This window comes from Pinus tabuliformis, chromosome Q, assembly GCF_031772625.1.
Source record: "Pinus tabuliformis cultivar Carrire ecotype Pingquan chromosome Q, CPIR1, whole genome shotgun sequence".
NCBI lineage: Eukaryota > Viridiplantae > Streptophyta > Pinopsida > Pinales > Pinaceae > Pinus > Pinus tabuliformis.
Genome location: NC_142296.1, coordinates 618060915 through 618205093, shown reverse-complemented (window position 1 = coordinate 618205093; position 144179 = coordinate 618060915). Strand labels below are relative to the sequence as shown.

At 39.3% G+C, this 144179-nt stretch overlaps 1 pseudogene; it reads left to right on the top strand.

The window, feature by feature from the left end:
• The first annotated feature begins 40245 nt into the window (after positions 1 to 40245).
• LOC149220955 (phosphoenolpyruvate carboxylase pseudogene) lies at positions 40246 to 129360 on the top strand (annotated as a pseudogene).
• Positions 129361 to 144179: the final 14819 nt, after the last annotated feature.

Sequence of the window (144179 nt, the reverse complement as noted above, 5' to 3'; positions counted from 1 at the left end):
TTATCTATACACTGAGCGTGACTCAGAGAGAGCCCTCTCGTGTTCTGGTAGGGCTAGCTACCAGACTGAGCGTGGTTTGTGGTTGCCCTAATTTTTGCCTTCCTTCAGCCTGAGGCAAATTTAGGTGCTAACATAGTGGCGACTCCGCTGGGGAACAAAATGGTTTGCTTGTAGATTGTCTTGCCCCAATACATATCTCAAGTTCAGAGCTGATTGTTGATGGTGAACAACGATCAGATATAAGAAGACGGTTGAGATCATTCACTTGGCGACTCCATTCATTGAAGAATCCAGCAATCAATCCTTCATGGTGACTCCACTGCAGAGAGATCAGTAGATTTGAGATTTTCAAGATGGATTGGGTTGCAAGAAGATATGCTCCCATGAGCCGAGATCACATTCCAGGCTTTCCAAATAAGATTCCGAAAGTAGATTGGTCAAGGAATTTGCCTACATTTAAAGATGATGGTAAGAAGGACGCTACTTTACATCTAGTTCGATTTCACATGCATATTCTCAAGTTGAGGGTTGATTTTCCTGAAGATTGCTTAATGAAGATATTCATGGCCACTCTAGAAGGTGAAGCCTAATCTTGGTATGAAAGTTTGCCACCTGCTTGTATTTACTGTTTAAAGGATTTTCATGCCATGTTCATTGAAAGATATAAAGACTCTTATCATTAAATCTAGTTCATGATTGTTGCAAACACGCTTCTACTTTTATTCAAAGCCTTGAAAAATACTATGAGGATGATAATTTTATGGATGATGAGATCATGGAAGCCCTGGATGAAAATCCCTTTCAGCAGCGTAAAGACGGTCATGAAAATTTGCAGCATGATCAAGATTGTAGTACGGTGGAAGAGGAAAGAATTTTGCATCTTGACAGTTAATAGGAATTACATTAAATGGATCAATAGTATTAGGAATATTTATATACACCTTCACTTGAAATTAATGAAGACAATCACTGTTTGAGTGAAAGGAAACAAAAGGTCTTATCTCCTTTATCTGAAGACAAGATAGGTCAACTCTTGCACGGTTATGTTCCAGCACAAGCTAAAGCGGATTTGCAGTGCACACATGGTCAAGAAAGTGTTGGTGAAACTTCTTCCTCTTTTGAAATGGATGACAGTCCGGTGAACAACTTTATAGATTAGCAGGTTGAAGAGTTCCATATGGCTGAAAGTGATGAAAGAAAAAGTGTCGGTTCAAATCTGTCCATAGAAGAAGACAGCACGCAAGGAAGTCTAGTTCTAATTCCAGAATGTGATAATGTCAAGTCACCCATTTCAGATTCAGATTCAAATTGTGATGACCAAGAAAACCTTATACTAAGTCCCATGAAAGAGAACTCTGCTGCTGAAATCATCTGGGATGAAGAAGACAGAGTTTTGAAGCCAAATTTTCTTATGCCATCAGAACAAAGCCTTCATAAAGAGGTAGTCCAGTCAGCTCATGAATAGCAAGATGAGAATTTTGTTCAAGTAAGTGAAAAAGATCTGGGTGAATTTATGGTAGATGATATAAATGATTGTGTTGGGTTTCAAGAATCATTTGAAGTTTCTTTTCTCATGATTGATGGATGCAAAGACAATCTGCCTGTCATATCATATGAAGATGATCTACAATGTATTCAGACTTCAGCAGACCAGACCATTCAGGATTCCATTTCAGATTCTTCTTCCTATGTTTCATGTTCTGAAATGTTCTTTGAAGAGGAAATCTGCTCATCTACTTGTTCAGAATTGTTTGAAGACCAGGAACCTACTCTTATTTATGAAAAGAGATCAGCATCACAAGAAAACAACACCTTGTTCCTTCAACAAGGGGAAAGACCTTATGTTCTTCATGATCCAATGGCAGATTTGTTGCAGACAGCAGTGAAGGTCATTATTGCAGTATTCGGTGACGAAGGAGATCAGGGTCAATTAGTTTTTTGGATGCCCAGTTACAAGTATCTATTGTTGACCAGAAGATCTGATCAGGAGAATCAATCAAGGAGGCATCTACTTGATTGGTTACATTGGAAGACACATTACACATGATTGTACATATTGCATTAGTACGCAGGTGGCTGTCATCTTGATTTGAAACCCTCGAATCTTGATGGACTACTGCCATTGAACAAGCTTTGTAAATACTTGTTTTAGTTAAGTCAGTCATGAGTCATTTCCTTTTGCATAGAGTCAAGTTTTTTAGTCATTTCAGTTCGCATTGAGTCAGTTTGAGTCAAGTTTCAGTCAATAAATTGAGTCATGTTGGTTTGTCAGAATAATGGACTCCATAGCCCAATGGACGAAGGTACTGTCTAGCTCTTCCAGAGATCTGCTGTTCTTGGCACCTCCAAGGAGCTGCCATCCCCCATTGGAGCCAATGTTAGAGTTAGTCTTGTCAGTCCTCCGTCAGAGATCAAAAATCTTTCTTGCATTTCATTTTTAGGTGTCTCGCTCCATTCACTCAGCTGCATTCCACTAGAGGCATGCCATAATCTGACGGAAGGGCTTAGTCTTTCATTTCCCTCATGTTTTGTACCTGCTGGCTTAGGTCTTTCATCAACAGTTTAAAGTCACTTACAGTCATGTTTCAGTCTCTTGATCAGCAAAGGTCATTTCAGTCACTAGGTCTAGGGTTTCACAAAGTGTGTCTTCAAGTCAGAATAATGCCAGAAGGCCAGAGGGAGGTTCAACAAGTTTCATCTCCAGATTTTCACTCAAATGATGTTTCTAAGCAAAGAAAGATGAATTTGGTGAAACCGAGAGATTTTTTTGTCCACAACAGGCAACGGAAGAAAAACATCCTTCACTTTTTACACAGGTGTCATGGTTTAAGAGAAATGTCAAAAATACCATTGCCTCAAGGAATTGAATGCACCTCTGGAGTGACCTTGGGAAAATAAAGCTTTATCCTAGCTTGGTTGGCCAAATGACTTACTTGATGAGTCAAATGATTACTAGTCACAAATATAATTCCAATGAGCTATGATGAGCTCAATTTGGAGTTGAGGAAGGCATTCAAAAGTTGACTGCAACATCACTCTGCCTTGAGGCAGCCTCATGCTGCACATTTTGACCAGTCTTGGGAGATTTGAATTTTGATAGGGAAAATGAACTAAAAATTGAAAAATTCTAGTTGGGTTGGAAAGTAGACTCAAAGACATTTCCAACGAGCTATCCTGCACCTAATTTGGACACCGGGAAGGCCTCCAAAAGTCATCTGCAAGAAGGCACGACGCACTCAGAGTGTGCACCTGTCACAAAGAAAAGGTGCGGTTAGGTCTACAGGATCCATGACCATTAGGTGCGGGACTGTAGGTAATGTGAAGAAAAAGTGTGGACCTAGACATTTTTGTGAATTTTGGGCACAAAACAGGGATTTTCTCCCTGTGTGCTGCGCTACTGGCGCGACGCTAAAATTCTAGAGCTCCAAATGAGGAATGGCTTGCAGTTTTGGATTCAGCATGGAAAATCATGACTACTGGTGTCCGAGCAAGAAATTTGGGCAAGATTTGAGCCTCCTAGAGGTCAAAAATACCCAAAAATGGCCTCTCTGCCACTTTTTTGACACACAGAAAGAAGTCTTGGGAGAATGAAGATTTGGAGGGGCAAATGAGCACCAAATTCAAATATTGTAGTGGGGTTAGAAGGTAGACAGGACAAGCTTTCCAACAAGCCCACTTGGGTAGATTTTGGACACCTACAAGTGCCCCAAAGCAGGCTCCAAAGTGGCGCGATGCATAGAGAATTTGGCGCGGCGCACAGAGGAAAAAACTGCCAAATTGCTCCCGTTTCGCAAAGACTTCTCCAAGTGGGCCCGGTCATCTACACTTCGGTTTTTTGGCACCAAAGGCGGCATTTAAAGAGTTTTCTCTCTAGATGGGCATATATCCAAGTGGCAAAAGAATGCAAAGGGTCACCGCAGCCAAATGTCATGCTTGAGAGCACCGCACCTGTAGCTGATGGTTGGCTCTCCATCTCCTTTTCGTAATGATTTGAGTAACTTACCAACCCCTGGGCATTCTATCTCTTCCTCACACATTCTATATATTGTATGCAAGTTATTTGCAAAGGGTTGGTTGGCTTGTAACTTCTGGGAGACTGTGGGAAAGAAACTTTGTTTCTTCACTGTGTATTTTTGACAAAGAATTAATGAAAGGCAGTGGCTCTGTTTCATGAGATTCTTGTGGCTGTGAGTGTAGAAAATGTGTCTCTTATGTTTTCATATGTATTCTGTTATGTTTCATAATTCGATTCATATTCATTTTCAGTGAAATTTTCTGAGTGAGATTAGGTAGAATTCAATTTTATTACTCTGCCTGTGGGAAAATTTCATGTTCAGTGTTATTCTTCTGTTGAAAAGGATTCATGTCACTATGCCCTTTTCACTTTCTTCAGCAATCTATTCATGCCGCGGTACCTCAAACTAAATTGTTACATTTTCCGCCTACCTTGCCTCACGGAATAATCTGTGCCTTTGTATTAAATTCTCTGTTCTTTGCTAAGCACTGGTCCCATAACATCCCAGAAGTTCGATCATTCATAAAATTGTTTCCAGAATCCCTATTCACTTACTAGCGTAAGGTAAATATTGCATTGTAAGTCATCTCAGACCGTTTTTGATTATCTATTCACTGAGTGTGACTCAGAGAGAGCCCTCTCCTATTCTGGTAGGGCTAGCTACCAGACTGAGCGTGGTTTGTGGTTACCCTAAATTTTGCCTTCCTTCAAGCTAAGGTAGATTTAGGTGCTAACAGAAGGAACAAAATACAAGAGAAGAAAGAAGGAACAACTTATAGAGAATTACAAAATAAATAAAATAGAGCACATGTGAGAAAGCCTTGCAGAAAGAAAGAACAAGGTACTTCCAGCGCTGAGTTGAACAACTAAGTTGAAATGGAATATATGAGAGTCAGTGTTAAGAATCTTAGGGTCTTATTCCTTGCATCTCTTGTATTTATGCCACTAAATGGTGAGTCTAAAATGTTCAGAGGGAATCTCAGGACACTTAAATTAGTTAGTGCTTCTTGTTGGTTGATGAACCTCTTGATAGGGAAATCTAACCATTGGAATTCTTACTACGAGAGATGCAAAAACACCTTTTAGTGGACTACAAATTGTTGTAGTGATTTATAAGAAGGAAAAACTAAGGAACCACCTATATAGTAGGTTCACCTTTTAGCTCTGACCAATAGCTATCTGAATCATGGGTGAAGCCTCGTGTTTTAACCAAAGTGCAAGTGAGTCAATGTGGTTCTTGCCTTGGGGACTATGAAGCCACCTAAAAAGTGGAACCATTCTCCTGGTTATGTGATAAAACTTGGGTGTCATTATCCATACATAAACATCCCCTCACATTTTGAATCAAGATCAACAGTGGTCAGTGGTAAGAAATATTATAGTGCAACTAGCCTATGTTTGGGTGAAGAGTGATGTCCCTCCTTTAGTTTGCAACCATCTTTAAATCCATAAATAAGTGTAAATTAATTCTTTATATTGTCTTATGGACTATTTTGATTCTTGTCATATGTGAATGATGCAACACTTTATGATTTTGTTACTGTAAATGATTCTTAAGCAGTGATGCTCACTATTTTGCTCACGATTAGAATATTATTCTATGTATTCATGAATACATAAACATGCTATAAAATTTTATGAAATATTATATATATGTAAATAAACGTAGTCCTATATTGGTTGTTTTGTCTAAAATAAACAATTATAGCTTTGTGCCTTATATCCATAACTCCCAAAAGATGGTGGTTTGGACTTCCCCACTATAAAAAATTCATGTGGAGTTATTGTGTTTTCCAAGAAGTATTCCCTTGGGCTGCTATACACCTTATGAGTTCAAGTTTCCATTTCAAGCAAGGAAATCTCCCTATCACACATAAATCTATTTTCCGTGTTATATTTTTATGTTGTCGGATTTGGAAAATGGTAGAGTTTAGACTCCTTCTATGTGGGCAAGAAACCTAATGGTGGGGTCCAGAGGTAACATTGAGGGTGAAGCCTACCTTACCACCCACCACTCACCACTTGTTTCCAAAATACTATCACAATGCATCCTAAATGAGCATACTCACGGGGGTTAAAAAATCATGTCATACTTCCAAGGTGGGACCAAGAGGCCACCATACTACTCAACGTTCCCTACTCAATATTTTTCTCATGTTAAACATTTCCAGGAATGATAGCACGAAGGATTATGATGTGGGTTTGACCTGGTGATTCTCTTTTTAATTGAGTAGTCAGAGTACTTGTTAGAAGCAATGTAAACTAGGACACTACTAAGAAGGGGGGTGAATTAGTAGTGTGACCAAATTATACAACTCTTAACAATTTACACTTTTCAATCACTTTAGGGCTCACTCATGTAATCAACATCATAACTCAACCATGTAAAACATAACATCATGATCATTGCCATACACATGTTGTTATAATGTTTTCTTCTCAAAGGTGTATGAAAAGAAATCACCTAAGATTGTGGATGACAAACAGTCTCAACAATATAAATGGCAGCTAAACATTGTAGATCTACAAAAAATGATAGAAACAAAACCTGTCAAAGCCTTGATCTATGCCACAATAATAGTTAAGCAACAAAATGCAATAGTAATAAATGCGAGTAACTCCAATAATCCAATGGAAACAGATATACAAAGAATAGATTTTATTAAATAACACCTGTGAAGGGAACAAATAAATGTTACTAGTCCTCCTCTATGAGATGGGTTCTTGGCTATCCTCAAACATCTTCATCTTGTGTAGAGTCTGTCTCCTCTATAAAGTGTAAACCCAACAAATCAAAAATTTGAGCTCAATGGGAACTCAAATGGAAAGAAAAATGGTGTGCGACAATGATAATAATCAGAGGTACAACAATTAGTGCAACAATGAAAATAATTAAAAGTGAATAATGAATGGAAAACCCTTCTATTCATAAAAAAATATTGAGTCATCCTCGAATAATAAGCAATAATAAAATATTATTAACCCCATTCTAGGAATAAACACTTGGAATATTTTATTATATTTGATTAGGAGGGAAAAAGTATTTAAACTTTTATTTAGAAGTAATAAATAAATAAATGATTTATTTATCATCTCAAGAAATATGGTTAAGGAATAATAAACAAATAAATATTTATTTAATTATTTCTAAGAGATTTAGTCAAACTTGACAATGAATAATAATTAATTAGTGATTAATTAATTATTCCTAGAGAAAAATAGGATAATTAATAATTTATCTATTTATTTTTCATAACCGGGTCAAATATGACAAGGAATATTAATTAATCAATGGTTTAATTAATTATTCCTAGAAAAAATTAAATAAATAGTGATCTATTTAATTATTCTTCATGGGTTTAATTATAAATTACTTAACAAATGTGGTTTATCAAGTAATTTATCATAGTGAAAGCAATTTTACTATGGTAAAATTGGCCTTACATGGTGTACTTCGACTCGTCTATTAAATTAGGCAAGATGATCAATTTTTTTGTGATAACACATGTGAAACACTGATAAACACATAAATATTCTTTTTATTACTTTGGAAAACGCAAGCTACAACTTGTTATGACATCACTATCCCAAAATCTCCCACTTACAAGTTTATCAGCTACCACTGAAAGGAACTTCCATCCTTTCTCATTAATCAACTACTACTAAAAGTGATTGATGTCCCTATTCATTTATCAACTTTCATTGAAAGATACTATTGTCCATTCTCATTTATCGACCACTACTAAAGTGGACTATGAACCCTACTCATTTATCAACTCTTGCTAAAATGGACTACTTCCCTTGCTCTGTAAGCTACCACTTGCTTGACCTCTTTGATTAACCTTCCATACAATTTTCAAACTCAAATCATGAAGGACACTTCCTTTCATATAACAAATAAATTTCTCCTATAAGCACAAACCACAACCACCAAAACATCTTTAGCAATCAATGACCACTGATCAAACCACCATACAAATCAGCAGTATCAATCCTTACCACATCACCATAAAACCATCTTTGTTGAATACACCAAACCATCATTCACTAATTCATTCTCTTCCTTCTCAAAAACCTTTTAGACACCAAAATTAATCTCTAATTCACCCCTAATTCATACCATTATTATGCATATCATTGCTCCAACAACCTCTCTTCTTGGTTGTTAGAATCTGTTTGTAAAGAAATTTAAGTGATATTTTTACTCATTTAACTTTAGTAATCTAGTACTTTTATGCTTGCATGATTCTTTATTTTTTCCTTTATCTTGCCTCAAAAAAGTCTTCTGAATTTCCTCTTCAAGCCTTCAAACACTTCTTACCTATATCTTCAAGAAAAGATGAGTTAAACTATTGTTTTCCTTCACTCTAGTAAGTTATATGATTTAGCAGAGATTTTCTATATCTCGCACATCGCCAAGTTTAGCCATTATCTTAAATCTTCCTTCAAACTATCCATCCCACCAGATATTATTGCCAACTCATTCATGCCTTCTTGTTTGCAATATTAATGTTCTATTTTATATGGCATAACCACTAAAATTAAGTTGCAAACCTATTTCATGCATACGCCTTTCTAACTAGCCCACAATAACTCTTTATTAGCCCCAAAGGGCTTTAAACCATGTTTTCATCTCGTTCAAAAAAAGGCCTTCGACTAAAGGACCGAAGCACTATTAAACTGGAATATATAACTTTGTTGGGCCCATTGCTCTTTAGCCTTGAGGGATTTTTTAACACTGCAAACAACTTTGTGACTTTAGTCAAAATTCCACAAAAAAGTCTTGTTGCTTAAGCTTTAGCCCTAAGGGATTATTACCCATTCACATAAGCTTGCATGCATGTGATCTCGATGTATGCATAGAACTAGATTTAATTTCTTTGCCTTAGCTCCTAGCTCATTCTCCTCGACGCACATTTGCAAACACCTTCAGGGTCAGATCTTTGGGATTACGTGTCTTGTGGGTCCACCCTACCAAATGGACACTTTTCATTGGTACATAGGATCTATTGTGTATGCTATCATGTCTTGGAGCTAAATCATCCCAAAGATGCCTCCTATACTCTCTTTTATTTCCTTCTGGGGCGACACCTCCAGGGTGATTAGTCTAAGACACTTTCTTATTGATTCTCAACTCTACCGCCTATTCCACTTGTACGCCAGATTGTCATGGAGCCTAGTCAGTATAGAAATGTTTATGGGTGAATCTTAACCCAAGGGAGAAATTTAAGGGATTTATATTTTGGAGGGGCGATTTTTTTATAATACACCCATTTTCTATAGTTAGCCCAACATTTATTTAAAAAATAAATATTTATTACATTTTAGCCATAAAAGAAGGCAGATAAACAATGGAAATCTTGATTTTACTAGTTTGGGAGATTGGATTTGCTTGCAAACACCTGATTTCCTGGGTTGGACGATGGATTTGGTTGTAATCGACATGATTCCCTGATTTTCAAATCGAGGGTAGGGTTGAATTTGGGGGATTCTCCTGTATAAATTATACAGTCTCTATTTTTTCTCCAATCATGAGTTTTGCAAGGTCATGACTCATTTTCGAGTAAGAGACTGAGTCTTCGTTCGTGTAGGTCATGACTCGTTTTCGATACTTCGTTCCAACAACAATAGCTATAGTTGATTCGTTAGTCGATCTAGTGCTAATAGTTGCAGAGGAAGAGTCTTCACCAATAGCACCAGGGTAGTGGGGCTATCATGTATCAAATTATGGTATGACATTATGCTTATGATTTTCTCTTGCATTAGGTGGGATCGGGGTTGTGCATAAGAGTGAGAGGGTTCATTCTTATTGTGGGTTTCTTGCTATGCTATTTTCTTCCTATTGGCCTATCAATTTCTTTAGTGCAATCGTCCTGCTTTGCTTAGTAGAAGGAAACCCCTCCTAAAATATGGAAGTGACCAAAGCTCCACCCAACGTACCAATATCATTCTCCATTTGTGGAGGTCGTGACTCGTGGTTCGTGCATTCGTGTAGGTTTATAGACAATATATCAGAGAAGAGAAACAATTCGTGAGTTTTACACAAGTTGTGATTCATTTCAAGCAAGAGACTTTGGTTTATAGACAAAAAAATCCATTCAAGTTGTGTATTTGGGGAGCAGTAAGCTGCATAGAGTAATATCTAGAGCTTAGTGTAGAGAGGGTAAAGTGGATATTTCATTTCATTCATATCAATAGAGCTCTCGGTATAGTGTGAAGGGCTTAAGTAGGGGAAACTGATAAGTATTTGTAGGCTAATAGGATATGCAGGATATCTACCTTAACCTACTCACACTGCTGACAAATGGAAATGGATTCTGCTATATCATTCTTCATCAATAGAAAAAACTAATACTTCCTGGCTATTGTGACAGTACTTAGAGTAGAGTAGCGCTGAGGAGACCACTGGGATTTTACACTATTGAATATTCAACTTACTCATCTCAATCTAGGTGGTTGAAGAGAACTGGTTAGATTGTGGAATAGCACTGGTCATTTTCAAAGTGAGATAAGGATGAATGCACTCTTGTTTGAGGCAAGGTGGTTACTACTACTAGCAAGGTATTTCTGAGCCCTTATACTAGGTTAATTTTTGTTGGAAAATCTTCATTTTGTTAACCAATTACTATTTAGATATTGCTTATTCTAGTGGAATTTTGATGGTGGCAGCATTGAGTTGTTTCCATAAATGATTCAAGTTTGAACCACGATCTAGTATGAACCCTTCTCTCAATCACAGAGTGCTCAAATCCCACCTTTGCATCAAATTGACTAATAAGGTTACAAGAAGCTTAGGCACTAGAACATCTATTAGAAGTTATTATTCTATGCATTTTTTCATGGATGGGGCAGCATTGAAGATGATAGGTTGTATAAGTAGCTCTCAGCTGAATAAAGTGCATTTTCTCTAGTTCAATGGACACCCCTACCTCACTTACCTTTATGGAATAGAAGTTCCTACTTGGGCTAGATGAAATGAATTATGATGCTTACATACGTGTTAATTCATATCATTTGAGGAGCTGAGAGAGTACAATCTATTTTCAAGAGAACAGAAAGTCCAGTTTTCGAATTGACTAATAAGGTTAGGATATGAGTGGGAGTACCCCCAATGAGGGAAGTTGTAATTATTATTTTTAATTTAAGAAAAAATATATATTTTAAAATAAATAAGCCTGCAATCATAAGCCTATAGTATCAGGTGGGGGTATGTTGGTAGAAGAGAATAGAAATGTGTCCCTTGTTTTTTGTAATTTATTCACCAAAACCCATAGGATTTTTCATTCTGTTCTGGCTCACCCATGGTCCTGATCACTTGTTGGCCTTTGATGTTAATGCCAGAACTTGGGATTTGGTTGAGGTTACCATGCCCCCTATGGTTTGCCTGCATATACTGGAGCATGAGGGGTCCAATCCCTATGAGTCTTCTCATGGGCTGAGGCATTATTCCTATATTTCACCAACCATACATACAAAAATTCAACAATGTTTGATAAGGATTTAAAGAATATTAATGTTTATATCAAAGCCTTTAGCTCTTAGATTTAATGGTTCTTGTTGTGGTTCGTGGATTGGTGAGATGTCCATTGTTTGGTGAAGGCCACAATGAATCATGGCCCAGATTTGGTAGCATCAAATCTGGTTTTTTATTCTCAAGGAAATATATTTGCATTTTGAATATTCTAGCCCTCTTCTTGCATATGATACTTTCTTGTAGTTAGATGATGATTAGAAGGCACATGGGCTGAGGTGTTATTCCCAGATTTTTGCTCATTGACTTATTATTGAATGGTCATTGAAGAATCCAATGTTTCTTCTATTCCAAAAGGAATTTCTTTGATTCTAACATAAATTATATAATTACGTTCACAGTGGTTTACTTAGATGTCAAGATTAGGTAGAATTTCTAGTCATGTATGGCATATTTTTTGGTTATTATTTATGAGGTTTACTGATTGAAAGTGATAGTCTTGTAGCATAGAGGTTTTCATCTATTTCAAGCTATGGATGTGGCTGAGAACTTATGAATGTCCATTATACAGTTTAGAGCATGCATGCTCTTGATTAGATTGGTAGATTTGCAAAATGAACTTCATAAGTTTATGTACTATGAGATGCAGTTTTCTTTCTAATGGTCAACATCAATGATGGTATAATGAGGAGAAAATAAAACATTTATATTATTAATTTACTTGAAACTAGTCTTATTCTTATTATTATACTAGATTATGACACCATATTTAATAGGCAATGATTACAATTAGTTTTTCCTTGGTAGGTAAAAGTAAGCCTTGATTCAAATTTAAAACTTTAGTGAGTGAAGTTAAACATTGGGTCAGTGGAGCACCACCTTTATGCATATTCACTTCCAACTTATGGTTTGAATGATTCTTTTGAGAAGTCAGTCATACTCCTACACAAGAAGCTTTCAGAGAGGATCCATGAAGAACTGCATTATTCCAACAATCAAATGAATTGGTAGATAAAAAATCCATGTTTACAAGCTGGCTACAGACAATCATATCATTGTTCTAAATGTCATCCACATCAAGGTGGAAGTATTCAAAATGGTAGGAGGATTAAAAGGGAAGAAATTTATGGAACATAGATTGAGTTGGTTAGTGACTCTGATTGGGAAGAATTCTAAGCACTAGATAAATCCATTGTTAATGGGTTTTTATGGTCACATTCATTTGTAGCTACAAATTGTGAGAAATACCCTTGTGCCCTTAAAAATCATCATCCACCATCAGATGGGAGTTTTCATGCACTATTTCGATTATTTCTTGTCTAAATTTTTTATAATTTGTCTTTTGTTGCCACCTATCATGAGATGTTAGAAAAAGGTGAGAATTTTTGGTTCAAAAACATGGAAATATTCTCAGAAAAGTGTAGTTCCACAACCATTACTAGAAGAGTATTGTTTTCATTCAAAATATGTAGTAGCACTCCTTATATATGGGTTGCATTTAAAATATGAGAAAATAACTGTTGGATATGGGAGCATAACGTGGGCATTGGATGTGGCTCTACTAGAAGCTACATAATCTTTATCAACCGATGAGAGTTTGATCAGGTAACATTGGCCTATTCCTGACATGAGATATATTGGGAATGAGGTGATGGATGCAAACACTATTGAATATACAGACAACTAACTAACAACAATACTCCAACCCTTGCTTGAATCATAGGGTCACCAAAAATCCATTATAAAACACTATCATGCCAAGAATATAGGATATATGGTAACTAAAACATCCCTCCATGTGTAGATAACTTGTAAATGACTTCATTAGGCAAGTTTCAAATAATATAATCTTGTGATAGATTTGCCAAAAAAATTATATATGCATTTTATATTATTAATAAAATCGCCTTCCATTTTTCCTATGTATCATGGGGATTCACCCATTTATTATACATATAAATTTATGGAGGTTCTTAGAATTTTCCTTGTTGCCAAATGTTCGTTACATTGAAACACTACCAATTCTTAATCCACCCGCACTTACAAGATATTCGATGACTTGGAGCAGTCTCTTTCCACCATGTTAATGTTGGAAGTTCTCTAGATGTGCCCATCTTAATGAAAATATCTACTATCTTCTTTGGGCACTATGGACCCTTTAGATGATCGTATGATCATCTTCAATGTTGAAAAATTAGATCATCGTTATCTTACTTCCTTCGTTTCCTTTCAGATACTAGTCTCCATTAAGAATGTCATTGTCCAACGATGTATCATTGATGAATGTGCATCCGCTTGTGTGATGTCCGATAACGCCTAGAAGTAACTTTGTTATATTGGAAAAAAAATTAGAGCAATGAGGACCTAGGTTTTAGCCTAAATTTGCCAACATAAATTATTGTCGTAGTCTATCTTTTCACTGGATTTTTCACTCCATTTATGTAAAGGAGCTTCTCACCCGATGCAAGCCAGAACCATGAAATAGATAAGGGATCTAAATCAGTATAGAAAAAATACATTTGTCATGATATATTTACACCATTAACATCCAATTATTCTACACGACTGCATTAACTAAGGCGTGCATTCATAAAATATACACAAATACACCATAAAAGAGACAAGTAATTTTAAAAGGGGCCATACGATCATTAAGTTAAGAAACATACAATTTCCCAGAGCTCCTTTCTCTGTTAATGTTTCTGGCCATTACATAAAGGATCATACAAATCTGCATGACTTTCTCAGATCAACTACTACACAAGACTCTACAATACATGAATCAAACTTCTGCATGAATGCAAGGCTTTACAAGAAAGTATTATTAGCGTTGGATAACATATGAAGAAAAATTTCTATCTATGGAAAATGTTTCTCGATTTGGTCTCTATATCTCCTTTTATAGCCTCGCTTGCTTGATTTTCGCCTTGCATAGCTTTGATTTTGTCTTCTTTGATGAAATCCTAGTGCCTTTTCCCTTCTTCCTGTTGATCCTTTCTTTTTCTTTTGGGTAAGTAAGCACCCACGGGGATTTGAACCAGTGACCTATCGCAAGGAGTGCCTTAACAGTGCACCCATTCATCGTCAATCCAAAGCCCCGTGGGCTTCCTATTGATCCTTTCAAAATTAACCCAACTTTCCTATTTCTGCGGGCGAGCTTTCCTATTTTTTTGGTTGCACAGGTCCCAATATTTAATTTTTTATTTCTTTCAGGTTTCCAGTGACCTTCTTATGGTAGATTTATCCATTTTTCCTCCATAACAATTCTACAAACCTATTTTCCATTTTTCTCAAAAAATGAAGGACCCAATAGGCCCCGACGACAATATATTGACTCACCCTCGAGTGAATTTGCCACTGGTGGATTTGATCCTTGATTCGTCTACACTTCATTGCTTGTAGTTGTTTCTCCTTGAAATGGAGGACCCAACTCTAGTACTATCTTCAACACATTATCTTTAAAATTGGTATAAGCGGAAACAACAACATTCCATGTGTCAAACATGGCATAAGATTGACCCACAAACTATGAAGTTGTCTCAACATTAGGATCAGTGGGTTAGGACTGGATAATTTCCTAAAATTGTTCCTTAGAATTCACAGTGAGAGCCTACAAGGTGACAAAGTGATGTTGCACAAATGGATGAAGGTCACGAAGCACTCAATTGGTGACCTGTGAGGCATCTTCTATCTGATTGATCTAGGAATCTAACTCATCTACTTGCGCTAATAGTTCTTTATGTTGCGCCAAATCATAGGTTCTCCTTGCTTGAGAAAAGAGTTGTTTGAAATTCTCCCTAAGCGAATAAACAAGATTATTCTTCTGAGCAAGAATACTGCTCCAGTAAGAGAGTTGATTAAAAATATATTGAGAATCATGCATAAAGTGCGGAAGGGTCTCTTTGACTGCCAATATGGTAGCCATTAGAGCAATTTTGGAGTCTAAAATGGGCCTCCTAAGGAAGTTATAAAATAATAGTGGAAATAATAAAATAATATTAGATTACATCATCAATTTTAGAGGGAAAAAAGAAAAAACTATTTTTTCAACTTATATTTTCAACTTATCTCCCTATGGGTTACTCGAATTTTGAGCGGAAACACTCATTGGATGTAAAATTTGATTCCTCATCTAAGGAGTACCCATGTTGCATACTTTTCATGGACCCTACTACATGATAAATGAGAAATACGTGAAAAATGTGATTGCAATCACGTTTTTTCATTTATTTGTCATTTTTCATGTAGCAGGGTCCATCAAAAGTATGTAACATGGGTACTCCTTGGATGAGGAATCAAATTTTGCCTCCAATGAGTACTACTGCTCAAAATTTGAGTAAACCAATAGGGAGATAAGTTGAAAATACAAGTTGAAAAAATAGTTTTATTATTTTATTATTTTTTAATATTTTTACTTTTGAACTTCAAAAATGGTGAATCATCCCCCATGGTTGACATCATCATCTTGAATCCTATTGGTTATTATAAAGTTTATTTTGGTTTTACATTTTTCTTACGAGGCCCATTTTAGACCTCAAAATTCCCCTAATGGATCCCTTTAGAAATATGCTCATGGTATCAGGTAGACAGATCTGGGAGTGCTTTAGAAATTTTACTGATAGTGACCTGTAATTCTTGAGTGTGTACAACCAACTTCTAGTAATCTTCTTCAACAGATTCATAATGTTTGATAGGGGAACATGTAGAAAAACCTTCAGGATGTTCATTGACGAATTCATCAAGGGTCGTCCACATGGACTGAAATTTAGCACTCATATATGAAATTTGTTGCTCCAACTAAGACTTATCTAACTGCAACTGATCACTCTCACTTGTAACCATAGCGAATTGATGTTGATGTTGATCAAAGGTGGTAGAAATATCTATACATTGGGATTCTGTATGAACTAGATGGTATTCAAACTGTGTGGAAGAGGCGTGGATAAAATGAAAGAGCTCCGAGCTAGACCATGTATGAAGCTCATATTCCATGAGGGTATCCAACAATGGAAACTTAGCTTGTAGTATTTCCCCACTGGAAACCGATTTTTCTGACTAGCTCTAGGGAGAAGATTCCCGCTCCTCTTCATGCTCTTTGTAGATATCTTCGTGAACATTTAATGTGATAGGTGCTGGTAGAAAAGGAATTATGTCATGGTGCTACGAAATGAGGGAAATTACTTTCCTATAGTGCTCAGAGTCACTAACAAAGGTATAAACTTTCTCAGCCGAGAGAATTGAACTAGATGGGGATGAGGGAACAGATGATGTGGGAATAAACGACTCAATAACTAATGACAGTGGAGGCAGAATAGTGGAAGTATATGAAAAATGGATATTAGAAGTGGCAACATCTGGGTCAGTGTCCATTGCGGTAGTTTTATCAAAACCCACATCAGGATTGGGTCAGTTAGAAATGGTCTCTTTAGAGGCTTTTGGCAATTCATTAGGGGAAGAACGCAGTGAAGGGTTCACTCTTTAGTGATGGGCATGTGGGCTTAGTGGTGGCTACAGTACCCTCATTTTTGGGATCTATGAAGCCAGACATATTTGGTTTGGGATTTTTATGCAGTTGACGAGGGGAAAGTGGGACGAGGTTAGTAAATCAAGGAACAATAGAAGCAATGGTTAGTGGGGAAACAAACATTGGTGTAATATCATGAATGGTAGGAGCTTGTCAGACTAAGGAACCTACCTCCATCCAAGTCGTATGTGCCAAAGAGATACATCCTTGGACCTTCTTCAGTAGCATCTTGAGACCTTCATCAATATCATTAGATCATTTTCGAGAGAAAGATAGGGCATCCTAAGTAGAATCCTTCAGGCACATAGCATCAAATGAATACAAAGCCTTGCCATCCTACTGCATAGTGATTATATCGGACAATTAGAGGACCTCATTTTGGAAGAAGTTGTCATTAATACAAAATGAAAATTTACGTATGGAGAGAGTTACTTGACTGATGGTGATTGGTCGAATATAAGAGTTGTTGTGGATGATCCCAAAACAAATTTGATGAGCATAGAAGTATAGTAGTGGAAGGGGCACTCACGAGACATTGCGGGTGAAAATGACCATTTTTTGTGCAAGTGTTCAAAGGTAAGCTCATTAAATTCATGATTCGTTGGATCTTGAGTGTCGCACCAGGGGGCATAATCATAAGTGAATGGCTCATTATCAGCAATAGGTGCTAGATCACTTCCTCTGGGCAGACACCATTTGAACATAGTGAGCGAAATAAGAAAATATTCAAAAATAAATTAAGTCACCCTAGCATAAACAACTTTGGTAGCTTCAAATAATTCATTGAGTATATATCTAGACTAATTTAGTTGATCTCCTCTCACAGAAGCCTCTGCAAACAAGATTGTGTTGAGCGAGCATTCCCCCCTTGTGTAGTGTCCCATGAGGTTGTTGGAAATGATAGAACAGGGAAGCTTGATGGGTTGATTATTAATCAAGTCAATAATTTCTCCTCATCCCTCCCTTTGAGTTCCATATTTGGAATAGAGGTTATGCATTGGTGAGCCCTAGTATTGCACCAAGAATGTTGCAACTCCCAAGGGCTCCTCAACTGAAATTATCAACCCGAGGTTCATATAAAATTAGAGGTGACAATGCTATATGCATAGTAGATTAGATTCTACTCACGCCGCCCTAATTTATGACATTAGATCAAGGTTTTTAGAGGCCATTCCTCCTACTGAACTATAGTGTAAGCTTGCTGAGGAAATCACAAATGCAAATTGGTTATAGATATGAAAGTGAAAATTCCATTTACTCAACTTGTAGATGTTAATTAGTCATTTCGTGAAATGAAAAGGGATAATATACTTATATAAGGAAGGCTACTCTATATTTCATAATTCATTAAAACCAACATGTATCCTCTACCTATTTCACACTTGCTTGAAAATCATAAATCTAACTTGCATCATGCTTGTGATTGAAAAACACTAATTCTACTATGTTTTGCAATGAGGAAAAGGAATGGATGGAGTGGTCTAGGAGATTCTCTTGATCATCAAATCACAACATAGGGTCATTATTCATCTTGAATGAGCTAAGGTTGAATTGGGGACAAAAATAGGTGAAGAAAAGTGGTGCTATAGGCTTGTTATAGGTGCTGCTACAGGAGGTCCTGTATTGATACATGAGGACCTGTAATGCTACAGGAGGCGTTCCGAGAGCCCTTTTAGGTTGGAGATGATGTATTGAGGGAATGAAGAGGTGGATGGATCTTAGAGAGAGTGAAGGAAGGTTGGATTAAGCCTCCTAGCCAAACCCACGACCTATTAAAGGTATGTCTTACACCAAGATGAATGCTCACGGTATCCTAAATTTGCTAGGTAGGGTGACTGTGGAAATAGAGTTTTGGGACAGAATTGAGAGATGGAAAAGGAAGATGGAGGAGTCCAAAATGGAGGTGAAATAGGTTCCCTCCCTTGCAGATCAATGCATCCTTGCAACAAGACACATGAATACATCCATTGATCATTAATACAATGATATAAACTATGATGGAAATGATGAGTTGAATTTGAAAAACATCTATTTTATGCCATAACAATACTCTGATCATTGAACTGGCTTCTAAGCTACAAAAATAGGATGTGAAGAAGAACAACTAACATTCATCTATTTCCAAGAAATCATATCCACAATATTTTTAGATTGAGATTGTGAATCCTTCAGCCCATTCTCCCACAAGAGTGGTGATTTAGAAGCTTGAAATCATAGGTTTTTATACCTTAATATCTACTGAAATGAAAGGAACTTATGAAATGCTTGGAACCAAGAAAAAATCATAAGTAAAAGGAGGGACCAAAGCCTCTAGTTTGGGCCCAAACCCAAGGGTCTCAACCATATGAAACTAACTCAAGTGCAGCTTAATAACCAACTTCTCATTATCATAAAGTAAAAGTGTCAAACATCACATAAAAGTTCAAAATGAAAATGTCAAGCTCTGAGCTCAATAGCTACACCTATATGAATCAAAATTTTGAATCCTCATGAGCTTTTTATCTTTTTCATTTATACAAAAGACTAGTCGATATCATCTCCCTTGAAAATAGGAGTGATTCGCTCCTTGATCTCAGAAGTGGTGGATCTGGTCCCTCTTGAGATTCACTTGTACTAGGAATTGCTCGAATGTCAATGAATTTGAAATGGTGAGAGAGGATGTTGTGATCCCAAGCCAAGTTATGGAGTTAAGGAGGTGGACAAACCCCATAGATTCTCTCCTGGTTGTCTCCATCAAGCCCCTGCATAGTAAGTTCATAAAAAATGCTTCTTTCTTCTACAACTAAACCACATTAGGCCACATACTATGAAAAACACCTTTTACTCTTCTTACTAAGCATATTATAACCCAAAATGTGAATTAATGCGAGAAAATGATAGTTTTAAGGCTAGAGAATGGCATGATGATCTTCAAGATATACGTATTGATGGGACTCATCATCACCCCCTTGCTGAAGGTGTTTCTCATCCTCTCATAAACTTAGTCATCCATGTGAAGCCCTTTCATGGTCTTGGTGGCCTGTTTAACATCCCAGGGAAACTTAGATAGTGTGCCTTCTTGTGGGTAAATACCTGAATTTGTTTCTATCTCAGTCCACTCCTTTTGCTCTTATGTTTTTTATATTCCTTCTTGTAAGCCTAGAAGCAAGGGTGGATTGATTTTGAGTCCTATCCATCTGATCTTCATCCTCTGCATGATTCTCTTGTACAATGGTGTTCTCTCCAAGGCATTCCTTAACCTTTCAGGAGAGTGATATTCTCTTACTTGTAGACTGTGGGGTAAGGCATGCCATCTTCTCTGGCAAGCTTACAGACTCTTTGTTCCCAACATTTTAAAGGTATCTTCAAAGTGAAGAATGGGTTGATCCTGGGTTGCAATGTATTTGGGTGCTAAAGTATCTTTAGATGAGATGAGGTTATGATTGTTGATGATAGCCTTAGGGCTCACTCGATTTTCTCTAATATGCAAGGGCTCTTTCTCCTATTTTGTCATTACAAATTTCACCTCCTCAACCCTTGTCTGCTCATGAGTCAACCAAGATTCTAAATCCATTATCTGCATGTATCCCAATCCTTAATTGAGATCCCATAAATTCAAATATGTTAAAATGAGATTGTGTATGTAGAATTCAACTAACTTTTCCATGTCTTCCATACTAGTTTGTTTTCAAAACTCAATAAACTTCCTGTAGTCCTGAAAAGGAAGAGACCCATATTGTGCTAGACATTTTATTTGGAACTGCAACCACTATTATTTTAGGAAGAGAGAATAATATTTTGATGGTTTCATGTATTGCGGGGCTTCGATAGAGAGACTTTTCATGGCGGCAAGTTGTGTTTCTTTCTCATGCAACCTCTCTCTCAACCTTACGTTTTCTGCCTGTAGTTTCTCCTTTATAATAGACTCACTTAGTCTCAAATCACTCAATTCCTTACCCATTTCAATCAATTTCTCCTCCATGAGGTTCACATCTTCCACATTCTTGGATTTAGAAATTTTTATCCACCTGTGGGTTCTGCCTCTCTCTATCTCCAACTCATAGAGGAGTGGGATTGAATTTTTTTTAGGGATAATACTTCTTCCTTCAATAAATTTGTAGTAGGACCCAAATCTAGGTTGTGGATTAGGCCCTTGGAGCTCTTAGAGATCCTTGCCAACTAACTTTGAGGTGGCGTATTCTTCTTGTAGCTCGCTTTTCTTCTCTTGTAGCTTCCCTTGTTCCTCCTATAGCAAACTCTGCCACTCTGGTAGCGAACATTGTATCTCCAATAACTTCTCTTCTTCTTATTGCTCAAAGGAAGCTTGTGTCATGGGTTTCTTGAAGGTCACTTACCTAGTGGTGGGTCTACCTGCAGATGCTACAGGGGACTTTGTTTTCGTTTTAGGAGAAGTGACCTCCTCAATATTTTCCTCACAGGGTCCTACTTCTTCCTTTTTACTTGGAAGTTCATCAATAATGATAAGGACCTTTGTGGGAGTTTGTGGTTTCCCTATCTAATTCTAGTGCTCTTCACAGTCTTCAAATATATGGGACCTCGTCTTGGTTGCTTCCTTTTGGGCTTGACAGGTATGCATAATGTTGCAGTTACTCCTTATTCAATATTCCGTGGATATAGACTTGTTTGATGTGGTTTTTTCTATGCTTCTTGGGGTTGATAAGTCTCCTTAGGGCTTACTCTTTCTTCTACTTGCTTCTCCCCCTCTTATCCTTTAATTTCTACTTCTCCTTCCTCTATCTCTGCTGCTTCTTTTTCCCATGTTTTTTTCTTCTCTTCTTATGCTTTTGTTGCCTCTTCCTCCTATGTTTTTTATTCTTCATCTTCTTCCATTTTTCCTTCTTTACCTCCAATGCTAGAGGTTGGTGTTTCTCTAGGTGTGATGGATTGGATTTCTATGAAACCATCCCTATCCATGTCCATAAATTTAGTCCATAGGACATGGATCCTTAAGTTGCTCAAATAATCCATCACTATTAACTTGATGAGGCTGTGTTGAGGTAAGTGTTGGTGCTTTCCTTCCCTCACCTTCGAACTCATCTCCGTGATTGACTACAGGAGGAAATGGGGAACACTAAGTGTTTGAGGGAGATATGATTTTTCCATGAATCTCAACTAATGTATAAATTTGAAGTGATTGGCATAAACCACACCCAATCTCCCTTCAAAAGTTATATACTTGAGGATATGGTAAGCTACCTCATCCCAAGGGTAAGGTAGTATTTATTTTCTTACTCCATTCTTATATTCTAAGAGATTCTCTTTTGAAATGAAGAATTTTTTCCTAGTTGTGACACTCACTTCCTTGTCTTCTTTACTACACTGACTTCCTAGGACTTAAAGAGATGGCCAAACCTCTGACAATAGTAGTGCCATTGTGTTCTTCTTGAGAATGTAATGCCATGGAAAATTCACGAGTGAGATAATCATCATACCCTTTTAACAACTCAAAGTAACCTAACCATTGGTGTCTTCTGAAGATGTCCATGTTGTGAAGGAAAATTGCCTCTGCAGACAGAGGCAATCTCTCTAGCCTAATGAGTGGGTCTAGAACCAAAATAAACAAACTAACATACACTTTCCTAGATTATGTTTAAAAAATTCTGAGAGAGAGTGACTACCTCAATCTAATGCTAATCACTCAATCCCAGATAACAACAAAATAGATCAAAAATACACAAGCAGAAGCTGATACACCCCTGGTCGTGTTCTGTCCGATTTGTCAGACGCAAAATCCTCACAGGGAATGCGAATTGAATAGCATTAGCTTGTGTAACATCTACGAGCTGGAGCATTCAACAGAGAAGTGTTCAGAGCTTCCTAGACTAAAGGTAGTACTCAGAGAATTAAGCGAAGAGGTGCAGTCCTCTTCCTTCATCGTAATAAGGAGGCAATGGCAATTACAACCTCTAGGTATGTCTTAAAATGTTTCCTCTTTCCATTCATGGAACAATGCATATAATAACCAACCATATCCATGGAAATATTCTACCCCTCCTTCAACTCAGTTCCCTTCACCCCAGGACCAATGGTCTTCATTTCCTCCTATTCAATATCCTCAATCCCAACCATACCCTTGGAACTAGAACTGGAGAGGAAATACCCAGAATTCAGCTCTACCTGCACCACCCATGCAACAGCAGCTACAATTACCTCCTTTCCAAGCTCCTACTCCTCCACCACCTGTGCGACCACAACTACTTGTGCAACCTAACCCAAATGCAAATAATAAAGTAGCTCAGGGCATAGAGGCTCCAACAACCTTCCAGACCTACTTTATTACCCTCGTGGAAATTAATGAAATACAGTTGCGATGAGGCATGGTAATTATCCCCAGTCACTCCCCTACCATTAGAGAGGAGGATTGCGAACCATCCAGAGGAGAAGTCGGAGGCTCTGAGGCAACTACTGCACCTACAACAACTGTATAGAGGAAGCTGTTACATCTGTAACAGCTAACTTGCGAAGAACTGTTACATATATAACAACTAATTCAGGGAAGGTTGATACACCTGTAACAGTAGATTCAACTATTGTTACGTAGGACCCCCCGTACCCTCAAAGACTGGCCAAACCTAGGATGACTTCACAGCCTGAATCTGATTTCCTTAGGGAGTTGCAAAATTTGTATGTATGAATTCCCTTTCTGCAAGCCCTTAAAGAAGTACCCATCTATGCCAAGATAGTGAGAGATTTGTGCATCAAGAAGCCTGGGAGGAAGCCTAAAGACCCTGCCACCATACATGTGATGGGAAAGTTATTCGAATTAATGTCTGCTCAGCCTCTCCTTACTAAGTACCATGATCCAGGAAATCCCACAGTCACCATCTACATTAATGATCAACCCATAGCCAATGCATTGATTGATCTTGGGGCTGCCATTAATGTAATGACAAAAGATCTCTTTATCGCTCTTGGGCTACAGGGACTCAGACACACTCCTACTGTGTTGGAATTGGCAGACAGGTCTCGTGTTAAACCTGAGGGGATGTTAGAAGATATAGTGATTACGATAGCTTCCTGGAGATACCCAGCTGATTTCCTTATCCTACAGCCCAAATCCAATTTTGGGGGGCATCCTTTGATCTTAGGGAGACCTTGGCTAGCCACTACAGATGCATTCATAGGCTGCAGGACAGGATCCATGGTGATCTCAGATGGCCAGGCAACCCAAAACCTTAATATTTATCCCCCAAAACCAAAAGTGGATGTGTACAACCCTTGGTGGGATGAGTTTGAGCCTGAGTCAGATCTTTCCCTACCACTCCTCACTCTGGGGAAAGCCCAATATTTCAAATACGAGATAGAAGATGATGTTATTAATGGTTTTATTAGTAATTCACTTTCTATTGCTTCTGTTAAAAATGAAAATGAGGAGGAAGAGGTGGAAGATATAGATTTTGAACAAATGAGAACTACTCCAAATACTGCTAGCAGCCCAATTGAGATTGAATTTGGAAAATTTTTGAATGTTAATCCCAATTTGACTGCTGAATAGAATCAATGGCTGTTACAACTATTACAAAAGTATAAAAAGGAATTTGCATGGGATTATACAGATATGAAGGGGATCCACCCTAACCTATGCACTCATCGTATTTATTTGAAGAATGGCTGCAAACCTAGACAACCATAGTGCCGCAAGAACCCTGCACTAAAGGAAGTGGTGAAGGAAGAACTAAAAAAACTCTTGAGTGCTAATTTTATTTATCCAATATCTGATAGTCAGTGGGTTTCACCGCTTTTCATCATTCCTAAAAATAATGGAAAGTGGAGAGTCTGTGTTGATTATAGAGAACTCAAAAAGGCCACTCAGAAGGACCATTTTCCATTACCATTTATAGATCAAGTCCTTGATACTCTCTCCGGAAAGAAATACTTTTCATTTTTGGATGCATTTAGTGGCTACAATCAGATACAAATTTCCCTGGAAGGCCAAGATAAAATGACCTTTACTTGTCCTTGGGGAACCTACGCATACAGAGTGCTACCTTTTGGGCTCTATAATGTTCCAACAACCTTTCAAAGTGCAATACTGGGAATTTTTTATGACTTATTGAATGAATGTTTGGAAATATTCATGGATGATTTCACACCTTATGGAGATGATTTTGAAACAACATTAGTCAATCTAGAAAAAGTGATACAGCGATGTGTAGAGACTAATGTTGCCTTGAGCACTGAGAAATGTCACATGATGATGACTGAAGGGATCGTGCTTGGACATTACATTTATGCTGACGGAATTAAAGTAGACCCTGCAAAAACAGAGGTAATTCTAAGAATTCCAACCCCCAAAATGCAGAAAGAGGTACGTAGTTTCTTGGGGCATGTAGGGTATTACAAAAGATTTATAGAAATTTTTTCAAGAATTGCATCGCCATTATTTTCCTTGCTCATGAAGGATGTTGATTTCTTGTGGATAGGGAAGTGTGAGTAGGACTTCTTCAAGCTGAAATGTTGTGTATCAGCAGCCCCCATCTTGTGAGGACCTAATTGGGAACTACCATTTCACATAGCTACATATGCATCAAATATTGCTGTAGGTGCTATTTTGGGCCAACTGGAGGATAAGAAACCTTATGCTATTTACTACATAAGTAAAAATCTAACTCCAGCTGAGCTCAACTACACGGTGACCGAGAAGGAGTTCTTAGCAGTCGTGCATGCCATCAATAAATTACATCATTACATCACTGAATATCAAGTATTTGTACACACTGACCATTCTCTCATTCGTTTTTAATGAATAAGACAATTACAAATGGTAGGATTATACGCTAGTTATTGTTGTTACAAGAATTTGATATCACTATTGTAGATAAGCCTGGAAAAGGCAATGTAGTAGCTGACTTTCTTTCTAGGCTAACTATTGATGACAGTTGCACTCCTACTAAAGATTCTTTCCTTGATGAATATCTTTTTGCTATTTCTACTTACTCACCCTGGTATGTAGATATAGCTAATTAATTTGCTGCAGGGAAGTTTCCCCAGTATTTGTCCTCCAAGGAGAAAAAGAAAAGCATACAACAAAGTGCTACATATACCTAGATAGATGGGAACCTCTATCACACTGGACCTGATTTCCAGATCAGAAGTTGAGTTAGAGAGGACAAGCTCTTTGATATCCTCAAAGCCTGCCATGAGGAACCTTGCAGAGGACACTTCACAGACAAACGGACATGATACAAATTCCTTTCAATAGGGTACTACTGGCCAACAATATTTCAGGATGCCAAGAAGTTTGTGAAGGGATGTGATAGTTGTCAAAGGATGGGCCAACCATTGCAATCATATGAAGTGTCGTTACAGCGCCAGATCGTCATAGAACCTTTTGAGAAGTGGGTTCTAGATTTTGTAGGACCAATCAATCCTTCATCTAGATAGAGATCCTACATCTTGGTCTGTACTGACTATGTCACAAAATGGGTTGAGGCAAAGGCACTAACTAGAGCCACGGAGTAGGCTGTCTCAGACTTTTTGTTTGAAGACATCTTCATCTTCGTCTAGTTTGGCATAGCCAGAGAGATAGTCACAAATGGAGGACCACAGTTCACATCTCATAAGATCCGGGAGTTGGTCAAAAAATATAAAATCCATCACAGAATCACAACGCCTTACCATCCACAGGAGAATGGCAAGGTAGAAAGCAATAATAAAGTCATTGAGGGGTTCCTTACTAAGATTGTAGCCAGTCATCAAAGAAATTGGGCTGACAAACTTCGAGAAGTGTTATGGGTATACATGACTACATGGAGGAACACCACTGGATTCTCACCATATGAACTTTTGTATGGAAAGAACCCTTTATTCCCCATTGAATTTGAAATCAAAACACTAAGGACAACATTGCGGGTCAAGTTGGATTTGGCTATAGCACAAAGGCAGAGATTGAACTAACTCAATGAATTGGAGGAGAAACAGTTGGCTTCTATCCAACAAACATAGATTATCCAACAGTAGAGAGCTAAGTGGCATGACAGATTTATAAAGAAGAAGAAGTCCAAAAAGAATATTGGGCTCTCTTATACCACTCAAGGTTTAAAGACTTCAAGGGTAAGCTCTGCACCAAATGGCTAGGTCCTTATGAGGTAGATGCAGTCTTTGACAATGGGACTGTAAATTTGGTAACCATTAACAGTGCAAGGACATCATTACTTACAAATAGGCACCATCTTCGGTTGTATCACAAACCTACCTTGAAGGATTCATTTGTTAACATTGTCACAATTCAGATCTACAGATTACGGGAACAATGGAAAACCCCACTGTGCTGCAAAATTTTTAATTTTTCCAATAAGTCTAATAGCTGAAAACCACCTAGTGGCAGCTGTTACACCATCAAGAAATAAAAAAATAATAATAATAATAATAATAACAATAATAACAATAATCTGGCTGTGAAAACCTTTCTCAGGCATAGACAGACACTTTTTTAGTAGTTGAAAACCACCTAATGGTTGTTGTTACACCCTCTATAACAACATTTGTTATTCCAAAGTATATCATGCGATAAGTGTTATTACACAATCTTTTGTTCTTTATATTTTTGAAGAAATTAAATTAATATATATCAATCGTCTTGGATGTTACACCTGTAACAGCCGACAACTTTTCAGGAATAAAATGAGATATTCTATTGTAATAAAGAAAAAACATCACTGTGAGCCTCGTCATTAGATTTAAGTTCACGCGTCTCGCTGCCCGAGGATGATTCGATGTCACGCCACCCATTACTTCGTCCCACGTCACCCAGGTACGTCATCAAAAAGGTAATATTCAATTCGTTTTATTTTGTAATTATGGAAACTTAACATGACTATTGACGGCCGAGGATGACTGTCATAATTAAGTTGGGGGGGGGGACAAATCACATCGTGACATGACCGTCACATGATTTGTAATTATTTAAAAAATCCAGCAATTAAGGCATGTGACTTGATAGTTATCTTTATTTAATGCCGAATCACACCAAAAAGGGTAAGGGCACCATTGACGAGACCTCCCCATGACTCACCATTAAGGAAAAATTCATTGAGTAGTACGAATCACGCATTTCAAATCTTAATCCAAAATATTCACCTGCACCACCGTGCCACCCTACCATTTGCCCCTGTTGGAAGTGCTGAATCCCATTCAGAGTGTTCGGAGAGGAGGAAGATGGCAGTACAGGCTGAAATAGCTAGAGTGTGTGCCGGAGGGAACGATAAGCAGGTGAAACAACACTGAATTGCATAGGCAATGGGAGGAGCAGTAATACGGCATGAGCCAGGGTCTATAGAAGCCCTAGAAGGTTTCCCTGAAGCATGCCAGGTTTTCAAAGATGCAGGCTAGTTCAAATTCTTCCGGATATTGGAAGGATCAGATAATGGTGTGGCCATGGAATTCACAAAGAACCTAGAAAGAAACTAGACGGAAGTCAGAGGATTGAAATTGGAGGTCACGAAAGAAGTTATCACTAGAGTAACAAGATTGCTAGCAGAAGGGAAGAGATGGTTTACTAGGAAGGTTAATGAACCCTCACTGAAGGGGGATTCTCTTTAGGAAAGTGAGTCGTTGGTTAAGAAAGGTAGGGGAATTGATAGGCTGTCACTCCCCCAACCATGGGTGGATTTTTCCCTCTTCCTCATTAACTACATTACTTGTGAGGGAAGGGCAACAATTGTGTATAATTACCATTTCCCATTGCTGAACCATCTCTGCCATCAGTAGCTGATCATGCCGAAAAGGCCCATGACCACTCACAAAAGGTAAACAAAGATGGCTAGGGAAACTCCAGAGGTAACAAAGGAGCAACCCCAGTCCTCAACAGTGAGGGTCAGCAAGAAGTCAGTTGATAAACGATTGGCGACAAAAGGTTGAAGTAGAGAATAAGGGTTAGTGGGCACCTAGAGTCCCCATCCATATCAAGAAAGGACAAAGAAGCAGTACGAGGAGCAAGCTCAGCCATAAAAACCTCCTTCACCAGGTAAGATCAAAACACAGTATTTTCCATCGAAAATTGAAATTTTAGAAAAATAAATTAAAGAATTGAGGGAACAGCTAGTAGTAGGAAAGGCAGAGCCAAGAGCCCCAGGGCTGGATACTTTGGTAGAGGCCATGGAAAGGGCCAGAAGAGGAGAAATCCTAGGCACTTTGTGCATAGCTTGTTCTGAGAAGCTGATGGAAGTGAGATTCAAAGTTTATGCAATAGACACTACCTTGAAGGGGATTCAAACTGAATACTGGGAAGTTTTTACACCAAAACCTATCGAGGACATTGTTGATACACAAGAACCAACAACTGAGACAACATAATCCACAGAGAGGGATCAAGCAATGAATACATAGGAACCCTTGGTTGACATTGCTATTTCACTAGGAACGAGAGTGGAGGAGGAAATCAGCCAAGAGGAGGAAGAGAAAGATAATATCCATGAGCCGATGGTTAATGCTGTTGTTACACAAGAACCAACAATAGAGACTGAAGCTGATCTGAAGGAAAATGATGAATAGAAGCCTATGGATACTACTGTTGCCACATAAGAACCAACAATAAAAATGGAAGTTGACCAGCAAAATAAAGAAACTGTGATAAAGCCCACTGACGAAGTTGTTGTTACACAAGAACTAACAGCTGAGGTGGGACAGTTTCGCCATTAGGAGGATGCTGCACCTTTAATTGATGATGCATGTGGGGGAATGCTGGGCCTTGTTGAAGGATGGCGTTCTGAGAAATTGTTGTTATTGGCAGAACTGCAAAAGTGGAAGCAGCTGGAACTCTCTCTACAGTAGGGAGTGATTCCACTCAAGACGCATAAGAGAATGATAGATTCCCTGAGAAAAAAATGGTTAAAAGAAGAACGAGAAAGAAAAGAGGAGGCACAGAGGTGTAAAGAAATTATGAAGAAAAAGGATGAATAGCTGCATTATCTGCATCGGGAGGTCTTCGACCTGACGTTTGATAAGACCAAACTCCATGACCTTGCTCTAAACCTGCTAGCATGTAGGTGACCATCCCCGTCATACCCTGTGTTCTTGTGGGAACGTTACTACTTATTCCAGTTAAGGGAAGTTTGTGAGAATAGGTCCTATATGGGTTCTTTAACTCACACCTTTTTGGAAATTTTCCGTTCCTATGATTTTGATGTTCAGAATTTGCTATGCAAGTTATTCTTGCACAATATGATGTGTGAACATTTGAGCACGAGGATGGTGGCGAGTGTCCTTTCTTTCATGGGAGACTTGCAGTTGTGGGAATTCCTCTCATTTATGAGCAATCCTATTGAGTGGAAACTGGCCAAGAAAACAATAGAGTCCAATGAGGAAAAGACAACATTGTGGGTCAGGGTTGAACCAGGAATGGCTTACGAACTCCGGCGAGAGTTCAGACAGTTCCAGAGCAATCTAGAAATCATAGATCAATCAGCCATTTATAGAAGGTGAATCACGAGAATATGCCTCAACTTGTTTGCAAACATGAGGATCCAAGCGCTAATCAGATGTCTGAAGCGCATTGAGGCTTGTAGTGCAAAATTGCAGGAAGGAGACCCCTTTGAATACGAGAACTTTGTGGTTGTTGTTACATGGGTGCCAGAATATGCTCAGATTTTGCTAACACTGGGGGCGTTCTGGATTGGCCTCAGGTTCAAATTCCCTTTGATATGGTTGCCATTGGAGGAGTATCAGCCTGATTATCAGTTATGTGATTATGAAGAGGAATCTTGGCCACATGAGTTAATGGCCGATCAAGGATTTAGAGCTCTGGGCGATGATATTGCTGGTGCCTACATTTTCACATATTTCCACTAAGGGCACAGTAGAAGGAACTGAGATTCTGCATGGGGACATGTAGTTGTTTCAGTTGGGGGGAGATGTTGGGTGTGGTTTTTTACCTATTTTCTGCACATTCTTTCCCCTGTTTTGACCTTTCTGTCCTCCAAGCCTGTGCCCTTACATGAACAAACTCTCTATTTTCTTACCTTTTTAATCCATTTTACTGTCATGTTACTTTGTTGTATTTTACTGAATAATACGAGGTTTTATTCCTTTTTGTGGCTAAATGGGAGAGCATTGAAGGAGTTTTTTTGGAAGTTCATATTTTTTAGGTGTTGGCTCGTGCGAATGAAGCTATGAAGTAGACAGGCAGTAGGGATCAATTGCAGGAAAGGGTAGAACGGTTCGCTCTTACACCTTGAGTGCTGTTATAAACCGCTGCTATATACTAGGTGCTATTACAAGTTGTTGTTGTTATAGATTTCTATTACACATTGGATGCTATTACAGGTTTCTATTACACATCAGATGCGTTACACCTCGCGTTGATCCGATGTCAAATCAACAGTGCTGTCGTCAGTTATGCCGCATCATCCTGAACCACCATTTGCTCAATGTTGTTGCACTGAAGCTAGAAATGTGGGTACTATTCCACATATCAGTTGTCGACAGTAGGATTTTTTATTTTTGAAGCAACAAGACTCAAGCAGTTGCAATCGATGTATAATTATTTAGTAATAAGTTGTAACTTATTTATTTTTGATCAGCATGAGAATCGAGAGATTCTCATGATTGATCTGCTTTCTAATTTTTAGGTTGTAATAGTTATAAAAGACTCGACTTTTTATGTATTAGCAGGTGGCATATAGAAGAGTACTGTTACTCTATTTCTATAATCCTGAACTTATTCAATATCAATTGGCATGGTAATATTGTTACTTTCCAACTGATTCATTAATCACTTTTTGTGTTCTTCCTGCACCCTGCTGAGGAGGAAGGGCCATCCTCTTTGGCAGGGATTGCAGTGATTAGGTAGTGTACATTTCAGTTTAGTTCATTGATTTATGGTTTCTCGTTGTTTCTGTACAAATCATGGATTGCATTCCTTGTTGTTTCTATTTATCTTATGTTGTTACACAGAGTTAATTAATAAAGTAATAGTAACTAGTTGGAATAGATGTTAGTTCATGTGTGGCACACCTTTACTTCAATAGCTGCGAGTTGTGATTTAATTATGTAGAGTGTTTTTGTATATGCATGCATGGCTTGATTTCAAAAACTTCGATCAGCTTCATCTTTTACAATTTTTCTACATTTTCTTATGCTTGGCTAGAGTGTATCGACACAGACAGTGCGAGCTCCATTAAAACAGCAAGACCTACCCTGGGTTGACAATTAATGTTGCAGTCTAAGTCAATTAAGGTTGATTAAAACAACACTACAACCATCAACATGGGTGGGAAGTGGAGCAAAGAGCATTGGTCCTGAAATTTAGGGTTTCAGTCAACCTTCTCCATAATTGACTCAGGGAAGTTTTTCTTATATTCTTCAGGGATGTTTCAATATGTATTTCATGATGAATACACTTCACAGTTGTCAACATTTTGGCACTTCAGGATGTGGAACAAGAAGTGAACAGGAGGTGTGACAAAATATTGTGTAACAAGTGCTCCCTAAAGCATGAAGGCAGAACATGGAGTGATGGGTAAAATTCTTTACAAGTCAAGGCAAGGACTAGAAAAATACCGTCAGGAGACTTGCAAATCAAGCATGATATAATGTAAATATATGACATCTTTGATTAAAATATTCCTAACTATAAATATATGAATAGGAATCTAACAATACATGAATCCACAACATGGGCACAACGATCTCACTAGTAAGGTTCATGTGTATGGACCCAAGGCATGGATGCATCCATCCAACTAGAAAGGATCATGTGTATGGATCCATGACATGGATGAAACCATCTGACTAAAAAGGATCATATGTATGGATCTACGTCATGGATGCAACGATTCTTATGAAAAGGATCATGTATACAATCATGAAGACTCAATAACTCCTCGTAGCCTAGACTTTATGAGATGAGATCCAGGGTATTGTGCTTCACCTTGACCCGATCAATGCATGAATTCTAGCATGTGAATAGATGTGTTGAAGTTAAACATGATATAAAACCACTTGATTACTAGTCAATTATGTAAACTGTTAATAGGCATGAGAGAAACCACCAATAATGATAATGGCTCTCAAGGTACAATCAACATAATCCATGAGTGTGAATAATGAATATGAAGTCGAACACATGTAGAATCATTCGGTCAAAGGCCAATGATGTAAACCTTTCACTGAGTGTGAATAAATTTACATTGAGGCATGCAAGATCCAAGGTACTAAAAGGGCGTTTCTAAATCATTTTCTTGGATAATGAGCTGAAGTTGATAGGAAGTGATCTGTCGAAGGAGGGCCATAAATTTTCCCACATCATCGACACAAAACATAGGATATCTCAAAATGATATGAGCGATTTAGGATTGTTACAGGGAGGGACAAATAGTGTTTAAGAGGTAAATAACTACAAATGGGACTTCTCTTGAATATATACGTGACACGACTTTGGAGTTTGGCAACGTTTTACTCAACATAAGATCAGAGGACGTGATGACAAGGTATAATCATATGAGAGGAAAAAATGGATTTCCCAAACCCAAGAAGGGAAGTAATGCAGTGAAGATAACCAAAACCTGACATGAGAAACAAATAAGTGTCATGTTCAATAGTGACATGATGCCTTTACATAAAATACAAGAGATGTTTGCTTTCATTTTTCCCCCACTATTTTGAGTGAGTACCTCTTTATGTTTACACAAGTTTTAAGAGGATAGCATATGCTTGTCATGTAAGTTCATCCTTTGTATGAATCCATCCTAGTAATTTTAACGAGTCCTAGGAAGGAAACTCACTCTCGTCATGGTGACAAGTCCTATGTCGTTTAAGTTTTACATGTCTGACGAAGGGGTAACTTGACATATTTTTCATTTTTAGAGAGTTTGAAAAAGAGGCAAAAAAGAAAACTCTAAATGTGCCTTTTCATAAATAGTGTCTCGAATACGAAAAGGTAGAACAAAATATTCAAGAGAACCTCTTAGCAATTTTTTCCCCTGGAAAAAAGTCGTAATTTTCATTGATGAGGAAAATTATATTTTTACAGATGCCTATGGAATATAGTGTACTTTGGGCTAGAAGCCTATCCTGTTGAGAGTTCAAAATTGAGGTGTACTCCACACAGGGAGACTCTACTCTGTTATGTGATTTTCAATATAAAATATGTACTTACTCTACGTAGAGAGTATCAAAAAATAACTGTCATGTATACGACTACTTGATGATGCGTTTATATAACATTATATAAAGACAAAATAAAACAAAAACTATGTATCAAGCTCCTTTAGAGCTTAGCTATTCTGATATGTCTATAAAAGGTCGATGAATATAAAGACAAAATAAAACAAAAACTATGTATCAAGCTCCTTTAGAGCTTAGCTATTATGATATGTCTATAAAAGGTCGATGATAATACTGATGGAAGGTTCCATCCGTTTTCTCCAGTATGTTCCATGTTCCTATAGGCCTGTGCGCTGCTTCCTTGGATAGTAGATCGGCTGCTGTGTTCCACTCCCTATATATATGTTGACAAATAAATGTGTCAAATAAGTTTATGAGTCTATGGATTTCTTCCATGATGTGTCTCAGAGAATAAGCATTACAATTTGTAATTTTGTTTATCCAATTGCATACTGTTTTTGAATCTCCAAAAAGTTGTAAGTTTCTGCAATGTTTTTCCAGTGCAAAATGTATGGTGTATTTTGCTACTGAAATCTCAGCAAAATTGTTCGTCCCTTTTCCCGGTCCCATTTGGATTTTGTAATAATGATTTGTTTAAGATGTTGGACAGGGCCCTGCCCCCCCCACATCCTATGTCTGTTGCTGAGCCGTCAAAGTATGCCCAAGGGTGAGACTGGTTTATACTCTCAGGTATCATATGCCTGGGGTTGGATTTTGGTTCCTCATCTGGGGTCAGTTGACAGTCATTTAAGATTTGAGCCATGATGGTCGGCCAGTGGGGGAGGGAGTTTTGAAAAATAATTCTATTCCTGGCAATCCAGATGGCCCAACAAGTAAGTAAAGGGAGGTTCTTAGTTTTTCCTGAGGATACAGTGGACCACCATCCCTCTTAGGCTTCCCAAACAGTTGCGCCCTGCCAAAGTGGGAGCGAGGGTATATGTATGTGAATAGTAGTACATAGGTCTTTTATGGATGGGAATGTAAAGAAGAGATGATCCACTATTTCATTGTCAGATTTGCACAATCCGTACCAAAAGGGTCCATGAAAAGATATTTTGATAAGATTTTCTCCCGTTGGGATTTTGTATCTCAGAATTGTCCACATGATAAGTCTCGATGTGGGGGGTGCTTTTAATTTCCATAAATTTCACCACCAAGGTTCACACAGCAGAGGTTTCAATGGGTTCATAAGAGTTATATAACCCAGTTTTGGAGTATATTTCCCATGCTTCGCATGTGCCCATATTAACTCATCCTCCCCTTCCTGTACCCTAATATGGGATTCCGTGAGGGCCTCCACGTATTCTTTCCAATACTGTTTCCATGGATGAGGGATCTGTAATGCCCTCCCAGATTTCCATGCTTGTTGCAGAAAAGTGGAGCAAACATTGTTTGCTATATGACTAAGGTGAGAGGTCCTTCTGGTAGTGAGGTATTTTCTAAGCTCCTGTGGGAGTCTGTGAGCGTTCCCACATCTAATGTAGGGATCAATCCCTATTTTGACAGCATCTCCTGATTTTATTCTCCATGTAAGGCCATCCCTGATAAGGGGCATTTCTTGTAGGACTACTTTCCATATGTTCGATCTTCCGGCTTGTATCCACTAGGGTTGTCGAAGCCAATCCATGAAGTTTGAAGGAGCTATCTATTTAGAGATAGCCACCTTAGTCCATAGGCTGTGCGATGTGACTAGCTGCCACCCTAGTTTTGCCGCCAGTGCTATGGAGAAATTACCAAGGATTTTTATTCCCCATCGTCCCCATTTATTTGGGAGTGACAGAGATTCCCATTTGGTCCAAGAAAATATCCTTCCTACTGTTTCCCTTTCCACAGGAATCTGCAGCATAGATTTTTTATTCTGGCCAGTATTCCCCTTGGTATCCATGCTAAAGACATCCAGTATACAGGGGTTGCTTCCAGAACTGCTTTTATGAGTATCAGCCTTGCTACTCTTGATAAATATTTGTGGTACCAGATGTTTAGCATTTTTTCCATTTTGGTTATAAGCCAAATCCAATCAGCATTCTTATATCCAAGGGGCTATAATCTATAGCCCAAGTATTTTAGTCCCTCATCCATGTGCTGTAGGGTATAAGGGAATCTTCATAGGGCATATTGAATCTTGTATGGTGAGCATCCTATAGCTGTTGTAGTGGAATTTTCATCATTAACCAACATGCCCGTGGTTGCTAGAAAGATAATGAAAAAGTTGAGAAGAGCAGTCACGTCACCAATACTCCCATTTAGGAAGAGTAGCACATCGTATACAAATAACAAGTGTGTCAATGTGCATCCTTCTATGATGCGGATCCCCTTAAGCCTGCCTCAAATGTGTTCCTCGTTTATTATACGACTGAGTCCTTCCATGATGAGTAAGAAGAGAAGTGGGGACAATGGGCATCCTTGCCTGAGACCTCTTTCAGAGTGGAAGAAAGGATAGGCCACACCATTTATAAGAACACTGAATGTTACATTAGTAATACAACACATAATCCATCTTATGAATTCATATGGAAAACCAAAGTGTGTTAATATCATTCTAATGTACAACCAATTTACTCTGTCAAAAGATTTTGAGAGGTCAACTTTTAGGACCATACCTTTGAGCTTTTGGGTCTAAATAGAATGTAGAATTTCTTGAGTAGTTCCGATCGGTTCATGAATTTATCTATTCTGTAGGAAGGAAAATTGTTTAGCTAAGATGTGGTTTGATAAAATCGGCCGGAGGCGATTGGCTATTATCTTGGAGATGATCTTATAGATGCAATTACACAAGGAGATGGGCTGGAAGTCATTGAAGGAGGTGGGATTGTCTGATTTGGGTATAAGGGCAATAAAAGTTGAGTCGTAGGCCTCATACATTCTTATAGAGGATCTACATTCTTCTATAACTTGTAGAAGGTCCCCACCCAGGGTATCAAAAAAGGCCAGGTAGAATTCCACATTCCAACCATCTCGACCAGGGATTTTGTCTCGCTTAAACTATTTAAGAGTGTTTTCCAGTTCTCCCAGGGAGACTTCCTTTGTCAATTCGAAGCCTTCTTCTTGTTCAAAAAACCTTGGAAATAGTTGAGCAGTCCTTATGATTTCAGCCAGGGTGGCATTTGGGGGAGTCTTATAAACATTCCTGAAGTGGGCAGAGGCCATAGTTGCTAGTTGGGGGAATGTGTTCACCAGTTTCCTTGTTCATATGATAGCTACCAAATAGCATTTATAGCTTTGCGCCCATTCATAAATTTGTGATAGGAATTGGTGTTGTCATCTTCTTCTTTGAGCCAAATGGCTCTACTTCTCAATCTCCTTCTCTCCTCCTTATTCTTAAGAATCTGGTTTCTCTTAGCTAGAAGAGAGGTTATCTGCTCTTTATCATTCTCATACTCCCCTATGGCTTCTTCAATCAAATTGAGTATATGATCTTCCTGTGTTCTCTTCTTATGTGCCCATTTTTTGGAGAGGTTTTTTATTTCTTTCAAGTTTTTTGAAAATCATTCCGAGATAGTCCTTTCTGCCACAGGGGGATGAGCCCTCCAAAAATGAGTTACTAGATATATGTAATTAGGGTCTCTCAGCCATGTAGCATTGAATTTGAAGGGACCTTTTGATTTAGCAGTTGCTCCTTGATCAGGAATCTATCTAGTCTTCGAGAGAGACTATCCACCCCTGATCTGTTATTTCTCCAAGTAGGCAAGGTTTTTGACGAGGGGATATATATGAGATTATGATCCTCCAAAATGGTCTCAAAAAAATCTGATAGGTTATCTCTTTTTGCATTGTGCTCCCATGATTCCGTAAAGCCTATGGAGAAATTTAGGACCCCCCCCCCCCCAAAATGAGCTTGTCCTTTTGAAGGATGTGTGATTCTAAAAGTCTACTCCAAAATTCTTCCCTGTTGTGGCAAGGGCCATATATGTGGATAAACCTAAGCTCAGAATCAAGCTCTAAGGAGTAAATGTCAGCTCCTAGGTGGCCCGAGCTCCCCCAAGTATTACAGATTCTGATGGAATGGTTGTTTACACCCAAAGTGAGACCCCCAAAATGCCTTGTTGCATCTAGGGTGTAAAATGTCCAACCAGGTAGCCATGATTCAAGGAGGTGGGTAATGACACAACCTTGACCTAGGGTTTCTTGAAGAAATAGGATATCAAAGGGTTCAACTGAGAGCAATCTTCTCATGGCTAGTTTTTTGTCAGGGCTAGCCAACCCTCTACAATTGAAGGAGAGAAATTTCATGGAGGAGGGAGCTCATGGGTATTCACTGCTCTAAGTACCCAATCGATGGAGTGTTGCTTGCTCGCAACAATCTCTTCCCCAGCTTGTAGCTTAGCTTTGGATAGGGAGGAGGGTCTGCCTCTAGTCATCTTTAGTGGAGGGGGAGAGGTAATCAGGCCGATACCCAGGGTGTCAGGGGCCTGTGATCAAAGCCGAGATTGGGTGGGGTATCTGAAGGATGGAGGGCTGGAATGGGGGGGGGAGCATGGTTAAGGGAATTGGGAAGAGGTTCATTGAGAAAGGATGGCTGAGTGTAGGAGATGGTGGGGGAGGAGGGCTTGATAGGGAAATCCACAGTTATGGGAGGGTTGAAGGTGTGAGCAAGGGACTGAACTGAATAGAACTGAACAGAACTTGTATCAATGCAGTGTAGAGAAACATTAGAGTAACTAGAGGAGGAATTTGTATTCGACATACCCATAGAGAATGCAGCTTTAGCAGCTGCCCTTGCTTTGGTTAGAGGAGGAGAGGGTACATCGATGGGTGCCTTTCCTTGCTTTTTTCTGGTCACCTTTGTAGGTGCCGGTACTACTTCTGAATGTGCTAAATTTTCTACCTCTTCCACCACTGGAGGGCTACCTTGTGCTTGTGGGTTTTTCTGCAATGTTTCCTTCCCCTTATCTCCCTCCCTCGCCTTCTTATTCAGAGGACAGTCTTCGAACAGGTGTCCCACTTTGTGGTAACGTCTGTAGCAAAAGGGACACCTTTGTAGTCTAGGATTTGCTTTCGAGAGAAGGTGTTCCACTGAAATGTGATATGCTCCTGAAGGCCTCCCTGAGTATCTACATGAACAAGAATCCTGGCATATGCCATCATGCCAGAAGCTAGATATGGTCTATCCTGTTTGAGATAGGTTCCTAAAGTGTTGCCGATGCACCGGAATATATCTCCGACCAGAACTGAAGGGGTAGCCTAGGTAGCTGAACCCAAATAGGCCCAACTCCTATATGTTCTTTTTCTAGATCAAAAAGAGCGTTCCAATGTTGGAGAAGAACTAGTGCATTCTCAAAATGCGATAAGGATGACATGACCCAATTTGTGTGCTCGGCTCTAGCAAAGCGTAGAGCAAACCAGCCCTTAACAACGGTTTGTACAATTGGGAAATCCGCCAAGTGTTGCCCCCATACCTCAGAGGTCCACAACTTAAGCCTAGCCACTGTGTAGCTTTGGCCACGAATCCTTCCAACCAATACCCGGTCTGCCATGTTCATGGTGTCGCCCCATTGTATATCCTCCCTGAGTCTGAGAATAACATCTTTGCCTCTGGCTTTGAAGCACTTCCTCTTTTTTCCCAGCCGTGTCGGTTCTTCAAGGACGTCTGAACTATCCTCTAGCTGGTTAGGGTTTGTAGCAAGGTTTTCGGGGTAGGGATGGTCAGTTGCTGGAATTGGTTCCGAAAGCGGGGGTATCACCTTATAGCTACCCGATGGAAGCACCTAAGGTACTGCAGCTTGTGGGATTCCCTGGGCTAGGTCGAGGTGTCTCGGGGGGTTGTTTGAAGATTCAAGAGGGTGGGAGGAGAGGGGGGTTTGTGATCTTGCAGCCTCAGGGTTAGGGTGGAGGCAGGCAGATACAAAAGTTGTAGCTGAGGGTGACTGTGGCGGCGAGGGAGGAAACGGCCAGATCAGAGGAGGCTCCAAGAAAGTCACTGTGGAGCAGGAAGGTCCCAAGATCGAAGGTAGACCCACAATGGTAGCCGATAGATCGCAGCAGAAGGGTAGGAGTTCATTCGCGGCAGGGCGAGGGGTTCGCCAGATATTGACATTCTCCAAATTGTCCTCTGAATAGTCTACTAGGTCAAGCTCCATACCTATTCCGAGATGTTATCCACCAGCTGCCTCTAGGACCATCATAACTTTCGCCATGTTGAGAGTGTCGACAATCGGTGAGTATGCAATAATCGGGGAGGAGGACAGTTTAGTTGTGCTATTACGGAGGGCCTCGACGGGATATGGAACTGCCGCGGTTGATGCAGCTGGAGGGAAGCGGATGATGACAGCTAAGGTAGGTAGGGTGGGTAGGGTGCAATCATGGCGATCAACTGCAGAAAAAACCCTAACCCTTTTCAGACAGGCTCCGCAGCTCCATCCTTCTTGTTTGGTAAGATTACTGATAGAGTCAAGCATCAACTATTGCATATCCTTAAGTTTTATATAGGCATGAACAGTATTTCTGAACCAAGGTTGCAGATTGTTCGTACCAAATTAATTAGGTCAGAGTGGGTGAACAAGCCTAAACATAATTCTTATGTCAGAGAACCTCTTAGCCATGTTCAACTAAGGTATTCCTTTTTCATAGCTAGTCTATCTCAGTCCGAAAAAGGGTTAAACTTATACTAAGTAGACATCTTTTCACTTACTTTTACGAGTTCGAAAAGACAATTGCTCGACAAATTTTGCATATTTCAAGAGTCATAAAAAGGCTGAAAGATGACTTCGCCTAGAAGAACGAGTGGTATAAAAGGATAGCCATTGGTTCCAGTCATGACGGAACTACTAAAAACATGTAAAGGTCAAGAGACTGGCTAATAATACCACTCATTGCAGATGTTCCTTAGGGAAGGGTAAAACGACCAAGTGAAGGTATATGATTAGCCAAAGAGATGGCGATGATGGAATGAAAAAACCAAGGCTCATCTGGAAAAAATTGGCTAATAAAAATGGCAATCACGAGATGTAAAGTGGGAATGGTATCACTTTTACACAAGCTTGAAACATGGGAAACTATGTTTGAGTATACTTGAAGATGGTTTCATTTTTTCACAAACTTGAAATAGAAACAAACTATGCTTGGGTTTGGTTTCATTTTTACACAAGCTTGAAACAAAGATAAAATATACTTGATATAAGTTTGTATGCCCCTAGCATAACGACTCAATTCGAGGTACATTCCCCCCAAGATTCATTTCATTCACCTAAGTAGACTAATGATTACTAACAGGTGGATGGAATGAAGGTTTACTTATGAGATCAAGTGAAAGACTTGACTAGGATCTTACGATATCTAATCAAAGACTCAAATTGGAAGGGGATTTGTTTCATTTTTTAATGAGCTTGACACAAGAAAAGAACCATGCTCATGACATCTTGTTTCATTTTTTACTGAGATTGACACAAGTAAAGGAACCATGCTCATAGGGACCTATTTCATTTTTTAACAAGGTTGACATAGTAAAAGAACTATCCTCATGGGACCTATTTCATTTTTTAATGAGGTTGACATAGTAAAATAACTATCCTCATGGGACCTATTTCATTTTTTAACGAGGTTGACATAGTAAAAGAACTATCCTCATATAAACCTAGATCATGGACTATAAGAGACCATGGCTTCAAAGAGGTTCTCATCAAATGGGAGAACAACACTCTAGAAGGGATACATGTCTAGGGATCCAAATGAAAAATTAGGCTCCAACGCCCTCAGTACATGATGTACTACATCACCTACTAGATCATCAGTAGATGTGGGCATGGAACAAGTGGCCACGTAATTAACCTGTGGCAGGGGTGATACTACTTACATATAAGAACCATTTAGGGATGATGGTTGATTGGGGGTTGATTAATGACCAATGAATGTAAGCTGATTAATGATCACAATTCTTCCTTCATGTAGTGAAAGAGAGAAGAGACAAGAGCTCCCATGACATAAACATAGTCATGACCAAGGAGTAGATTAAAATATAAAGGGCCTTGGACAACCATCATGTCTATATAGACAATATTTCCTCCCAAAGTAATAGGTAACTTAGGAAGGATCCCTAATGGTTGATTGGTTCCTCTGTTAAAAGATAAAAAAATTTGGGTGGTGGGAACAAGCTAAGGAGAACCTAAATATTTCCAAGTAGTTGAGGACATAATGCTAACAAATGCGCCCTCGTCTATGACTGTGCTAGGTATGCCCATATTGAAAGCATGTATTGTAATATGGAAAGGTGCATAAGATAGAAGGCAATATCATGCTAGTCAACTCTAATCAAAAGAAGTGACCAAACTGCTCGGAGGGGGTGTTGTAGGAATGGGATATCTTCCCTCTTGCTCTATGGGAATAAGAGAATTGCTCTCATGGACGTCAGGAATGGGAGGGTTTCCCTCGAGTTCATTTGAAATTGAAGAAAATAGAATTACCTTAGTAGTATGAGGTTTACTATCTACCAAAAGGTACGTTTAACTAAAGGTGAAGCCAAGTCTACCATTTTCTCAACCAATGGTTGGTTAAGAACGGACTCACGAGACTCACTTTCAGAGAGAGCGGGGTTGACCAAAGATGAATTTTGATCAATCACTCAATCAGCTAACGAAGGATCAGGGGAAATATTTTGATAACTAGCTAGAAGACGAGGCTTGGAAGTAGTAAGGTTTTCCAACTCTTTGGAAGCTTCATCCATAAGAGGACAAAGGTGAATGGGATGATTACCTTCACACAACTTACAAGGAAATTTGAATTTTCCCTTTTACCCATGAGCTTTACTGTTACTATTTGAGGGTTTGTCACCAGCATGAACTCTAGAGGCTGATGACAAAGGTCAATGTGAACCTGTGGACCACACTTCTAGACTTTGGCAATACTGGGACAATTTCTAAAAATGTGGTCACCCTTACATAACATGCAAGGGAATTTCACTTTCTAGGGCTGATTGGAATATTTTTCTACATCAGTCGCATTCATAGTAGTGGCTGTTTGGTTTCCCCCTTGCTCATTTTTCTTCTTCTTCTTCGTCCTCTTCCTATTCTTCTTAGCTTCCTGGTTACTAGAATCTAAACTTTCTCCAGGTGAAGAGGAAGAATGGGGTGAAGAAACAGGCGAAGAAGGCAAGGGGTCAACATGAGGTTGATGCTGTTCAGGTGGAGGAGAACTCGGTTGAAAAACAATTTTAACACTGGGAATCACCGAGGCCAAAAATAACCAAACTGGTAGACCAATGGTCAATCCATGAAGGGACAATGCTGCCATATAAGGAGCACCTATATTTCAAAAATAAGGAAAATGATTAGGATTCCCTTTAGATCTTGATTGGTAGGTTCAGGAAATATTTGCATCACTATCAACCTAAGATCTACTAAGGAGTATTTCCACAGGAAGGATGTTGTTCCTTGGTCAATTAATTAATTTTAGAAATTAACAAAACAAAATAAAAGATGGGTAAGCTAGGGAAGAGGGCTTACCAAGTATTCGTGAATCGTTATATACACCTTAGCCAAAAACAAGGACTTAACATACGATGGCCAATATTCCCAAATATTGTGTTAGGTGTATCACATTTACAAGGTGGCTAACTTGGCTACCTGTGGCTAAAGGATAGAAACCTAATGGGGTCTCCCAATATATACGTGACAGTACAGGGAGCAGAAGTTTGTGTTAGTTATTTCTAATACATAGACATTCGATGAGAGCATTCCCATATACTTTCCATATGTTAAGTGCCTCCTGTATATCTAAGAGTATTGGAGAACGATCCTATATACTTTCGTTCGTGGAACGAGATTTCATCCCCAGGATACAATTCTGGAAAACGTTTATCTTGAATTATGTTTCAATTTTGGGCTCAAAATGATGTCACCTAAATCCCTAAGATGCAGCTATATGAGAAAAGGAAACTTTCCACTTCAATGAAAGCTAGACTAATCACAGGAAGACATTTAAATCAATAATGCATCAAACAACATGCCTTCCACTAACTTTCACTTTTTCTTTCCAAATGCAATGATCAAAAGCAAAACAATCTTCACTTTTTCACAATCCTAACTACAACTTTTCAAAAGAAAAATGATCTTTACTTTCACTAAGGTGAACTCATATAAATGATGTTTTTCTTTGATTTATTTTAATGCTCTAATGAAACTAAAGCATCAAACTAAAGAAAAATTAAAATTCGATTCAAATGCCTCTAATTCAACTAATGCATCAATCAAAGAAACACCAATTTGAATTCAAAAGCACTCAAATGAAAATAAATTTCACTTTTTCCCTTTTGAACAAATAAGAAATGCACTCTTTTCAGCTTGTAAATAAAACAATGTAATCTATGCTTGACAGACAACAAAGATGGTTTCCAAATGCAAGATGACCTAATGCAATCGAAAAGAAACTTTGTAAAAGACAAGCTAAAACCAATGAAATCAATGTTTTGAATGACTTCTTTAGAAAACAAGATCTAATCAACGAACAAATTAAGATCTAAGTGACAATCAAATGACCTAAAACCCTAGAATCAATCCAATTTCATTCCAAGTGCTTGAAAAGCCAAAGAGACAAAAAGTTGCTAATTAATGAAGATGACTAAACAAAACACTAATGAATCCAATCACAAAATACAGAAAAAGACCTCAGAGGCCTAGACACACTAGACTCTATGACAGAAACCCTAAAAATTATCACATTCAAGGACCAACACCACTTTATATGGAAAAACCCGTGGTGACAGGGTCATCAATGCCACGTTTTATAGAAAAATCATGCTAGAAGCACTATGTTTCGTAGAAAAACCTATGCTAGTCTTCAACACGAGTAAACAATGAAAGACAGTGTTTTCAACGTGACTATACAAGGAAAAAAAGAATTTTCAGTGCGACTGTCAATGATAAAACTCATGTTGGGCAAGAAATATGGGAAAAAATAACAATATTTTCAACAAACAATCCAGACCTAACACTCTAAAGTAGTGATCATTCAAGGTGTAGAAATATACAGGCTCAAACTAACTTAGAACTCAATGGTTGGTAAAATTGATCAAAAGACCAAATCAAGAAAAGAGATTGAAGAGGTTATAGATTCCCCAGTCGAGTCACCATTTTGTTGTGAAGGAAAATCCCCTCTACAAATAGAGGTGATCTCTCTAGCCCAATGAGTGGGTCTAGAAACAAACTAAACAAACTAACATACACTTTCCTAGCTTATGTTTAACAAATGCAGAGAGAGATTGACCTACCTCACTCTGATGCTAATCACTCAATCCTTTGGAGATGACTTTGATTCCTTCTCTTCCAAGCTCGCTCCTTACTTGTTCTTCACGTTCAAGTACCTGCAAGAAAGATCAAAGAGAAATACAAGGTACAAGAGCATATATGGCATAAATCAAACATAAACTACTTAATAGATAAAGGAGTATTAATCTAAAATCATAAAATGTTACACAATTATGGAAAGTGATCATCAGATATATATATATATATATATATATATATATATATATATATATATATATATATATATATATATATATATATATCTATCTATATGTATATATATATATATATATATATATATATATATATATATATATATAAGCTAAAAAATGGAAGCATACAACCAATGCCTTATTGTTGGAGACCTCCTTTTGGTGGATGTCCAAGTCCAAGCCAAGACTCTTTAAGCACTCCTTCTCCAGGTTAGATGGGTAGTATTTAGGCATAATATCAACATAGGAATGTAGGCAATCAATGACCAACCATTTGGGGATGGAAGGGATTTGATTTATAGGAAGGAAGAGGGAGTTAGGGATCCACTAAAGAGGGAGGAAGGTCCACATCTCAAGGGAAGGCCCTTAAAGGTAGGATCAATAGCTCCAAATGGGAGAGCTTGACCATATCTCTACCCAACAACATCCAGCTTGATGTTTTTCGAAGTTTCCATCCTACAAAGCTTCTCTTCCATTTTGAGCAATGCTAGGTCAAAGAATTGCAGATTTCCATCAGCATGGGTAGGAAGTGGAGCAAAGAGTGTTGGTTTTGAAATTTAGGGTTTCATTCGACCTTCTCCAGAATTGACTCAAGGAATTTTTCCTTCTATTCTTCAGGGATGCTTCAGTTGTCAACATTTTGGCACTTCAGGATGTGGAACAGGAAGTGAATAGGAGGTGTGACAAAATATTGTGTAACAATCTGTTGTGGCCAGCAACAACCCCCCTTCTTATTTAGTGTTATTCCTAATGCGAAATAAGTGGGGACCCTTAGTTAAAAAAATTAAAAAATCAAAGTAGTGGTTAAATTTCCTTTTCAAATAAAACTTACCATCATAAGCTTAGGAAACCTCCCTTTGAAAACCTAAAAAATCTAAGTTTTATGATAAGGTAAGATAAAATCTTTCCTTAGGAAAATTGCATCGCAAAAAGATAGCGGGATGCCTCCTTACAAGCCGAAGTTCCAATATAGCGAGATCGCGATACGCGATAGTATCGCATCGCACCCAACAAATACAACTTACATGAAACACTTTAAAATTTGCCGATATGCGATATCGCTGATCGCAAGATCGCATTTCGCAGAAAATAGGTTAACAAAGATTGTCATACATAACATTCCTGCGATCTGCGATATTGCGATTTCGTGATACAGCGATACAACGATAAAGCGATAATGCGACGTCATGAGCGATCAACGTTGCGATGTTATGATTTTGCGATTCTGCGATGTTGCGATGTTGTGATGTTGTGATCTGCGATGTTGCGAAGCAAATCGCAAAATCGCTTCATCGCATATCTTTCGGGCGCGTTATTCAAGAGAAGTATTTTCCATAAGCTGACACATGGTTATGCGCTTTAATGCTAATAAATGAGGTAGTTGCCAGTTATAATGGAATATGGGTTCGTGCTTATCGAAAGAATCATTTCACATAAGGTGATATACTTGATGTGTCTGCGGCATTTAAAACTTTCCCATCACCCTTCTTTGTTATTAACTTTTAATTCACTTGTGAATTGCAGAAAAGGAGTAAAGAGGCCAATACAAAGCAATACACAGGTTGAAATGGGAAAGGAAAGCAAAGCTCCGAGCTCTGAGGAAAAGGAAATGGCGCCCTTGTTTACAGACACGGCCTGTAATAGAGATGCAGGAATTGCTACGTGGGAAGGCATGTATAATCTACTCGAAGAGGAGAATCCCAGAGTAATGGAAGTTACTGCTACCACGGGCTCAAATGGTTCTTCTGAAGCATCCCTTACAAAGCTAGCTTGCTCATTCTTACACCGGATAGCAGCAAGGCCCAAAATTCTCCCATACACCGACATGGTCAAAGGGATACTGGACAACGTTGATATCAGAAACAGACAGTTTAAAATTCAGGGTCAAGAGCTTTCGGAAGTATTATTTTTACAAATTTTGAACCTTATATCTGCTAAAAGGAAAAAGCGCAAAAGGCAAAAAACGCATCAAGGAAACCCGGATCAAAAAACGGAGGTAGTTTCTGATGCGCTAATCGTGCATCGCTGAGAAAAATTGCTCGAAAAGGCAAGCTGCTAATTTCCCAGTCACCTGCAAGCTCCAGAAACTGCAAGAAAGTAACGATACATGCAGATTGGAAACAGAGAGCTCAAGAAAAGGAAAAAACAATCCAAGGGTTAACCAAGTTGAACTGGGATTATTACTGGGCATACTTGGTAAAGCCACATAGCCAGTGGATGATTGTTAAGTGTATCATCAATTCGGCCGAAAAAATGGCGCCGACTCTTGTCGATTCTGTTTTCTTATCTCAGCTAAAAGCGGAAGTCAGCCAGCCGACTCTTCTCAAACGTATGCTGCATGCGTGCGATTTCAAGGACCAAATACCGAAGTAGTTTAATTTTAGATTCAATTTTAGCTTTAATTTTGTTTTATTTTCTTGAAAAGAGGATGGTCATTTAAATTGCATCCTACATTTTTGTAATAATTTATTTTTAGAATTAGTTAGTAGTATTTAAACCCTTCTCGTGCATTTAGATAAGGGTCCTGAAATTGATCAAAAACTTATCTCCAGAACATTCACTTCTATACCCTCTGAGGAGGTTTCGATGAATGAATGGAATAGGATTTATTGATGTTTGCATTTGATATCCGCTACTGATGTTGCACTTTTGTACTCTTAGTGGATATTTTATTAAGAAGAGATAAATCATTATCACTTGAAGCTCATGAGTAGGACTAGTTATAAGTGGTATTTCTATCTCTTAACTATTTCTGCCTTGTGTTAAAGTGATTTTCAGTTCAGTTATTTATATATTAATGTATGAATGTCTGAGTTATCATTTGGCACTTTTGTACGGTGATAGCTATTTATTTATGCTTAGTGTATGAATAGCTCATTACGCGATATGTTTTGCACAACTCTTTCGTCTAACTTTTTATACGAAGTGGTTCATCTTTATTGAATTCTTTTCTCATGGTAGCTAAATGATATTTATTACCAGTTGTTGTCTGAAATCATTTTAGATCGCATTGAAGAAAGATTACACCCCGAGTTAGTGTAGATTTACATATTTCTGTCATTAGAATATAATTTCCTTATTATTAGATTAGAATTAGAGTAGAAGTATTCCATTTAGAAACTGTTAAAAACAAAAATATTCATCTTTCTCACACACACACACACTGAAATTGGGAAACTGGTCCCATATCCCCAGTCGGACCCGCTATACCAAACGGAAAAGGAGCTGCCAACCAAGGTCCGGACCGGCGGGTATCCCCCTTGTTGTAGACCCGATTTTCGGGGCTTCAACATATTTTGCGCTAGAAGGAGGGCCCCAAAATGTGAATGGAAAGAAAATCTAAATCTAAATACCATTTTGAGAGTAAATCGCCCTCACCATCTCCTCCGACTTCTCCATTGCATTTAGAAACCTTAAATCTGGAGTTAGAAGTCGCTGGATCAACAACCACTGCTACAAACCCTGACATTTCAGAACAATCTACTATTGAACCTCCTGAAGTTGAACCTTTGATTCAAAAAATTCAACAATTTTCAATATCTCCTCAAAATTCTGATAAATCTCAAGGAAGCATGACTTCGCAATATAACCCTGCTCATCCCCTTACCAGGTTAAAGAGTGAAAAGTTTGGTGTTCAGCCAACCAAATTACCTCTACCTTCTAGGAAGAGAGCAAGGAAGTCTCCTAAAGGATCCGATAGCGAGACTCTTTCATCCTCATCATCCATCTCAACCTCTTGACCGTGAAGTCAACCATCCACTCCTCCACTTCAGATCATCGTCTATCAGCCTATTACAACTTCCTCAACTCCTTCTCAACCATCTCGAGTCATAATATCCTCATCTTCCCAACCACAGGGATCATCTTCTGCACTTTCCTCTGTTAGTAGTTCAGAAATGGCCCAATATCCATGGAATAACCTAGGGGCAGTCTTAATGCCTGCACCCTTGAGTCAGATACTAGCCCATCCTGAAAAATGGCTGCCTAAGTTTAACCCCGAGGCAAGCATGCTAGCAGAAGAGCATATAAATAACTTTATGTTATCCATAAATCTCAATGGAGCTGTTAATGAGGATGTTGTTGTTCAAATTTTCCCTTATACTTTGTAAGTAACAGCTGGATCATGGTATTTCTCATTACCATCTGGATCTATTACTAGTTGGGACATCTTCCAAGAACAATTTCTGACCAAGTTTGGTGATGACAGGTCTATAGCGACATTGATCAACGACTTGTCTAACCTTAGGGCTGAGTCAAGAGAACCCATCAAAGATTTCAATTTATGTTTCAATAAAATCTTAAACAAAATACCTACTGCTTCTTAGCCTAGTGAAGAAGTGCGAAGTATGGTACATTACTGCTTTACCATCAAACTTAGCAATCTTTGTTGATAGGGCTAACAAAACAACTTTAGTTGAAAACATGAAAGAAGCAATAGCAGTAGAGAAACGTATTATGGCCTTAGAAAAGAAAAACGCGATGGAAGAACGAAAATCTAAGAAGGTTTCTTTCAAAGAAGATCCCAAGAAAAAGCAACCAAAAGATCCATTTGATTTAGAAGGATTACAAAAAGTTTTGAAGACCATGTATAACGAAATGGTCGACATCAAGAAATAGGTAGCAGAAACTTCTTCTAAAAAGCCATACAGGCCTTTTAAAAGAAATCCTTCAACCGATTCCAAGCCCCCTAATGCTATTTCAAATGCTGAATCAGAAGAAGAAGAAGAGGAAAACACTACTAAAGAACATACCAATGAAGAATAAGTTGTAGAGTTACAAGGTATGTGGGATTTAATCCTCCCAAATGAAGAGGATCAGGAGGCATTCCCAGTTAATACGCCTAGCAAAAATCATCTTGATCCTCCTCAACCTACACCTAAGCCAAAGAGCGCAAGCTCAATGACTAAGGATAAAGTCGCAACCAAGAAAACATCACCTAAAGCGACTCAAACCAGCCCAGTCCAAACAGACACATCTACTCCATCTAAAACGCTAATCATTTTGGATGAAATGGAGTATAATATCGTAGAAGACATGAAAAAGACTAGGGCCAATATTACTCTTTTTGAATTAAGCAAGTTAAAACACCAGCAGAAAGTAATTTTGAAAGAATTACATGCTGTGCCAATTGCACCTTTACCAGCTGTTGTAATCTCTCAAGCTTCTCATGATATGGGAAGACCTCCAACTAGTATGATGAATAAAGTTGATCCAAACGATATCCCATTCATTGGAGGGAGATCGAGATCGCATACTCCCCCATTTCTCCTTACTTATGAAATTTTCAATAAAAATGTGCATAATTGCTTAGTCGATTCTGGAGCTTCATCGAATATTTTACCAAGATCAATTTGCGCAAAATTGAACGTTCAACCACAGAAATCCGTTGTACAAATAGTTCAGCTTGATCGATTGCAAGTCGAAGTGATTAGCGAGTTAAATCATGTTACCATAAGGCTGTCATCCAACCCAAAGGTATGTCAAGTTATAGACATTTTAGTTGCTGATATTCCTAAATTCTATGTCTTAATTCTTAGCAGAGACTGGTCAGAAAAACTTCATGGATACTTTGCAACTGATTGGTCACGCATGTGGCTACCTAATAATGGTAAACCAAATCAAATAAAAGTTGAACGTGAGTGACATCAGAAATACATAGTAACAGAACTCGAAGGAGAAAACGAACCAATAGCATACAATTCTAACATTATTGGCAACTATTCAGTAGATTCTTACTTAGGAAATTTTAATGCTCATACTTCACCTTACTTAGAACATTCTGTTTTATCTCAAGTAGAAAATTTCTCTCGAACAGATAGTTCTAAATGCATTAATTTTATAGATAGTCATGTAAATAAATATTTGTTTTGGAAACTATTTTTTGATGGTTCTAAGTCTAACGAAGGAGCAGGAGCAGCATGTGTATTAGTAAGCCCAGAGGGAGATAAAACCATGCTAACTTGCAGACTCGAATTTGAGTGCACCAACAATACCACAGAATACGAAGCTCTAGTCCAAGTGTTATAGACATTTTTGTGCCTAACAGCATGAAGCATGAAATGTCGATAATCTAAGGGATCCAAAGTCCCTAAACATGTTGTTCCTACCCCTAGAGGAACAAGGTCAGCAAACCACAGCACTGAAAATCAGTTCTCCACCTGAAAACACTCAAAAACAAGCTATTTCTGGATCATGTCAGCTGCTCCACTGAGCATCTGCGCTGAATGTCAACTGCTCCACTCTGTACCTGCGCTGAATGTCAAAAGCAATGAAGGCTACCTACGCTAGGTGAGATTGGCCAAGTGGCACAGTCATTCTGCAAGGTGTCAAATGCCCAGGAAGCTTGCAAAATGACACTTGGATCAGGGAATTCGCCTTGTGATGAGTAAGAGGATCTAGATCTCCAAGTGGAAGCAAGAAACTCCAAGTGGACTCAAGAACTGAAGTATAACTGAAGTGGGAGAGGACACTAGTCAGCTTCATGCCAAACTCAAGCTGACTCATCCTTTCTCCAAATCTCCTATATATAGAGCTCTCTCATGAGGTCTAGGGAGGCTGGAATCTTGTGAATGTAAGGAAGTGCTGTTGGTTTGTGCATAGAACTATTGGGTGATTGCTTTGAAGGAGGTGAAGAGGAGATTTCTTTCTGCTGGGAGGTGTTTCTGGATTGGGCCTCTTATGGTTGTAACACTCTCAGAACTTTACTTATTCCATTAATAAAGCATTTAAGGTTCTTCTATATGCATGTGTCTTAATGGTGTATTGATGCTTGTATATTTGATTTATTCTAATCCTTGAATCAGTTATGGATGTATGCTTCTTGTAGTTTCCCTTTCTTGTGCTTTTGCAGGATCTTTGTGTAGCTGGGCCAGTGAAAGAGCAAGGAGCTGGGAACAAGCAGCAAAGAGGGAAGATTGGATCAATCATTAGCGGAAGATAACGGTTAGTGGATCTCTTCCTCCTCTCTCTTACATCTCATAAAGAAGTAATCTTGAATAGCTTTGCATTCGGTTGTTGCTGAGGTACTATCACCCTTAGAGTGGGATAGGGTCATTCTGTATTGGATACTTTTCCCAACAACAAATTGGAGACTGCGCTGGGGATCGTATCTTGTTGGTTGTTTGTGTTTTTGCTATTCATTTCATAAACAAAGGGAGTACCGAATCGAACTGTATTTGAATCTTTCAAATGCAAAGTAGAGGGCAGCTACTCTAGCTCAGTTTCTGGGCAAGTTTATGATTTGAAGAGCTGATCCACAAGGACTCTAATAAGCTCTTAGTGATAGCTTTTCATCCTCCTTGTCATCCCTTAGTGTGTCCTTGACTGATAGCTTCCGATTTGAGCAAAAACTGTGAATTTTTGAGCAATCTGTGACCCGGAAACCAAGAGAAATGAAAGTTTCGTTCTTCAGTGCAGGATGTACAAAGGCTGTCTGCATTTCAGCGCAGTTCCCGAAGGGGCTACCTGCGCTGAAGGTCAAATAGACAGTGTCCCACCTGCGCTGGACCAGTCTTGCCTTGTGCTACTGGGGTTTCCTGCTGTTTCTTGCCCTGTTCTCACTCTTGTTTTTGCTGTTTGTTACCAGTCAGTGGGCCTATCTGAAACCAACTTTCCTTGTCACTATTCTGCCTCGGTTGTATAAAGAAACTGTGTTTGTTCTTTGTGTATTTCTTGTGCATTTACAGTTTCCCATAACGAAAGTGAACTAGTCTTGCTATGACCTCTTAGATCTAGACCTGTGATAAAGTGTCGTTTTGATCTTAAGAGTTAGTTTGTTTGCTGTTCATAGCTGATTGAGCTTTTGCTTTCGTCATTTGGTTTGAGTTTATATATTTCTAGTGTCAAAACAAGTAAATCTTAAGGTGTCTTTTGATTTTGGACAAGCTTGTTTGCTTTCACTTGAAATTGAATTCAAAATTATACAATAGCTTTCTTTTTTGCATTACGCCAACATTAAGAAAGAGAAAAGAAATACTTACATTTTTTTGCATTTTGCATATAAGTTTGTATGTTGATTTAGGGAAAAAGTGCATTAGCGAGTGCTCTTTGATCTATGTGAAAATATTTTGTCTCTCTTTTCCCTCAGTAGTTAAGATTTTCATAAGTCGAAAAGATTGAAAAAGCTTGCTTCTCATCTTAGACTGCATTTAGGAATTTGTATCAATACATCTCGTGGTGAACCTTGAAAGGCAAACTTTAAAAAGATCAACTTAAAATATATTGAATGAACCTAACAACGCTTTGAAACATAACACAAACATCTAGAGGTCTAAGCTAGAGACGTGTTCCGGCGTCGCTAAACGTAGTGACTGTCGATCTCGACGAAGGTGGGTGATTCCTCCTGAGAGTCGGTGGCACTAATACGGACTTGTGATCCCACGTACCGTCGCGTATATATTGGGAGACCCCTATAGGAATAAAGCCTTTATCCAATAGGAAACCGTGTCGGCCGCCCTACTGATCGCAATGCAGTGAACACAGCATTCACGAAGATCGACCACTCGTACCGTAAAACGTATTCTGTGGTTTTGCGAAAGGTTTGGCACACCCTCTGCCTAGATCTCCAGAGCAGTTTCTTTTGGCCTTTTTCAAACTCTATAACTGAAAAAGTCCAACCGAGCATTTGTCACTTCGGGCTCGTTAATACATCGAAGGAGACTAGAGTCATCTTTAGCTTTTTCTCGACTCTTAAAAAGTGAAAAAGCAAGTTGTGTCTAAAAGCGTCTAATAAAATTCATTCAACTCGGAAACACAAATTTCCCCTTTTAATATTTTAGTTGATCGAGTAATCCGCAATCGTGGAAGAAAGTCAATTGAAACCCCGTTGTTCGCGGAGGCTTACGAGTCAACCGTCTTTGTCCCCGGAATCGAAAACAGTACGGGCAAAGCGAACTCGTTTAACCGGTTCAAAATCTCCTTTGAAAGTTAGAACAAGTGTTCCAACTGCATCTGAGGTTCCGGTTACTCCTAACATTTCTGGAAACCCTGCCTCTATAGAAGAAGTTCAACAGCCACAGAAGGACAGTAATACTGATCCTAGTCTGGGGGAAAATACTTGTTTAACTGAACCAGTCCCATCTGTAACCGGTCCAGAAAGTTTTGTTCCCCAAACAACTGTCGCTGTCGAAACAACCACTTCTTCGGCACCAGAAATATTTTACGGACCTGACGGTCTTCCTCTTCCACCGGGTTTGATTGCGATAGAGGAAATTGCAGAGGATCCACAAGCAAGTACTCCAACTCATTTTGGAGTCGGGGTCACTCTATTTCCTTCATCAGAAGTTACTCCACCACAAGTGGAAGTCCCTGTAGAATCGCTAGGCAATCTATTGGATAGACTTAAAATGTCTGAACAACCGTCATCATCTAGGACTGTGTCAAATGACACAGCGACAGCAGAAGCCCCTGCCGTCATTCCAACGATGTTTGCCGGCATACCAGCTGTCCCAACTAGCTCTCAACAGCTAGAAGGAGTCCACCAAGGGACTATTTCGACAGTATGGTCTGTTCCAGTTTGTTCATCCGGAGTAATACCTGGTAATTCTTATATTGAAACTAGACAGATTGATCCTCATGGAGGTCAATTTGGGCCATCTAGTCCTCAAGGACTAACAATCCCTCTGAGTTCCGGATTGCTACCATATGGGGGGCAGTATGCCCTTTCATTACCTCCTCCGGGAGGATATCCATATGGCAGTTCTCGACAGTATTCAGGTTATACTGGAATTGCATCAAGTAGTTGGGTACCTATGCTACCTCAACAACCAAGGATTGTATATTCTATGCAACAGTGTGTACCTGTGACGAACATCCCAACCACACCGGCTATTGTAACTGTGTCGCAAGTTCAAGCGATGCCTGTTACATGTCAACCTCAGATTTCTCAGGTTGTAATGCAACAGTCGCTTGACCATGGGTCACAACCACAATCGCCAACTGGTGGAACGACACAAGTACAAACGGGTACAATTACCCCACACCTTGGTCCAATGGTTAGCATGGCGCAACAGAACATGGCGTCACAACCATGGCTTGTACAATACCAACAACCGCAGTTCCAGCAAGTGTACCAAGGTTTTGAGTGGCAGATCTTTGCGAATAGTGGACAACCGTATATCCAAAACGGTCAAAACCAACCACTTTACAGTGGTCAGGTCCACCAACCGTATCAGTCATACCAACATCAATTACATTATGCTGGTATGCAAAGGCCCACTGCTCAAGCGATTCCATCGTACCCTGGTTACGCTTCGCCTAACCTGAATCAACAGTTACCATTCGTGGCAACTTTAGAGTTACCCGATTTACACCGTTTAACCAACGATCCGATTGCTTATGCCCCTTGGTGGCCAGCGATTCCTCATAAACTTCCATCTGACATTCCTAAATTCAATGGAAATCTAGGTGAAGACCCGTCGAATCACGTGATGACTTTTCATCTGTGGTGTTCGTCGAACACCCTTAATGACGATTTGATAAGGCTTCGCCTTTTTCAGAGGACATTGACAGGTCCAGTGGCTAAATGGTATATTGAATTGCCAAGAGCCTCTTTCGACAATTTTAGTTCCCTAGCCATGACTTTCTTAACCCACTTTCAATTACCGATAAGGTATGAAACGGGAACAGAAATATTAACCAACTTCAAACAAACAACTGCTACCCATATATCTGATCATATACATGAGTGGCGTCGTCGTCGTAGGATGGTGAAAACATATGTTCCCGATCAGCTATTAGCTGAATGGTTTATAAAGTCGTTACTTCCGGCTATTACGGAAGATGTGGCCAAGGGGGGAGTCGTAACAGAGGAGCAAGTGATTGCTCGTGCACAATATTTGGACTTAGTTTATACTCAGTCCGGCACACTCTATGACAAAATACCTGACGCCCCTAGACCAGAGTTTTCAATTCCTCCCCCTCCTAAATCAAATAGTGACTCTCATGCCGGTGATGGCGTGATTGGCACAGCAAACGCGAAATCGATAAAGGCTTCGTCAAAAAAAGCCCGTAAGAATTCGGATCAAAATGCAAAAGAAGAAATTCTTGCTTCGGAAGTAAATGCCGTATCGGAAGATAAGGGCAAAGAAACCAATCAACCAGGAAGCAAGAAGAAACAAAACAAAGGGAAAAAGAAGAAACAGGGTGAGTCATCCCCTGGAAAAGATTCTTCAAACCCTCCTGGCAAAGGGAAACAAAATTATCCATGTCTAATATGTGATGATAAGGATCATACCACAAAGAATTGCCCATTCAAAGCTGAGTTAAAGAGGTTCTTTAAAGGTTCCCAAACCTCAGCTGTGTTAACTGATCCATTTCCCAACCCAGGTCAAAATCTGGTTGATAGTGGAAATGCTTCCCCGTCGCAAGTACTTATGTTGTCGGTTTCGAAACAGCAGAATGATGCTTTGATTTCGACAAGGAACAAAGATTATGGTAATCCTCAGCTGTCGAACGACAAAGGTAAAGATCAACCAAGTAGTTCGACAACAACTTCGACAGAAGTTGTAACACCCACCATCCCTGAATTAACAATAAAACCGCCGAAGGGTGTAGTACACAAGTCGACATTTAATCCTCGCGCCAGAGCGGCGCAGCATTATAATATAGTGGAAGATTTGGCCCAATCGCCATCCGCTATGTCGACTCTTGAAGTGCTACAAAATTGTCCAACCCAAAGGCAGGCATTGTTATCGGCAATTGGTGGGGTTGATCCTAAGGATTCCAATCTAGTATCCTTTGATCACAAGGGATATGATCCTCAGTTACCAGCTCAGCTAGCTTTCCTTATTCAAGTGAAAGCACTCAACAAAACTGTTCACAGAACAATAATTGATGAGGGAGCCTCGACATGTATTATGTCAATGAGTTGCTGGAAAACTTTAGGATCTCCAACCTTGTCGCGATCTTCGACGACATTAAAAGCCTTCAACGGAAGGACTTATACCCCTTACGGTATCCTTAATAACTTGAAAGTTGAACTAGGAGGAAAGACAGTAGAAATTGATGTAGAAGTCATTGATGGAAATCTTGACTATAACATCCTACTAGGTAGACCATGGATTTATGCCATGGCAGCTGTCGTGTCGACTTATTTTAGGAAGATCGCATTCCCGTTTGAAGGAGGGATTACGATCGTCGACCAACAGAATTTCCTCCCTAATGGTTCACAAGTTACAGGAAGCATTCCCATGATCCATGAGAGCAACCATTCAATTCAAGATATCGGAGTAGGATTATTGAAAGACCCCACATTGATGGGAACTTTCGCGCTACCACCTCCTGTTTATACAGGAAATGTACCATTTGTAGCAACCTGCAACATGATATCTTCCACGAAGGTCAACATGGATCATTCAATGGTTTTGCCCCCAAGCCCTTTAGAAATATTGTAGCAATCAATGTTTCAAGCATGGGAGGCGAGCCCAAATCAACGCTCGTCAAGCGTTTGGGTAGATAGGTCTAAAGAATATGGACCCCATTAGATCCTTGGTCGAAAGTACATGGGACTGACGAAGGAATCTTACAATCAATGATGATTGAGGGGGCACCATGGAATGATCACCACCATCGTTCCCTTCTTCCGGAATATGAAGAAGATACTCAAAGTGACCTTTATCACCCTTCAGTATTTGAATTCCTAACGAATACTGTAAATACGGTGGATTCCGAGCGAAACCTATCCAATATTGAAGAGACTATAGCCATAAATATCTCGACCAAAACAGATGTTGTAGAAAATATTTATGTCGGCAAAGGTTGTTCCCCTTCAGAACTGGAAATATATAACGCTCTTTTTCGCGAATTTAGAGATGTCTTTGCGTGGTCATATGATGAAATGCCAGGCATTGACTCGAGTATCGTTGAACATGAAATTAAAATGTATCCTGATGTCAAACCAGTAAGGCAACGGCTTCGGCAGGTGCACCCGAAGAAAGCCGCTGCCATTAAGGCGGAAGTTGAAAAACTCCTCCATGCTGGATTCATCTACCTGGTTCCTCTAACCGATTGGGTATCGAATATTGTCCCTGTTATGAAAAAACAAGGGACGATTAGAGTGTGTGTCGATTATAGGGATGTAAACCAAGCTTGTCCGAAGGACAACTACCCTACACCCTTCATCGACCAGATAATTGATGAATGCGCCGGATGTGAAATCTTTTCATTTATGGATGGATTTTCCGGGTATAATCAAATAAATATCCGCCCACAGGACCAGTCAAAGACTGCATTTATTTGTCCGTGGGGCACATTCGCTTATCGAAAATTACCCTTTGGTTTAAAGAACGCAGGGGCGACGTTTCAGAGGGTGATGAATTATGCCTTCCATGACATCAAGAACATTGTTCAACCTTATCTCGACGATCTTCCGGCTCATTCGCGAAAGCGGACTGATCATCCGCAACATTTAAGAGCGATATTTCTACGTTGCCGACACTACAAGATAAGACTCAATCCGCACAAATGTGTTTTTTTGCGTCGGTTCTGGTCGTTTACTTGGCTTTGTAGTCTCTAAGGATGGGATTCGTCTCGACCCCTGCAAGGTTCAGGCAATCATTAATTTGCCTCCACCTTCAAATTTGCTTCAGATTCAGAAACTCCAAGGGAAAGCAAACTTTCTGAGGAGGTTCATTCCAAATTACGCAGAACTTGCTAAGGGTTATACTCGTCTATTGAAAAAGGATGTACCTTTTGTCTGGGACCAGGTGGCGCAAGCTTCTTTTGATGCTCTGAAAGATTGTCTAGTAAAAGCATCATTAATGTACCCCCCGGACTATCAAAGAGATTTTAACCTGTATCTAGCTGCAGCGGATACGACCATTGCGATGGTTTTAGTTCAAGAAGTCGATGGAATAGAACATCCTATCTATTATTTAAGTAAAAAATTAAACGATACAGAAAGTAAATATTCTTATGTTGAAAAACTAGCGCTTGCAGCTGTTCAAGCGATTCAAAGGTTTCGACATTATGTCCTCTTTCGGAAAACTACCATCCTGTCAGATTGCAACCCCATGACTTATATACTGTCGCGACAGTTGTTGGGGGGCAAATATTCAAAATGGATAGCGATCCTTCAAGAGTTTGATCTGGAATTTGTAAAATCCAAATCAAAGAAGGCCCTAGTTTTCGCAGAATTATTGTGCGATCTCCCATCATCGTCCAACGATGAAACATCAGAAGAGTCAATCGTGGACGAAAGTTTGTTTCTGATATCTGTAAGCGATGAGTGGTATGGGGATATCATATTTTATCTCCAAACCCAAAAGTTCAGGCATAACACCTCTCACTCCAAACAAAAACGTATACGATACCAAGCAAAAGACTACATGATCGTCGGTGATACACTTTACAATCGTGGTGTCGATACAGTTCTGAGGAGCTGCCTTACCCATGAGGAGGCCGAAAAAGCCCTGAATGATTGTCATTCAGGCACGTGTGGGGGGCATCAGTCTGGATATGCAACAACACAAAGAATCTTACGAGCAGGATACTTCTGGCCAACCATGTTCAAAGATTGCATAACCGCAGTCAGAAGTTGCCATGCTTGTCAAATCTTTGATAGCAAAACCAGACGACCACCCGCACCTTTACAGCCGATAGTTGTTGTTGGGCACTTCGCCAAGTGGGACATCGATTTCATGCAATGTAACCCCACCTCGACCGGGGGGCATGGGTATATTATAGTCGCTGTCGACTATTTTACCAAATGGGCCAAGGCGATGCCTACATTGGATAACACTGGTGAAACAATTGCCCTTTTCTTTTTTAATCATGTAGTCGCCAGGTTCGGCGTACCACAGGCTATAGTTACAGATCATGGGTCACATTTTCGCAATCACATGATGGTCGAATTAGCTGCCAAGCTATGGCTATCTCACGACAGCTCTACCCCATATTATCCGCAAGCCAACAGACAAGTTGAGGCAATCAACAAGGTCCTGAAGCGTATGTTGCAAAGGATGATCGGGGTTCACAAAAGAAGGTGGCACCTAATCCTGTACTCAGCCTTGTGGGCCTACCGAACGCCGGTAAAAAACGCAACCGGGTTCACACCTTTTCAATTGGTGTATGGCCTGGAAGCAGTCTTACCGATCCAGTGCGAAATTTCGTCGCTTAAACTCGCAATCGATCTTCTCCCCGGAACTTCAGAAGAAGAGGCTCGTTTCTTGGAACTAATCCAATTGGATGAAACCCGTCGTGATGCCGCTTTGGCTAACGAAGCTCATAAGAAACGAGTCAAGGCTCAGTTCGACAAAAATGTCAAACACTGTGTCTTCTCAGAAGGTGATTTGGTCTTGCTTTATGACCAAGAATCCGATAAATTGGGAGCAGGTAAATTCAAGTCCTTATGGATGGGCCCCTATATTGTTAAAAGGGTGTTAGCAAAAGGAGCCTACGAGTTAATGGATTACGATGGAATTCCACTGGCGCAGCCCCGCAACGGGTTGTACCTCAAGCGTTACTATGCTTAAATAGTAACCTGCATGCTTTTGTTGTATTTTGTTTTCGCTAAAGTGTTTGTTCTGGTCGAGTGATCCACCTTTTTCCGTTGCAGATGTCGAACCTTCTGGAGACATGTGTTGGATATGCCGACGGAGCGAGTCGTAGTTCGCGGAACCTGTCCTCCGCAGCCTGGGCCATTTTTGATCCAAGCGGCGAGTTAGTAAGTTTCAGAGGTGTATGTATTGGGCAATCAACGAATAACATCGCTGAATATAGCGCGTTGATAGAACTACTCTCTGATGCCATCACACGTGGCATACGCCGACTAATTGTCAGGCTAGACTCACAGCTCGTAATATTACAACTCAATGGTATATATTCTGTTTGCAATCCAGCTATTTATCGCATGTTCCTAAGGGTTAAGATCTTGGAAAGACGATTTGATTCAATTCAATATCAACATATTTCAAGAAACTTAAACACATTAACCGACTCATTAGCAAACTATGTGTTAGATAGACATTTGCAAAATTTATAAAAAGGACACATCATTAATGATTATACATATGGATCATATAACTCAAACAGAATAAAACCCGAAAATCAAAATATATAAGCTGTTTATATAAGTTCATACATAATGTTCTGTAACCAAGACAAAATTGGTCATATGACCTAAAAATGCAAAAAAGATGCTAGGGGGCACCCTAGCCTAGTGGTGCTCATGATAGTACGTCACGGCCTGTGCAATCATGCGCAAAAGACGAGTCCAACGTCTAGGCACACCAATGGTATGCCGCTGCATCTGTAAAGGTAACTCGTCAATCTGTACATCCGGAAGGCCACGAGTAAGGCTCTCAACCTGCTCCTGCACAGCTGTAAGGGTCTCGGTGTCGTCAAGATCGCGAATAACAACTCTCCTAGCAGGCTCCCCTGCTGGGGCAGCAACTGGCGATCTCGGACGAACTGCTGGACGAACAGGACCAATATCTGCATGCACACAAGAGTACAATTAAAAGTCTTGATAGAATAAAGCACAACAACATTATGAGTAAGAACAATAAACAGTAATATGGTCAAAGAGTTTACCGATGGCACCCCACTGCTCGCCATCCGGTAGCACCAAATCCGGATCACCTCGAAAATCCATACCCACATATGGATACTCAGAAAACGCCATCTCCTGTCGCTCGAACCACCTAAAGAAGGCCTCAGTAAAAGTAATCTGAGGTTGACCTGCATGCCTAGACATGTGGTCAACCCACTTCTGCAAGCGTGGCTCGGTCGGAGAAGGCAAGTCAAGTATGATGTACTGAGGCTGCATCAGTGGGATTTTCTCCAAGGCGAAGGCAGTCAGAATAGAACCAAATCCAAAGTTCTTCAGCTTCCCGTCCTTTACCTTGGTCAATTGACTTTTCATCTAAACAAGTACTGCATCACACCAGTTGAATACTTTCGGTTGGAGACACTCCAAGGCGTGCTGCATATAAGACCTGTTGGCAACATGTAGAGCTGCGCTGCCGGCCATCCTACCAATAGTGAACAGAATGGACCTGAGAGCCCAACCAGTAATCTCACGGATAACAATCTTGCCATCTCTGCTCGGCTGAGAACCTTCCCTGCAATACTGGCGGACATAATCTCTGGTGGAATCAGTCCCCCGGGCCGTACCTGATAAGGAAATGGGGGCACCTCATCTTGACAGTCCAGTCAAGAAGTACATGTCCTCTATGGTCAAGGGGATGGTCTTCCCCCTAATCTGGAACACTTGGTTAACAGGATCCCAAGCATCAAGCATATACTACAGTAAAGAAATCTGTGCTCTCATGCTAGAGATACGGAAGAACTTCAGCAGGCCACAGTTCCGCAGCGCGTTCACCGTGACCGGGTCATGGAGGGCAATCATGTCCTCCTCTTCATGTTCTCATTCTCGCCATGTAAGGGACATTTTTTTCAAGGTTCCCTGCAAAGCAAACAAGAGAAAGAGTGAATTCCTGATTTGATGAAAAACTGGCGAAAAAATAATCAAAAATAACCTTAAAACTCAGTCTTTTTGAGCCCAGCGCAGGCAGGAAGTCTCCCACTTGCGCTGAGGGTCAGGCTGCCTTAAGGCAGCTTGACCTTCAGCGCAGGTTTCGAAAGGGAAACCTGCGCTGATCCTAGAGCGCCCTGGCAAAACCCCAGGGGCTCAGAAAGACCGGAAAACAGGCAAAAAAACAGGAAAAGGAAACCATGAAAAGAAAGAGCTAGGTTTTAGCTCCTACCTGGTCTAGACGGCACCGAAAATCGTCCGTAGAATCTCCCAGAATCAGCTGGTGAAAATCAAGGGGGAAGAGGCACCTCCAGAGCTCCAACAAACCAAATGCAAATGAAATGGTAAATGAGAGGTAAAAACACCTTTTAATGGCTTTTTACACAGTTTAAAGTGAAATATTAGGGTTATAATCTCATTTTCATACAAATATTATTCATTTCTAACAAAGTTTGTTGCAGCAATTGAAAAGCAGTACTATATTTGAAAAGAGAAAAGCTAGTAATGGTAAAAAATCAAAATTTGACCATACATATCGAGCAGTTTTACCGCGGAATTTATGCTCGTTAAAAAATAGAAAAGTGAGATCCTAGCAGTTTTAGCATCATAGTTCATGCTCGTTAAAAAATAAACATAAGCTTTTAGAGTTCAATCTCATTAAAAAATGAACCTATTCCGGTAAATAACCATTGTGATCGTAAATTTATTAGCCATAAAAAGCCTTGGTCGTGTTTACACCCGTCACCTCCATTTCATTTGGCCAATCGTTCACCTCCATATGATTGTTTACCAATTTTGAGGAACAGCTGTGAAGAGTGATTTCACTTAGCCATCCTTGTGACACTGCCGTGATTGGAAAATTCCAACCTGTACCTGGAATCTGTTGCTATCCCTGTTTATCACTCGTTCCTCAAAAGACGAGTCTTCTTTGAGCTCTTTTCATCTGACTCGTAAAATATGAAAATTTTGCCGAGTTTTGGCCTTCCAGCTCGTTAAAATGACCGGAAGAGCTATCCCTCCTCTAGATTTTAATCTTTTTGGACCTGAGGGATTATTGCACAAAAAGGTCGAGCGCTTGTTTTATTCGGCTCGTTAAAGTTATCGAAAACTCATCCCTTCTGTATTGTTTTATACTTTTTCGGACTTAAGGGATTAGATGACGAAAAAGGAATTTTGGAGTTAACTTTCTGTACCTTTTCAGACTCTCTAAAATTGAAAAGGACCGAGTTTTCCTTGTCGTTAGACTCGTTAAAATGATTAAATAGCGACAAACTTGTCTTTAGACGAGAACAAGTTTCCCTATCGCTAGGCTCGTTAAAACATAGCGATGGGCTTGCCCGAAGGGCAGGTTATAGAACAAGCATATGTTATCCTCCTCAAGCTTGACAAAAATAAAGAGGTATTGGTCAGAAATGACTGGGGAAAAATTGGGAGAACCTCAAAGCTTTAATGGTAGCAAGTCGCTCTTGAACATGACACTTTGTCCTCTGTATCACATCGGGTTGGGTTGTTTCATTCACCGGTCTCATCACCATGGTCCTCACCAAACCATCCACATTTGGGGTAATGCTACCGATCCATCACATTAGTGTCGTTATATGTTCAAGAGATGTTGTTCAGAAAGAGTCAACCATGTCCCATCCACTGCCATACATTATCCTTCATCCACCCATGATCGCCACCCTGAATCATATTTCACAGATTGTTTTCACCTCCACTAAAATCATTAGCTCCGTTCCGTGTCATTGATGTGGGATTCTTTAAGGCCCTCCTTTGACGGATCGCTTCTTGTCGACTTCAGCTCATTATCCAAGAAGTTGATCTAGGAACAACCCCCTCAGTACTTTGAAGCTTGCATGCCTCAATGGCAAGTTTCTCACTTCCGGCGACAGGTATACATCAATGACCTTCGACCAGAAGATTTTGCATGGTGTTCGACGCCAAGTCCTTTATTCACACCACGTGAATTGTACTGCAGTACCTTGAGGATCATTGTCATTATTGGTGATTCCTCTCGCGCTTGTTAACGGTTTACATTATTGACCGGTAATCAAGCGATGTCTTTCCATGTTCGACTTCAGCGCAATTCTCACATGGATCGACTTGTACTTAGAGTGAAGATCGAACGAGTTTTGAAGACCCCGGATCTAGTTTCATCCATCCGGGCTGCGATATATATTCAGGAAATATAAAGACATTTGATATGTACATCATTGCAGCAGATGATCATCCTACTCAAAGGATGATAATTTCAGCAGAGAATTATTAGTCTACCATCAGACGATCGTCTGTTCTATGTACCAAAATGAATTTATAAAGCTGAGCATGGGAATGCCCGCCTCAGCCAGATCATGAAAGCAGAATGAAAAATAATGTATTGTATTGTATTTTATTACAGGGCACCTCTCGGCGATTGAATGAAGTTCGGATCCTCCTGATAAAGAATTTCACCCGATAAACGACCTCATACTTTAGGGGGCAACTGTTATAGACATTTTTGTGCCTAACAGCATGAAGCATGAAATGTCGATAATCTAAGGGATCCAAAGTCCCTAAACATGTTGTTCCTACCCCTAGAGGAACAAGGTCAGCAAACCACAGCACTGAAAATCAGTTCTCCACCTGAAAACACTCAAAAACAAGCTATTTCTGGATCATGTCAGCTGCTCCACTGAGCATCTGCGCTGAATGTCAATTTCTCCACTCTGTACCTGCGCTGAATGTCAAAAGCAATGAAGGCTACCTGCGCTGGGCGAGATTGGCCAAGTGGCACAGTCATTCTGCAAGGTGTCAAATGCCCATGAAGCTTCCAAAATGACACTTGGATCAGGGAATTCGCCTTGTGATGAGTAAGAGGATCTAGATCTCCAAGTGGAAGCAAGAAACTCCAAGTGGACTCAAGAATTGAAGTATAACTGAAGTGGGAGAGGACACTAGTCAGCTTCATGCCAAACTCAAGCTGACTCATCCTTTCTCCAAATCTCCTATATATAGAGCTCTCTCATGAGGTCTAGGGAGGCTGGAATCTTGTGAATGTAAGGAAGTGCTGTTGGTTTGTGCATAGAACTATTGGGTGATTGCTTTGAAGGAGGTGAAGAGGAGATTTCTTTCTGCTGGGAGGTGTTGCTGGATTGGGCCTCTTATGGTTGTAACACTCTCAGAACTTTACTTCTTCCATTAATAAAGCATTTGAGGTTCTTCTATATGCATGTGTCTTAATGGTGTATTGATGCTTGTATATTTGATTTATTCTAATCCTTGAATCAGTTATGGATGTATGCTTCTTGTAGTTTCCCTTTCTTGTGCTTTTGCAGGATCTTTGTGTAGCTGGGCCAGTGAAAGAGCAAGGAGCTGGGAACAAGCAGCAAAGAGGGAAGATTGGATCAATCATTAGCGGAAGATAACGGTTAGTGGATCTCTTCCTCCTCTCTCTTACATCTCATAAAGAAGTAATCTTGAATAGCTTTGCATTCGGTTGTTGCTGAGGTACTATCACCATTAGAGTGGGATAGGGTCATTCCGTATTAGATACTTTTCCCAACAACACCAAGGGTTGTATAAGGCAATTGGATTAGACGTCAAATACCTGCAAGTTTTCGGAGACTCTGAAATTGTAATCAGACAAGTACGTAATACTATACACTATTTATTAGGTCATTTAAAGCATTATCAATCTTTAGTTCAAGATCTGACTGAACATTTTATAGCATTTAATATTTCCTCAATTCCTAGACTCTAGAATGCTAGTGCAGACCTCTTAGCCAATGTAGCTTCCGAGCTCATTCCTTCAGAAGATTTTAACCCTGACCGATTTTCAATTGAGCTAGTTTTTAGACCATCTATCCCTGATAACATTACCAATTGGAGGATTTTCAACGACGATCCTAATATCGTGAGTTTTCTCACATCTGAAGGATCCTACACCAATCAAATAATTGACGAAGACCAACATGACCAACAATTGCAACAGGATAGTACTAACAATGCTATACCTAAATCAATAGTCAAATTAGAAGACCTTTATGATTTGAAAGATCGATTTAAAAGATCTACCAATTCAAAACTCCAAAGTTCAACTTTGAATTATGAATTAGTAAATCTAGGAACTGATGCCAAACCACAGAATATCAACCTAGGCCTTGGCCTAGCCCCTGAAGAGAAATTAGCATATATCCGTCTCTTGAAACAATACAAAAGTGTTTTTGCTTGCAATTACTATGAACTCAAAACATACGACAGATCCACCATCCAACATACTATCCTAATGATCGATAATGAAAGACCTGTCTAACAAAAATTGAGAAAAATCCATCCAAATTTAGAAAATCAGATTAAAATTGAGCTCAATAACTTATTGAAAGCCATAATAATCTTTCCCGTTAGACATTCTAAATGGGTTTCCAATATGGTACCTGTTAGAAAGAAAAATGGAGATATCAGAATCTGCATTGACTTTCGAAACCTTAACAAGGTCTGCCAAAAGGATAATTTTCCTTTAACTCCCATGGACCAAATACTGCAGGCAATTGCGGGCTCAGAATTAATGTCATTCTTGAATGGATTCTCAGGATACAACCAAGTGCTGGTACATCCCGATGACCAATTAGAAACGACATTCAGAACTAAATGGGGCACATACGCATACCAAAAGAAGCCATTTGGTTTGATTAACGTGGGTGCCACTTTTCAAAGAGCCATGGAAATTGCATTCAAAGGGTTAGTTAATAAGTCAGTAATATATTTGGATGATATAACTGTTTATTCCAAGAAACGAAACAACCATCTTAGGGATTTAAAACAAATATTCCAACGTTGTCTAAGGTATGGGATTTCACTTAACCCGAAAAAATCATTTTTCGCATTAAGTGAAGGAAAGCTTCTAGGATTCATAGTGTCAAAATCTGGAATTCACATTGATCTTGACAGAATCAAAGAAATTTCTGCAGTCCCCCTACCTCACAACAAGAAATCCTTGCAATCTTTCCTTGGCCAGATCAACTTTGTAAAGAGATTTTTTCCAGACTTTTCAAGAATTATGTCTCCTTTACAAGCCATGATTAAAAAGAACACAAACTTTAAATGGGGCCAAGATGAACATGAGGCTTTCAATCTGATCAAACAAGCCATTATCAATGCTCCATCGTTAGCAACTCCAAATTTTTCTGATCCTTTTATTTTGTACACATTTGCCTCAGATAGATCATATGCTGTGATACTCACTCAAGCAAATCAAGAAAAGGCGGAAGCCCCAATTTCTTTTTTCAGTTCCAATTTACAAGGTGTTGAACTGAATTATTCAGATGTAGAAAAACAAGCTTATGCTGTTTTTAAAGCAATTAAATATTTCAGACCTTTCTTACTCAAAACACATACCAAGATCATAGTACCGTTTCCAACGGTAAGAAATCTTCTAGTACAGAAGGATGTGGGTGAGAAAAGGGCCAATTGGGTTACTGCCTTACAAGAATATGATGTTGAAATCAAACCGGCAAGTATTGTAAAAGGTCAAGGCTTTTGCAAAATGCTGGCAGGAGCATCGCTAATACCCGAAAATCCATCTGAAGAGGTACAAGTGTACGAGGTAAGCCTAAACGATGCTGAATCATTATACGCTGATATTATTTATTATTTAAAGAATGGATATGCTCCTCCAAATCTTGATCACACCAAGAAAAGAGCCCTGAGGTTAAAAGCCAAACAATATCAACTTGTAAATGACGTTCTTTTCAGAATAAATTATGATTCTATTCTACTTAGATGTCTTGAGAAAGTTGAAGCTGAAAAAGTCTTGCAGGAACTCCACGATGGGCCAGCAGGTGGACACTATGCTGGAGATGCAACTGCTCACAAAATTTTACGCGCAGGCTATTACTGGCCCACATTATTCAAAGATGCACATAACTACGTAAGGAAATTTCAAGTTTGTCAAACTGCTGCTGGGAGACAAAAGAAACCATCCTTGCCATTGCAACCAGTTACCATTGAACAACCTTTCGATCAATGGGGATTCGACATAATAGGTGAGATCGTTCCTCACTCTTCTAAAAAGCATAGATACATTCTTACAGCAATAGATTACTTTACCAAATGGGTAGAAGCGGTTCCACTCAAGACGGCTAATGCTGAAAACATCATTGACTTCATAGATCAGTTCATAATCACCAGGTTTGGATTGCCTTCCGCTTTAATGTTTGATAATGCATCGTACTTTTCTGGAAATGCAATGACTAAATTCGCACTCAAAATAGGTTTCAAACTTAAATATTCTACCAATTACTATCCACAGGGCAATGGGTTAGTTGAGTCTACAAATAAGAACTTAATCAAAATCATCAAGTGAACCATTGACCAAAATCATAAAAATTGGCATAAGTCTTTAATATATGCTTTATGGGCAGATAGAATAACGCAGAAAGCCTCTATCGACACTTCTCTCTTTAATTTGGTTTTTGGGAACGAAGTGGTTCTTCCAACACATTTGGCAATTCCCTCTTTAGCCTTGGTTCAGTACATTGATGAAGTACCAACTTCTTCTTTACAACTTAGGCAGCTGGAATTAATTAAATTAGAAGAACAAGGAGAAAGGGCTAGGATTACTCACGCTCATCATCAAGCATTATTGAAAACCTCTTTTGATTCCAATATGATATCCCGAAAAGATTTTCAACTAGGGGATCTAGTTTTAAAATGGGAGAAGGCTCATGAAGAAAAGGGAAAACATACAAAATTTCAAAGAATGTGGCTTGGTCCTTTTCAAATTGTAGAAGTCGTAGGTCCGTCTACCTTCATGTTACAAGATTTAACAGGGAGAAGAGATTCTCTACCTGTTAATGGTAAGATTCTTAAGAAATATTTTCCATAGAAGAATATTCTTCTATTTTTTTTAGGGTAGTTGTTTTTCTTTTCATAATAAAACCAGTTGTGAATGGTTACAATAGGCATTTATGAAAAAGACACCAATTCTCTTTCAAATTTTGATCTTTTGCTTGTATAAATAGCAAATATTTTGGAAAATTGATCTTTATTATTGAAAGATACAGTTAAAAACTCTAGCCTAGATATGGTACTAGTTTCAACTTCATAAAATTTGATGAAAACAACCTTTAGTAAGAAATTGTTTTATATCAGTACAATGAAAAGTATCAATAACAAAATAAAGATTGTCTATAGAACAACTATTTCCAAAAAACTCTACTATTGTCATCTAGAGCTATCTTAAGGAAACAATGACTTCCTCCCTACTATGGAAATCACAACTTTCAGAGGAACAATCCAAGGATACACTTTATCTTAAAGAGTAAGAGGTCTCATCACGAGCTGACTTATCATAATCACAGATATTATAACTTGTTGACTTTACCAATATTGCATACCACAATAGGGCAAAGGCTCAAGATTATTGCAATCAAAAGACAAGGGGTCTCATCACGAGCCAACTTGTTCAACAAAGTTATAAATTAGTGAATGACTGTGTCATGAATTGGCTACCAAACCAAGACATTTCTCTTTAAAAATAAAAATAAAATTAAAACAAGGAGTGTGGATGTGGATTTTTCTTTGAGAATTGTAGGTTTCTTTAAGTAGGATACAGGATCATTGTTGGGTAACAGGTAACCCTGTCGAGGCTATAAACGCCTGCTGGCAGCAGAGGCTTTACCTACAACAAATGATCATATTTAAAACTAGTTTACAGAGAAGACTTTATTTTATTTTTACAAACCAAGTAATCACTGATGTAAATACAGGGACTAGCTTGAGGCAACAAATAATCAAAGTTGAAAATAGTTGAAACAAAATGTCATTGACAGGTTAGAATATAATGTACTTTATCTTTCTATAATAAAGTATAACTTTCTGGAAAATTTTCTGTTTTGGAAGTTTTGAAAATTCAAAAAAGTAGCAGAGATAACTGGTTCTTCCAAGTGAATCACCAATTGTTGTGGCCAGCAACAACCCCCCTTCTTATTTAGTGTTATTCCTAATGCGAAATAAGTCGGGACCCTTAGTTAAAAAAATTAAAAAATCGAAGTAGTGGTTAAATTTCCTTTTCAAATAAAACTTACCATCATAAGCTTAGGAAACCTCCCTTTGAAAACCTAAAAAATCTAAGTTTTATGATAAGGTAAGATAAAATCTTTCCTTAGGAAAATCGCATTGCAAAAAGATAGCGGGATACCTCCTTACAAGCCGAAGTTTCAATATAGCGAGATCGCGATACGCGATAGTATTGCATCACACCCAACAAATACAACATACATGAAACACTTTAAAATTTGCCGATATGCAATATCGCCGATCGCAAGATCGCATTTCGCAGAAAATAGGTTAACAAAGATTGTCATACATAACATTCCTGTGATCTGCGATATTGCGATTTCGCGATACAGCGATAAAGCGATAAAGCGATAATGCGACGTCATGAGCGATCAACGTTGCGATGTTATGATTTTGCGATTCTGCGATGTTGCGAAGCAAATCAAAAAATCGCTTCATCACATATCTTTCGGGCACGTTATTCAAGAGAAGTATTTTCCATAAGCTGACACATGGTTATGCGCTTTAATGCCAACAAATGAGGTAGTTACCAGTTATAATGGAATATGGGTTCGTGCTTATCGAAAGAATCATTTCACATAAGGTGATATACTTGATATGTCTGCGGCATTTAAAACTTTCCCATCACCCTTATTTGTTGTTCATTTTTACTTCACTCGTGAATTGCAGGAATGGAGTACAGAGGCCAATACCAAGCAATATGCAGGTTGAAATGGGACAGAAAAGCAAAGCTCTGAGCTCTGAGGAAAAGGAAATGGCGCCCTTGTATATAGACACGGCCTGTAATAGAGACACGGGAATTGCTACGTGGGAAGGCATGTATAATCTGCTCGAAGAGGAGAATCCCAGAGTAATGGAAGTTACTGCTACCGCGGGCTCAAATGGTTCTTCTGAAGCATCCCTTACAGAGCTAGCTTGCTCATTCTTACACCGGATAGCAGCAAGGCCCAAAATTCTCCCATACACCGACATGGTCAAAGGGATACTAGACAGCGTTGATATCAGAAACAGACAGTTTAAAATTTAGGGTCAAGAGCTTTCGGAAGTATTGTTTTTACAAATTTTGAACCTTATATCTACTAAAAGGAAAAAGCACAAAAGGTGAAAAACGCATCAAGGAAACCCAGATCAAAAAATGGAGGCAGTTTCTGATGCGCTAATCGCGCATCGCTGAGAAAAATTGCTCGAAAAGGCAAGCTGCTAATTGTCCAGTCACCTGTAAGTTCCGGAAACTGCAAGAAAGTAACGATACAGGCAGATTGGAAATAGAGAGCTCAAGAAAAGGAAAAAGAAATCCAAGGGTTAACCAAGTTGAACTGGGATTATTACTAGGCATACTTGGTAAAGCCGCATAGCCAGTGGATGACTGTTAAGTGTATCATCAATTCGGCCGAAAAAATGGTGCCAACTCTTGTCGATTCTGTTTTCTCTGCTCAGCTAAAATCGAAAGTCATTCAGCCGACTCTTCTCAAACAGATGCTACATGCGTGCGATTTCAAGGACCAAATACAGAAGTAGTTTAATTTTAGATTCAATTTTAGCTTTAATTTTGTTTTATTTTCCTGAAAAGAGGACGATCATTTAAACCACATCCTACATTTTTGTAATAATTTATTTTTAGAATTAGTTAGTAGTATTTAAACCCTTCTCATGCATTTAGAGAAGGGTCCTGAAATTTATCAAAAACTTATCCCCAGAACATGCACTTCTGTACCCTCTGAGGAGGTTTTGATGAATGAATGGAACAAGATTTATTGATGTTTGCATTTGATATCTGCTACTGATGTTACACTTTTGTACTCTTAGTGGATATTTGATCAAGAAGAGATAAATCGTTGTCACTTGAAGCTCATGAGTAGGACTAGTTATAAATGGTATTTCTATCTCTTAACTATTTCTGGCTTGTGCTAAAGTGATTTTCAGTTCAGTTATTTATATATTAATGTATGAATGTTTGAGTTATCATTTGGCACTTTTGTACAGTGATAGCTATTTATTTATGCTTAGTGTATGAATAACTCATTATGCGATATGTTTTGCACAACAGTTTCATCTAACTTTTTATACAAAGTAGTTCATATTTATTGAATTCTTTTCTCATGGCAGCTGAATGATCTTTATTACTAGTTGTTGTCTGAAATCATTTTAGATCGCATTGAAGAAAGATTACACCCCGGGTTAGTGTAGATTTACATATTTCTGTCATTAGAATATAATTTCCTTATTATTAGTTTATAATTAGAGTAGAAGTATTCCATTTAGAAACTGTTAAAAATAGAAATATTCATCTTTCTCTCTCACACACACACATTGAAATTGGGAAACTGGTCCCATATCCCTAGTCGGACCCGCTATACCAAACAGAAAAGGAGTTGCCAACAAAGGTCCGGACCGAGCGGGTATCCCCCTTGTTGTAGGCCCTATTTTCGGGGCTTCAACACAGTCCACTACAAAAGGGTGTTGGTGAATTCTCTTTTTTTAAATCCCCCTCCCCCCGATTTCTTCTATCGTCCCTCCTTGGTGTTACTTAGGTGTGGAATTCAAAATTTTAAATAATCTTAGTGGTGAAACAATGTTAAATTCATTGTTAGAATTGATATCAACCAAGCTCCTTTTCTTTTCTTCTAACCACAACAATTTCCAAAAACACCTCCTATTGCTTAGTTGACTGTTACAGGCTATTAATTTCAAGAAGAATTCTCATGTAAATGGATGTAACAACAAGGAAGGAGGATGTCAGTTCTTGTAAAACACCTTAAATGTGTGTGTATGATGGTTTTGAGACAATTCTGAGCCACTGTGACTCCTTTTTCATGTTTCAATTTTTCTTGTAGCTCCTTCTTAGCCCTCTTGTAGAATCTCAAATGTGCCTGTAGCTTCCTCTTGTAGCACCTATAGATAGGGTTTGAAAATTCTTGGTGGCACCCTAGGTGTTCTGATATAATAACTCATCCTTCTTCTACCTATTTTTGGACTGAGCAATGGTGCAAATGAAGTTGAGCTAAGTACAAAATATTCTCTTTGGGGTAAAATATGAGAGTGATTTGGTGACATGGAATATACATGAGTTTCCTTTTTTGGACTGTTATCCCCACTCCTTGTAGTCATTTCCTCTCTCCTCGTGATTATCACCCCACTCTTCATGAACACCACCTCAATTTGAGTTGACATCTCCAAGTTGCATGGGTGACTAATACAGACTTAATTTCACTATCCGAGGGTGTCCAAGTTCACTGGCCACCTCCAGCCTATTAAAACTTCTTTCTCAACTATTACACATTTTAGTCATTTTATGCATAGGGAAGAGGTGATGGTTGCCATACCTGAGCCTACCAGTGGATCAAATTGTTGAAGATGGTTACATGCTGGAGTTGGGCCATAAAACATCATGATATAAGCGGGATTTGACTCTTTTTCTTGTTTCTTGTGCATGTCTTCATAATTTGATGATACCCTAACTCATAACTTTTTTGTGTGTGTGTAAGTGCCTCCCTAATGTCCAAGTTGCTGCTCCTAGTGGAATGCCTTCTTGAGGATGATGTGTCCCTTCTGTGTTATAGATATGGATCCTTCATGCTTTCTGTTTGTGAAAAAAAAAATCTCAGAGATTTATGTTGTGACTGCACCGGTTCCTACAAGATGTAGAAAAACCTATAGATTCACAAGCTCATGTAATCTACTAAAACAAAAGACAAGAATCTAATTCTACTCTTTACAGCAGAAGCCCATAAACATTGAGAAAAAAAAAATCAATAGAGGAAGAGAATCAAAGGCACATAACACAATAAATATCTAGGGAAAGCCACATCTCAAAACCACACTATTTGTTTTGTATTAATCTGGAAAATCAAGATGAAATTACAATGCTTGTTCTCTCCAAAACAATCCCAACACTTATCAAATTCAATATCCAACTCATAAGCAAGCTCAAGGCCAAAGCTTAGCCTCCTCACAAGCTCTCCAAGTCTCTATTCCAATGTGTAATTCCTATGAAAAATAACTTGTATTTAAAGGGAAATAAAACGTCTAAAAATAGTGCAATCCCTCAAGGATCAGTTCCTGAATGCATGCACTATCAGTGCTACTTAGAAAAATCTAAAACAATTAGTACAATGTCCCTACACTCTAGTCTCAACTGGGTATTTCTCATAATCAACATGAATGATTTTTTGATGGTGGTATCTTCAATTAACTAGAGTATCACTAATTAGGTCACTAGTGTCCCAACTGACTGTTTACTCACTATTAGTTCCTAAAACTGATAAGAACTAATTTAATTGGACTTAACTCAATAATATGAGTTACCTAATTACAACTCATTCATAACTCATCCTTAACTCCTATAAGTTAGGGAGAAGATATACATGTCTTCTAAAAGACTTCCAATTCGAATTTCCTAAATTAATTAAGTTAATTAAACTTAATTAATTATTTTCAAATTGCTATGAGAAAATAATTCTATTTTAATTCACAGTTTAATTCAAGGAAAAATTAAATTGAAATTTCTTTTCTCCATTTCTCAACACTCCCTCACAACAAGAAAGGGATTATCTACCACCCCGGTCCTATCTCTTTGAAACTCAAATTTACATCTTGGCAATGCCTTTGTCAAGATGTCAACATCTTGCTCCTCCATGGGAATGTAATCTAACAACATGATCCACCTCAATACACAATCTCTGAGATGATGATACTGGATAACTATATGCTTGGACTGATCATGAAAAACTAGATTTTTAGAGAGTATGATACAACTCTAATTATCACAATAAATCATTTTCAGATCCATCCACTGACCAAATAAACCAACCAGAAATTCATCATCTAGATAGCCTCACATGCTACTTGACTTGCAACCATGTACTCTGCCTCTACTGAATTGAGTGCAACCGATCTCTGTTTCCTGTTGTACCAAGAAACTGCAGCTAACCCAATACTAAAGATCCCTCCTGATGTGCTCTTCCTATCAGATGGACTCCCTGCCCAATCTGCATCAGTGAAGCCTTGAAGCTTCACTCCCTATTTCTGTATGTACCACAACCCAAACTGAGTAGTGCCTCTGAGGTATCTCAATACATGATTTTTTGCCTTCCAATACAGCTTGGTAGGTCTAACCATCGCTTGACTAAGCTGGTTAACTTCATAACACATATCTGGTTGTGTGTTCACCAAATACATGAGTGAACCCACAAGCTGCCTGTAAATAGTAGCTTCCACTACTTCTCCTGAGGTAGCATCCTCCTTCCTCTAGTTACCAACTAGAGGAATCTCCATGGGTTTACTGCTCCCCATGCAGAATATCCTGAGTATCTCATTGGCATACTTTCCTTGAGAAGCAAACAACTCCCCATCTCCATGCCATACCTCCATGCCAAGAAAGTAATGCATGAGCCCCATGTCCTTCATCTCAAATACTCTTGCAAGATCCTCCTTGCAAGATTTGATGAGCTTCTCATCACCTATGAGTATGAGATCATCTACATAAAGTACAATGATCAAAAGCTTACCTTCCACCACTATGTGATACAAGTTCGCATCTGATTCAGTCTTCATGAAGCCCAACCTAGTGAAGTAGTTATCTATCCTGGTGTACCAAGCATAGGGTGCTTTCTTTAGCCCATACAATGCTCTCTTGAGTTAGCACACATGTGACTCATGGTCCAAGGTTTCAAAACCTTCAACCTTCTTTATGTACACCTCTTCCTCAATCATGTCATTGAGGAAGGCAGTCTTCACATCCGTTTGATGGATACTACAACCCGTCTATGTAGATAGTGCCAAAATAGATCTAATAGATGAGTACCTTGCAACAGGAGCAAAGGTATCATCATAGTCAATCCCCTCTACTTGTGAAAAGCCATGGGTCACAAATCTAGCCTTATGCTTCTCCACACTACCATCTGTAGCTTGCTTGACCTTGTAAAGCCAAATAGATCTCAAAATTGACTTGTCCTCCAGTCTCGGGACCACATCCCAAACAATTTTTTGAGCTATGGATTCATACTCCACCATCGCATCAACCCAAACTGGCTACTCCACTGCTTCTTGAAAGGAAGATGGCTCTGTCACAACACATGCACCCATAAGTGCCATGTATCCATTGTACCTCTCTGGTGACCTCCACTTTCTGCGTTGAGAAGAGGGTGCTCCCACATTCTCCCATGCATCATCCAACAATCTGTCAGCCTCTCTAGTGCACTTTCTTGCCTCTCTGGAAGACTCTGCCTGAGTGGATGTCTCCACTCCCAAAACCTCTGCATGTGGCTGCTTCACATCAATCTGAGGCTCCTCACCCTTAAGAACTAAAAGTTCCTCCTCTGCATGTAGCTCAAGCTCCCTCTCAAGGGATACTTGCATGGCCTTCTCCTCATCAAACTTGACATCCGTGTGAACCATTGTCATCTGACTGGTTTGCATGTACATGAGATAGTTGTGGGGAGTATTAGTTTACCCCACAAAAATCCCCAACTCTGTTGTTGGCTCAAGCTTCTTCCGTGCATCTTTGGTCACATGGAAATAAACCGATGACCCAAAATTTCCTGAAGTGACCAACATCTGGCCTCTTACCCGAATAAGCTTCCTCTGGTGTTTTACTTTCAAGTATCCGATGTGGGCTACGGTTCTGAACATAAACCATTGTGTTGCATACCTTAGCCCACAAGTGCAGTGGTAGGCCCTAATCATGCAACATCGCCTTTGCCGCCCATACTATGCTCCTATTCTTCCTCTCGACAACCCCATTCTATTGAGGGTTATGAGGTGATGTCAACTCTCGTTTAATTTCTTCCACTACACAAAAGTTCGTAAACTCATTGGAGACATATTATCCACTGTTATCACTATGTAGAGCTTTAACCTTCTCACATGACTCTTTCTTAACCAATTCTCTACCTCTGAGGTATCTCAATACATTCTTTGTCACCTTCCAATACATCTTGGTAGGCCTAACCATCACTTGACTAAGCTGGTTAACTTCATAACACATATCTGGTCATGTGTTCACCAAATACATGAGTGAACCCACTAGCCGCCTGTAAATAATAGCTTCCACTACTTCTCCTGAGGTAGCATCGTCCTTCCTCCAGTTACCGGCTAGAGGAGTCTCCATGGGTTTACTACTCTCCATGCGGAATATCTTGAGTATCTCATTGGCATACTTGCCTTGATAAACAAACAACTCCCCATCTCCCTGCCATACCTCCATGCCAAGAAAGTAATGTATGAGCCCCATGTCCTTCATCTCAAACTCTCTTGCAAGATCCTCCTTGCAAGATTTGATGAGATTCTCATTACCTGTCAGTAAGAGAACATCTACGTAAAGTACAATGATCAAAATCTTACCTTCCACCACTATGTGATATAGGTTCACATCTGCTTCACTCTTCGTGAAGCCCAACCTAGTGAAGTAGCTATCTATCTTGGTGTACCAAGCATGGGGTGCTTGCTTCAACCCATACAACACTCTAGTGAGTTGGCACACATGTGACTCATGGTCGAAGGTTTAGAAACCTTTGGCCTGCTTTATGTACACCTCTTCCTCAATCATGCCATTGAGGAAGGTAGTTTTCAAATCCATCTGATGGATACTACAACCCATCTGTGCAAATAGTTCCAAAATGGATCTGATAGATGAGTTCCTTGCAACACAGGCAAAGGTCTCATCATAGTCAACCACCTCTACCTGTGAAAAGCCACGAGTCACAAATCTAGCCTTATGCTTCTTCACACTACCATCTGTAGCTTTCTTTACCTTGTAAAGCCAACAGGAGCTCACAACTAACTTGTCCTCTTGTCTTAGGACCACATCCCAAACATTGTTTCAAACTATGGATTCATACTCCTCCACCATTGCATCAACCCAAACTGGCTATTACACTGCTTCTTGAAATCAAGATGGCTCTGTCACAACACATGCACCCATAAGTGCCATGTATCCAATGTACCCCTATGGTGACCTCCTCTATCTGCGCTAGAAGAGGGTTCTCCCACATTCTCCCATGCATCATCCAACAATCTGGCAACCTCTCTAGTGCACTTTCTTCCCTCTCTAAAAGAATCTTCCTGAGTGGATGTCTCCACTCCCGGAACCTCTACATGTGGTTACTTCACATAAATCTGAGGTTCCTCAACCTTAGGAACTAAAATTTCCTCCTCCGCATGTATCTCAAGCTCCCTCTCAAGGGATACTCACATGGCCTTCTCCTCATCAAACTTAACATCCTTGCGAACCACTGTCATCCGACTGGTTTTCATGTAGACTTGGTAGTTGTGGGGAGTATTAGTGTACGCCACAAAGATACCCAACTCTATTGTTGGCTCAAGCGTCTTCCATGTATCTATAGTAAAATGGAAATAAACCGATGACCCAGAAATCCTAAAGTGACCAACTAGCCTCTTATCGGAATAAGATTCCTCTGCTGTTCTACTCTCAACTATCCGATGTGGGCTACGGTTCTGAACTTAAACCGATGTGCTTCATGCCTCAGCCCACAAGTGTAGTGGTAGGCCCTGATCATGCAACATCGCCCTTTCTTGCCCTACTATGCTCCTGTTCTTCCTCTCGACAACCCCATTCTGTTAAGGGTTATGAGGTTCCGTCAACTCTAATTTAATCCCTTCCACTGCACAGAAGTTCTTAAACTCAATGGAGACATATTATCCATCGTTCTCACTCCATAGAGATTTAACCTTCTTTCCTGACTCTTTCTTGACCAATTCTTTGAATTTAAAAATCTTTGTGAATGTCTAATCCTTTCTCTCCATGGAAAATATCCATCATTTATGAGAATAGTCATCTACAAATATAACATAATACCTGTGTTTGGAAGTGGATACTGTCAAGAATGGTCCATACACATTTGAATGGATTCTCTCCAGAATAGAATCTGCTCGATTGTCTCTATCTCCAAAGGAAGACTTGGTGTATTTTCCCAAATTACAACCCTTGCATGTATCAACTTGCTGAAGTGTACCTTTGGGAAGACTGGTAGAGATTTGCTACAATATATTCAAAGCCCCATGATGCAAGTGGCTCAATCACCTGTGCCACAACTCACTGACTTCTCGACTCAACATATTTTACGCTTTTGAACTCAAAGCAGAACAATCCTCTACCTCTATCTTATAGATATTCTAAACTCGAATCCCTATCTTCTTTACTTGACACATGGCTATGTGTCGAAGGAACACCTTTCCTTTCAAAAATATCACATCATAGCCTCTATCCTCAATCATGGCAACGAATACCAAGTTCTTCGTTAGTTTGGGTACATGCATAACATACTTTAAGGTGAATGTATCCGCATGCTCCCTCTAAAAAGTAATAGTGCCCATACTAGTAACACTATACTTACCATCATCACCCATCTCGATATGCATCTTGAGATCTTTCTCCTCTAGTTCACAGAATAAATATTTGTCGCTAGTCACGTGGAAAGAAGCTCCACAATCTAAGTACTAGACACTTCCCATCATTGAAGACACCATGCATGAAATGAGGGAAAATTCCAATTCGAATTTGGAGGCCAAAGCCTCACCCACCGCTCATCTTAAGGACTTCTCCTTGGAATTCTTCAATGGACAATTTGTAGCAAAGTTACCCATCTTGTGAAAATGAAAGCATTTAACTTTCTTCATGTCCTTCTTCTTACCTCCATGATAAGAATCTTATTTGGAATGAGAAATTTTACCTTTCCCCTTCCTTGCTTTAATCACTAAGGCATAGTTGTCTTCATCATCAATCTTTGATGAAGAGCCATCCCTAATGATCCTCCTGATCTCATCCTGCATCAAATCTGACCATAGTCATTCCCAATCTGGCATCTTCTCTTGACCATTGACAGAGTCCTGATAACTATGCCAACTCTTTGGGAGTCCAAGAAGAGCAAGGCTCACCATATCCTCCTTAGAAACTGTGATTCCAACACTTCCAAGTTCATCCTGAAATTGAGTGAACTTGGTCAAGTACTTTGGAATCATCTCGCCTTTCACCATCTTGATTTTACGAAGTTTATCCTTCAGTGCCAACTTCCTTTGATCACTGCTATTCTAATACAAGTTCATCAATGTTTTCCACATAGCATGCAGAGTTTCCTTGGCATGGAGACTCGAGACAATGTGGTCTCGAAATCCATCAAGGATTATCCACCTTGCCTTCACCACACACTTCTTCCATTCAGCCAAGTTCTATGCATTTGTAGCTGCTAGCTTGGGGACTTCTTGATCAATGAATTCCTTCAAGCCATTATCTTCTAGCACAACCTCCATCCTACCCCTCCAGGGTATAATTGAGATGCCTTCCAAGGCATAGTTAAGCCTCAACCCATGGAACGACATCTGCCAATCCTGAAGTATGTATGCAAATTCGAATTTCTCCTATAACAGAAAAACTCAAAACTTCGAAATCTCCTCTAGAGAGCTGATTTTAAATCAGCGATATCTCTCTCATCCGAACTCTGATTCGGCCAATTTGTTTTTTGAATTTGGGTATATTTTCCCAAGGAATCCAAATATGAAATTTATTTCTAAAACATGTGCATATTAATTCTCATAACTTCTCTACAAAATCTCGGCCCAAAAAACAATCTTGCTCTGATACGATGTAAAAAAACCTGTAGATTCAAAAGCTCATGTAATCTACTAAAACAAGAGACAAGAATCTACTTCTACTCTTTACAGTAGAAGCCCATAAAAATCGAGCAAACAATAATAAATAGAGGAAGAGAACCAAAGGCACATAACACAATAAATAGCCAAGGAAAGCCACAACTCAAAACTCCACTATCTATTTTGTATTACTCCAGAAAGTCAAGATGAAATTACAATGCTTGTTATATCTAGAAGAATCCCAACACTCAACAAATTCAATCTCCAAATCATAAGAAAGCTCAAGGCCAAAAATTAGCCTCTTCTCAAGATATCCAAGTTTCTATTCCAATGTGTAATTCCTATGAATAATAGCTTGTATTTAAAGGGAAATAAAATCTCTAAAAATAGCGCAATCCCTCAAGGATCAGTTCCTGAATGCATGCACTATCAGTGCAAGTCACAAAAATCTAAAACAATTAGTACACTGTCCCTGAACTCTAGTCTCAACTGGGTCTTTCTCAGAATCAACATGCATGAGTTTCTAATGGTGGAATCTTTAGCTAACTAGAGTAGCACTAATTAGGTCACTAGTGTCCCAACTAACCATTTACTCACTATTAGTTCCTGAAATTGATTGGAACTAATTTAACTGGACTTAACTCAATAAACTGAGTTAACTAATGACAACTCATTCATAACTCATCCTTAACTCCTATAAGTTAGGGAGAAGATATACATGTCTTCTAAAAGACTTCGAATTCGAATTTCCTAAATTAATTTAGTTAATTAAACTTAATTAATTATTTTCAAGTTGCTATGAGAAAAGAATTCTATTTTAATTCACAATTTAATTCAAGGACAAATTAATCTAGAATTTCTTGTTGCCATTTCTCAACACAAGAGGAGTTTTCTCCCTGTAGTAGCTTTTTAATCCTCCCTCAAAGTATTTAGTTTTCATGATGGTGCTGATGGAAATGATTACGAGCCATGAGGGGAGGGTTAGAGTCATGATCAGAATCTAGATTAGGGGAAAAAATTAGCTCAAAAATCAAAGCGTTCGAAATCACTCGAAACCTGAATGAATGCATCCCTCTTGACAATACAATCGTAACACAACTTGTTTCATTCAAAAATGGAGTTAGTATGAGGAAGATAGAGTCGCTGATCGCTTTTCCAAACAGAAGAAATTTAAAAAAAAAGTACAGTCACTGCACAGTTAGTAGTATGGATTGCTGATGTGGCATGTGACTGTACAAAGTCAAGGTTAGTCAATGGCCTATCCGTATATGCCAAGTGTCAAGTTTTTATTTGTTAATAGGTTGTTGATGTGCCATGTTTTTATTGGTTAATGGAGGACCAATGAGGAGGGGACAAGTGGCAAGCCCAGAGGCCCCCACGTGTCCCTCCTTAAAGGTTGGGTTATGGCACAGTGTAAATTTTTTATGGAGGCATCGGGGTTTGACATCGCAATGTCCTCTACATAGACCAAGTGACATACCATTGCATCCATGACTTATTTCTTAACCATTAAGTTCTCCGCATAAATTTAAAGTTTAAGATTTTGCGGTTGGGGGGTTAGGAGGGCCAACCCTCCCATATGAACACTTCGGCGCTTAGCGCAAACAGTTACCATAATCGGTGACCAAAAAAAAACCGTCAGCTAACCACAACATTTACTGTTCAGCATGTGATCACTCACCCTACCCACTAGGCTATAGAAAACCGTTACCGCCATAAACCATGACATGTGACCACCATTGTGGAGACCACTAACAGTCAAGGCTAATTATTTTTAAAATGTGTGGTATTTGTGCTAATCTCGGATTAGTTCTTAATTAATACAGATTATTTCTAATTAACCCGTAGTTAAACATTAATTAAACTAGAGTTTAATTCGGTGATGTTTTTGGTGAACCTCCTAATTCGGCGGAAACTCCAAGTTTAGTGGAGTTAACTGGAATTTCCTCTAGTTTTAGTGGAAGTTTTCTAGGAGAAAGCAATTTTGGTCATAACTTGGGCAAAATTCGACCAATTGGAGATCAGGAAAAGGTGTTCTTAGCTCATAGGGATGATCTAAACATAATGGAATAGGTTGCAGAGGCAGAGAGGCACTTATGTACATGAATTTTCGAAGTTGAAGTTTAAGGAAGCTTAGGGCCACCAGGAGAAGAAGTCAAGCCTAGATCAGCTGTAGTCCAATTGCAGAGCTTGGAGAGTCATATTTTGTGTTTTTGGATGCTCTGAATCCATTGTAGTAGGTTTCAGGAGCTGTAGAGCATTGTAAATGTTACTTTTTTCCATTTTAAGAAAATATAGAGGCCCAAGCCATGGAAGCTGGGCCAAGGAAATGTAGTCGAGGAGGGGTGAACTCCTATATCAAAACACTATGTTAAGTGTTCTTCTTGATGGTTTTCTATACATTTACTTGATGATATTGAACACTTTTTTTTCATGCTATTCTACTCATGATTCTAACATACAACTTCACATAAATTTACCTGTCTTGATTCACAAACACCATAAGGGAACCTATGCACATGAAGCAATTGATAAGAATTTGTTTATAAATATGAAGTTGAAATTAGCAAAAAAAATCTAACATTCAATAAGAGATCAAGTTGGTATCAGAGCAAAGGTTTATTTTCTTGATTTCTTGAGTTTTGTGCAAGTAGGGTTTTAATGGTTGCAGATTTGTGAATCTTTTTGATTCATTACAAGTGTGATGGCAGCTTCAACAAGTGATGTTTCTAATTTATCTTCCTTAGAAATATTCTTTGATGAAGAAATTTTGAAAGAGCTTATCATCATGAGAGATATGGTGCAAGAGATGTATGAAAATAGGAAGGAGAACACTATACTTCAAGAGTAGTTGATGGCCATGAAGGAGGAGAAGCAAGAGCTTCTTAAAAAGATTCATGAGATGGAGATTCAACTCCATGATTCCAAGGAAACCCTAGCCAAGTATGTGCATGAAAATGAGGTATGGAATTCAATTTTATCTTCAATTTCCTCTCAAAATGAAATTTTTGGTTCTTTTGAAAGACACACTAGAGGAATAGGGTCCAAACTATTGATGGAGATGGGCTATGAAGGTAAAGGGTTAGGCAAACATGCACAAGGCATAGTTGAGCCAATTGTTGTTGAAGAATGGCCTAGGTATTTGGGTCTCGGATATGGACAACATGATGGAGAATGATCCAAATCCAAGGAGGAACATGAAGGTGTTCCAAGAAGTAATTTCATTACATGTTCATTACCTCAATCTTCTGAAGTTTGTGGGCATGAGGAGTGCAAAATTTTTATACCAACTTTGCAAGAAGATGCTCATAGGAATGCAACTAGTGGAAATGGAAAACAAGAGGATGTTGAAATCTCTAAGGGCATTGAAAATGTTGTTGGTATTTCGAAGAGAGCCACTACCTCATTAAATTCACCTCCTCAAGAAGGCAACAAAGGTGAATGTGCAAGGTATAAATCTGCCTTTAATCAAGTTTCTTTCGATTATGATAAACATGGTAACTCTTCACATAATATTTGGAGAAATTTTACATGTTCTTTTTTTGGTTTGAATAAACATACTATTTCGAGGTGTTGGAAGAGGATAGCCATAAACAGGAAACTTTCAAAATGAAAGAGACAAAAAGCCAAAGTTCCATTTGATAATGGTGTTGTTGGGAAAAGTATCCAATACGGAATGACCCTATCCCACTCTAAGGGTGATAGTTCCTTAGCAACAATCAAAGCAAAGCTATCTGAGATTACTTCTTTATGAGATGTAAAGGAGAGGAGAAAGAGATCCACTAACCGATGTCTTTCGCTAATGGTTGATCCAATCTTCTCTCCTTGCTGCTTGCCCCCAGCTCCTTGCTCTTTCACTGGCCCAGCCACACCAAGATCCTGCAAAATGGCAAGAGAGGGAAACTACAAGAAGCATACATTCATAATTGATTCAAGGATTAGAATAAATCAAATACACAAGTATAACAACACACCATTGAGACACATGCATATAGAAGAACCTCAAATGCTTTATTAATGGAAGAAGTAAGGTTTAGGAAGTGATACAACCATAAAAGGCCCAATCCAGCATCACCTTCCCAGCAGAAAGAAATCTCCTCTTCACCTCCTTCAAAGCAAATCACCCAATAGTTCTAAACTCAAACCAACAGCAATTCTTTACATTCACAAGATTCCAGCCTCCCTAGACCTCATGAGAGAGATCTATATATAGGAGTTTTGGAGAAAGGATGAGTCAGCTTGAGGCTGGCATGAAGCTGACTAGTGTCCTCTCTCACTTCAGTTATTCTTCAGTTCTTGAGTCCACTTGGAGGTTCTTGCTTCCACTTGGAGATCTAGAACCTCTTACTCATCACCAGTCGAATTCCCTGATCGAAGTGTCATTTTGGAAGCTTCCTGGGCATTGACACCTTGAGGAATGACTGTGCCACATGTCCAAACTCGCCCAGCGCAGGTAGCCTTCTTTGCAGTTGACATTCAACGCAGGTAGACAGTGGAGCAGTTGACATTCAGCGCAGATGCTCAGTGGAGCAGTTGACATGATCCAGAATTGCCTTGTTTTTGAGTGTTTTCAGGTGGAGAACTTTTATTCAGTGCTGTGGTTTGCTGACCTTGTTCCTCTAGGGGTAGGAACAACATGTTTAGGGACTTTGGATCCCTTAGATTATGGACATTTCATGCTTTATGCTGATGAGGCACAAAAATGTCTATAACAAATGGAGACCATGTTGAAAAGAAGATGCAATTATTTGCACTCATTGTCATAAGCAGGATCATCTTGTAGACAAGTGTTGGACTTTACTCCAACAAGTCATCCATGACATTTGAAGAAGGTGGAGAGAGATTTTGGTAAAGATGGGTCAAGATGATACACATGATGAAGTGAAGATGAAAGAACTTCCATTGAAATGGTTTGGAAAGAAGTGGTTAGATTTCTTAACCAAATAAGGCCTTGCATTTCTTTTGATAATTGATGCAAATAAGACAAGATTTTCATTTCCTTATTGATGCATTTCTTTGTCATTTGGATGAATTTCTTTTCTCCTGAAAGTATGTTGCATATTGCATGAAGAAAGATGTTGGAAAATTAGAGTTACGTTGACTCACTTAGATGCAACAAAGATGGCCATTTGCAACTACAAATTTGCATGCATGTTGCACTTGCATATTTACACCAGGAAGGTGTTCGAAGGTGGAGTATGTTGACTCATTTTGTTGCAGAAAATTTGATCATTTGCACATGATTGAGTGTCGGCTTGTGTGGTTGATTGATTGTTACATGTATGTTATATTGACTTGGAAGAGTTTTATTTGTCTCCAAAGACGAAAGGGATATGTGAATAATTGTTTCATGAGAATGTGGAATTCTTGTTGTAAATCGTCAAGTTGTTGTACATGTTTTTTCTTGACTTGAAAGTTAGTTTCTTGAAGAAGCACGTTTTGTCAACTTGTGTTTAGTCGATGTTTTATAACATATTGGTGTATAAAAATATGTAAGAGTACATGGATATGTTCTCATGATGTGAAATTTGTTGCTTTGATGAAGAAAAAGGAAAAGGTCTTCAAGTTATGCTCTTGCATGAGTGTTTTTCAAACACAATTAACCCTGAAGGGTGTTTCTTGTGACAAGATGTCGCAGGATTTTGGGAAGGTCCACGCTTGAGCAAGAGGATTATGATTAGCTTTCATTCTCAAATCATGACATGAGCAACATTTTAATACTGGAGGATGAGGGAATGAAAAAGCGGAAGTGGACAAAAATGCCAAATAAAACATTTACAACCATTGTTGCCAGATGATGTGTTGACTCGAAGAAGCGAAAGAGATGGTGGATGCATTCTTCCACATGTGGAATTTGGAACCATGGAGGTAAAAGAATGGTAATTTCTTTTCTTGTTATTACTGATATTGGAACTCATTTTTGTAGTTCACTCAGATGGGCTTAACTTGGAAAAGTGGTTTCCAAGGAGAAGCTTGCATCGAATGCATGTTTTGCAAAGGGGTAACATGATTCTTAGTGGGAAGGCCATCAGTTAGCTTTCCAATCCACGAAGGATTGCTTTGGTACAATAGGGTAATCAACAAGAAGCCAAAAAGTGTTGGATTGGGTCAGCAGTAAAAGGAGAACGTTGGTTGAAGTGCCAAGCCATTTGCAAGGCAAGGCATCTTAGTGAACCCAAGTGATTTTCATGGAGATTTTTCCAAGTAGAATCAGTTGATAGAACTTGGGAAGGAGAGGAGTATTCAAATCTCATCAGATAACCAAATTTTGTGGGTCCAAAATATTTTCAGTTGGAAGGAGTGATCGGAATCTGGATTAGGGGAAAAAATTAGCTCAAAAATCAAAGTGCTCAAATTCACTCGAAACCCAAACGACCATGTCCATCTCCACGATACAATCCCAACGCAACTCGTTTCATTCAAAACGAAGTTAGTATGAGGAAGATAAAACTTGCTGATCGCTTTGCCAAATCGAAGAAATTTAAAAAAGACATGTACAACCACTACACAGTCAACAATACGAACTGCTGACGTGGAAAGTGACTGTACAAATTCAAGGTTGGTCAATGGCCTATCTGGATTCTCCAAGTGTCAAGTTTCTATTGGTTAACAAGTTGGTGACGTGGAATGTTTTTATTGGCTAGTGGAAGACCAATGAAGAGGGGACAAGTGGCAAGCCCGGAGGCGGCCATGTGTCCCTCCCCAAAGATTGGGTTATGGAGGCACCGAGGTTCAACCTCGCGACCTCCTATACACAGACCAAACAACATACCATTGCACCCATGACTTGTTTCTTAACCGTTAAGTTCTCTGCATGAATTTAAAGTTTAACATTTTGAGGTTGGGGGGTTAGGAGGGCCAGCTCACAGGTCAACCCTCCCATGTGAACACTCCGGTGGTCAGCGCAAAAAATTACCATAACCGACAACCAACAAAAAACATCAGCCAACCATAGCATTTACTGTTTGGCATGTGATCACTCACCCTACCTGCCAAGCTACAACAAACTATTACCACCATAAACCATGACATGTGACCACCATTGCCGAGACTGTCGGCAGTTAAGGCTAACAGTTTGTAAAATGTGTGGTATTTGTGCTAATATCATACTAGTTCTTAATTAATCCAGATTATTTCGAATTAAGACGTAGTTAAACATTAATTAAATTGGATTTTAATTCGTCGGTTTGTTTGGTATACCTCCTAATTCGGCGGAAACTCCAAGTTTAATGGAGTTAACTGGAAGTTCCTCCAATTTTAGTGGGGGTTTTCTAGGAGAAAGTAGTTTTGGTCATAACTTGGGCAAAATTCAACCAAATGGAGATTAGGAAAAGGTGTTCTTAGCTTATTGGGATGCTTTGAACACAATGGAATAGGTTGCAGAGGTAGAGAGGCACTTTTGTACGTGATTTTTCCACGTTGAAGTTTAAGGAACCCTGTGACCACGAGGAGAAGACGTCATGCCTAGATCAACTGTAGTCCAATTGCGGAGCTTGGAGAGTCATATTTTGGGTTTTTGGATGCTTTGAGTCCATTGAAGAAGGTTTCAGGAGCTGTAGAGCATTGTAAACTATATTTTTTCCATTTTAAGAAAATACAAAGGCCTAAGCCATGGAAGATGGACCAAGGAGATGTATCCCGGGGGGGTGAACTGCTTAATCAAAAACATTGTGTTAAGTGTGCACATGAAGCAATTGACAAGAATTTGTTTATAAATCTGAAGTTGAAAATAGCACATCAAAACTAACATTCAATAATAGATCAAGTCATGTAGAAGTAGTGTAAATATTGGAGAAATAGAAAACAATGGATTTTGTGTTTTTTTTTAAGAGGTAGCACAAAGTGGAAATTTTGAGCAAATCTTGGTGAAATGGAGTCAATGGGTGATGGGTAAATTATTGGAGTACCCCCTTTATCATTTCCTAGAGGCATCATGAAAATTTTGGCTTTTATTCTCATTGGATCCCCCTCAAGTAGCTTCATAGGCTCCTCATGTAGCATTGCAGGAGCTCCTGCAGCATCACAGTGAGGAGGTGAAATTCAAATTTCTTGTTGATTGGATGGTGGAGAGAGATGATTATATGAGTGGAGAGTATGGAGATGAGGTGTATAGATAGAATAATGGATGAGATATTGTAGGTTTTTTCTTGTAGCCATAAAATAAGCCCACTGTGTGTAGTCCTACAAAAGAAGAAAAAGGTTAGCGGGAATCATGCAAGCTTCTTCCTTGTGTTCCTCTTTTCTCTTTTTGTTTTTTTATTTATTTTTTAGACAAGCAGGTTGCCTCTATGGAGGTTTTCAACTTGCATGTCTACCCTAGGTTCCTTAGAGGAGGTTTTCACCCAGTGATATTTATTTTTCCCTTCTTTTCTTTTTGCCCTTGGGTTGCCTCAGAGAGGTTTTCAACCCTAGATTTGGCCTCGGATGCCTCATAGAGGTTTTCATCTAAGCCTTCTTATTATTATTTTTTTTTTCAAATTTATAGGAATATTTTGGACTTGGAAGCTATGAAACTCCCAATCACGTTTAATTTTATGCTTACTAAACTAAAAAATTCTTCCTTAGATAGATCTCTTGTATATAACTTCAACCTATAACTATTTACAAGTAAGGGAATACCTTCTTCATCAATGGTTCTGATCTGGACAGATCCATTTTCATGGAACTTTTATACTAGATATGGACCCATCCATCTTTTCATTAGATTTCTTATGAAATATTTGAACCTAGAATCATATAAAAGGCCCAATCTGCTTCTTGAAAATTCTTTTCCCTGATATTCTTTTCATGCGAGACCTTTCTTTGCAATTGTATGACTTCAGTGTGTAGGAGAGCATGCATCCTGATCTCATCTAATCCATTAAGTTGGAGCAACCTTTCTTGTTGTGTTGTAGTAAAGTCTAAGTCCAACTGATCTTCCATCCTCAAATTCTTATATTCAAACTCAATAAAAGGAAAAGCCTTCTTCCCATAAACCAAGTCATATGGAGTGAACCCAATGGTGGTTTTCCATGTGGTGTTGTATGCCCAAGTGGTCTCTATTAGTCTATCTGCCCAATATTTCCTACTGCTGCTAACAACCTTGGTGAGGATGTTCTCCAATGCTCTATTTGTGAACTCTACTTGCCCATTTTCTTGGGGATGACATGCAGTTATGTCGTGTGCTTGATATGGTGTTTCTTCATGAGATCTTCAATTAGCTTTGATGTGAATTGTGCTCCTTAATCAGTGACTACCTCCCTTGGATACCCAAACTTGTAGAAGATGCTTTCTCTTAAAAAATCAACCACCTTTTGCTTATTTGCTTCTTTGATTGCCTTTGTCTCAACCCACTTTGTCAAGTAATAAACGCACATAATGATGTACCTATTATGTTGTGAGGGTGGATCAATTGGCCTAATGAAATCCATGCCCACTTGTCAAATGACTTTAAGGCCACTTGATGTTATAGGGGAATTTAATCCCTGGGTGTGGGTTTTCCTGTCCTTTGGCGCTAGTCACATATATTGGTGCATCTCCTTGCATCTTCATGTCAAGTGGGCCAATAGTAACCCACTTGTAAAACTTTAAATTTTATCCTCTTAGCAGTAAAATGACCCTCACAAGGTCCATCATGAAAAGATGAGAGGATGTCAAAGACCTCTTCTTACCTTACACATCTCCTCAAGATCTGATCTGGTCCTAATCTGAAAATATTACCCCCAATCCAAGTGAAAGGAGTGATTTTCATTACAATCTTGTTTTTCTCTTTGGATGATAGATTAGGAGGGAACCTCCCAGAAACCAAGTAGTTGGCTATGTTAGAAAACCAAGGCGAAAGCACCGAGATTGAAAAGAGGTCTGCATTTGGAATTTGATCATCCACCATCTCCTCATTACCTGTAGGAAATGTTAGTCTCGACAAGAAATCCGCAACCACATTATATTTCCCTTGTTTGTCAATAATAGTCAAATCAAAATGTTGTAATAATAACAACAATCTAATTGTCCTCGGATTGACATCAGACTTATTCATCAAATATTTAATGGTTGCATGATTAGTATGAACAAAATTTTGATAGCCAGTGATATAGTGCCCGAATTTGTTTAAAGAATGTACTAAAACTAAGAGTTATTTTTCAGTGATAGCATAATTCAACTCAGCTTTAGACAAATTCTTGTTGGCATTATGATACAAGTGTTGTCCTTGATGGCAACTCACTCACAGGCCAGTTTAGTTTAGATAAAAGGCAACTCACAGTGTAATAGAAGAACAGGAAGATGGAACTGAGCTCTACTGATCAGAATGAAGAAGTTCAATTTCAAGGATGGTGTAAAGTAGTTTAAGATGTATACGCAAGTTCACTTAGTCAAAACATCGTATACATTCTAGTTCACAGAGCAAAAAAAGCATATATTTATACACACACTTTCACAAGAGGAAAAATGCGTACGCGTTGGAAAATCAAGGAAATTCAAGAGTAAAGAATACCAGGGGTAAATACCATGGTATTAGCCCACAATATTGACCAGAGTAATGACTATTTGATCCCATCCAAGAATACCATGGGTCCTAAGTGGTTTTGGTCCGAGGTAGTGAGAAAGGCCAAAAACTATATAAGGAGGAGAAGATTAAAAGGTCAAGGTGTGCAAGTGAAAAGGGTTTCTCAGGAACACTTCTATTTGAAGTATATTTTATGTTGCAGGGGCTATGTTTGTGATTTGATCTGAAATATTTTGTGCACCTTGAATTCAATGTTGGATCAAGATCATGAGACCTAAAATGACTTAACATTCAATGATTTGATATTGGTTGGGCTAGATCTGATTGCGTACACCTGTTTTATTCTTTAAATTTCATGATTTGAATTTGTCTAAAGCTTGAAATAGAAGCGAGGTTGTGAGTTAATATTTGCAGATCTATATGCTGGTTCGCCTCGGTAAAAGCATGTATACACATAGGTTCAACTCTTCCATGTAGCGTATATAAAGGAAAATCCTATTCTTCAGAAATGATTGGTCTATCTAATTAGTTCTGTTGTTTTATTGCTGTCTGTCAATGATGTCTTCTTAGATCTGTATGTAAAACTGAATGCATAAGGACTTTGGTGTCCGATTGATTGATTGTCTAAGTGAGAAGGGTTATCTCTACTACTTCCTGTGTAAAGCTCTGTAAATTGCTAGTAGATGTTCAATATATTGTTGGTTGACACAGACTTGGTTCAGAAGTTTTATATTTAATTATTGTGAAGGTATACGCAGGTTCAGTTAAAGGAAGTAGCGCATACATGCAGGTTGGGTTTAGTAAAGTAGCATATACATTCTGATGCATGATTTTTGAGGTTACAACTGGTTTTGAATGATGATGCAGGTTTTTGGGTTTAACACAATGTTCTGGTGACAGTGATCTGAATGTTTAGATTAACTGGTTATTGGTTGATGCAGTTTGGAAGTTCTTATGGGTCCAGTATGAAAATTTGATGAAACGAGGCCTTCATTTGTATCACTGTGTACCAAGAGCATCGAGTATGAAAATTTATGAAACGTGGTCCCTGGAGGAAGAGAGAAGGTCGTTGCCTTTTGTATGCTGGCGCTTACGTACTAGTAAACACATTGTGTAGTACAAGATCTAGGGGGTTGTAGCTCCCTTCGGGTAGAAGTTAGAAAACAAGAGAATGTTGTAGCCTTTTGCAGGTGGGTGCCTGCGTAATGGTATGAGTCTGCACCAGTACAAGATTGTAAATATATTTTCTTAATATTAAAAGAAGACAGAGATGACAACAATAGGTGGTTTTTCTCCTGCATTGGGTTTCCACCTTAAATTTTGGTTTTCATTTGTGTTTCTTATGTGTGCTGGTTTATTATGTTTATACCACACTTTTTAATAAGTTACTGATGCACTGATTAAAGTTCAACACATGATAAATTGACTAAATCATAAGTTATCTTGGTATACATTGGTTTCTATAGTCATAGTAGCGTGTACACGTAAGTTCACTTCATAGAAGTAGCATATATAAATCTGTTTGGGAAATGAAAATTATTGAACTGCAAATATTGATTCACCCCCCCCCCCCCCCCCAAGTATTATTTCCAACAATTGGTATTAGAGTAGGTCCTTCAGAAGAAGCTTGATCGCTTGAAGGCAGATCTTTCAAGATGAATAACCATGAAGGCATGGGATCTATCAGACCACCAATCTTCAATGTGAGAAACTTGGTATATTGGAAAATAAGAACTAGAGCCTATCTTCAATCACTTGGAGCCAATGTTTGGGAAATTGCGGAAGGAGGATATCAATTTCCAGCAGCAATACCAACAAACTCTGCAGGTAATAAGTTATAAGAAAATAATTCCCAAGCAGTCAATACTTTATTGGGAAATCTGTCAGAATTATAATTTTTCAAGGTCGTGCTGCTCAAGAAAACCAAAGAGATATGGTACAAAATCATTCAGAGCTACGAAGGAGACTCCCAGGTAAAATGTGCTAAGCTTCAAACTCTCAGAAGTCAGTATGAAATTCTTGAGATGCATAGTGATGAGAGTATTGCTAGTTTCATTTTACGTGTAGATGAGATTGTTAATTGTATGAAGAATCTGGGTGAAGAGATAAAGAAAGCTACTTTTGTTGAGAAAAAATTAAGATCTTTCTCTTCTAAATTTGAGTCAAAAGTATCTGCCATAGAAGAAAAGTAGGATCTTCAAACTATTACTATGACTAAACTCCATGGAATCGCAACTGCATTTGAAATGAGGAAAGGAGGTCCACAAGATATGAGAGAAGTTTCTTTTAAAGCTTAAGCAAAGGGAAAAGAAAAGGAAGAGCACAATGAACCAGGATACATTTAAGAAGAAGAAGATGAGGTAAATGTTGTCAAGAAGCTTTAATGGGGTTCCGGAGGATTCATAGGTAAGATACCATTCAAATTATTTTCTTGTGGTAGAGTCGACCATTATGCTGCCAAATGTCCTCGTAAAGATAAATATGAAAAGGGAAAGGAATATGAAAAAAGCAATAGAAATAGGTCGTCAATAGAAGGAGTTACTATACGCATGAAGATAGTGATGGTTTATCTAATAGTGATGAAGATGAAACTGAACAAGATTATATACTTCTCATGGCCTATGACAATGATGATCTTTTGGATGCCTTAGAAGAGGAAGACTTTCTTGAAGAAATCACAAAACTCAAAATCTATTTAGAAGAAAATAATATGATCATAGATACATTAACACATCAACTCACTGAAAGAGAAAAACACAATGAAAATCTAGAATGTGAAATTGTGGGTCTAAGAAAAGAACTTGAGAAGACAAAATCTCTTAATCTTAGATTTTCTAAAGGATCAGAAAATTTAAATGAAATCATCAAAGTTAAGCATTCTCCTCTTATAAAGACAGGTCTTGGATATACTGAAGAATCATCTCAATCATAGAAGCCATCAGCCTCCACCAAACGCTATCTTGATGCAGCAAAGACCAATTATCATTATGTCAATCGTCAGCAAAGGCCTAAAAGTACTCATCAGGTAAATCATACTCAATTTAATCCAAGGATGAATATCAGTAGAAGCTTCAACTAATAGGTAAACAATGCCAAAAGATTCTATGATCGCAAAATCTTCTTTAATGGGCAATGTTTTTCATGCCAAAATTTGGACATAAGGCTGCTTAATGTGTTTCTTACAAAACCATCATGACGAGAGAAGCACAAAATCAAAGGAGTGTAACAAGAATCAAGAAAAGTTCTTATAATAACTTTTCTCCTCTTGAAGATGAAATAGAATTTTCGATGTGTAACAACTTTGGTCATTAAGAATCTGAATACAGGAGAAAATTTTGACCAACACTTCAAAAGGAGAAAACATCATTAAATTCCAAGATATGGAGAAAGAAGGAATCTCAATCAAAAAGATGTGGCATAGCTCTGTATGCAAAAGGACAAGAGAATCAGTGGTACATCGACATCAGATGCTCCAAACACATGACATGTGATAAAGAGAAACTTCATTCATATAATGCTTTAGAAAAGGAAAAGAATGTCTCATTTGGAAATGACACACCAACTGTCATTAAAGGTAAGGGCTCTATTTTCTTGAAAGAAAAGGTTAAAGCTGGAAATGTCATGTATGTAGATGGTTTAAAGCATAACTTGTTAAGTGTCAGTCAAATCTGTGATCAAGGAAATGAAGTTGTGTCTCGATCAAATGAATGTGTGTTTCATGAGCTTGATACATGAAAGACCGTAATCAAAGGTACAAGAACTCCAAAAAATTTATACATACTCAAAAGAGGACAACAACAATGCTATCTAAGAAAAATAGATGAAAACTGGCTATGGCATAGAAGATTTGGGCATCTAATCTTTTCTCAAATAAGAATGTAGGCTCAAGGCGGTCCATGATCTTCTAGATATCATCATCCCAAAAAATACCATATGCAAACCATGTCAAGTTGGTAAGCAAACCAGAGTTCATTTCAGCAAAAAAGAAGGATCGACAAGTAAGCCTCTTGAACTCATCCATACTGATCTATGTGGTCCAACAAGGAAAAAATCACCTCGTGGAGAAGAATACTTTATTTTATTTATTGATGATTTTTCCAAGATGTGTTGGATAGGTCTACTAAAGCATAAATATGAAGCATTTGAAAAGTTTAAAGCCTTCAAAGCTTTAGTTGACAATGAATCAAATAAAAAAATCAAATGTCTCAGATATGATCGAGGGGGATAATTCATATCAGATGAATTATTTGACTTTTGTGAACAACATGGAATAAAAAGGCAATTCTTCTTTGCCAGAACTCCTCAACAAAATGGCATGGTGGAAAGAATGAACAGAACAGTTCAACAAATGGCTTGAGCTATGCTTGATGAATCTGGAACTCCTGCAACCTTCTGGGGTGAAGTTGCATTTGATGTCGTGACTATTCTCAACGAAGCAAATGGTCGAGTAAATATCGATCAAACTCCATATGAACTTTGGCATGGTAAGCCTTGTACTATAAAACACTTTATAGTTTTTAGAAGAAAATGTTTCATCAAAAGGGCTAATGAAAAAATTGGTAAGTTTGAACGCAGAGAAGATGAAGGAATTCTTCTTGGTTATTCATCTAGAAGTAAAGGATACAAATGTTATAATAAAATACTTTGGAAAACTGTTGAATGCATTGATGTTGTAATTGATGAAGAATGCAGAAATCTGGAACAAATGAAATCAATAGAGGAATATGAAAATGAAGAAGATGGGGAATGATTTCCCATATCAAATAAAAATGATATAGAGGAATAAACCAATGAAGCACTAGAAGAAGACACAACAGACAGGGAAAAGACTCCATCCAGGTATGTTCAGAAGAATCATCCAGAATCTCAAATTCTAGGAGAAAAAGGGTCTGGAGTACAGACAAGAAGAACTCTTACATGGACCTCAAGTTATCTAGCATTACTATCCTCCATAGAACCCATGGGGGCTTCACTGGGGGAGAAATATCATACCACGTGGGTTCATATTGGGGGATATCTATTGAGGAAAGAATGACATAATATATTGGCGGATATATATTGGTTAAAGGGTTTTTATATTGGAAAATATAAAAAATGGAGCTTAAAGTTAATGAAAAAATATAAAGGGGTATAAAAAATGCTAATGGAAAAATGGATACCTACAATATCTAGTGAAATAGGGGGTTTTTAAATTGAGAAGCTATATTGGGTTCAAATTAGTAGGGGGTTAAATAATGTGATTTTTAGAGGGATTTTTCAATATGTAGTCAAATTAAGGGTATTGTTTAATATGCCATGAATGCACATGATATGTCAGAGGTTCAATAAGTGAATCCCACATGACAGAACCACATAATGTAATTGAAGCTAGGAAAGATGAATGTTGGGTTAAGTCCATGGATGAAGAACTTGACCAAATTGAAAAGAATGATACTTGGGAATTAGTTCCTAGACCTGATGATAAAAATGTTATAGGAACAAAATGGGTATTTAAGAATAAGTTGAATGAAAATGGATAAGCTATTAGAAACAAGGAAAGAATTGTTTATAAAGGGTATGCTCAACAAGAAGGTATAGATTTTGAAGAAAAATTTTCACTTGTTGCCAGACTTGAAGCCATACGAATGTTTCTTGCTCTTTCTACTTTTCGAAAATTCAAAGTATATCAAATGGATGTAAAATCATCTTTTCTTAATGGATATTTAAAAGAAGAAGTTTATATTGAGCAACCAAAAGGATTCATTCTAGGAAATGATGCAAAACTCGTATGCAAGCTCAAAAAGGCTCTTTATGGTCTGAAACAGGCTCCAAGGGCTTGGTATTACCGTCTTGAAAAATATCTACAACAACAAGGTTTCACAAAAGGTTATGCAGATAGCAACTTATACACAAAGATTGAAAATGATAAACTACTAATTATTGTTGTTTATGTTGATGATATCATCTTTGGTAGCAATGAAGAATATATGAGTCAGAATTTTGCTTCGGTAATGCAACAAGAATTTGAAATGTCCTTACTTGGTGAACTTACTTATTTTCTTGGTCTACAAGTACAACAAACAAAAGATGGTATTTTTCTTTCACAAACCAAATATCTCAAGCAGATCTTGAAGAAGTACGAAATGGAAGATTTTAAACCAGTATCTACTCCAATGGTAACAAGATGCAGTCTCAGTTCTAACAATGAATCACCAGTAGTAAACCAACCAACTTAGAAATCTATGATTGGAAGTCTGCTTTATCTAACTAGTACTAGACCTGATATCATGCATGTAGTAGGAATTGTTGGAAGGTTCCAAGCAAATCCAAAGGAATCACATCTTCAGGAAGTTAAAATAATTTTCAAATATCTTCAAGGAACTCAAGACTTTGGACTATGGTATCCTAAAGATACAGATCTTACTCTTCATGCATATACAGATGTAGATTGGGCAGGAAATGTTGATGATCGAAAGAGAACTAGTGGAGGTGCATTCTATATGGGTTCATGGCTAGTGTCTTGGTTCAGCAAGAAACAAAGTTTGATTGCATTATTTACAACTAAAGCAGAAGATGTGGTTGCTGCATATTGCTACACACAACTACTTTGGATGACACAAACATTGCAAGACATTCATATCACATGTATTGCACCCATCTCCATTCTATGTGATAATACAAGTGCTATCAGTATTTCAAAAAATACTGTCATGCACTCCAAGACCAAGCACATACCCATCAAGTACCATTTTCTACAATAAAAAGTGTCTGAACAAAATATTAAATAGGAGTATGTTCCCTCCAAAGAACAGGTTGCTGATATATTCAATGAACCACTTCTGAGAGAAACATTTGAATATCTCATACAAAAGCTGGGAGTATTTGCTGTATCATCTTACTGTTAAATCCAGTTTTTCAGAGGAAGGTTATTATACGTGGGTTTCATGAAGTATAGTCATGTATATACACGGGTTTCTGTGTTTGTAGAAGTGTATATGTTTTTCTGGAAAAAACACAGTGGATTAGACTCTGTTATGGGTTCTTAGTCTAATATTGATGTTTGCAGTCTGATGATATGCTTTGTTCATTGATTTTTATCTGACTATAAAGGTGCCTTGATGAATGACTTGTTGACAATGCACATGTAGCATAGGTTCAGGGGGAGCATTAGACTTCACACACATTCTGCATTGTTGGCATTATGGTTGCTGAGTTCAACTATGGTTTCAGATATTTATATCATTTGTTGCATAAGTCATGTAAATATCTGGGGTGTGATATGACTCCTTCTGTCATAGTCTATGTTTGAATAAGTCCTATTGGACATATGATGTAATTTGTATCCCCACTATGCATGGGATGGATGATGTAATATTTTTTTTATTTCAGTCATGTGTAAACAATTGGTATATCCCCACTTGGTTGGGTGGATGAGTCAAATGTGGTGTATCCCGACTTGGTTGGGTGATTGATGGATATATGAGTCATTGGCCTTAGGGAAGTCATACTCACTTAGTTGAGTTCTATATTCATGTTATTTTTTTGAAACATATCTTTGTGAACTCTGCATGTACTCAGGGGGAGCAAGGAAAACATAATGTATATCAAAGGGGGAGAGTATCTTGGTCTGCCCTTTTCCCTTGATGTCAAAGGGGGAGAGAATTTTGGTGTTTCTTTGGTGTTTCTTTTTATCTCTAATAGTTTCTAGAGCTTGCAGTAATCAACACCAACATGGTTTCCATCACGTCCAAAGGGGGAGATTATTGGCATGATGATCCAAGTGTTGTCCTTGATGGCAACTCACTCACATGTTAGTTCAGTTTTGATAAAAGGCAACTCACAGTGTAACAGAAGAACAGGAAGATGGAACTAAGGTCTACTGATCAGAATGAAGAAGTTGAAGGAAAAGGATGGTGTAAAGAAGTTTAATATGTATATGTAGGTCCCCTTAGTAAAAAAAGTGTATACACGCTAGTTCATAGAACAAAATAAGCGTATACGTATATATGCACTTTCACAAGAGGAAAAGCATGTACATGTTGGAAAATCAAGGAAATTCAAGAGTAAAGAATACCAGGGGTCAATACCATGGTATTAGCCCACAATATTGAGTGGAGTAATGACTATTTGATCCCATCCAAGAATACCATGGGTCCTAAGTGGTTTTGGTCCAAGGTATTGAGAAAGGCCAAAAACTATATAAGGAGGAGAAGATCAAAAGGCCAAGGTGTGCAAGTGAAAAGGGTTTCTCAGGAATACTTCTATCTGAAGTATATTTTATGTTGCAGGGGCTATGTTTTTGATTTGATCTAAAATATTTTGTGCACCTTGAATTCAATGTTGGATCAGGATCATGAGACCTGAAATGACTTATCATTGAATGATTTGATATTGGTTGGGCTAGATATGATTCCCTACACCTGTTTTATTCTTTAAATGTCATGATTTGGGTTTGTCTGAAGTCTAAAATAGCAGTGAAGTTATGAGTTAATATTTCCAGATCTATATGTTGGTTCGCCTCAGTAAAAGTGCATATACACGCAGTTTCGACTCTTCCAAGCAGCGTATACAAAGGAAAATCCTATTGTTCAGAAATGACTAATCTATCTGATTAGTTTTGTTGTTTTACTATTGTTTTTCAATGAAGTCTTCTTTGATCTGAATGTAAAACTAAATGCATAAGGAGTTTGGTGTCTGATTGATTGATTGAGTAACTCAAAAGGGTTGTCTCTGCTATTGCCTGTGTAAAGCTCTGTAAATTGACATTAGATGTTCAATATCTTGTTGGTTGATATGAACTTGATTCAGAAGTTTTATGTTTCAGTAGTTTTGAAGGTATACACAAGTTCGGATAAAGGAAGAAGCGTATACAAACAGGTTGGGTTCAGTAAAGTAGTGTATACATTCTGATGGCTTAATTTTGAGGTTACAGCTAGTTCTGAATGATGATGTAGGTTTCTGGGTTCAGCATAGTGTTCTGGTGACAGTGATCTAACTGTTCAAATTAACTAATTATTGGTTGATGTGATTTGGAAGTTCTGATGGGTCCAGTATGGAAATTTGATGAAATGAGGCCTTCATTTATATTATTATGTACCAGGAGCATCTAGTCTGAAAATATATGAAACATGGTCCCTGGAGAAAGAGAGAAGGTCGTAGCCTTCCGTAGGCCGACGCCTACTTACTAGTAAACACATTGGCTAGTACAAGAGCTAGGGGGTTGTAGCTTCCTTCCAGTAGAAGCTAGAAAATGAGATAAGGTTGTAGCCTTCTGTAGGTGGGTTCCTATGTACTAGTATGAGTCTGCACCAGTACAAGGTTGTAAACAAATTTTCTTAATATTAAAAGAAGACAGAGATGACAAAAAAAAGTGGTTTTTCTCCCACATTAGGTTTCCACCTTAAATTTTGGTTTTCATCTGTGTGATGGTTTATTATGTTTTTACTGCACTATTTAACAAGTTATTGATGCATTGATTAAAGTTCAACACATGATAAATTGACTAAATCATAAGTTATCTGGGTATACATTGGTTTCTCTAATCACAGTAGCGTGTACATGCAAGTTCACTTCACAGAAGTAGCATATATAAATATGTTTGGGAAATGAAAAATTATTGAATTGTAAATACTAATTCACCCCCCCTCTCAGTATCATTTCCAACAATTCTTACTAATGAAATAGATAGCATAAGGTAATTTATCTTCTACTTATCCTAAGGCTAGCCTCGTAACTTTATCTGATGCATCAATATGGATATGGAAATGCAATTCCTAGTTGGGACCCCTAAGGATGGGTGCAATGGTTAGCTTTTCTTTCAGCGCTTCAAGGGCATCTTGACAATTACTTGTCCAGCCAAAATTTGAATCCTTGGCCAATAATCCAAACAAAGGTCAAGTCACTTTACTAAATTCCTTGATGAACCTTCTATAATACCTAGCTAATTGCAAGAAAGTCCTAACATCTCTTTGCTTCTGTGGGGTAGGGACCCTTTTGACAATAGAAATCTTGTTTGGGTCAACCTGTATCCCTTCCTTGGATATGGAATGGCCAAGGAAAGTCTCCACATTCATTAAGAATTCACATTTCTCAGGGCTCAATGAGAGATTAATTTCAATACATTTCTTCAAGACTTTACATAGATTAGATAGAGCTTCCTGGAACTCACACCCATAAGGGGTGAAATCATCCATGTATATCTCAATGGAGTCATGAAAAAGTTTAAGAAATACACTTAAAACTACCCTCTAAAGAGTAGTAGGGGCATTGCACAGACCGAATGGGAGAACTAAATAGGGGAAAGTGCCCCAGGGGCATGTAAATGTGGTCATGTATTGGTCTTCAAGGCTGATATGGATCTGATTGTATCCACTAAACCCGTCCAGGAATGAGAAGAATTTCTTCCCTACAAGACCATCTAGGACTTGGTGAATGAAGGGAAAAGGAAAATGGTCCTTTTGTGTAGCCTTGTTAAGTTCTCGGTAATCAACAAAGATTCTCCACTTCCCATTCTTCTTGGGAACTAAAACAAGAGGTGACACCTGCTCATTATCTGAAATGGGGTATATGAACCTTGCACCCAGTAGATTTTAGAATTCTTCTTTCACAATGTCCTTAATAGTTGGGTTCATCCTTCTCTAGGGTTGTCACATAGGCTTGCATCCCTCCTTGATGTAAATATGATGAGTAAAAACTGAGGCATGCATACCTTTAGTTGCCTTATAATCCCAAGAAAAAGCATCCATATGTTGCCTCAGAACATTGCACAATTTTTCTTCCTGTTTGGCCGCGAGAGAGAGGTTGATATTTAAAGTTATGGATGGGCCAAATTCTAAAATAATGACATGTTCTGGACTTGATTCAACAAAGCATAAGTCATTCCAAGGACTACTCCCATATCATTTCATCAACTCATCAATTGGTATGGGAGTGGGAGGTTGATTCCGAAGGATATGGTCAATAAGGACATCTTCATCAAGTTCCCCCCTCCTATAATAGTATCTAGAGTGAAAAATTGGTAGGGAATTGTATGATACAATTCATCCTCCTCCTCATCCTCCAACCATATGGGTAAATCATGTTCAATAGAATCTGAGTAGGAGGATACAACACAAGTTGTTGGCTTGATGGGGCCTGACCTAGGTTCAAAGTTAATTAGCCAAACAAATCCCTACACTACTGGCCCTTTCGGAATCAGCCCACGAAGCGAGGACTGAAGTCTCACCTGAAGCAGTATGGGGCGATGTTGGAACCAAGTTTCTACCCCCTTGAGATGTCTGAGGTGTTGATTTAGTCCAACTGTGCCCACCTTCGTGCAGGTCACTTCGTGCACAATTTTGACCTGTGATACCTTTGCGATTTGCTATAATTGTCCTTCACGTAGCCCTAACCAGGGGATGAGGCGATTTCGCACTGCTATGGTAATGATCTATGTTATTTCCCCAAGTTGCACTGCGTATCTTACTTATCCTCTTATAGATGTTAGCAAACTTCGCGTAAATAGATACTTTAACTCATATTCACCTAATCTACACAATTTTATATGTTCATGCACCATCTAAACAACAAAAATGCAATTTATACCCAATATATTTGAAGTAGAAAATAGGAAATAAATACACAGAATTGGTGTAAACTCTCCATGCCCACAAAATGCAAAGTCTTTACTTCAGAGTTACAATTTCAGACCAAAATCTGGGCTTTAAGCCCCAAAACTGCCCTTGGGGGATCCCGCGCCCAACAGGTCCCCAACAAAAACATCTTCACTCGCCCTCGAGTCACTCTGTTGGTGCGGTGATCTTTGCTTGAAGTCCTCCCAACTCTACTTGGACTACTACAAGGTCAGCAATGCGTTGAGCGGTTACCTGTTGTGCTTCCTGGACGCGCTATTCAAAAACTGTTGTAGCTGAACTGCTTTCCTGAATTTGTTCCTTTGTTCCCTGCATCTGCATGAGATTTGCTTCAATAGAGGCTATAATGACGAACGCCTCATCAATCAATGGTTGTACGTGCACCTTCAAAATGGCTTCCTTGTGTCGAGCAGCATCCACCTGCTCCTTGAGTGCTTTTTCCTGCTGCATCTGTGCAAGCCATTTTTCAAGGGCAATCGTCTGCGCAGTCCCTTTTAACTCATCATATTTCTGCTACAGCTCGTGCGCCTCTGTTTCTAAGCACTATATGTTCAGGTCCTCCTATAGAGTGGTGAGAACCTCGAACGACTCGTCAAATAGCTTGGTGCAGTCTTTCACTGCGTTGTTGACTTCTGCTATGGTTGCTGTAATCGCGCTGGCACGCTGTTCCTTAACCTCCTGTAGAATTGAAGGCTCAATTGTAGCTTGGCTATCTAAAGGTTTGGCTCCAACTGAACCTTGGCCATCTCTTCCTTCGCCTCGCGCACCCCTGCTGCTAGTTTCCGGATGCGCTTCTCTGCTGGTTACTCTGATTGGATGGCCAGCTCTGGGACCATCTGGCAAGCTTCATTGACCACCTACACAATTTTTCAGTTCTGCGCCACTACCTCATCACGCTGCAGGCTCAACTATTTGATGTTGATGCGCTGCTCACTCATAACCTGGAGTGCGTGACCCTCCCTAGCTCGCAGTTCTGCAGTAACTCCGTCCTGCAAAACATAGAGCATCTCCTAAGGTAGCGCAACCATATTTATCCCAACCCCCTTTAGCACACTATCCATAGGCATGTCGTCCACATTTTCTATAACTAGTGCTCCCTCTGGCAGCACTATAGTGTTGGTCATGCGAGTGTGTAACATTTCCTCAGTCACTATCATGACTAGTGCAAGGCTGGTTGACATAGTACCAGCCCGTGGAGTGCGCACCTGCAACTCCTGTATCTATGCTCGGAGGGCTCCCAACACTGTCTGGTGTTCCTCCACAAACTGCTGGAGGGCCTTCGCCATGACATCCCTCACCGTCTCCCCAATGTCATGTAGATCCCCCTCAATGAGGGTGATCAGGTTGAAAGAAGTCTTTGAGGCCTTTGACTTATTCCATGGCCCCACTTGCTCTTTTGGGTGTTGTCTTTTCAACTGTGTGGATGTTATCTACAGGTCCACGCCACCTTCCTCTGGATCTATTTCCTATTCAGGCAAAGGCGACTTCTGACCTTCATGCTCCTTCTCTACTGCCTTTTGCTACTCTTTTGTTGCCTTCACAGCATCGCGTGCCTCCTACGCCTTGGCTGATGCTGCTTCATTCCTTCTATTCTTTGCCAACTATGCCATCTGTAATTTTTCCTCCTCCTCCTTCCTCTATGCAACAAACTTCTTTGCTTCCACCACGAAGCTGGCTGGAGCGCGCCACTCTAGTGGCCATGAATCAAGCACGGCGAATATGACATTGTCCATTGCCAGATAAGGTAGCTCCTTCCATGTCTTTGTAGGGTCCTTCCTCGCCCTGATGTACATGTGATGAAAGTCCACCTTGAACTCCATGAAGCTCTGCAGACTGTTATAAACTGTGGGCACTAACCACGACTTGCAGTTAATCCCCATTCTGATGTTCATCTCCATGAACACCCAGAATATTTTTCTGTCTCTAATTCTCTATGCATCTTTGGTTGCCCACAATGAAGCGTACTTCGTTGCCTCTAGAGGATCCTGCACAATCACTGGGAACTGGTTGTCCTTGGGTAATTCCAAAGCCACCAGCACTATGGATAGCAGAAGCCATACATAGTGGAAAGCCTTCCCCTACTCCTATCCCTCGCGACAGTTTTCTAGGAACTCTCTACACAAGTAATCTACCCAGTTAAGTTGGACCTCCTCTGTGCATTGCATGACAAGTGCAACCACTGGCGCGGGCACCAAAACCACATGGCACTTCTGCATAACTTTCCTCGCCAATATTTGCGTTGCGACTTTGATCGCAGCATTGTTGATACTGGAGATTGCATACCCTCTCTTTTTCTTCTCCATCTTGAACTTCTTCTTCGTGGCCTCTGCGATGGCCAAATCATCACTTTTACCCTCAGATATGTTCGATGGATCCTCCCCTTTGCAAGGGAGCCAGGTAATTTTGCAAATCAGATGATCCGTGATGGGGATGGGCTCCTCCAGCCACAAACACCCATCATGCACCAGGTAGAGCAACTGCCTAATGAAAAAAATAGTCACTCGGGCGTGATGGTAATGTAGAGCCCAGAGCAGGTTTAACAATCCTTCTTTCTCTACACCTCGCAACCACTGGCGCGACTCCAACTCTATAACTTTCGATGGTGTGTTTTTTTTCTGGCACATGAGCTAGCGGTTGCCAAATGTGGGAATTTCTTATGGTCCATGAGATCCCAGTATTCGAATTTTAATACCGGCACTCGCCCTAAGTGCGCTATGTCAAAAATGATGTCCTCAGAGAGTAGCAGGGTCTGTAGAGAGCTCTTGCTCTCATCTAGGTCCTTGGGTACCCTTGCTTTCCCTTTATGTGGAGGAAAATATGCGGGTAGCCTGGTCAGAGGGTCTGCACCCTAGGTTTCTATCTCCATTTCTTCTTCCTCCTCCTCTACCAAGATTTCTTCAAAGTATTCCTCCTCCTCATCAGCTTCCAAATTAATCACCTTCCCCTTTTCTTCCATGGTAAGTTTAGTTCTTAGTGGGTTTCTAGGGGACATGTGCACTGGTACCATAGGCTTCTTGTCTTTCTTGGGTCTTGACGTTCATGGAAATTTAGGGATTTCTACAACTATCCCGACACTTTCTGGGGCTTCTCCTACTATTTTGGCCTACACGGCCTACTCAGTGGTCATTGCTCCGGTATCCACGGCTTCCTCAGCTACTACCATCATTCTAGTTAGAAGGTCCTGCATTTCCTTCGGTAATGTTTCAAACACCGAGCTTGCTCTAAAAGCCTCAAAGTTTGGGAGGTCCATATACAGTTGATAGCACAACATCTGAATTCTCAAAATGGCAAGTGTTGTTCGCTGGACAACCACTTTTAATTTATAGCGCCTTTTTAATTTGAATTCCACCATTCACCCCATTTTTGGTCCACTAATGCTCCTTTGGCGGTAGATTTTCCCAAACCTAGCCCATAAAGTTCACCTTAAATGCCAACTTCCCGCTCCATTTGGTCTCAAACCAAGCATCACATCGTGAATAGTGACTGTAACGATCACTTTCCAACCAACCCACATGGCAGCGCAACTACCCTCGCACTGTCATGGACCCTGTGACACTTCGCTACTGCGCATGATCCTATCATCGCGCAGCTCTTGGGCGGAGTAGTTTGTAGTCCCGCACCTCCTTTCAGTTTCCTGGAGCGCTAAGACTATGCTTCCTGCGGCTAGTCAAATGGTCGGGCCACCTATGTATGCCTTCAAATGACTACCATTGACTTTTCCTACGAAGCGTTCTCCATTTAACTTTTCCAACTGCATCACGCCACCATCTGTGATCTCCTTAATAATATACGGTCCCATCCAATGCATTCTAAGCTTCCCTAGGAATTTATCAAACTTACTATCATACAAAAATACCAAATCATTTGCCTTGAAGGTATGCAACTTAATATGTTGATTGTGCCAAGCCTTTCCGTGCTGCTTTTGCACGTGCTAGTGGAATCCAGCCAAAAACTATTCTTCTTCGAGCTCCTCCAACTACGCGAGCCTCTCATCCAGGGCTCTACGATCTTTCATACCTGTGGGTGCCACTATGCGCAGACTAGGCACGATGTATTCCATAGGCATTATAGCTTCCACTCCATAGACAAGCTGGAAAGGTGTCTATCCCATCAATTTCTTTCATGTTATCCTATAAGCCCATAATACTACAGGTACACGTAGGTCCCAATCACTTCACTGCGCATTGCATACCTTGGTCAGTGAAGTCTCCAGTGCTTTGTTGAATGCTTCTACTATCCCATTAGCTTGTGGGTGATACAGTGTGCTCTTCGGATGATACACCTGAAACTCTTTTGTTGGCGTGCTAGTCGTCTCATTTAGGAAATGTGTACCATGATCACTCATCAAGATCTTCGAACATCCGAATAGTGTCAATATGTGTTCAAACAGAAACTTCGTGGACCTTGTGGCCGTGCAATATTTTACTGACTGCGCTTCTGCCCAACACGTCGAGTACTCTATCAGAGTGATACTATATATTGTGCCTGTCTTTGCTTAAGGTTTGATAGGTCCTACAAAGTCAATCACCCACTTTTCAAAGGGTTGTAATGTCATCTGTGGATTCAAGGGAATCTTGTACCTCCGCAATGGTTTACCCTTTCTTTGACATACATCACAAGCCTTGCAATGTGCTTTTGAATCTTGATGAAGGGTCGGCCACCACAACCTTGTGCAGAGAATCTTCTGCGTGGTCACTCTACTTGCATAATGTCCTCCCACAGTGCCCCCATGAGCATCTACAAGGATATTGCTTCATTCAAATTTAGGTACATACCTTCGTAGTATCTCATCATTCCCCATCTTATATAGGTGCCCTACAATGACAGAGAAATCCACCGCGTGCACCACTAGTTCCTTCTTCTGCTGGACAGAGTACCCTTTTGGCGCAGTTCCAGTTGTGAGAAAGTGAATTATATCTTTAAAATACCCATCCACTACGTGCACAACAAAGAGATGCACGTCAGGTAATCCTTCCTCCAGACTAGTAGGTTCCTCTCATATCTCAATGCACGATAGGTGATCTAGTCCCCCGTTTAATCGTCCACGCTTCACAATAACTTCAAAATCATATTCCTGGAACAATAAAAGCCATCTACATATGCGCCCCCCCAACACAGGCTTATTGACCAAGTATTTCAGTGTGGAATGATATGTATACATCTTGAAGTGTCCCCCTAGCAAGTAGTGCTGATATTTCTGGAGTGCATACACCATAGCCAGTCCCTCGCATTCAGTGGTGGAATAATTCTATTTTTCTTTAGATAATCTACGACTTGCGAACGCAATAGGGTGATCCAAGCCTTCTCCACCCTCCTGTTTTAGTACTACCCCCAATGCTATACTCGACACGTCAACATGGACATGAAACTCTTTCTTCCAGTTCGGGAAGACCAAAATCGGTGCAGTGACCATCTTTTCTTTCAATACATCCAGGCTTTTCTTATAGTCATCGTTCTAGCAAAATGTGACATCCTTTTTCAACAGCTTTTCCATCGGTGTGGTGATCTAGGCATAGCTTTTGATGAACTTCCTATAGTACCCCATATGTCCCAGAGTAGCGCACAATTGTTTCGCACTCCATAGTGCTTGCAAATTCAAAATCACCGTGATTTTTACGGGCTCCATCATCAGCCCTTGTCCACAAACCACATGCCCCAACAGGTTCCCCAAAGGAATGAGGAACATACACTTCTTGAGGTTGAGCATGATTTGGTATCTTCGGCATGTATCCAACATTAAGCACAAGTTTGCTACATGGCACCTAACCAACCCAAATATACTCCAATCGTCAAAATAGACCTCCAAGAACTTATGAATATATTCCCTGAATGTTGCAACAACTATGCCCAAAAAGATAGCAGGGAATTCCTCAATCCAAATGGCATGATAATATATTAAAAGAAACCCCACTTAGCCACGAAGGTTGTCTTGCTCGTATCCTCCTGCGTGATTTTGATCTGATGGTACCCTAAGAATCCATCAATGAAAGAATATGCTTCTTGACTGCCTACATTGTCCAACACCTCATCTGCAAACGAAGTTGGGAATGGATCATGTACACACACATCATTCAATTTTCTGAGATCCATGCATATTCTTATTTCTTCCAGCTACTTCTTCTCTTGTACCACCATTGGGCTTACCCAATCGGATTCCTCCACAGGCTCAATGATGCCTGCCATGCGAATATTTTCTAGTTCTACGGGGACCTTTTCCTTGTACTTCGGATTTAAGTGATATAGCCTTTGCTTAACTGGCTTCACGTCAGGTTTTAACATGATCTTCATTACCCTTAAATCTCCAATTATTCCCTTCAAATCCGTAAACTTGGTCGGTAATAAGTCTTAATATTCGCAGAGTAATTCAACGAGCTTATCCACAGTGGGGCCATCCCAATAGTCTCCAATCTTTACAATTTTAGGTTCCGCTTCCGTACCAATATTCACTTGCTTTGTCTTCACTGGCGCGGTTATGTCAGGGTTGTCAATCTATAGTCCCTGAACCTCGCAGTGGCCTTCCGTCTCTAGAATGTTAATTTTCTGCAGATCGTCATCTTCTTCTTCAGCAATTACATTATAAAATTCCAGTGCGCAGTTCATCTAAGTAGCCCATTCAGGCTAAATTGATTCTACTAGCTCCTATGGTATCCTAAAGATGGCTACTTTTACCTCTTGTAGTGCTTCATCAATACTGTCCCATTCAACCTCAAAACTGAAGGTCATCACAAACCCTTCACGCAGAACATCCCATTCACCCGTCCCATGGCGAAGCTATGTTTCTATATACCAGTTCATTGGTATAACATCCAAGGTATGACAGAATAGGTGTACCCACTCAGGCTGTGGCTTTTCCCCATAGGCCTGCGTCCATTTGGCCAAATGCATGTGTGGATCATCCTACCCATTGTACTTATCTATCAATAATACCCTGGGCTTCCCAAATTGTAAGTACATCATTCCCCTACACTCATGCCATTCGTCAAAGCTCCCCTTGTGTGTACCCCACCACCTCGCGGGTGTATCGCACAGTACCCAATCCAAGGCCTGGAAGCGTTGCTTTTCTAACACCTCCCTTTCAAATTTATTCAAGAAGGTATCTACCTCACTTAGGCCATCATAAGTGGTACACATTAATTTGTCACCGTCCCTATTACCCCTTCTCCCGCACATTAGAGAACTTATTCCGGGACCTGTGAGGAGTGACATAACCTAAAAACACTTGCATTGTATCCCCTTGAGTATGTACTTCATATGCCCTGAAGACACCTTCTGCAAAATACCCATAAAATAGCCCTTTTTCCATTGGCGCGGTTCCACTGTGTATCATTCACGCCAATGGGGGAAATCCTCCAAAGAGGGTGTGCCAGCTGGCGCTCTGTCTCAGAGTCACACTCACGCCAGCCTAGTTGGGTAAAGTTTTTAACAAACAAACTTACGAAGGTTCTTCCTAACCTATTCATGAACTGATTCTGTCTTGAGTTAGTTCAGTTGGGCTTCGAATCTCCATAGAAAGGAAGTAGTTCTCCACCTCTCATGGTAGCTTCTTAGTGATAAAGCCAATCCCATGAATCTTGTGGATGACCCTAACTCCTTCTCCTCTATCTATAAAATCTTGTCCTTTTGCCTTTGACAAGTTAGTCTCCAAGTTATAAATTCGAAGTCTCAAAGTCTGAGAATTGCCAAGTTCATGCTACAATGAGCCTTATTCATTCCCATGAGGCTAAATCTAAAGTGAGGAGATTCTTGTCCAAGTAACCAAGGAGAGAGAGGCTTGTTCCCCATTCCCAACAAGCTTTGCAAGGCATGTGCTGTTGACCACCCAGCCAAAGGAGGATTTGATGTCAGAACTATGGTTGTATTCTTCTTTGCTGTTTATCAATAATAGACGACTATCATTATGGTTCCACTCTTATTGTCTTTTGTAATGATGATTGAGTTATATCCTTTTTGACTGATATATAGTTGCATCTATTGGATTTTATGCTTGTGTTTGTGTCGTTATTTTCATGTGCAGGTGTCCGTTCATGAGGATCGTGGGGATTGTGACCAGCCGGAGCAAAGGAACGGGAGCAACGACTCTTCTACAAGTACTAACATTGGAATCCAGGTAGGCCCTCATCATCAGTCTTTAATTTTCAATTAGGAACCTGCGTGATAGCGTTGTTTGATTGTTGCTAGACCCAATTTGGGCTAGTAGGGATCGCCTTTGTCCGCAGAGGGAATTTACCTTCACAACAATTTGGCGACTCCGCTGGGGAGTTGGCTTTTTGCCTTGTTGTTTGTTTTGTCTTGTTGTTTGATTTGTAAACTTTAGATGGAGCCTGAAGTACGGCCAGATAACCTTCGAAATGCTACTGCTCCGCATTAGCAAAGTAGATCAATGCCACTTCAGTCAATCTCCGGTTTGGTTTACGAGCTGAACGGCTTGGAACTTGCCTTGTTTCTTGGTTGTTTCTTGGTTTCTCCTGCTTGATTAGCTTTCTGGGTTGAGTCCCTGTGTTGCTTCTTGCCCCTTGGCGTACATGGGCACTGTTGACTTAGATTTGGCTCATTTGCTTTTTATTTTTCCATATCAAACTCGGTTGGTGATCGTTTAGAGCATTATAGTCACACCAGTTGGCGCCAGTTGCACATTGACAACCCGCGCCAATCAATGAAAGGCGCTATTTTCAGCCTGACAGTCGTGCCAGGCCTGGGAACTTTTGAAGTTTTCTTGTTTCTGACCTTGTGAGCTTGATTTTTGTTCTGGGTACCTTTTTTTCGACGACTTGAGTGTGTTGGAGTGTGATTTGACGGGTTTTGAGTATCTTTTTTGAGAAATTCTTAATTTGATTTCCTTTGGTCATTACTTGGAGGTTTGTCCCAGTCTTTTGGGGCTAAATTGTGTATGAGTGTTAATCACCTTTGAGTGTTTTTATTTTTTGATCTTTGGAACTCTCACCCAATTTTATCGATTTGCACTTGATTGGTTCTTGGATTACATTAGAATCATCTTGTGTTTGAGAATTCTCTTGCATAGACCACACTTGCATAATTAGAATTCTCATTTTCAGAATGTGCATAGATTACATTTGCATACTTTTCAAGTGAATTGTGCATAGATTACCTTTACCCTTTGGATGTTTGCCATTTTCTATCGATTTCACATTTCTAGCCCTAGGGCATCTAGTGGTTTTGTGTGTCGAGCCTTCCTTAGGCGTTTTGGTCTTCTATTCGTCCAGTCAACTTTCTGATTGCTCCCTTGCACTCGTTTAGTGGTTGTTAATCGTTTTGTTGCGTTATTTGGGTGACTTTCTTTGTCTTCACTTGAATTCCACTTCGTCTCACTTTGAGCCAAGATTACACGGCTCATTGGTGTCTTTGGGATCTTTCTTGTTCTTTGGAGTTTTGATTTGTGATTTAGGGAATTGAATGTGCTTGTATTGAATAGAATTTGTTTGTTGTCATTTCTCAAAGTTGTTTAGTGCATTTTGCCATCAACAAAAGAAAAAAATATCTTTTGCTTTGTATTAGTTAATGAGAATTAGAACTTTTCATTTTGATTAGTGATCTCGAAGAAAAGTTTGTTAATTTCCATTAGCTGCATTAGGGAAGTTCTTTATTGTTTTGTGATCATTTCGTTTGCGTGAAAGCTCTTAAACCCTCTCGTAATTAGCATTCATCGAATGAAATGACATATTTTGGCATATAGATTGCATTTAGGAAATTTTGAGATATTACATACGGTAAGCCCTGAAAACTGAAACCTAATACAAGATCAACTTTAAAATGAACTGAATAAATCTAACAACGCATTGGAACATAACGCACACTTTTTAGAGGTCTAGGCTAGAGACGTGCTCGGCATCATTAAACCTAGTCACTTTTGTTTCACTCAAGGTTGGGTGATTCCTCCTTCCGTGACTCAATAGTGGTCTAGCACGGATTTGAGCTCCCACGTACCATCGAGTATATGGGGAGACCCCACTAGGTTATCATCCCTTATCCATAGGAAGCCATGTCTGCTACCTTACAAGCCGTAACGCACTGAACACAGCGTTCGGGAAGATTGACTGCCGTACGGAAAGTCCTTGGTTTTCATATGACTGCCAAGGTGTATATGCAATTTTACGGATTTGTTTGGTAAACCTTTTTGCCTAGCTCTCCAGAGTAGTCACTTTCGTTCCTTTTTGGACTCCCTAAAAGAAAAGGTCCATCTGAGCATTTTTCACTTCGGGCTCATTAAACATTCGAAGGCGACTAGACTCATCTTTTTGTCCTTTTCTCGACTCTTAAAAAATAAAAAGTTCAAGTTATGTCCTTGCGTATTAAAATTTATTCGGCCACGATTCACATTTACCCGGTTAGATATTGTTTGTGTTAGTTTGAGTAGGGTTCTTTCTCATTTGTGATGGCAACTTTTCCAGAGTTTACCAACCCAAGCATCCCCTCTGATGGGAATCCTGGTCATTTCCCTCATTTTGGAAATGTTGGTGCTCCTTACATGGCAACGTTGTCCCTTCCTGGGTTAACAGTTAGGTTGCCTGTTTGGTTGTTCTCAACCTCTCTGGTCCCTACCGTCTCAACTGCTAGTCAATCAGTTCCTCCACCCGAACAACATCGTGTTGATTCTAAGCTAGACCTCTCCCCTTTTTCGCCTATTTCTGCATCCTCATCTTTTACTTCGCCTGGTCAAAGTCTGGATTCAAGTAACCAGGTGGCTAAGAAGAAGAAGACGAAGAAGAAGAAGTCTCCTAAGTGAGAGGTTAAAAGTACAAATCAAGTCGAGCTACCTTCTGCTCCTCCGCAGAAGGTCAAATTTCCTTGTAGATTGTGCAAGGATGACCACCTTCTTCGTGATTGTCCTGGCATTCCCAGGATCCTTGAAGTATGGTCTCGCGATCCAGCTCATCCCTCATCATCCTCTGAAGTTCATGGCGATGCCACCCTATCAACTAACAACATTCAAAAGAAAGGGAAGATTCGAATCCCCTATAGACTATGTGAGGGCAATCATCCCCTTCACCTTTGTCCGCTCATGGATAAAGCTTCCGCTGTTTTGGAAAGTCTTAAAGCTTCTTCACCCCAACTTCCTGTTGGTTATCAGAAACTCTCTTATGACCCCCTCCCTGTGGACAACAAGATTGACTTAGACTCTTCTCTTGTCTGTCCTCCTCCTTCCAAACCTGGCTGTGCCAAGCTTGCTCCAGACCAACCATTGGTCAGAGAGAGTGTCGACTTGGGTTGACCACCTGTTGATTACTCTGTTCCGGAGGAGCATCATGATTCTACTGCTCATGTTCTTTTTGTCTCGTCAGATTCTATTGAGTCCAAGAATTACCCTCCTATCCTCGCTGATCAAGAGAATCCTTCTTCGATTCCTGTAGAGCATGGGGGCAATCATACGATTCCTCCACCAAGTAGTTTGGCCATTTCCTTCAACTAGAGTCATTTGACCGCCTTCCGCCTTCCATCCCATGTTCCTTTCTAGATTACAGTACATGCCTATGATAAAGCAGTAATTGGCACTGTTATGGATGAAGGTGCGTCGGTCAGTCTTATGTCGTCCACTACTTGGCAATATTTGGGTTCCCCACAGCTCGTGCTGGTCACACAGAATCTGTTAGCGTTTGACGGAGGAACCAGTCAAACATTAGGGATCCTTCCAAAGTTCCCTATTACTTTGGGAGGCAAAACCGTCTATATAGATGTACTGGTTACCCAAGGTGCTTTAGATTTCAGTGTTCTCCTTGGCTGTGACTATGTTTATGCCATGGGGGTCCTTGTTTCTTCACTTTTCCGTGTGGTTTGCTTTCCACATGACAGAAGAATCGTGACTATAGATCAATTATCATTCTTTAGTCCCCTGGTGCCTCCTATGTAGTTCTCATCCTCTCTTGGTTTTTATCCACCAGTTGTATCTGCCCCACCACAGATCAACTACGTGGCCACTTATCCTGTGCCTATATCCAGTGATGTTGCCGTTGTCTGTAGTGTCCTGGGGGCATTGGGTTCTGACTTCCGAGATGTTGTCCTTCCACCGAGTGTGGCGCTCTTGGAAACAACAACTTCCTGTTCATTATGACGAAGTTTGTGCGGAGCATAGTTCCTTTCCTATATCAAGCTCCTTAAATATGAAACTAGGTTTGGTAGGAGCATAGTTCACTTTCCTATGTCAAGCTCCTTAAAAAATGACACTATGTCTGGTTCGAGCATAGTTCCTGATCTTGTGTCAAGCTCATTTAAAAATGAAACAAGGGTTATGAGGATAGTTCTTTTACTGTGTCAACCTCATCAAAAAATGAAACAACTCCCTTTCCAAATCGAGTCTTTTGATTAAGATCTTGTAAAATACAAGTCGAGTCTTTCGTAGATTTCGAGAGCGAACCTTCATTCCATCCACTTTGTTGAATGCAATGAAGCTTGGGGGGCATGTACCTCATTTTGCATCATTATGTTGGGGGCATGCGAACTTATAACAAGCATAGTTTTTCATTTCAAGCTTGTGTAAACATGAAACTGAATCCAAGCAAAGTTCTCCATGGTTCAAGCTTGTGTAAAAATGAACCCATACCTAATTCACATCTTGTGATTGTCGCTTTATCCGCTAAATTATGCTAGATGAGCTTTGGTTGTTTCATTCCATTGCTACCATCTCTTTGGCCGATCATATGCTCTCACTTGGTTGTTTTTCCTTTCCTGAGGAACTGCAGAGATGAGTGGTTTTATTAGCCAACCTCTTGACCATTACATGTTTTGAGCAGTTCCACCATTGCCGGAACCAGTTGCTACCCTTTATAGCACTCATTCCTCTAGGATGAGTCATCTTTAAGCTCTTTTTTGACTCGTAAAATATGAAAATATTGCCGAATATTTTCCCTTTTTGACTCGTTAAAGAGAATAAAAATGGAGGTCTGCTTTCAGCTCTTTTCCAATCATTTAAAGACGAAAAGATTGCCGAGTTGTTTCTTTCGACTCGCTAAACGTAAATGAGAGGCGGTCGTCTTTAAACTTTTTTCCAACCGTGTAAAGACGAAAATATCGTCGGGCCCTTGTCGTTTCAGGCTCGTTAACAGTTACAAAACAACGTGATTTCGATCGCTTTTTTACTTTTTCAGGTCGAATTCACTAGTCATGAAAAGTACTCGATCGTAATGGTCGGGCGGTTCTTTCGAGCATTGTTTTATACTTCTTCGGGCTCAAGAGACACAACTTTACAAAAAAGGAAACCCCTGGAGTTTCCTTTTCTGCTGTCTTTTCAAACTCTCTAAACATGAAAAGCTGCTGAGTTTTTCCTCTGTCAGGCTCGTTAAAACTTGATGACATTGGATTCCGTCAAAATGATTCTCACAAGCATATGCTATCCCCGTCAAGCTTGTCATCAAAAAATAACCGGGGTACTCGCCAGCAATGGTGGGGAAAATGGGACCACAATTATTGTCGTGTCGGCAGTATGTTGCTCTTGAACATGGCACTTGTCTGTGTTCGTGTCTGGGTGGGGACATCTCATCTTGTTTTTACACTTGCATCCGTGGGTTTGGGTTATCCTGTTTGACCTCTCATATGCTCATTACCTCACCACCATGACCCTTGATCATTTGATGTCAAATACTGCCAAGTCCACTGTCATGCCACCAATATGTTCAAGAGAAGTTGACCTCTGCAGAATACTCAACCTCCCTCTGATACCTCACACAAAACATCTTATCCTTCTTTGTCTCATGTCAATGATGTGGGAAACATTATGGCCCACCTTCGATCAAGGTCAGTTCCTATTGACTTCAGCTCATTATCCAGGAAGTTGACCTAGAGACTCCCTTCAGGTGCCTTAGAGCCTGCATGCCTCAATGGCAGGTTCTTCGTGTTCTACGCGAGGTTTTCATCACTGGCCTCTGATCAAATGATTCTATGGGTGTTCGACGCCGGCTTACTGATTCGCACGCCGTAGATTGTACCTATAGTACCTTGAGGACCATTGTCATTATTGGTGGTACCTCTTGCGTCTGTTAACAGTTTTCATCATTGACTGGTAATTAGACGATGTTCTTGCATGTTCAATTTCGACTCCCATATTCGCATGCTTGAACTTGTACTTTGTTCAGATCGAGATAGAGCACGAGACCTTAGATTTTGTCTGTTGAGATCCAAGTTGTGATTTTGTGGATTATTATGATCATTACATGACTCATTCACTGGATGGCTACGACCATGCCTGAGTCCGTTTATCGATCCTCACTGGATGGCTGCGCCCATACCTTGGATCTAGATTTTTATGTACTCTGCTATGGATGGCTACTCCCATACCACATACGTCATGTACTTGAGATATCAGTTGTACTTCTTCATGCAGGTTCTCCCGCGGCAGTGTTTTCAGTTGGCCAAGTTCTTGTAAAGCATTTCACCCCTCTCTATCTCTTGGGCTTCATGCTTTAGGGGGCATCTGTTACACAGTAATTTGTCACCATCCCTGTTACCCCTTCTTCCGCACATTGGAGAACTTATTCCGGGACCTGTGAGAAGTGACATAACCTGAAAACACTTGCATTGTATCCCCTTGAGTATGTACTTCATATGCCCTGAAGACACCTTCTGCAAAATACCCATAAAAATAGCCCTTTTTCCATTGGCGCGGTTCCACTGTGTATCACTCACGCTAATGGGTGAAATCCTCCAAAGAGGGCGCGCCAGCTGGCGCTCTGTCTTAGAGTCGCACTCGCGCAAGCCCAGTTGGGTAGAGTTTTTAACAAACAAACTTACGAAGGTTCTTCCTAACCTATTCATGAACTGATTCCGTCTTGAGTTAGTTCAGTTGGGCTTCGAATCTCCATAGAAGGGAAGTAGTTCTCCACCTCTCATGGAAGCTTCTTAGTGATAAAGCCAATCCCATGAATCTTGTGGATGACCCTAACTCCTTCTCCTCTATCTATAAAAGCTTGTCCTTTTGCCTTTAACAAGTTAGTCTCCAAGTTCCAAATTCTAAGTCTCAAAGTCTGAGAATTGCCAAGTTCATGCTACAAGGAGCCTTATTCATTCCCATGAGGCTAAATATAAAGTGAGGGGATTCTTGTCCAAGTAACCAAGGAGAGAGAGGCTTGTTCCCCATTCCCAACAAGCTTTGCAAGGAATGTGCTGCTGATCACCTAGTCAAAGGAGGATTTGACGTCAAAACTATGGTTGTATTCTTCTTTGTTGTTTATCAATAATAGACGACTATCATTATGGTTCCACTCTTATTGTCTTTTGTAATGATGATTGAGTTATATCCTTTCTGACTGATATATAGTTGCATCTATTGGACTTTATGCTTGTGTTTGTGTCGTTCTTTGCATGTGCAAGTGTCCGTTCACGATGATCGTGGGGATTGTGACCAGCCAGAGCAAAGGAACAGGAGTGATGACTCTTCTACAAGTACTAGCGTTGGAATCCAGGTAGGCCCTTATCATCGGTCTTTAATTTGCAATTAGGAACCTGCGTGATAGCGTTGTTTGATTGTTGCTAGACCCCATTTGGGCTAGTAGGGATTGCCTCTGTCCCCAGTGGAGTCGCCAAATTGTTGTGAAGGTAAATCCCCTCTGCGGATAGAGGCGATCCCTACTAGCCCAAATGGGGTCTAGCAACAATTAAACAACGCTATAACGTAGGTTCCTAATTGAAAATTAAATACTGATGATGAGGGCCTACCTGGATTCCAACGCTAGTACTTGTAGAAGAGTCGTCGCTCCCGTTCCTTTGCTCCGACTGGTCACAATCCCCACGATCCTCTTGAACGGACACCTGTACATGCAAAGAACGACACAAACACAAGCATAAAATCCAATAAATGAAACTATATATCATTCACAAAGGATATAACTCAATCATCATTACAAAAGACAATAAGAGTGGAACCATAATGATAGTCGTCTATTATTGATAAATGACAAAGAGGAATACAACCATAGTTCTAACATCAAATACTCCTTTGGCTAGGTGATCAGCAGTACATGCATTACAAAGCTTGTTGGGAATGTGGAACAAGCCTCTCTCTCCTTGGTTACTTGGACAAGAATCTCCTCACTTTAGATTTAGCCTCATGGGAATGAATAAGGCTCCTTGTAGCATGAACTTGGCAATTCTCAGACTTTGAGACTTAGAATTTGGAACTTGGAGACTAACTTGTTAAAGGCAAAAGGACAAGCTTTTATAGATAGAGGAGAAGGAGTTAGGGTCATCCACAAGATTCATGGGATTGGCTTTATCACTAAGAAGCTTCCATGAGAGGTGGAGAACTACTTCCCTTCTATGGAGATTTGAAGCCCAACTAAACTAACTCAAGACGGAATCAGTTCATGAATAGGTTAGGAAGAACCTTCGTAAGTTTGTTTGTTAAAAACTCTACCCAACTGGGCTTGCGCGAGTGCGACTCTAAGACAGAGCGCCAGCTGGCGTGCCCTCTTTGGAGGATTTCGCCCATTAGCGCGAGTGATACACAGTGGAACCGCGCCAATGGAAAAAGGGATATTTTTATGGGTATTTTGCAGAAGGTGTCTTCAGGGCATATGAAGTACATACTCAAGGGGATACAATGCAAGTTTTTTCAGGTTATGTCACTTCTCATAGGTCCCGGAATAAGTTCTCCAATGTGCGGGAGAAGAGGTAATAGGGACGGTGACAAATTACTATGTAACAATAAGTAGGCAAGTCTCTTACTTCTGTCGATACATAGCATAGCGACCTTGTCATTATATTACAATTAAGCGTAGTTACCTCATGTAACCGATTCTGCCATCGCTCCGTCTCCTCATCTTAATTCGAAGTACAGGAGATTTCACGCTCCCATGCAATCCATCCATCTGCAATGGGATTCACCGAGTCCTGGTTTCACGTTGTTATCTTATAGATGTAGTCCAAATCATCATCACTTTCACAGTCGTGCACCGGCTTTATATAGCGCGATCCTTCAGCAAGGTCCAGGCGTATAACTACGCATAGTGAGTTCTTCTCAAAAATCATCTTGCGCTTATTTAGATTAATCACCCCGTTCATGTTAGTGGCCCAAAAAATTTCTAAGAGTGCGGGGTAGGGATTGGTGTCATTAACAATCTCTATCACTTCGAAGTCTGCTAGCGTGCTTGCTCCCTCAATATCCACAATGATTCCTTGCAATTGCCCCATGGGTATTATCTTCTGCTGGTTTTCCATTCGCAGATGAATAGGAGACCACTACAGCATAGGTCTCTTCATTCGCTCCCATGTCCGCTTCGGCAAAAAAATTGTGTCTGATCCTAAATCCAGAATTATTTGGTCCATTTTGTATTCTCCAATTTGTGCAGTTAACCTTATTTCTCTTCCTGTCCTTGTCTTATGCTTTCCAATCTTTCTGATCACGCATGGTTCTCTTGGTGCAGTCCCAGTGCGTCTGTTAATGGGTTCCTACAATCCTTTTACAGCTTTACTGTCTCACAGTAACTTCTTACATGTTTCCAAGAACATTGTGAGCATTGATGGGTCCATCTCCGGCTCGGGTCTATCTTTTCTTCCTTAATTGGATGCCTCCATGAAGCTCTTCTTAGCTTCCATGAAGGTTTCCCGAGCGCACTCCAAATCAAACTCTGCTTCTTTCCCCAGAGCTTTCCAAACCCAAGTACTATCTTCTAGTTTTTTTCCTTTGTCATCTCCCATCGCGATTCCACTTCGGAGCACAATGTTCACATTTGGATCTTCCTCACGCAGCTCAGACCTCATCATCTACAGGTTCTGAGTCAGGGGAGGTGGTAGCGCTCCTTTGTCACGTATCCTAGCTATCAGTGTAGGACAATCTTTCATCTCATGATCAAACAAGTTTCAATACAAACATGACAGGGATGTTGGATTTGTAAAATCGCAGGCATAATGTCCTGGCCCTCCGCAATTGTAGCATATCAATTGTCCACAACCTCTTCCAGGTCCTCCTCCACCTCGGCCTCGTATGCGCCCCTGACATCCTGTTCGCACCACTCCTACATTTTGGTATAGGGGCCATGATTTGGCCTGAACTCTATAGGTGAGAGTTCTATCTATCATCAACTCATAGCTTCTACAAGTGTGATCATCATGTCCCACCGACCTACAAAATTTACAGAACAATTGTTGCGAATTTTGTGTATACTTCTGTAACAAATGGTAGTTGTCTGTAGCATTTTTTCCTCCTATTTGACAAATCATGCACAACAAAGCAAGCGTCGTGCTAGATCCTACATGTGCTTTTGGCCTTAATGGCATCGGTCCTCCTCCCGTGAGGTAATTTGCAAAAACTGGACAATGGTCCTTGTCATGACCTTGACCTTTGCATTTTATGCACCACACCTCTTCATGCACTTCTGGTCGAGTTGTCCTATCCTATTTTAGACTCTGCATCTGAATTCAGAAATTCTTTAGCTGCGCGTGGATTTTCTAAACTCCTAAGTTAGGATCTTGCATCGGGGTCTCATGTAGCCTCATGGCGATTTCTAAGGCCTCTTCCTGAGTCGTTAACTTTTGCTACAATAGCGTGCTCCTTAAATATGGCATTAGCGATGATAAAAACCATTCACGATGTTTCCCCTTTGTCAAATTCATATTAGCTTCGCGAATCACGCATTTCAGTCTTTGATCTAGCTCCCAAGGAGTCTTGCCTGGTAGCATCATGATTTCCTTGAATGTAATGATCAACTGTTCTTTAGACTTTGGCCTGCTAAATTCTCTGTTTAGCACTGCTTGGATATCCCCTATTCTCGCATTTGGATTATCATTGGAGTGCTTAATATACCAGGTCAGTGTGTGGTCCTGCAGGGTGCTAACTAGTGTCACCTTTTTTATATTATCATCTGTAACTCCTTATGCTTCCCATACAGCTCTTACAACAAACCAAAATTGGTTCAGATCCTCGTTTCCTACTCCCTTGAACACAGGCAACTTTATCATGCTTGCCATATTGAATTACGGTGGTGGCAGAGGTGGTACGTGTGAAGATGGAGGTAATGGCAGCGAAGCCGATGGTGGTGTGGGTGGAGGTGGTATTCGTAGAATTCTTTGCCTTATCAGATGGATCACACTTCACGATGAGACCTTCACAAGTTCTTCCTCGTCCCCTCACAGAGGTGAAATCAAGGGGCTATTTTCTTGTCCCTTACTTCCTTTGTTCCTGTAGGTTTTTCCACTTCGCGTAGCCCCAAACATCAAGGTAATTGCGTAACCCTCTTTTTACACAATAGCATTTAATCCAAGTATTCAAAGACTTTACGTACTTACCTCATGGTCCTTTGAGAAAGTGTTGCTCTGCCTCACTGCAGCTAACTAAGGTGTCAATCGCAAACTCAGTAATGAATCCTCTTATAATTTGATCAAGCCAATGATCAACGACGCGTGTGATATTATCTTCCAATGCTTCCAACCTACACACTAACTCTGGGGTCCATACAATAAGACCATCAAGTTTCCACCTTCCTTGGCTATTTGCTAGCTTCGTGATTCACTTGTACAACTCAGTAGGGAAATACGCGAAGAAGATTTCGTGGATCTCTATGTACAAGTAGCAGTCTAACCACTCTTCTTTTGATAGTCGCGGGTTCCTATTTTCCTGTGCCATGAACTCATGAATTCTTTTGTCCAACCAACCTTCAATTTCCTTCTTAGTTGGATTCCAATGATACGATGTCAGACATCTCTATGTAGAGTCCTGTCCTGGAAAAGGAAACCATTTGTTGGCTTGATGGGGCCTGACCTAGGTTTGGAGTTGATAAGCCAAACAAATCCCTACACTACTGGCCCTTTCGGCATTAGCCCGTAGAGCACAGACTGAAGTCTCACCTGAAGTAGTATGTGAGGATGCTAGAACCAAGTTTCCACACCCTCAAGATGTCTATGTTGTCGATTTAGTCCAACTGTGCCTACCTTCACTTAGGTCACTTCATGCACTATTCTGACTTGTGATACCTTCGCGATCTGCTATAATTGTCCTTTGTGTAGCCCTAACCAGGGGCTGACGTGATTTTTTGCTGCTATGGCAACGATTTGTGCTATTTCCCCAAGTTACACCGCATATCTTACTTATCCTCTTATATATGTTAGCCAACTTCACGTAAACAGATATTTTAACTCACATTCACTTAATCAACATGGTTATATATGTTCACGCACCATATAAACAATAGAGATGAAATTTATACCCAATATATTTGATATAGAAAATAGGAAATAAATACATAGAATTGGTGTAAAACTTCTCTTTATTAATGCTTCAACAGTTACAGACTTGACTCGCCCTGCACACTCAGCTGCATTGGTCCGCGCACTCAACTGCTGATTACCAAGCCTTTGTGCACTCAGTTGTAGAGCCTTCTCCTACTCTACGACCCAAAACTAGACTTTACACTTAGATACGACTCAACTCTTCATCCTTAGACTTCTTAGCTTGATTCTTTTACATCTTAGAGCCTTGCTCTACTTATACAATCCCATGGTCCATAGACCATGGGTAGATCTCTATAGTCGACCTTAGATTACAAAATTGAGGGTGGATAACCCTATGACTCATTTACAAGCTACGAACTCTACGCCCACAAAATGCGGAGTCTTTACATCGGAGTTACAACTTCTGACCAAGATTTGGGCTTTAAGCCCCAAAACTTCCCTTGGGCAAACCCGCACCCAACACAAGTTGTTTGGATAAATGTCCATTCTTTATAGGCATGTTGCTAGCCCTACAACTAATTTACACATCAGCAGTGGCAAACCAAGGTCTTCCTAAGATGAGAAGATAGCCATTAAACTTGATATATTCCCAGGAGAACCAAGAAATCAATAGGATACTCCCAGGATTCGATGGATACCATTACATCTTCAACAATTCCCTCAGGAGCTACTGTGAATTTGTCTGCAAGCTGCAACACTATGGTGGTCTTATTCAAGGCCCCTTGAAGATTGAGCTTTAAAATGATTTCCTTAGTCATCACATTGATTGCATCCCCAAGATCAATCAAGGTATTAGGGACTATACTTCCATCAATTTGAACATCCACTACTAGGCTTCCAGGGTCTCGGTATTTCAGGAAGATCACCCTCCCAAGTATTAGGTTATATAGTTTCCCAACATCATTGATGGTGGGGGTGTCAGTTTTTCTTATCTTAGGATTTTTGAAACATTTTTCCTTGATAAGCTTATTATAGATGGGAACATATTTAATAGCCTAGAGAAGGGGTATCTTAACACAAAAATTATTTAATTCTCCCAGAAGTTCAACCTTTTCTAGGGTATGTTGGCTAGGCTGGATCAACCTTTTAGGAAAGGGAGGCAGATTGAATTCAGGAGCACTTTCTTCCAAATCTTCTTCAAGCTCTTCAAGTGAGAGGGTGGATGATTATTTGGGAGCACTCTCCCAGACCGAAGGTTGATCTCCTGGATTTCCACAACATAAGTAGGATATGATGTCTCTCCATTGTAGACCTATTGTGCTTGCTTGTTGTTTGGGTTCAGATTAGGCTGAGCAGGAATTTAAGTTTGCTTAGGTGAATTAGGATGAGTGAGATTAGGGTAATTGATAGACATCTCCTCCAGAAAGCATATTGATGGTTTCCAACATATCATCCATGATGTTGAGGGTGATAACACCCTAGGTCCTTGGGTTGAAAACCACAATAGAGCATAGGGCAAACCACAACAAGAAATGCTCAAGAAAACAATCTAAATGCTTATGCTACTGAACTGGGAAGAAGTGACCTTACCTGGAGGTCCTATGTTTGGGTAGATCCCGCAGGGTTCAAACCCTCTGCTTCCTCCAATGCCTTTGAAACCTTTAAAGTATCCAAGTAAAGCATATACAACAACAATGACATAAAGAATATTCATGAAAGAAAATGAAAAATTATGCATTAATATAAGATTTATAAACACATCACAACATGTTTCAATGCATAAACATGACAATTATCAGGAACAGAACAAAATTTCTTTATTGATGTAAGCTACAAGAAAGATGTTAAACTACAACCTGAGTCTTCCTCCAGCTCCAAGTGGAACCATCCTCCAGAACTGTCCTATCCCGGCCTCAACAATCTTCCTCCATCAACATACACAAGGATATCACAAGAGGGATCAAGGATATCTCAAAAGAGGAAACAAGAGTTTCCTAAATCTTGGGGTGTGTAGGAGGCACAGGGATTTCATCAGACTTGATCAGGGATCAATCAACTATAATATCAATATCTCATCTCTTCTCCCCTTTAGGCCTTCCCATGGAGGTTTATTTATACTTCTCCAAATTAGTTTTTTTAGTTGGGAAACAGTTGGGCCATGGGCTATAGTAGGTGAATAATAGGTAAAACCCATAAACACTACCCAAAATTAAGGATATTTATTATTTTTTAGTGTTTTAAAAAATATACGTAGGTTGGGTATATGCTGACCCGTGTGTACATGCTTTTAACATAGTGCAAAGTAGCGTATAGGAAATAAAACAATGTTTTCTAGATTTTGGACCAAGTCTGGAAAGGAAGGGTTGCCCTAGGCCATAACTAGAGCATCAAATCTACCAAGAGTGGTAAATGGTGCTATAACAGATGCCCCCTAATATATGAGGTCAGAAGGGGTGCATGATGGCCGAAATGTATTAATTGTATAGAAGGAATCATGCCGAGACTGAGGATGAGTTCACTAGAATTCAACCTGCCAAGCCAGTGAAAGAGATAAGAAAGAAACTGTTGTCTAAGGTGGGCATACCCATGCTTAGAGATGGTAAAGTATATCCATATGTCAAGTATAAAAGTGGATCTAATATGCATACACGTATAAAGGAACTAATAATACATAATAGATCATCCGATCATATCCAAGTAAGTACATGTCTAAATATCACATATAAAGAACTGATAAATGATGTTGAAGTATGAAGTTGATCACTGAAGTCATAAATATGGTCCAAAAAGTACCAAGTCAAATGGTGGAATAAATGGTACTACAATACAACTTGGGTGCCAACATATAGGATGTCAGTGTAATGAATTGCAACATATAAGGTGGATGGTGTCAACTAGCACAAACAGAAGCAAGTGAACCAAGAAATGTTGAGGCAAACCCGAGGTCTTCACCGATTTTCGTGGTACATTTCTACACAATGGGAATAAATTATCTGAAGTCGACCATGTGAGAAATCATTTGATTATCGGTCATTAATGTATACCATTAAAAAACACGAGGCTACTCAATGATAATGATGATGAGAGCCAAGGTACCAAGTACAAACTAACAAGTACGAATAAATGAGTTGTAGTCGAACACTAGGAACAATCTATCAGTCAAGAGACAATGATGAAAAGTTTACACTTGCTGGTCTCATTGTCCTAGAGAGGAATTACTTAAATATTTATAGATGTTCATTCAGTGTTTGTTGTCATCCTTGCTTACATCTCCTCCAAGCTTTTCAATTCAAAGAGTACTCGACATGTCAAATAAATAAAAAGCTCCTCCTTTGCCAGAGGGTTTGCTAGATCTTTTCATTGGGGTCCTTTATGCAAGTAATCGCTTTGCTGTGAGGAAGACATGGATATTTTTGAGCCAACGTTTGTGAGACAAGCTATCTTCATTCTTCCTAACATTATCTTCATGATCGTTCCCTGAGCTTATAATATTTGTCAAATAGATTGTTTTGTAGGAGGGTCATGGTCCCTGATGTACTAGCAAGGGTGGCAAAGATTGTTCCAAGTTTTTTTACTATATATGTTATATCAAAATGAAAACTCTCTTCGTTGAAATCAGATGCTTCTTTAGAGTCAAGCAGGGCCAACAACGAAATTATCTTGAGGACTTGAAATTTTCAAGAAGAGGCAGATCCTCTAGTTGGGAAATCAACCACGCTTCTTGATTTTAAGAATATCAAGAGCGAAATGGGAATCAGGATGACTAGTGAGGATAGTGATGAGCGATCTCCATCATTTGTTAATTATTCAGGCATATCCTCAACTTCCAAGCACATCTATGAAGTCACACCTTGAAAACGAGCTAGAAAAGTTGCAGCTTGAACTGAAATGGCTTCATGAGATGTACAACCAAGCATGTGAAGAAGCAGTCAACACACAAAATGCCAGAGAGATGCACATTCAGAGAATAGAAGAGCTAAAGAAAGTGGAAGCAACAAAATAAAGAAGAAAAATTGTAGGCATTGAAACTTGTGCATTGGTTCTAAGGATTCTTGTTTGTTTTGGCATGCTTACGATGAGAACGAAGACCCAACTCAACTCCAAATATCAGCGCCCCTGCATCCACAACACACACAAGTCAAAACATTGAAACCGAATCAAAAGATCGACAACCAAGCCAATCTGGAGTGCAGCGCTGCACTTCTAGACTATGGCGCTGCATGTAGACCTTTAGCGCTCTACGTAGAGCCATCCTATAAAAAATTCTGAAAGTGCCTGGAATTGAGATTGCACATGGAGAGAATTCCAAAGCATGTTTGCTTAGAGTCTTGGAGACACAGAAGATGGTGTTGAAAAAAGAACAAGGAATGGCCTCTGCTTGAGCTGTAGCTACTAGTTTTAACATGGATCAAAGATGGCAGATCCTACAAAGTATGGTCAGAGGAACAACGACAAGCATGGCTTTTGTCAGAACTACAAGGGAAATGTCCCTTGTTTGGGCTAGATCTCCCGAAAAAAAATGAGGTTCGAGATGTTCTAGACACATTTCATGTGATATCTGAGCTTCCTATTGACAACTTTGGAGCTTACATTATTTCGATGGCAACTGCAGCATCAGATGTTTTAGTAGTTGAGTTATTACAACGAGAATGCCATGTAAAAAGGCCATTACGTGTTGTACCATTATTTGAGAAACTTGCAGATCTAGAGGCTGCTCCTGCCACTTTGGCTAGATTGTTTTCAATAAACTGGTACAGAAATAGAATCGATGGAAAGAAAGAAGTCATGATTGGTCACTCTGATTCTGGAAAGGATGCTGGTAGACTAAGTGTAGCTTGGGTTTTGTATAAAGCACAGGAGTACCTTATTAAGGTTACAAAAGAATTTGGTGTTAAGTTGACAATGTTCCATGCTTATGGAGGAACTGTAGGCAGGGGGAAGGCCCAACCCATCTGGCCATATTGTCACAACCTCCAGATACAATTCACGGCTCTTTTCGGGTCACTATTCAAGGGGAAGTTATAGAAAAGTCTTTTGGTGAGGAACATTGGTGTTTCAGAACTCTCCAACGATTTACTACTGCCACTCTAGAGCATGGAATGCGGCCTCCAGTTGCACCAAAGCCCGACTAGCATGCACTGATGGATGAAATGGTTGTTGTTGCTACAAAGGAGTACAGATCAATTGTTTTCTAGAACCTGAGATTCGTTGAATATTTTTGTTCGGCAACACCAAAATTGGAGTATGGTCGAACGAACATTAGGAGTTGCCCCTCAAAAGGAAGCCAAGTGGAGGAATTGAGGCACTCTATGCCATCCTATGGATATTCGCTTGGACACAAACTCGATTTCATCTTCCTGTTTGGCTAGGATTTGGTGGAGCATTCAAGCATGTTATGGAAAAGGATATAAGAAATCTCCATACGCTACAACAACATGTGTACCATTTGTTGATCAGGTTCCCTTAGTTCCATTATATCGACCTGACACAGTATTGCCTCAACGTACACCATTGCTTGATGCTTATGCTTTGCAAGCATCAGATCCATATACTTCTATGTATCAGAGGCAGGCCCTGCCTCCTGCTGATCCATTGCCTATGAGGAACGGGTTGTTATCTGATATTGATTATCATGTGGTAGATCTAGGGCTTGAATATTTACACAGTCAGAGAACATCCAAGGAGGGATAAGAACAACAGATCAATCAAACAACTCCAAAATTCGTGCAGGTGGGTGCAAGGTGACCAGTAAGTTCAATTTTTGAGAGAGGCATGTGGCATTATTCGAATTTTTCTAGGAACCAATGGCAAATGTTTTAGCCATGAAATCAGCAGCCTGAGTTTTTGAAGGGGATAGATGGTAGCGTTCAAATATTCAAATGGACAAGTGGCAGAGTTTGTGGGCTTAAAAATCAACAGTTGTTAAAACCTTCCAGATTTCCAGTGATGAAACTTTTAGCAGTTCCATTTCAAGAGATTGCAGCAAATCTATTTTGATGAGATCTAATTAAATTTATGTAATTTGACCACAACAAATATTTTATTTTGATTTTTGTTTTAATTATTTTGATTCCTATGCTTAGGAACTTATAATTAATATGTAATAGAGTCTATATATAGTGATTTTTGAAGATGTAGAGGTTTGATTTTGGCAGTAGAGGTTGTTTGACATTTTGTAAAGTTTTCATGCATATCATTTTTAATAAAGCAGTTTTCTGACCTTTGGGCCTGGGATCCATCACAGTGTTTATTGTTCAGTATGTTTTTCCTGTAATTCACTTACATATTTTGTTTCTCTACCTTGTTATAGCATTATCTAAGAGATATGTTAGGAATCCATCTGTAACGATGCTCCTTTCATGATGATTTTGTTGTTAGATGTAATGGTTGTCTTTGCAGAATTCATCCTTTGCTAGATGCTCTATTGAGCAACCTCATGTTTCTCTTTCATCTAACGCTGCTACTATAGATCCATCCCTTGTTTGATGCCTGCAGGGCAATGGGCTTTCTCCCCTATTCTTCTCAAATTCACAATATTTATCTAGCTGACCATGGCACTTACTTTCCCCCAAGTTTTCCGGTAGAAACTAGCATCGACTCCATAGCCCAATGATCCTTTCTTTTGCTGTTTCGACCCAAAAACCTTTCAAACAAATTCCCATACTCCATAGCTAGCCTAAAATTTTATTCATTGCAGCCACATCTGATTGGAAAAGAGAGAGTCCTCTCTGGTATGGCAGGGCTAGATGCCAGATTGAAGCTTGGTCTGTGGTTACCTCAGAATTTCCTTTTGTCAGCTTTGAGGCACATTCTGAGTGCTAACATATTGGCATCGTTGCTGGGGACAAGGTGACAGATCTTCTCCGGGAAAGATGATTCAAGTTGTAGATATAATTGCTGATGGTGGACAACAGTCAAACACATATGAAGGCTGAAATCATCTCCCTAATGACTCCACTATTCTAAATCCCGAGTTTCAAAGTATTGATGGTGGCTCCATTGACTAAATGAAGGACTCAGATGTTTCTTCTATTTGTTCAAGGTATTCATGTATCGATTTTTTTAATCTTCCTGGTTTTCCTTATAAATTACCAAAGGATGCATATATTTTGAGTAATGGCCCTAAATCCAATGGGGAAACTTTGACTCTTGAACATGTAGCAAATTTCAAAACATTTACAGAATCTCTTAGAGTAAAAAAAGAGGATGTTTTTATCTGATTGTCGTATGATTCGTTTCAAGGGAAATGTAAATGATGGATTGAAGGTTTTCCTATCAGATCTATTAAGTCATTTGTAGATTTTTGGCATATCTTTCTTGAAACATGGATGGAGAAAGAAGAAGCATTCGAAATAGAGGTGGCCTCTATTCAAGGCTTTAGAGAATGGGAAGATATATGCACGGATGATGAGGTAGATGAGAACTTTGCTTCATATCTTTCTTCTTATCTAAAATCATGTCGATGTAGCCATGAATTTAAGCTCAATTTTTTGCAAGAGTTTGCCATCAAAATTGAAGGAGATATAATTGAATTGGAGACCCAAATATAGTCCCAGGGTCTGGACTATCAAGTCCCATTCTTTGGGGACCTTTTCCAGCAAAAAAAAGAGAAGGTAAGGCTGCCTGTGGATATTGGTATTGATAGTTTGCAGCTGGAAGCATGTATTGAGGAGTTAGGGCAGCAAACAGAGTCTGGTTTCTTTGATCCTATTGTAGCGTACATGGAAATTTTTTTATTTTATTTTATTTTTTAATTTTTAATTTTTGTTTATTTATTTATTTATTATTATTATTTATTTATTTATTATTTATTATTTATTATTTATTATTTATTATTTATTATGTATTATTTATTATTTATTATTTATTATTTGTTTTTATTTTTTTTAATTTTTAATTTTATTTATTTTTTATTTTTATTTATTTATTTATTTTATTTATTTATTATTATTTTTATTTATTTATTTATTTTATTTTTAATTAATTAATTAATTAATTTATTTATTTTTTTTTATTTTTTTTTCAGTTTGAATGATAGGTCAGATTGTCTTTTACACAACCAGACTCCTTATGTGCATGTATGGCTATCAACCTTTCTTGTTGTGTCTTGGTTGAAGCACTTCCAAGCAACATCCTTGTCACAGTTACTTGATTGGTTGATCTGGCATTACAACATCACTTGATCTATTGATTTTTCTGCAAAGTAGAATAGGTTTGTGTATAAATAAGTTGCCCAAGGCAGCATTTCAGTTCTCGGTATTTGTTTATGTATAGGTTGCAGTATGTGCATGTTTTATGGATTGGTATAAGTTGTTTTGCGTTCGTAGTTGTTTGACCATATTTCGCAATGGATGAGGTACTTGGTCAGTTAGAGCCTAGATTGACCTCAAGTTGAAGGGAGGCAATCCTAGGGTAACTACAAACCACACTTAACCTGGTAGCTAGCCCTACCAGGTTAGGAAAGGGCTCTCTCCTTGTCAATCTCAGTTAGGATGGTTGCAATTATGACTTGAGATGACTGAATTGAATATATATTTTAGGCTAGGTATAGGAGTTCAGAGAATTTTGTTTGGTTTTTGATGTTTGGTTGCTCGATCAATTGGAGAACATAGATTGGGTCTGGGAAATCAACTCAAGGATACAGTCATGTTCTGTGGGGAAAGGTAGACAAGGGTTTATGTACTAGAAATGGACTTGAGATGGTAGTTTAAGATAGCTGAGGGGTTGAGGAGGGCATAAAGAAACTATGAGTCCTCTTCAAATAGTTGAAAACATTGAAAACCAAATGCATTCCCAAGAAAAAGCACAACAGTGTATTTTGTCTATTCACCTTGATTCATTTAGTTTTAGAAGAGAAAGATATATTTGGATACATATAAAACACAAGAAAAACTTATTACAAATAAGAAACAATACATAAACTCAATGTCACAAGAATCCCACAAAAATAGTTGTGAACCCTGGTTTTATTCCTTGCCAAACTGCTGTAGAGATATACAATAGAGTTTAGAGCTTGCACAAGAGTCCAACCTTTACCAATGAATCAAAGAGTACATGATATAGGAAAGGAAACTACTCAAGCTATCTATCAGGGTTCGAAACCATGAGAAGAGGAGTGGTTTCAACCATATCTAAACTAAGAACACAAAAGTAGGCAGTGGAACAACTTGCCTCTAAAACTTAGGAAACCAATTCATTCATCATCAAAACCACTTGAAACTTGATGTATCTACCCTATGAGGTTTTTTTCATCCATATTTACATCAAATACATCATTTACCATGCATACATTTACCAAGGAATGAGGAAAAAGTTAATTTCCTAGAAAACTAGGAAAAATCCAGAAATTTAAGCAAAACGAGTAAAATCAGTTTAATGCATAGTGCCATTTCAGGGCCCGTTTTGGAGGCCTTCCCGGTGTCTAAATCAGGTGCAATTTTCCTTGTTGGAAATACCTGCCTGTCTAGTTTCTGGAACAATTTGATTTTTCTAATTTGGAGCTCATTTGCACCTCCAAAATTTGATTCTCCCAAGACTGCTTCCTGTGTGGCAAAAAAGTGGCAGAGAGGGCACTTTTTGGGTGTTTTTTGCCCTTTTGCTGACCAAGACCTTGTCCAAATCTTCTCAATATTTCTAGGTTTACTTATTTTTCCATTCCGATTCCAAATATGTAGGCCATTTTGCAAATAGAGGTCCCCATGAAAAGCGCAGCGCCAATGGCGTTGCGCACCTATTAGAAAAACCCGTTTTTCAAATTTCAAAATTCAAAAATGACAAAAATCGATCAAAATTTCCTGAAATTTGGCATGAGGAATCCTTGTTAGATGCTTTTTTGGGCCTATGATGCTTCAGCCAAGATCTTGAGTTTATCTTGCTCTTTCTTGTTCCTCAAAACTCTTCTTAGTTTGGATTTTAGCCTCTTTGTCCTTACATTACAAATCTTGTTCCGGGCTAGGTAGTGGTAAGCCATGTGGCAAAGCATCTTTTTCTCTTTGTTTTCCTTCTCAAGCAACCTCTCCAAGTGCATATTCACCTTCTCCAAAAAATACTCCCGATCATTCTCCATTTCTTGTTCAATGGAGGTCAACTTGACCTTTGCCCTCTTGGACCTTTGCTGGTTTTCTTTGATCATTTGCAGCTCCATGGGGTATTGTTTGTCAGTAAGCTGCTTGTTTCCTTGCTCAAGGTGGCTAATGACCCATTTATCTCTCTCAAGGTTAACTGATAAGGCTCGTATTTCAGCCTCCTTCTCTTTGATAATCATGTCCTTGATTCTTGAGCCTTGAGAGCCCAAGTCAGTGACATCCTCCTCCATCAAAATAAAATCCCCGTCTTGTCGTTCAGTAGGGCCCTCCTCATGCATCTTCTATTTCCCTTTGTCTCTTCTCTTTAACTACTAGCCAACATGTATAGCTGGAGAAGAAGGAAAAGCCCCTTCCACCCCTGGTGGAGACATTATTTTCCTATGATCTGGTGAAGTAGGCGAGACCCCTTCCACCCCTGGTGGAGATAGTACTCACCTGGAAGTAGCAAAAAGACTCCTTGTGCCTCTCTCATAAGCGACAAATACTAGCACACCTGTAGTTTCGGTCTCAGGGACACCTGGCTGTCCTGATGGTCCTCCTTCCTCTTGAGGCACTGATGAAACCTGAGGTCCTTTGAACATCTCATGGGCAATAAAGGTCTCCCATGGTATGTTCTGCAAGTTTAACTGGTGCAAGACAACAATCTTAATCAATGAGAAGTGGTAAATGCTACTAAGTTGCTGAGGAAAAGGTTTTCTTTGAACATAGTGGGCCATCTTCTCAATGTTCCTGTATATAAAGTAAGGGAGGTTCATCATCCTTACCCTAGTAAAGTGCATCAACAACCTGATATGATATGCATACAAGCGGGAAAACCTTCCTTCACATGTGAAATATTTGATGATAAGCTTCATGAGAGGGGAAAAACTATTCTCCAAGTATTTGAAAGGAAATACTCTGCTGATTTTGCTGTGATATCCAACCTTAATGTAAGGCTCATAATGTTCTCTGTCCACATACTGCCCTTTATTCCATTGCTCACCTACATTAGGGATGCCTGTTGCTTCTGAAATGGTGGTAGGTGACAAGGTGAAGGAGACACCAGCAAGGTTCACTTGGCCATTATGTAGATGGGTGACAAACAACCTGGCAAGCTCATGATGAAACTTTACCCTCTCCACCATTTCACAAAACTCATAGCAAGACTGATGTCTAAAACTAGATATAGAAAGAGGACAAGAAAGCAATTCTGTGAGACTGATAGGTTCCTCCCGGATGATCTTTCCCCCTTTGTGGGGTTTTCTTGGCACATGTGCTTCTCTGGAAGTGTCACTGAAAGTTTCTTCCTCCCTCTCATAGTCTATGTCTCCCTCCATGGATTTTTGATAATGTGATAGGTGATGTAAGATGAAGGATTGTAGTGGGACCAAGATGAGTATGAAGAGATTTTAAAATATAAGGTAAGTGAGATGTATGGGGATGTGAATGCTTGAGGGAATGTTGGGCTTTTAGGGAATGATGGGAATGAGGGGAGTGATTAGGGTTTAGAATGTGGAATAAAGGTGTGATAATGAAGTAGGTGTAGTGAAGATGTAGGATTTGGGAGTTAGGGTTTGGGAATAGTGTAATAGGGCTAGGGTTTGATAAGGGAGTGGGGGATTTTGGGGAGTGAACTTTGATGATTGAGGGATAGGGAATGGGACTTGGAAAACTCAGTATGAATGAAGTAAAAGAGAACAACAAATGACCTTTGATAGCTTGTGAGAGGTAGTTTAGCAATTAGTTAGGGTTTGTGTTTAACAATTAGTTAGGGTTTGTTCCAAAGGAAGCCAAACACACTCGAGCAACCAAGCACAACTCTTTTTAGCAAGGAGGAATGATATACTTACTTGAAACAGGCAACAAATGGTTTTTTAGGAAGTTTGGAGGCGATTTGAGGCAATTCTAGCTTCCCCAACATGTGCGCAGCACTTGCTAACAAGTGCGTAGCGCCATTTATTGCACAGTGCCCATGTAAATTAACATAGCATGAGCTCAATAGGTATGCAATGCACTTTTAATGTGTAGCATTGGGGAAATAATGCATAGCACCCGTGAACTTCAGCAGAATTTCCCTGTTTTCTTCCCTTGGCTCAAAATCGCGTTTTTCAGTTCTCGTTAGCTCTCCAATTCGACAAGGAATCAATAAAACATATGAATTGGCTTGTTATACTTTTCCTCTTTTGATTTTTCATAAACCAAAACCCACTTTTCTATTGTTTTGATAGCTTTTTCAAAATACTCTGTTTTGCTAATATCTGACTTTTTGCCTTTTTGCAGGGGGACTGATACTAATCACATTGACTTTTTGCAGTGGTAGGAGCTGGCATTGTTTCCAGGTTACCAGGAACATACTTATTACATATAGGAACAGTAAAATTACATCAAATTACATCAAATAAACTTATTAAATACAAATGCTCTGTTTCACCTCAAAACAAAATTTTGAGTTGAAATATCTTTATTCAACATATCAGAAGTGAACTCATGACTATATGAACCTTTTTATCCTCCTCATGTGCCTACTGACCCCTTTTATTCAATTCTGAATGACCATGATGACAAACTCTAAGACCTAATGAAACTAAACCCTAATACTATTTTTTATAAAGAAATGAATTGGAATGACTATGAATGACTAAAAAGATGTTTGAACAAGTCAGCAGGTATATGACATGAGGGAAACTGAAATGAAACCATTGCCGTCATTTGATCCATGACCTAATGGAATGCAAATAATTGAATGAGACACCTAATATGCATGCAAAAGAGAAATTTGATCACTGATGGAAGTGTGAAGACACTAACACTAACATTGGCTCCAATGGGGATGGTAGCTCCTTGGAGGTGCCAAGAACCACAGATCTTTGGAAAAGCAGACCAGTGCCTCATCCATTGGGCAATATGGAGTCAATAACTTCAAAACACCCAAAACTGACACTATGAAACTTTGACTCAAGATTCATAGCTGAACTAACTAATAACTGAGACTAACTCAAACGATTGACACTAGACACTCAAACACTGAAACTAGACATTCAACCTTATAGCCTTCACTTCAGGCCCCAAGCTAAATGAATGGTGACAGTAAAAACTTTGGAAATGGAATGAATAAAATGGTATGTACAATGATGAATATGATAATAGAAATCTCCTTAGAAATAGTATCATTTCAGAAGCCTACCATTTACTGGTCCTCCTAAACAATCTTCCCCGTCCATTTCTTTGAGTAGGAAAGCATTCTGCCCCCTATATCCAGCAATTTTGTATGGTCCCTTCCACAGGTTCTGAAACTTGTCGTGCTTTCCTTTATCCTCGATTCTAGCATCCCACCATAACACTATGTCTTCAATCTGAAATTTGTCTGCCTTTGTCATTCGATCATAAATCTTTTTAATTCTCTCCTGCACCCTAAAGGTATTATGGAAAAATTCCTCTCTCATCTACTGTAAATGGATCATTTGACTTATTCTTCGCTGAAAATGATCTTCCTCGCTGCCAGCTTCCTGTAAAAGTTTTACAACTGGGACCACAAGAGATGTCGGGAATACTGTGTCAATACCATATACAATCTCAAATGGAGACATACCTATTGACTTCTTTTGGCTCACCCTGTCCGCCCATAATGCATTAACCAATTTTTTATGCCAGCCCTTCTTATTGGTTTCCAACAGCTTTTTAATGATGTTTACCAATGATTTTTTAGAGGATTCGGCCAATCCATTACCTTGCGGATAATATGCAGTAGAATGTGCTAAGGTAATTTTGTATTTGCTGCAAAAGTCAATCATCTTTTTGGACTTGAAAGCAGTGGCATTATCTATAATAAGTTTGTTAGGACAACCAAAATGTGACAAAATATTTGTTTCAAGAAACTGAATTATTACTGAGTTTGTGGCTTGCCGAGTGGGGATTGCCTCAATACAGTTTTTGAAACAGTCTATCACTGTCAAAATCCACTTGTGCTAAGCTGAGGATGTGGGATGAATCTCTCTGATGAAATCTAGGCCCCATTGCTGAAACGGTGCACTAACTTCGACTGGCTTGAGAGGGAGAGGCTGCAACTTTCTTCTTCCCTAAAAAATCTGGCATTCATGATAGCTTGTGACAGTTTTGTAAACATCGGCAAACAAGGTAGGCCAGTAGTAACCTGCTCTCAAAATTTTGTTAGCCATCGTCTTCCAAAATAAATGACCAACACAGTCTCCCTTATGAAAATCACTCATGACCTGCTGGGCTTCATCTTCAACTAAACAATTCAGCAAAATGCCTCCGGGATCCTTCCAATAAAGTGCATTATTCAGAATGCAAAATCTAGCAGCCTTAAGTTTTAGAGTTCTACCTTTATTTTTAGCCATTCTCGGTGGTGGTGAAAGATGCTGAAGCACGTACACAATATCTGAATACCAAGGTGATTGGAGAAAGATTGCAGACACCTGAATCAACGAAATATCTTCTTCTTCCTCAGACAGAATTATATCTAATGCATGTAGATTGGACTCCGCCATTAGCTTTGCTAGACCCTACCCTTTGATCAGCTTTGTAGGCTTTATCTCCAAGTCATATTCTAGCAATGCTTCGATCCATTTTCCCCGCCTTCCTTCCGGATCTGTTTGTACCAAAAAATATTTAACTGCTATGTTAGGGATGTATGCTATTATATGAGAGTTGAAAATATATACTCGGAAGTCTTTAAAAGCTTTAACTAAGGCAAGAGCTTGTTTCTCAATGATGTTTTACTTCAAGGCTGCATCCCTAATTGTCCTACTGAAAAAGGAAATTGGTTTTTCTAGCTGATCTCTTTTCTGCATTAGAACTGCTGCCATAGTATGTTCAGAAGTGAATGAAAATAATATGAAATCCTGTGTATAATCCAAACTTATCAGAATCGGGGCTGAAGATAGAGCCAACTTTACCAGGTTAAAAGACGTCATAGCATCCGCGGTCCACTTGACCACACTCTCCTTCTTCAACATATTAGTAATTTCCCTCAAGTGTTCAACTAGATTAGGCACAAATCTACGTAAGAAATTCATCTTACCATTAAAAGCTTGGATCTCCTTCTTATTACGAGGAAAATATATCTTCTGTATAGCTTCCACCCTTGCAAGATCGATGCAAATTCCTTCCTTTGATATTATATGACCGAGTATCTTCCCTTCATCCATAGCAAAAAGACTCTTTTTGGGATTGAGTGATATTCCATATTTTCTGCATCGCTGAAATACAATTTTTAGATGGTAAATATGCTCTTCATCTGAATTTGAAAAGACAGTCAAATCATCAAGATATACTACTAAAAACACATCTTTTTCATTTGTGAAGGCAATGTCCATGGCACGCTGAAATGTTGCTCCGACATTCTTTAGACCAAACGGCATCTTGGCATAGTGGAATGTTCCCCAAGGGGTGGTGAATGCTGTCTTGTCCCTGTCATCTTCATGCACCAAAATTTGATTGTAGCCTGAATATCCATTGAGCAGCGACATACGAGATGCTCCAACTACTCTCTAGAGAATGTGGTCCATTTTTGGCAGTGGGTAGTTATCCTTTAATGACACCTTATTCAAATTTCTGGAGTCTATGCACAATATGATCTCACCTGTCTTCTTCCTCACAATAACTAGATTAGAGATCCAATCTGAAAATCTAATCGGAACAATTATACCAGCCTTGTACAATCAATTTACCTCTTTTTCTATTGACGGTAGCAACGTGGGATTTATCCTTCTTAGCTTTTGGTGAAACGGCTTCTGATTTGGCTTAATGGGAATTATATGCTTGTCGTACTCCTTTAAATCTGTATAATCCCAAGAAAATACATCAGAAAATGAAGACAATAAACTAATGTATTTAGCCTTTACCTGAGGAGATAATGTGTTTGACAACTTCACCAACTTTCAATTCTCGGCTGTCCCAATATTTATATCTTCAACACCCTTCTCAGTCAACACTAACTTGGCTTCTGGGCTACATCATCTTGATCAAATAGTTCCTCTAAAGGTATAAGACCTTTAGGGATGACATTGTCTTTCAACTGTAAAACTTCCATCTGATTTACCTCAATTTCTAGTTCATCCTCATCCCGCTCGCCATCTATGGAGGTATCTTTATAGCTGCCTTCATTCTTCAGGAAATTATCAATTTCCTTGTCATCTTCAAATACCTACGAATATCTCAGATTGTCGAGAATAGCCGGGCAATGCTTAACATGGATTTCAAACTTATTATTTGTGTTCATCGGGATCTTTAAATTGCTTGCAGCTGTAGCAAGTGAATCTGCAATGACATTTTGTGTACGTGGAACACATGTCAAGGTAAAATCTGGAAACATCCTTAGGATATCTAAAACTGCATTACGGTAAGCCCTCATTCATGGATGTTTGGCTTGGTATTCACCCTTAACTTGTTTGATTACCAACTCTGAGTCTCCATAAACTGATATCCTCTTTGCATTCAACTTCTTGAGTATCTTCAACCCTGCAATCAGTGCCTCATACTCGGCTTTGTTGTTAGAACAATCAACAGCCAATTTATATGAACAAATTCTTACATTTCTTGGGACTTTATTTGGTTGAAAGACAGGGCTACGTATCCAAATCTCAATACCTATACCATCCTTACCTACTGCTCCGTCGAAATCCATACTCCATAAACTGGCTTCTTCTTCCAAGTGCTGGAATTTTGTCTACTCTTTTTCCTTTGGCTATTGTCCATCAATTTTTTGCTATTGTCGTAATGTAGACTGCTTAGCGGCACTTGCAAGCTTTTGTCTTTCATGATCAAGTACTCCCGTGAAATTTACTGTTATCTCTGGAACATCTTCCACTTCAACTAACTGGCTATTTACATCATTAAAACCACTATCTGAATAAACAACAAAAGATTCTAAATCTATATGTACAGCATTAATTGGATGATTCAATGGTTTCTCCTTGCTTGTGATCATATACTTCATCTTCTTCTCCCTATATAACTTTCTTAACTGACCAAATACTGGAATTGTGGCATAGGAGAAATCTAACTCCAAAGTCCCTTTGAGCTTCGCTCCCCAACATCTAGATAGAAGCATGCCAAAACGAGGAGGGATGTCGGCAACAACTACATCCATGAGAACATTCTTTGCTGGAATTTGATCTAAGATCACAACCAAATCCTTAATGAGACCAATACATCTTACCCTTCCAGAATCAAAAGAATAGAGGTCATGATATTTACGAGTGATGTCTAAACCCAATTTTTCCATAATAGCCTTTGGCATCAAATTATGAGAGGCTCCTGAATCAAACATAGCATTGTGCAAGACAAACTCGTGCAATCTAAGGCTGATGTAAAACGGGGGTACTTCACTATCCTCAGATTGGCCTTCTAATGCAGGACCAAAAATAAGCTCTGGTTGATCATCCTCCACATTAACCATATCAGACAAGGGATCTACATTCAAAATCTTTGACACTTGACTCTTATAACTGTTGTTCTTTATCAATTCAGTCAGAGGTATCGAAACTTTTAACTTAGCAATCTCATTCTCTAAGCTAAAGGCTATAATTTTATCTACCTCTTTGACTAGAGAGTCCTTCTTTTCAGGCTTTTCCTTCGCTGTACTTGGCTGATTTGTCTTCTCATTTGCAGATTGTACTTTGCTGGAAGTAGGATCTACTGGCTCCTTTCCTTTTTTCTGAACATTTGAGGAATCATTCTTAGGCTGTGCTGCTTCCTTTTGCTTTTGGACTGGATTGATTGGTACATCCCTGCTCCTTAGTGAATATTATTTTTGCTGCACTGTCAATGCATTCATATATCCCCTCTGATATTCATTTGATTCTTCCTCCAAAATTGTGTCATTAGCTAATATAAAATCTTCATCTTTCTGCACATCCGGGATCTCAGAATATTCCTCATCCTCTATGAGATAGATAGGCAAACCATCAGCTGTAAAGAAATGATTTTCCTTGCCTATTGGATCCTCATCATCTTCAAACTCTGGGCCATGCACATAATTCTCTTGTAAATGTGTTTTGATTTGTTGTTGTGTCGACTGATCCTGTGCTTTCTGCTCCCATTGTTTGATTCTAAATTGTGGTTGCTGCTGACCATGGAAATTTGGATTTCTGATTGGTGCCTCGGGTTTATCTGCAATTGTTAATCTATCAAACATTTTCTCAATTTTTCAAAGTAATTCATCAGCCTTTACATCTGAGGAAGGTGCTTCCTCCTTTATGGTCACTTTCTTTTCGGTCTTCATCCTAGCTCTTTTAGCTAGCATATTTTCCTCCACACTCACGACATTTTTCTGCATATCCTCCAATGTAGTAGGATCTCGTTCTCTCAATTGGTATGCCATGTCGGGATCAAAACCATCAGGAAATTTTATCAAAGCCAACCCCATTGGTGGCTTGATATCAGCTGGAATAGCATTGTAGATAGTATTGAATCTCACACAATAATCCTGAACACTTTCACCAGCATTCCTCTTTATATTTTCGTACTCAAAAAGAATTTGGAGTGCATTTTCTTTACCTCCCAACAATCCAAGAATTGTCTGTGGAGAACTGACAATGTATTAATAGTCCCCATGGGTAGTGCTTTGAACCACTTTCGAACCTCGCCTCCAAAACTTTACACAAACAATCGCATGGTTACATTCTCTTCATCTATCTCATGAAGATCGAAAAAGTCATTCATTCGGTCGACCTACTGCTGCGCTTTGATACCTTGAGTGGCATCAAACAATGGTATCTTACTTTTGTAATCAGCAGGCATAAGATCCAAGTTCTCTGGCAAAATGAGAGGTGCATATCTGGCAGCCATTACTCGAGGTGGATTGAAACTAGCCTTGGGGAAACAGGAGGATTTATAACAATAAGGGTAGTTGAAGTGATGGGTGTTTGAGGGGTAATGATAGGCTATTGAGGGATTGAGGGTATGAATGGGGTTGTGGAATGACTTACAGGAATATAGGGAATTGATGATGAGGCAAAAGATGTTGAAGCCGAATCAGAGAGTTCAGGAATTTGATCAGTGGTGATAGATGATTGAGGAGAGTTTTGAAAATTATGATTATTTATCAAATTGGCTCTTTGGACCTCAAGCTCGTTGAGGAATTCTGGGTCTGCAACTAGGTCCAGCAATTCGCTATCAGATGAGGTTCTAAACAAGGATATACCAAAGTATTCATCAAAAGGAAGATCTTTGAGGTAGAACCACTTCACAGGACATGAAATATATCTGAAAACTGGTCTAGGACTTGATACACTCTCTTGTCTGAGTATCTGAGGGATAATATTAGGATTTTCAAATACGGGAGGAGGATCGGGATCAAGATTGGCTGTCGTGTATCTTCTTGAAGCCAATGTCTTTAAGGTTCTCAAGATTTCAAATGGAATTTACAATTTTTCAATTTTCAGCCTAATAAATACTAAACCTATCATCCAAAAGTCTAGAATTTTTTGTTTAAAAAAAGTACTGGGGTAATATATTTCAGTTCTTCCCTAGTATGGTCGCCACTATGTTAGAGCCTAGATCGACCTCAAGCTGAAGGGAGGCAATCCTAGGGTAACTACAAACCATGCTTAACTTGGTTGCTAGTCCTATGAAGTCGGGAGAGGGCTCTCTCCTTGTCAATCTCAGTTAGGATGGTTGCAATTATGACTTGAGATGACTGAATTAAATATAGATTTTAGGCTAGGTATAGTAGCTCAAAGAATTTTGTTTGGTTTTTGATGTTTGGTTGCTGGATCAATTGGAGAAGGCAGATTGGGTCTAGGAAATCAACTCAGGGATACAATCATGTTCTGTGGGGCGAGGTAGACAAGGGTTTATGTACTAGAAATGAATTTTATATGGTAGTTTAAGATAGCTAAGGGGTTGAGGAGGGCATAAAGAAACTATGAGTCCTCCTCAAACAGTTGAAAACATTGAAAACCAAATGCATTCCAAAGACAAAGCACAACAATGTATTTTGTCTATTCACCTTGATTCATTTAGTTTTATAAGAGAAAGATAGATTTGGATACATATAAATCATAAGAAAAACTCGTTACAAAGAAGAAACAATACATAAACTCACCGTCAAAAGAATCCCACAAAAATAGTTGTGAAACCTGGTTTTATTCCTTGCCAAACTGCTGTAGTGATATGCAATAGAGTTTAGAGCTTCCACAAGAGTCCAACCTTTACAAATGAATCAAAGAGTACATGATATAGGAAAGGAAACTACTCA